The sequence below is a fragment of the Salvia miltiorrhiza genome, chromosome 7 (genome assembly GCF_028751815.1).
Source record: "Salvia miltiorrhiza cultivar Shanhuang (shh) chromosome 7, IMPLAD_Smil_shh, whole genome shotgun sequence".
Classification (NCBI taxonomy): domain Eukaryota; kingdom Viridiplantae; phylum Streptophyta; class Magnoliopsida; order Lamiales; family Lamiaceae; genus Salvia; species Salvia miltiorrhiza.
In genome coordinates this window covers 2,512,720-2,652,639 of record NC_080393.1, presented here as the reverse complement: position 1 = coordinate 2,652,639, position 139,920 = coordinate 2,512,720, and the positions used below count along the sequence as shown (strand labels likewise).

The following is a 139,920-nucleotide window of genomic DNA, read 5'->3' as shown; positions in this document are numbered from 1 at the left end:
TTACCAAATTTAAATTATTATCATGACTAAATTATCCTTAATTTATATTGTAAAGTTTCTAAAAATTTTATCTTCTTTTTTTAAATTTAATAATTTTGAAAAGTTATTGATTTATTTCCCAAAATATGGCCACTGTTTTTATCGGGTTTCGATTCGTTTGCTCTTTCTCTTTTCCATTCCAAGAATTATGTTTAGGGGGGTTAAATTTGTCGAATTATGACGTATGAATATATTTACCCTGGGGCCAAATTTTTTTGGACATTTCGTACAGTTCATTTTCATGCATTTTTTAATAGTCACATAATATAATAAATATTTGTTGCAATTCAATTAATTCAACAGGACAGCTATAAAAAAATTTAAAAACATTGTTTTATCTTCTAAAAAGAATAAACTAATTTTCATTATTAATAATTTATAATTTACTTTTACTTGAAGGGGGGTGTATTCGTTGTGAATTTCCACAGACTTTAAAAAGTCCATGGAATTTAAATTCCATGGAATTCACATAGATTCCAGACGACTTTCAAAGAATTTGTGGTTGGATTTCACCCCGATTTTCACTGATTTTCGAAGACTTTACGGGATAATTTTGGAATTGAATTCCATGAAACCAGCGCCCGCGGAGAACCAGCGCCCGCTAGAAGAGACCCAGCGCTCGCGGAGTCCCAGCACCCGCTGGAAACCCAACGACCGCTGAGTTCCAGCGAGCGCTGGAAACCCATTCAAACATAGAGTTAACACATTCAAACCCATTCAAACCCAGCGACCGCTTATTTGTTCTTTCCCTTCCAATAATCTCAAAATCATGAGCACTTTCACTCTCGCTTTGCTTCTTTTCGTCACCATATGGAGCTCACGAGTAGCAGCATTATCATCTACTGACAATTTTCTTGAATGTCTGCACAAAGAATTCAACAACTACTCTTCCATCTCCAACAAAGTCTACACCCCAATCAACGCTTCTTACTCTTCCACCTTGCGTTATTCCATCCATAATCTGAGATTCACGTCGGATTCCACTCCAAAACCCTCCGTAATCATCACCCCGGAACACGAATCCCGGATCCCGCCGCTCCTCTACTGCGCCAAACTGAGCGGTCTGCATATATTGAAGTGTCCCACATTGGATTGGAGATAGTGGCATGAGCCACTTTATATGGTGAGACAACCCTCTCCCTTATAAGGCCTTTTAAGGGAGGAATGAGCCCAATATCCATTTCTAACATGGAATGGGCCCAATATCCATTTCTATAACATGGTATCAGAGCCAACCCAATCCAATGATGGGCCCCCCCAATATCGTTGTCAACAGATGGCGTTTGGGATAGTCCACGCTGCGCGTGCGGGGGGTGTATTGAAGTGTCCTACATTGGATTGGAGATAGTGGCATGAGCCACTTTATATGGTGAGGCAACCCTCTCCCTTATAAGGCCTTTTAAAGGAGGAATGGGCCCAATATCCATTTCTAGCAGCATATCAGAACTCGAAGCGGCGGACATGACTACGAAGGGCTGTCGTCTTACGCATCACAAGTCCCGTTTCTGATCCTCGATTTGATCAATCTCAGGGAGATAACAATCGATGTCGAGCACAAAACTGCTTGGGTTGGCGGTGGCGCTATCATCAGCGAGCTGTATTACAAGATCGCGGAGAAAAGTCCGGTGCTAGGCTTTCCCGTCGGAATCGGCCCTGCCGTAGGCGTTGGCGGGCATTTCAGCTCTCCACTTTGCTTGTTTCCTTTGCCATGGCTTCTAAAATAATTGTCAGTGGCAATTATAAGTTTCAACATGCATTCCCTAAAGATGTAGCTTTTGAAGCTAGAGCTGCACTTTTCTCATTTTTGGATTACACATCTCATGTGTTGCTGTTGGTGACTAAAAACCAATACGAACATGCAATTAGCTCTGTTGTATCTGTTAGGAATTCCCACACAAAAAGAGATAAAGCAGATCATGTCAGTGAACCTTCTGACCTATCTGACCTATCATATCCGAAAGAGACTTTGGTTGCATCTCGAAGTATCACTGCGGCAACCCAGCGGCCGCTGGGAATTGCTGAGTTCCAGCGCTCGCTGGCTTCTTGGCCGCGGGCGTTGGAACTCAGCGCTCGCTTAAAACTTCATGGATTTCAATTCTCGTGGTTCTTGGCCGGATTTCGTCGTGTGTATTTTTTGGATGAAATCCATGAAAGTAATTCCGGATTTTAAGTCAATGGAATAACGAATACACCTAGATTTGTATGGATTTTAAAAAGTCTTGAACGAATACACCGAGATTTATATGGACTTTTAAAAGTCTTGAACGAATACACCCAGATTTCTGCAGACTTTTAAAAGTCTTGAACGAATACACCCAGACTTTTAAAATCCATAGAAATCCATCAAATTCCACAACGAATACACCCCCCGAAGATTGACTCAAATTCAATATTAAACATTAACTAAGAAAAGAAATAGGATAAATATAACAAATGAATGTAAAATATGAAGCAATTAACAATAAATACTATAGTTATTAAAACTTTGTATTATAATTTTCATTATTACTGTAAACTAAATTATTTAAAAGAATACTATAGTTATTAAAACTTTGTATTATAATTTTCATTATTACTGTAAACTAAATTATTTAAAAGAAAACTCAAAATTTGGGAGGGGCTTCAGTCCCCTAGCCCCTGGATCCGCCACTGGTGATCACCACTTCAAGTGGAAACGAACCTTACGACCCAATGGTGGAGCTCTTACTGCATCTTGCAGAAGAAGAGGCCGCCATTCTGCTTCATCGTCCTCGTATACTTCCACTTTCCCTTCCTTGAGATCAAACACCTTAAACATATTCCGACGCCTCTTCGAACCCATCAGTTTCTCGCAGAGACTTTGAAGGGAGTGCTCGTGGAATTTATTGCGCTTATTATTCTTGTTTTGGGTTTGGTAAATTTCAGAGAATTGGTACGGTTTTGGTTTGGCTGAGCTGCTGGAATCTGGGGAAAGCCATATAACAACAAGGGTGATGAGAACTTTTGGGTATATTTGCCTTTTGAATTTCTGATATCTTTTTTATTGTAGTTTTCCCTCATAATAATCATGTGCTTTTGTTAATTTCAGTTACCTGGCTCCTGAATATGCAAATACTGACTTGAAAAAAGCGACAAATACAGTTTTGGTGTTCTACTTCTTGAAGCTGTCACCGGAAGAGATCCAGTAGATTACACACGTCCAGCCAATGAGGTGCTAATTTAATTACTTATATACGATAAGCATGGCTAGTAAATTCTTAGTAAATCGGGATGTATGCCACTCCAAACAGAGTGACCGGGAAGCTGGCCACCCCCTTCGAGTAACAATATCAATAATTGTGTCTGTGCCTCTGTGGCAGGTTAATCTTGTCGAGTGGCTTAAAATGATGGTAGGGAACAGTAGAGCAGAGGAAGTTGTGGGCTCTAGCCTTGAAGTCAGGCCTACTACCCGTGCCCTCAACATCTCTTACAGTTCTGGAAAATTGTGAAAAATTTGAGCCCAACTCCAAGGTATACTTGGATCATTATATCTTTGAAAGTTTTAGTTGCAATTGTTTACACTAGTATGCATCTATTTTGTGTTTCAGTTCTGAATGTCCAAGACGATCACAAATTTGAGAGTAGTACTAGTTTATTGGATACTCATGTTTCTACTCCTCAAGATCAAGGACTATCTGGTAGAAACTTCTTCCCCTTCTCACACATACTACCCTGTAAATAACAGTGACTCTGCAGTGTCCTTTGAAGCTTTTTTGGTGAGAGATCGAACTTCAGATGATGTCGTAAATGGTTTGTCTCAACCTCAAAACAGAGCAGCATTTAGAATGAGTGCTCTGTAGGTAAGGAGATTGAACTTTTATGTGTGTATATAATTATATTTTATTCAGCTCAGTATTTGGAATCCTTCTAGTTCATTCAAAGTGTTTCATATTGTAGATAAGTTCCCTTCCTTGATGCCCAAATCAAGCACCGGACCCGGTATACAAGAAAACTCTAGCAGGTTAGTTCTATGCATACAGACTAGAAAATGATTTCCAACTGTTTGCAAGTTCTGTTCTTTTACTCAATGTTGATGACATTGATTTCTATGAGAATACAATCTAAATTCCGTTTACTACATGTGCAGCTTGCTGGATGTTTTTGCTAATCTAAGTTCCGGAAGAACTACTACCAATTTTGTATCATTCGGGCTATCAAGTTCTGGAAATATGACTTCTGGACTCAGTTCATCAACCAGTAATCCATCTGCGAATAATTCACAAGGTTCTCTATTCGGTGGTGCCAGTAAATCTTTTGTGCCTGCTGTTGGAGCAGACACAGACTGCATTCTCTCCACCTTCACCTAGAAAGCAACACGTGCGAGACACAGAATTGGGAAGCTCCTACTGTCTGGGTTATGTTTATAGTGTATGAAAATGTGCTAAATATGTTTAAACTGCATCGATTATGATTAGAGTTTCATTGTTTTGAACTCATGTGATCTTTATTAACATGCATTTCGGTGTTGGTGATTACATTTGTATTCTACGTTTTTTTTAGCTCTTAAATTTTATTGTTTATTTTAGTTTTTTGAGAAGCCTCTTATTTTTTTTATTGTTGCCCATATACGTTTTAAAATCAGCGATCAGAAGGTTTTTGTGAGGAAAATTAAGACTATTTGTGAGGAATTTTTTTCTCACATTTAGAGTTTTTGTGATGAAAAAATAAGACTATTTGTGAGGAATTTTTTCCTCATATAAGCATGAGACTCTAATGTGAGGAAATTACATTTTCGTCACATAATATTATATGTGAGGACCCTATCGTGACGACGTTGTGACGAATTTTTTTTCCTCACATAAAGTCATATGTGATGAAAATATACCCTTTTGTAACAAAAAATTTCATTGCAAAAACTCTTTTTTTTTGTAGTGCGAGCTCGGTAAGTGATCGAACTCAATAGATATATGAGACTCCCATTCATCCCTTGCTTTGATAAAAATGGACTGTGGTGATCTCCCAACTGAATAGCTAAAGACAGCAAGATTTGGAACTTCAAACGTCATGGCTTCATCCCATTCAGCTGATATATGTGGCCGCACAATCAGTGGCAGAGGCAGGATTTTTTTGGGGGGGGGGGGGGGGGGGGCTGAACTGTTAAGGGGGTCCCCGAAATTTTTTTTTTGGGGCATTCAATATATTTTAGACATTTTTTACTAAAATACAAATATAATAATAATAATAACAACATTTTCATAGATAATATAGTTCAAAACATTTACTAAAATTTTTTTTTGGAGCATTCAATACATTTTAGACATTTTTTTTTTACTAAAATACAAATATAATAATAATAATAACAACATTTTCATAGATAATATAGTTCAAAACATTTACTAAATTTTTTTTTGGGGGCATTCAATACATTTTAGACATTTTTTACTAAAATACAAATATAATAATAATAATAATAATAACAACATTTTCATAGATAATATAGTTCAAAACATTTACTAAATTTTTTTTTGGGGCATTCAATACATTTAGGCATTTTTTACTAAAATACAAATATAATAATAATAATAACATTTTAATAGATAATATAGTTCAACATTTACTAAATTTTTTTTTGGGGCATTCAATACATTTTAGACATTTTTTACTAAAATACAAATATAATACTCCCTCCGTCCGCCAAGATTGTGTCACAATTACTATATCGGACGTCCACCAAGATTATGTCACTTTCCTTTTAAGGCAATGGTCCCACCATCCTCTTTAATATTTTATCCTTACTAACACTCTTTATTTACAAAAAACCCCACCTAAATTCAATCTCAACCACACATCTCATAAAGTGGTGGGACCCTTTCTCCACTACATCAAAATCATCACCAATTTTATTAAATCTTGTGCCCAAGAAATTTTACATAATCTTGGTGGACGGATATCCTTACTAACACTCTTTATTTACAAAAAACCCCACCTAAATTCAATCTCAACCACACATCTCATAAAGTGGTGGGACCCTTTCTCCACTACATCAAAATCATCACCAATTTTATTAAATCTTGTGCCCAAGAAATTTTACATAATCTTGGTGGACGGAGGGAGTAACAATAATAACAACATTTTTAGACATATTATAAAAAAAAAAAAAAAAAATTTCAAAATTTGGGGGGGCTCTAGCCCCCTGGCTACGCCCCTGCGCACAATGCTCATGCGTCGGAGTGAAGAGCTCGTGACATGTATCATAACCCAGAAGAAGCAGCCAACAAGGCTCATATCATCCAAGCAAGGGAACCGAGATTCCAATAAGTCGTAGAAGAAGCAGTAATCAACATTCAACTCCTCAAGATACAACCGCTTAAGCTTATGAAGTTCGTGCAGATTCATACTACTCAATGTCCTTCTAGGATTTGAAAGCGACGCCTTTGAATTTGAAAGCGACAGCTCCTCGATGGATTTGCAGCATGAAGTTATAATTCCAAGCATATCATCGCTTTTCAAAAGCACAAGGTCTAAGCTGAGTGATTTGAGCATCGAGCACTTGAAGTTTCCATCAATTTCACACCCAAATACAGATAATCGGAGGAGGGATTCAGATCCGAGCACCTCCGCCGGCAGAACGAATGTGGTGGGTTTGAATTCGAGATTGAGATCAGTAGCTCCCAATTTCATGGCATCCACGATCAATCTGCGGGCAAGAGGTTCGACGCTACTTGTACATCTCTACAATTTTAGACTGAAGCTCTCGATCTTCAAGTTGGAGTCTTGATACCTTCGCATGGTCTTCACTGCAAATTCCGAGAACTCGGCCGCCGATGATCTCCAATCGAGATTTCTGAGCACGAGCACGGGGCGAGTTTGCCAGGCGTTGTACCATGATTTGGAGATTAGAGTAGTTCGAGCAGCTTCTTCTTCACTCAAGAAAGACTGTATCTGCTGAATTATGGCTTCCGGCAACCGGATTTGGATTCGCTTGCACTTTTCCATATCAACCTTGTAAACTTGCAACAGCTAGAGGAAAATAGAGGATAGTGCCGTAGTAGAAGAGAAAGAGGCGTTGGGAGAGAAATAGGAAAACTAGACCTATAATTTATGTCGTGGCTTGTATTTCTTGTTATATTTCTTGAGCATTACAGACACCTTATAAGGTTAGAAAAGGATTGTACAAGGAATATAAATAATAGGAAACAATTATTAAGGATCTTTTTTTTTTTGAGGGAATTATCAAGGATCTTGATTTAGGGGTGAGCATTCGGTTATATGGTTCGGTTTTCGCTAAAACCAAACCAAACCATATTTTAGTTCGGTTTAAAAAAAAAAACCGAACCGAACCGAATTAACCGAACAAACCGAACCGAATTAACCAAAATTTTTATAATTAAAATCGAACCGAACCGAAAACCGAATTAATCCAAAAAAAACCGAAATTTTCGAAAAAAAACCGAAAAAACCGAAATTTTCGAAAAAAACCGAAAATTAAAAAAAAAACTATAAAATTAAAAAAATATTAGAAGTTAGATATTATAAAATTATAATTAAAATATTATATTTATATATATATATTATAAATATAATTCGGTTTTTCGGTTTTGTTCGGTTTTAAAAAATCCGAACCGAACCGAACCGAAAAACCGAAATTTTATGAAAAAAAAACCGAACCGAACCGAAAAACCGAAAAAACCGAACCATATTTTAAAATTTCGGTTTGGATCGGTTCGGTTATTCGGTTTTGGATTTTTTGCTCACCCCTATCTTGATTGATAGATTAATTGATCTATTTCCTTTCAACAAATCATTTCCCTTAGATATTAGTATTTTTTTTTAATACTATATCTTTTTTTTTAGATTCAGCGTATAGTATCTTTTTTTAATACTATATGAAGAAACTCAATCAGTCAATGGTTCTAAGAAGCAAATCCTTTAAGGTGATTCCAACTTCCAAGTAGAATGCATATTTTTATATTTCTATAAAATTGATACCAACTCAATTATTATATTCATAAATATACTAAAAATTAATTTTAACTGAATATATTGAGCGGAATATTGAAAAAGTAAAAAAATAAATAAAGAAGAATTTACAATAAGAAAAATAGATATTATGAAAAGGCAAAAAAAAGTAAAAAAAAAATAGGACTGAAAAATAATTACAAAAATAGATTTATTCAAAAAAAGATGAGAGAGGTAGGAGAATTTTTTAAAATTTTAATCTTTAAATAAATATAATTTTTAAATTTTAAATAAAATATTTACATAAAATTTATCAAATTAAAGCTCTTATCATGCATGATCTTTAATTTGATATGCATATTAAATATTTTTTATAATTAGTTAAGTTTCACAATTTTAGAAAGAAATAAAATAAAAAATAAGAAAATAAAGAAAAAAGAAATAAAAAGAACAAATAAAATTTACCAATAAACCTTCAATTTTATTATAACTACCACTCGATTTTAAAATTAATGTAAAATTGATTTCAAATTGAAAAATTGCATTTTTTTTTATATATCATGAATTATAGATTATAGATTAGTAATAAAATATTGTGGCCCACTCCTTGCACCTAGGCTGCTGGGCCGCTTTAATTCATAATAACAACATAAGGACTTTTAATTATAACATTACCACTATTATTTGAAAAACAGGGCGGTGTAGGTTTATCTTCAAAACAATTTTTTATTTTATTTATAAAAATTGTTATTTTTATTCAAAATCCACTATAAAAACACAACTGAAATGTGATGGAATTAACGACGGAATCCATGCATATTACCAATAACTACTAGAAAACATGAACTCAACCTTAAAAAAAGAGAAAAATCTTGAACTCTAGGAAACGATATCTGGGTCCCTATTTGAATTGGAATCGAACGAATTCTTGTTCCGAATGATTCGTTGAATCATCTAACAATGTGTTCCATGACAGAGAGCTCAAGTGTTGAAACTGTTCCATATTCTCATTCTCTATACCTCTCACACATCTTCTTTGAATGTTAACGAAGTTGGGGCGACAGCTCCAAAATAAAGCATTCAGAAATGCTGGCGACACTTTCCAACCTCTTATCGTCAAATTCTCCACTGCAGGTATACCTAAACCATCTCCAACATATCCATTTTGATCACCACCTGGCAGCTCGAACATGTGTAGAGCCAGAGAGACTCAGGATGGGCTCAGCTGTTTCACAAATTGCTTCAACGAACGCAGCCACGACGCGCTACCTATAAAAGCCAAGCAAGTTATGCGTATATCCGACTCCCATTCCCTACTACTTGTTTTCAACTCAAGGCGCGGCGGCACATCATAAACCTTCAATTCCAACTTTCGAATATTTGGAACATCAAACTCCAATTTAGCATTTTGATACCGGCGAAAGCTAATGGTTAAGCACTCAAGTGATGGGCTACGAATTCTAATTACATACTCCTCATTATACTTAAAGTGGCATTCCCAAATCACCAATGTCTTGAGGCAAGGAAATCGAAGCCACAGCTCAGATTTGGAAAGGCTGCCTGTGGTATTCAAATGCGTTAATTGCAAAAACTCGAGCTTATTCAGTTTGGTCGTACAACCATAAAAAGGAAGAAAGGGAGTGTAGTAGCCTTCCAGTGTTAATTCCTCAAGCAATGGGAATCTCCGACTCAAATAACTATAATCACCCTTAGTTACAGTGCAGTGTAGAGTGAGTGATTTAAGGTTGGAAGAGGTTAGCGGTTTATTCCTTCTCTCCAGATCAAGTTTGCAGCCATAAACAGATAATCTAGCTAGGGTTTCGGATTCAAGCACCTCATCTGGTGGTATAAACGACGGGGTCTGAACTTCAATTGTGAGATCAATAGCCCCCAATTTGATTGCTTTCAAAATCAATCCTCTAGCCAGATCAGAATCGACTCTATACATCCGTACAACGAAAGTTTGGATGTTTAGGTTGAGATGTTCATACCTCTGCAACGTCTTCCTCGCGTATTCCGGCAACCTTTCTCCCAAGTCGTATTGATCAAAACTGAGGTTGGGGCGCGTGGACCACGCGCCGTACCAGGACTTGGAGACGAGAGTCGTTCCAGCAGCTTCCCATTCACCCATAAAAGATTGAATTTGGTGAATAATTTCTTCAGAAAATTCATATTCGCCCACGGCCGCAGTTGTTTGGGGATGCTTCTCCTTCATGGCTTCACCTCCAAATTTGAAGATTTGTTTTAGCTAGGGTTTCAAACAACTACTCTATATACGCGGTCCCTTCCTATTTATTACGTTTTTTTTTTCCTATTCTTATCCTAATCAAACATATCAATTTATAAAAATAATTGTCACAAAAATATTATTACATTATTATATATTATTATATGAGCTACTTGTACATCCCTCAATTTTTAGCCTCAATCGATAGCATGATTAATTGAGTTGGTGAAGACTCCATGGCCCATGGGTAACATATCTTCCATAGGAGTATCTTTTTTTAGATTCCGTGACTTTATAGGTCCATAAACTTCATTTTCATTCCAATTGCAGCAATTACAACTTTATAGGTCCATAAACTTCATTTTCATTCCAATTGCAGCAATTAGAACTTTATAGGTCCATAAACTTCTTGCAGAGAAGCTTGAATTCCAACTCAACTCGAGAAAAATTAATCATAAGAACACGACAATATAAGATCTTGAAAGCAATAATTTGACTAAATAAATAATACAAGATATATGATTCTTTACCAAAGAAAATAGAATCTAACTACTCCAACATAAGAACAAATCGAGTTGAGAAAATAGTGTAACTAGTAATGAATGTTAAAAAATACTAAGTCTTGATTAACATAATAAAGCAGATAGTGATTAGGGTATGCAAAAAGCTCCTACTTTCAATCTTCAGTATTTCCGTTGGAAGCGAAGAAGTTCCTATTCCTAAGGAACTTCTAACAATGTCTTCTTCTTCTTCTTCTGCTTGAATACTTTCAAATCCACTATCTCTGCATAACGTCTTTCAACGTTTGTGAAGTTGGGGCGACAACACCAAAGTAAAGCATCCACAAAAGCACGACTCATTACAAAACCCCCTAACGTCAAATTCTCCACCACAGGGATAGCTAAACCATCTCCCACATATCCATGTCCATTACCTTTCAAATCCCTCATCGCTATGAAGAGCGAAATTAAGGACGGAATCAATGCATAACTACTAGAAAACAACTCAAACTAAAAAAAAGAGAGAAAAATCTTGAACTCTAGGAAACGATATCTGGGTCCCTATTTGAGTTGGAATCGAACGAATTCTTCTTCCAAATGATTCGTTGAATCATCTAACAATGTGTTCCATGGCAGAGACCTCAAGTGTTGAAACTGTTCCACATTCTCTTTCTCTATACCTCTCATACATCTTCTTTGAATGTTAACGAAGTTGGGGCCACAACTCCAAAATAAAGCATTCAAAAGTGCTGGGGACACTTCCAAACCGCTTATCCTCAAATTCTCCACTGCAGGTATAGCTAAACCATCTCCAACACATCCATCTTCCAAACCTACCGGGTGGCTTATGTATAGAGCCAGAGAAACTCGGGATGGGCTCAACTGTTTCACAAAATGGTTCAACCAATGCAGCCACGATGCTCTAACCATACCCGGGACGGGCTCAATAGTTGTGTATACATACGACTCCCATTCCCTATTACTTGCTTTCATCTCCAGGCAAGGCAGATTATGACCCTTCAACTCCAACTTTTGAATATTTGGAACATCAAACTCCAATTTAGCATTTGTAAACCAGCAATAGCTAATGCTTATGCACTCAAGTGATGGGCTACAAATTCTAATTACATCCTCCCCATTAGGCTTAAAGTTGCATTGCCTAATCACCAATGTCTTGAGGCAAGGAAATTGAAGCCACAAGCCAGACTTAATTGTTTTCCTGGATAGAGTGAGTGATTTAAGATTGGAAGAGGTTAGGGATTTATTGAGATCAACTGCGACATGATGAACAGATAATCTAGCTAGGGTTTCGGATTTAACCACCTCCGGGAATTCCATGGTGAGATTAATAGCCCCCAATTTGATCGCTTTCAAAATCAATTCTCTAGCCAGATCAAGATCGGCTTTATACATCCGCACAAGGAAAGTTTGGATCTTTAGATTGAGATTTTCATACCTCTGCAACGTCTTCCTCGCGTATTCCGGAAACCATTTTCCTTTTCCCAAGTCGTATTGATCAAAACTGAGGTTGGGGCGCGTGGACCACGCGCCGTACCAGGACTTGGAGACGAGAGTCGTTCGAGCAGCTTTCCTTTCACCCATGAAAGATTGAATTCGGTGAATAATTTCTTCAGGAAATTCATATTCGCTCACAGCTGCAATTGTTTGGGGATTCTTCTCCTCCAGCTCCATGGCTTCACCTCCAAATTTGAAGATTTAATTTGTTCTAGGGTTTCAATTACCTATAATCTCCTCTTAATAATCAATTTCTTTTTTAATCATTAGTTGATTTTTTTTAAAATTCAATCTATTGAAAAAGTCTTGATGAAAAAGAAAAAAGAAAACAAGGTACTCCTTTTTCTCTTTATGCGCATCTGATCTTCGATGGACAAGTATTCTGTTTTACTTTTTTATCCATTCAAATTTAAAATACTCTATATTTTACTTCATTCTTCTACAAAAACTATAATATAGTTTGAAATAAGAGTTTTAATAGATAATTGAAATATAAAAAAGTCTTGATCGAGTTTAAAATATAAATCATAGTTTACCAAAAAGGAAAAGCTCTTCTTTTTGTGGACGGATGAAATTAAAGTAGCAATGAAAATGTTTTGCTTTCTATTTTATATATCCAAGAAAATTAATATATATAAACTATAATATTCACAAGACCAGTTTGTGAATTAACTTGAATTAGATAACAAATTTTTTTACTATATATCAAATAACAAAAGATCACATCGACAAAAGAGTAAGTGAAAGCCTGAATGATAAGTTTGTGATGCAGGCTGGAGTTGAGGGATCGAGACGAAGCTCATCAACTTCTTCAAATCCTCGTTAATTTTAGCACCAATTTCATAGGTTATGAGAAAAACCAGAATTTGACTATAATATATGGGTTTAGTGCCTAAAATATCAAGGCTCAGCTCTTCTCCATATGCGACAGTGTCTTTCTATAGCGCAGATCGACTTAATTAAGAAAATTTAATCACCAAAAAATTGTCTATATAGATGTACTAGAAATTTCACGCTGTTTAATTAGGATGCGGTGTTGCCATTTTCCTCATTGAATTATTGAATCTATTCCAACGCTAACCAATTTTGATGTGTTTCATGTTAGGGCAAATTATATACTCCCTCAGTCCACAAAGTATTGCCCGATTTACTGTTCGGCACGTAAATTAAGAAAGCTGATAAAGGTGTTGTGAGTGAAATATAAGTGTAGTTGACTAAAGTGATAAAGGTAGTTGCCCCATTTTCGTCCACAAAGTATTGCCCCATTTCCTTTAGTTTTGAAATTTAACATGAACTTTCAATTTTTTTTATTAAAATACATGAACTTTCATATTTTTCGAATTTTAACACTGATAACTATTCTGGTGAAATTGAATCTGATGTGGCATAAATTAACTGATGTGGATATATATATGCTGTTATTTCATTTTTTTTATACACGTATTTTACAACTTTAAAAACTTTCACAATCTTTCCTTAAAATAAATAAATAAATAAATAAACTTTCACAATCTCATGAGCGGCAATTTACAAATTCTCAACCAGCCACTATTCTACAACTTTAAAAACTTTCACAATATCAGCCGCAATATTAAACTTTTAACTCTCACTAAAAAACGCAGGTAAGAAGGAGATTTCTGATTGATTTTGTCGTGTTGTTGGCTTTATGGAGAACAGGTATGTCCTCTATTCTCAGCTTTCAAACTAGGGCAAGTCTTTCTATATGATTTTTTATTTTGGTCTCGCTATGCAGTGACGTTTTCGCTATTTTCTTCCATCATGGTGGTGGTTTTGTGGAGTCTGTAGGGGTTAAAGTGTATATTGGGGGAAATTATGTTGGTAGATATGATTTCGATCCTGATAGGTTTGGATTTTTTGATGTGGTTGATGAAATAAAAAGGCTTGGGTATGTGTCATGGAAAGGGCTTGCATATTCAGTCCCAAAAACTATTGTATTTAAAGATTTAAAAGTGTTGCAGATTGGTCATAATTCAAGAGGGTGTAAAAATGCACCTGTCCAGAAGGTAGAAAAAGAGAAGGTTGGTTATCTTGTTCTTGAGTATATCTCTATAATTTTTTTTTTTTTTACTAAATAGATCTAGCTGCATCAGGGGAAACGAGGTAGGCCTCGCAAATCCAAGCAACGCTCCAACTATATCTACAAGTAGCTGTCAAATTTTGAAGAGCAAAGTTGTAGATTCAAACTCAACTCCTCATGTTGACAGGCGTGTGATGAGAAAGGAACGAGCAATTGCAAATGGAGGTCTCTGTGTGCTTGTAACAAAAGCTGGAAATATTTATGTTAACATGTCATCTCAAAATAGGCAGCAATTAGATCGTGTTTAGATGGTGTTCCTTCAACTTCAACAGTCACGAATATGGGAACCCAAGAGAGCATAAATTAGATGGTGTTTTATGAACAAGCTGACATTATGGGGAACTTCTAATGTTATTATTTTGTCACTTTTTTTTTTTTTTCATTTTGAATGAAGTCCTATTAGCTAGATTCAATTGACATTCGAACCTTATGATTGTCAGTTACTATTGAGGTTTTTTGGATATATATTACAAAGATAATTTCTCTTATTTCCTGTTGTTGTTTTAATAACTGGTGTTATTATATTTTTATAACATTTTGAATGAAGTCCTATTACCTTGAAGTGGTGCTTCTGTGGATATGGGAAAATAAGGTTCATGGGCATTATCTTGAAAGATATTTTTGTGGATATTGGTCATTGGTGCTCTGAAAGAAAGTTATTAAAGCCTAAAGGAGGCATCATCTTTGCAGAAGTTGTTTTTCAGTTTATAAATGAACTGTGATGCCATCATCTATTCTTTCAAGTGACAGCAGCAACTCATGAAAATCAAACACATTGCATTCCCTGCTAATATTACCATCTCTACTTCACCACAATGAAACATACAACGGAACCAAACATGAAAGATTAAAACAAACATCTTCATCCTCAGTTCAAACAAGACTAAATCAAGCAACTTTTTTTCTCCATTACATATGAACAATTCCCATAAAAATTCTCAACACCGATAGCCCATGTATGCAAAGCTACGCCCACCGCGGAGACACCAACAAGACTCGAGTCACTCGACCTCTCCGACCCCAGCTCCGAGCTTACCCGAGAGCTGAAAAAAGGTGAGAAAGACGTCCCAAAACCATCGTCAAAGAACAACATATCTCCAGAAAATAACGCCCACAAACTGTTCGGCGAAATGACACACCCACCACACACATACTCCATCTGCGCCATCCGGTCCATAGCAAGCCGCTGGACCAAAAAATTACCCCAAACTTCATAGCAGCAGAGCTCGCACGTCGGATGAAGAAGAATCCAAGGCCATCTATAAGCCCTAGCGTCCCACCAAAACCAATAGATGCATGCCCACAAGCCACAACGTAGAATAAAATTAAAGATTTGGGGGAGAAATTTCTTTTATTTTTTGTATTTTTTTAACTGCCCAAAATGATGTCGTACTGATGTGTCACAATTAGTCCTACTCATCTTTTAGATATGCCCCATCAGATTCAATTTCATCGGAATAGTTATTGGCGTTAAAAATCGAAAAATATGAAAGTTCATGTATTTTAATAAAAAATTGAAAGTTCATGTTAAATTTCAAAACCGTAGGAAAGTTGGTGCATTTAAACAGCAATAACCCAACCAAAAAAAAAAAAAAAGGTTAAGGCAAATTAGACAAGCAAGTATAATTTTAATTCAGTTTGTAAGGGCTCTATTCACTAGTATTGATTAAAATGTTTAAATATAGTGCATTAGATAAGATGTCTCCAACACATATCTACAGTATATAGCATATAATCCAACCAAAGATTGAATTTCAACCAAACCTTGGGCAAAAATGTGTACACCAAAAATTATAAGGAAAAATGAATATGCCCAAAATTTATAACCAAAATTAAAGCGTAAAATGGTTGTAAGTATTAAGTACTAATCGAGTTTAAAATATAAACGATAGTTCACAAAAAAGAAAACCCTTTTATTTTTGTGGACGGATGAAAGTAGTAATAAAAATATTTTCCTTTCTATTTTATATTTCCAAGAACATTGCAGTAAATAATTTTGACATACATCTCTCTATACCTCTCTCATGTCTTCTTTGAATGTCAACGAAGTTGGGGCGAAAACTCCGAAGCAAAGCATTCAGAAATTCCGGCGACACTTCCAAACCGCTTATCGTCAAATCCTCCACTGCAGGTATAGCTAAATCATCTCCAACAAATCCATCTTCCACACGTAATTGCCGGCAGTAGAGATGTAGAGCCAGAGAAACTCGGGATGGGCTCAACACTTTCACAAACTGCTTCAACGATCGCAGCCACGACGCGCTACCTATAAAATCCCAGCAAATTATGTGTATATACGACTCCCATTCCCTACTACTTGTTTTCAACTCAAGGCGCGACACATCATCACCCACGAACACGAATTTCCGAATATTTGGAACATCAAACTTTACTTTAGCTTTAGCAAAGTAGCAATTCCAAATCACCAATTTCTTGAGGCAAGGAAATTGAAGCCACAACTCAGATTTGGATAAGCTGTCTTCGGTATTCAAATGCACTGATTGCATTTTTAATTCCTCAAGTAATGGGAATATGCGACTCAAATAACTAAAATCACCCTTAGTTAGAGTGCAGTCTAGAGTGAGTGATTTAAGGTTGGAAGAGGTTAGCGGTTTATTCCTTCTCTCGAATTCAACTGAGGCATCACACACAGATAATCGTGTTAGGGTTTGGGATTCAAGCACCTCATCTGGTAAAACAAACTCTGGCCGGGTCATAACATCAATTGTGAGATCAATAGCCCCCAATTTGATCGCTTTCAAAATCAATTCTCTAGCCACATCAGAATCGTCTATACGCATCAGTAGACTGAAAGTTTGTATGTTTAGGTTGAGATGTTCATACCTCTGCAACGTCTTCCTCGCGTATTGAGGCAACCTTTCTCCCAACTCGAATTTACTAAAACTGAGGTTGGGGCGCGTAGACCACGCGCCGTACTAGGACTTGGAGACGAGAGACGTTCCAGCAGCTTTCCTTTCACCCAGAAAAGATTGAATTTGGTGAATAATTTCTTCAGGAAATTCAAATCCGCCGACGGTTTTGTGATGCTTCTCCATGGCTTCACCTCCAAATTTGAAGATTTAATTTGTTATAGGGTTTCAATTACAACTACTCTACGCGGTCCCTTCTTCTGTTTATATATTACGTTTTTTTTCTTGCTATTCTTATCCTAATCAAACACTAATTTACAAAAATAATTGTCACAAGATTATTACTATTACATTAAAATATGAACTAATCTACAACTTACGCTAAAAATATTAGGTTAGTTAAAATATGAGCTAATCTACGATGATGTTCTTTTCATTGTTAATAATTTTAAAATATTAGTACATTTCTGCACATGAATAATTATTTTTTTTTCTTCTTTTTTTTTCCATTTATTTTTGCTTTAAAAAAAAAGACATTACGTTTATTCATATCAATGATTATTTTTTTTTACGACTATAATTACTTGATCAAATAATTAAAATTACAAGTTTTCGTGAGTAATAATAACAATTTTCGTGAAAAAAGTAATAATTTTACAATATTACATTTCTTCATATAAATAGTTACTTTTTTTTAAGACAATAGTTACTTTTAATAAGTATAAAATATACATTTGTTAGCACTTAGCACAAATGTATAGTTATGTTAATATACGTATTTTCTGTGGTTTCTATTGGGCTTATCACTTTTGGACAGCGTCATGTATGAGATATTAATTGATGCGTTATTCACAGGTTGGGGGTTTGCCTAACCCCTCACCCCTCGGGTGTTTGATTTTAAAAAAAAACCTTAAACCTTAAACCCTGAACACTAATAGAAATATTTAATTTTAATAAGCATAAGATATACATGTGTATACTAATATTAAAATATAAGTATTCAACTTCATTCAATATAATGTACTAGCGAGTGAAAATAACATTACTTATCTTCACATCAATAATTACTTTTACTTATAAAAATAATTACTTGAGCAAATAACTAAAATTAAAAGTTCTTATGAATAAAAATAACAATTTAAAAACATTTATTACTTTTTTTTATCAAATAAAGAGCTAATGAGCAACTACATATTGAAAGCTTGTTTAAAACTACATTGTAATTGTGTATATAGATTGAATGAATAACCATATCAATACTCTACAAAAAAATACACTCAAATCCATCAAGATCCAACAAGTCAATTACATCAGGTAATAACATCCATAAACTGCATCCCATTGATCTCACACTACTCAAGCATTTCGTCGAGCATCTTAACGTCAAGTGTTGTGGGCTTCTCGAGCAGCAGATGCTTGCCCTTTTGAGCTGCCATCACCGCCCACTCGGAATTTCTCCGAATTCAACACACATCAAAATCGGATATATACAAACTACCCCAGATTTAATTTTACTGACAAGAAACAATAAAGAGGAAAAGATCCTTATATTGAGGTACAAGTAAAACTTAAAAATGCTTGGAATCAAATATTATTGTACTCAAATCTTGTTTACAAAATTGAAAGTCTCATATCATTATAATTCATAGAAATCTAACATGTTCAATCTTCAATATAACAACAATATTAATATAAAAAATCCTAAAATCCAACTATTTAAAATAGTTCCCTACCAACATCCAAAAAAAAAAAGGGAATCAAGAGGAAAATGGTGGAAATCTATCGCTAATCATGTATTCGCCGGAAAATGGGCAGAGCCACAAAATCAGATTAAATTGATAGTGTAGTATTATCCAGGACACAAATTGAAATTCAGTACCCAAATCAGAATTGACCTATAGTTTAGTAATTTACATGTCATTAACCCAAAATAATTATGGGGTTTATTGCCAAAAAATAACTCAAGTTTTACCAATTTTTTTTATTTATATCTCAACTTCTTTATTTTTTTTCCATAAAACAAATGTATTTAAAGTTGAATAGACGAAAATATCATGTTCCCAACTGCCTCAAGATATGTTGAGCTAATAGGAAAATAAGACTTAAAAATATACCTAGAGTGTAACTACTCTTAACATAATTAAAAACAGAAAATTGTCTACATCTATAGTAATCAATGCATATTACCAATAACTAGAAAACCACTCATCCTAAAAAAATAAAGAGAAATCTTGAACACAAGGAAACGATTTGGGTCCCTATTTGAGTTGGAATCGAACGAATTCTTCCCAATGATTCCTTGAATCATCTAACAATATGTTCCATGGCAAAGAGCTCAAGTGTTGAAACTGTTCCACATTCTCATTCTCTATACCTCTCACACATCTTCTTTGAATGTTAACGAAGTTGGGGCGACAGCTCCAAAATAAAGCATTCAGAAATGCCGGCGACACTTTCCAACCTCTTATCGTCAAATTCTCCACTGCAGGTATACCTAAACCATCTCCAACATATCCATGTTGATCACCACCTCGCAGCTGGAACATGTGTAGAGCCAGAGAGACTCGGGATGGGCTCAGCTGTTTCACAAACTGCTTCAACGAACGCAGCCACGACGCGCTACCTATAAAAGCCCGGCAAGTTATGCGTATATCCGACTCCCATTCCCTACTACTTGTTTTCAACTCCAGCCGCGGCACATCATAAATCTTCAATTCCAACTTTCGAATATTTGGAACATCAAACTCCAATTTAGCTTCTGTATGGCGAAAGCTAATGGTTAAGCACTCGAGTGATGGGCTACGAATTCTAACTACATCCTCCCCATTATCCTTAAAGTGGCAATCCCAAATCACCAATGTCTTGAGGCAAGGAAATTGAAGCCACAACTCAGATTTGGAAAGGCTGTCTGTGGTATTCAAAAGTTTTAATTGCAAAAACTCAAGATACAACCGCTTAAGCTTATGAAGTTGGTGCAGATTCTTCCTGCTCAATGTCCTTCTAGGATTTGAAAGCGACACCTTTGAATTTGAAAGCGACAGCTCCTCGATGGATTTGCAGCATGAAGTTATAATTCCAAGCATATCATCGCTTTTCAAAAGCACAAGGTCTAAGCTGAGTGATTTGAGCATCGTGCACTTGACGTTTCCATTAATTTCACACCCAAATACAGATAATCGGAGGAGGGATTCAGATCCGAGCACCTCCGCCGGCAGAACGAATGTGGTGGGTTTGAATTCGAGATTAAGATCAGTAGCTCCCAATTTCATGGCATCCATGATCAATCTGCGGGCAAGAGGTTCAACGCTACTTGTACATCTCTGCAATTTTAGACTGAAGCTCTCGATCTTCAAGTTGGAGTCTTGATACCTTCGCATGGTCTTCACTGCAAATTCCGAGCACGGGGCGAGTTTGCCAAGCGTTGTACCATGATTTGGAGATAAGAGTAGTTCGAGCAGCTTCTTCTTCGCTCAAGAAAGACTGTATAAGCTGAATCATGGCTTCCGGCAACCGGATTTCGATTCGCTTGCACTTTTCCATATCAACCTTGTAAACTTGCAACCGGAAAATAGAGGATAGTGCCGTAGTAGAAGAGAAAGAGGCGTTGAGAGAGAAATAGGAAAACTAGACCTATAATTTATGTCGTGGCTTGTATTTCTTGTTATATTTCTTGAGCATTACAGACACCTTATAAGGTTAGAAAAGGATTGTACAAGGAAATTAAATAATAGGAAACAATTATCAAGGATCTTGATTGATAGATTAATTGATCTCTTTCCTTTCAACAAATCATTCATTCCCTTAGATATTAGTATTTTTTTAATACTATATCTTTTTTTTAGATTCAGCGTATAGTATCTTTTTTTAATACTATATGAAGAAACTCAATCAGTCAATGGTTCTAAGAAGCAAATCCTTTAAGGTGATTCCAACTTCCAAGTAGAATGCATATTTTTATATTTCTATAAAATTGATACCAACTCAATTATTATATTCATAAATATACTAAAAATTAATTTTAACTGAATATATTGAGCGGAATATTGAAAAAGTAAAAAAAAAATAAAGAAGAATTTACAATAAGAAAAATAGATATTATGAAAAGGCAAAAAAAAGTAAAAAAAAAATAGAACTGAAAAATAATTACAAAAATAGATATATTCAAAAAAAGATGAGAGAGGTAGGAGAATTTTTTAAAATTTTAATCTTTAAATAAATATAATTTTTAAATTTTAAATAAAATATTTACATAAAGCTCTTATCATGCATGATCTTTAATTTGATATGCATATTAAATATTTTTATAATTAGTTAAGTTTCACAATTTTAGAAAGAAATAAAATAAAAAATAAGAAAATAAAGAAAAAAGAAATAAAAAGAACAAATAAAATTTACCAATAAACCTTCAATTTTATTATAACTACCACTCGATTTTAAAATTAATGTAAAATTGATTTCAAATTGAAAAATTGCATTTTTTTTATATATCATGAATTATAGATTATAGATTAGTAATAAAATATTGTGGCCCACTCCTTGCACCTAGGCTGCTGGGCCGCTTTCACTACAAAAAAACCAGAGATTACCGGCGGCGTTTTGCCGTCGGTAATGAGGGGACGGCCGCTGGAAATTAGTCTACCGGGGCCGCCGGTAATTTTCTCGTCGATAACACTATTACCGGCGGCAAAACACGCTGCCGGTAATTAACGGCGGTAGGTCCCGCCGTTATTTGTCCTCGACGAAAGGCGGAGAAATGCCGGCATATTACCGGCGGCATTATGCCGCCGGTAATTACTGGCGGGGATTTGCCGCCGGTGATAGTCACCGGACGGCGGCGGTGAATATCACCGGTAATTGTTGCACTTACCGGCGGTAAAATGCCGCTGCTAATTACCGGCGGGAAAATACCGGCGGTAATTTTTTTTGTAATTTAATTAATTTATTTATTATTTATTATTTATTATTTATTATTTATTATTTAGACGAACTTCCCAGTCGGTCACCCATCTTAGTTGTGCTTTAAGTCAAGCACGCTTAACTTTGAAGTTCCTTTCGAATGGTCACCAGTACAGAACACTCGTATTATTGATATATAGAGTACCTATTAATTCATTTAAAGTCTAATTCAATATACAAAATCATATATATATTCATAACCTTATAATATATCAAGATGATATCGATGAGATGCTGTTAATTACGGATCGAACTCGTTTTTGTCTTTATTTTTATGTCGCAAAAGTATTTATTTATTAATTTATTATTATTATTAATTAATTAAATTTTTTTTAATCAATATAGTTTATATACTCCATTAGTATTTTATGATGATAATTATTGTATTTTGAATTTATTTCCATACGTCCTTATTTTTCAACTCTTGTATCAGTGGACACGTACCCATCAGGAAACTTAAGACTCTGTATCCATTGTAGTAAAATCTTCTTCTCATCCCTTTCAAGCGTGTAACATGCTTTTGGATACTGTCGGGCTCCATCCAGTTTCTTTAATTCAGGCCGGCGACAAAAGACGTTCAGTTCTTCTCTTGACTTTTCTGTATCTTTCGTCTTCCCCTTCACATTGAGGACAGTATTGAACACATTATCAAACACATTTTTTTCAATGTGCATGACATCCAAATTATGTCGAATCAAAAGATCCTTCCAATAAGGAAGATCCCAAAATATGTTTTTCTTCTTCCACCCTATATTTTGATGTTTTGCAAGTTGAGCGTTTCTCCCATCAAAGTCTTCTGTAACCTTCACGAAGCCCAACTGATCTATTTGATTCAAGATTTCTGTCCCCGATCTCTGTTCTGGTGCATACACATTGCAAATCTTATTCTTCAAAAATGAGGTTTTATTTCTTCTAAACACATGGTTACGAGGTAAGAACTTCCGATGACAGTCAAACCACGATTGTTTTCCACTCTTCGTTAGAGTGAAAGCTTCTGTATTCTCCATACAATGTGGACATGCCAATCTCCCAGCTGTACCCCACCCAGACAACATAGCGTACGCTGGAAAATCACTGACAGTCCAAATAAGAGCTGCCCGCATGTGAAAATTTTGCTTCACAGATACGTCGTAAGTGTTCGTACCTACGTCCCACAAATATTTCAACTCTTGTATCAGTGGCTGCAAGAATACGTCCAACTTCATCTTTGGATTGGATGGGCCAGGTACGAGAACTGTGAGGAACATGAATTGTTCTTTCATGCACAACCATGGAGGCAAGTTATATGGTGTGACAATGACCCGCCAAGAAGAATATTGACGTCCTGATTGTGCAAATGGGGCAAAACCATCTGTAGATAGACCTAATCTCACATTTCTGGTCTCTTGAGCAAATTCAGAATAAACTGAATTCAAGTGCTTCCAAGCCGGAGAGTCTGCCGGGTGGCGCATAACCCCATCGTCTGTTGAAGTCGCATGCCAACGCATATTCTCGGCTGTTGCTGCAGATGCAAACAACCTCTGCAGTCGGGGCGTCAAAGGAAAGTAGTACATCTGTTTGGCAGGCACCTGTTTCTTTCGACGACTTCCAGATGCACGCAAATTCTCCTTATATCGTGATTGATCACAGAACATACAACTATGTAGCTCACTAGTTTCCCCCAATACAACATACAATTATTAACGCAACAATCGATCTTTTCCACGGGCAAACCCAAACCGCGCAGATTTCTCTTCGTACTATAGAAGTCTTCTGGACAGTTGTTATCATTCGGTAAAGCATTTCGAAACATCGAAGACAACTGATTGTAAGTTCTCTCTGACATGTGACTTTCAGTCTTTATGCTCATGAATTGAGTTATCCAGGATAACTGTGAGTAAGTGTCACAGCCTGGGTACAATGGATTATCGGCCGCGTTCAACATGTCGTAAATCTGTTGAGCATCAGGATTGGGCGGCTCCTCCAGATTTGACACATCTTGATAATTACTAGGTCCAGCATGATCATGCACCATCCTTTCATAGTTATTGTATGACCCATCATCCTCATCCATTACTTGGTAATTACTAGGTCCAGCATGTTCTGTCGCCATATACATCGGTGCTTCCCCGTGATAAACCCAAGTTGTGTAATTGTGGACAAATCCACGCCTAGTAACATGTTTTCTGACTGTAGGTACAGATAAAAAGGCTTCATTGTTACACTTCTTACACGAGCACCTAATGTTACCTACTCCATCTGTATACGCCGTTTGATTTATCGCATAATCAAGGAAACTCTCCAGCCCCGTTTCAAATGCAGAACGATCATTGTATCTCGCATACATCCACATGCGATTATCACTCATTCTTGCAAATTCTAATTGAGAAAAATAAATAAAATATCATAAATTACTTGAATCAAACGAAATTTCGACAGCATAACCACACTATCCTAACTACCAAGTGCTCGACTCTACCAGCAGCTATAGTGACCATAGTGGTCCTAATTTACTAAGCCTATACTAGGTCTACCCGGCCCCCCAATGTCGAAGCAATATACAATACATATAAAGCAATAAAAAATAAAGTTTGAAATTTAAAACAATCATTTGTTGGGAGAAGATCCTTAAGAAATAATCAATTTCTATCCCCAAGGGAGAAGATCCTTAAGAAATTGATTAAATCTATCCCACAATATATAATATCATATCATTTCATGATAAACACATACGTAGCATACTTAAAATTCAATTAATCATACTTTATTTAACAAAATTATTTAACATAAATAAATCTCTAACAAATTCATATTTAAAATTAATCATGCTTTATAATTAATCAAACAACTTTAATTTAAAATTAATCAAACTCCAAATAATTATTAATTAAATTGTAAAAACAAATTTCAATATAATTTAACTAATTAAAATTAATCACACTTCACATATTATAAATTAATTAAAATTAATCAAATTAACATTAATTAGATTCTAACAAAATAATATTAAAAAACAAATTTTAAATTAATTAATCATACTTCAAATATTATAAATTAATTAAAATTAATCTAATTAATATTAATTTTAATCTAACAAAATAATTAATAAATAAATCAAATAATTAACGAGAACGAAAGCGTACGGTAGTGGTCGGCGGCGGAGCGGTGGCGATGGCGGTGTCGGCAACGGCGCGGCGTCGTTCAACTAATTAAATGTTAAAGAAATAAATTAATTAAATGTGAAAGTGAGAGATAAAGAGAAAGAGAGAGAAATAATACCTGCAGGGGTGGCTGGCCGGCGGCGGTGGACTGACGGCGGCGGCGGCTGGCGGTCGGCGGCGGCTGCTGGGTCGGCGCGGCAGGGGGCAGGGAGAAGGGTTTGAGGGCTGCGCGTGATTGCTGTGAAAGAAAAGGGGATCAGAAGTCGTTTTTTATTTAAAGAATTACCGGCATTTTGCCGCCGCTAATTAACGGCGGCAATGCCGCCGTTAATCAACAATTTTTTTAAAATTAAAGTTAAATTAAATTAATTTGAAATTACCAGCGGCGAGCCGCCTCTAATTACCGGCGGTGATAATGCCGCCGGTAATACCGCCGTTAAAGAAAAAAACCGACCCGCCTTCTTTCGGCGTCGTTGGGCGGCCGATAATTACCGGCGGGCGTTTCGCCGCCGGTAATTTCCCCGGTAATTCTCGGGTTTTTTGTAGTGTTTAATTCATAATAACAACATAAGGACTTTTAATTATAACATTACCACTATTATTTGAAAAACAGGGCGGTGTAGGTTTATCTTCAAAACAATTTTTTATTTTATTTATAAAAATTGTTATTTTTATTCAAAATCCACTATAAAAACACAACTGAAATGCGATGGAATTAACGACGGAATCCATGCATATTACCAATAACTACTAGAAAACATGAACTCAACCTTAAAAAAAAGAGAAAAATCTTGAACTCTAGGAAACGATATCTGGGTCCCTATTTGAGTTGGAATCGAACGAATTCTTGTTCCGAATGATTCGTTGAATCATCTAACAATGTGTTCCATGGCAGAGAGCTCAAGTGTTGAAACTGTTCCATATTCTCATTCTCTATACCTCTCACACATCTTCTTTGAATATTAACGAAGTTGGGGCGACAGCTCCAAAATAAAGCATTCAGAAATGCCGGCGACACTTTCCAACCTCTTATCGTCAAATTCTCCACTGCAGGTATACCTAAACCATCTCCAACATATCCATTTTGATCACCACCTGGCAGCTCGAACATGTGTAGAGCCAGAGAGACTCGGGATGGGTTCAGCTGTTTCACAAACTGCTTCAACGAACGCAGCCACGACGCGCTACCTATAAAAGCCAAGCAAGTTATGCGTATATCCGACTCCCATTCCCTACTACTTGTTTTCAACTCAAGGCGCGGCGGCACATCATAAACCTTCAATTCCAACTTTCGAATATTTGGAACATCAAACTCCAATTTAGCATTTTGATACCGGCGAAAGCTAATGGTTAAGCACTCAAGTGATGGGCTACGAATTCTAATTACATACTCCTCATTATACTTAAAGTGGCATTCCCAAATCACCAATGTCTTGAGGCAAGGAAATCGAAGCCACAGCTCAGATTTGGAAAGGCTGCCTGTGGTATTCAAATGCGTTAATTGCAAAAACTCGAGCTTATTCAGTTTGGTCGTACAACCATAAAAAGGAAGAAAGAGAGTGTAGTAGCCTTCCAGTGTTAATTCCTCAAGCAATGGGAATCTCCGACTCAAATAACTATAATCACCCTTAGTTAGAGTGCAGTGTAGAGTGAGTGATTTAAGGTTGGAAGAGGTTAGCGGTTTATTCCTTCTCTCCAGATCAAGTTTGCAGCCATAAACAGATAATCTAGCTAGGGTTTCGGATTCAAGCACCTCATCTGGTGGTATAAACGACGGGGTCTGAACTTCAATTGTGAGATCAATAGCCCCCAATTTGATTGCTTTCAAAATCAATCCTCTAGCCAGATCAGAATCGACTCTATACATCCGTACAACGAAAGTTTGGATGTTTAGGTTGAGATGTTCATACCTCTACAACGTCTTCCTCGCGTATTCCGGCAACCTTTCTCCCAAGTCGTATTGATCAAAACTGAGTTTGGGGCGTGTGGACCACGCGCCGTACCAGGACTTGGAGACGAGAGTCGTTCCAGCCGCTTCCCATTCACCCATAAAAGATTGAATTTGGTGAATAATTTCTTCAGAAAATTCATATTCGCCCACGGCCGCAGTTGTTTGGGGATGCTTCTCCTTCATGGCTTCACCTCCAAATTTGAAGATTTGTTTTAGCTAGGGTTTCAAACAACTACTCTATATACGCGGTCCCTTCCTATTTATTACGTTTTTTTTTCCTATTCTTATCCTAATCAAACATATCAATTTATAAAAATAATTGTCATAAAAATATTATTACATTATTATATATTATTATATTATATGAGCTACTTGTACATCCCTCAATTTTTAGCCTCAATCGATAGCATGATTAATTGAGTTGGTGAAGACTCCATGGCCCATGGGTAACATATCTTCCATAGGAGTATCTTTTTTTAGATTCCGTGACTTTATAGGTCCATAAACTTCATTTTCATTCCAATTAATTGCAGCAATTACAACTTTATAGGTCCATAAACTTCTTGCAGAGAAGCTTGAATTCCAACTCAACTCGAGAAAAATTAATCATAAGAACACGACAATATAAGATCTTGAAAGCAATAATTTGACTAAATAAATAATACAAGATATATATATGATTCTTTACCAAAGAAAATAGAATCTAACTACTCCAACATAAGAACAAATCGAGTTGAGAAAATAGTGTAACTAGTAATGAATGTTAAAAAATACTAAGTCTTGATTAACATAATAAAGCAGATAGTGATTAGGGTATGCAAAAAGCTCCTACTTTCAATCTTCAGTATTTCCGTTGGAAGCGAAGAAGTTCCTTAGGAATAGGAACTTCTAACAATGTCTTCTTCTTCTTCTGCCTGAATACTTTCAAATCCACTATCTCTGCATAACGTCTTTCAACGTTTGTGAAGTTGGGGCGACAACACCAAAGTAAAGCATCCACAAAAGCTCGACTCATTACAAAACCCCCTAACGTCAAATTCTCCACCACAGGGATAGCTAAACCATCTCCCACATATCCATGTCCATTACCTTTCAAATCCCTCATCGCTATGAAGAGCGAAATTAAGGACAGAATCAATGCATAACTACTAGAAAACAACTCAAACTAAAAAAAAAGAGAGAAAAATCTTGAACTCTAGGAAACGATATCTGGGTCCCTATTTGAGTTGGAATCGAACGAATTCTTCTTCCAAATGATTCGTTGAATCATCTAACAATGTGTTCCATGGCAGAGACCTCAAGTGTTGAAACTGTTCCACATTCTCTTTCTCTATACCTCTCATACATCTTCTTTGAATGTTAACGAAGTTGGGGCCACAACTCCAAAATAAAGCATTCAAAAGTGCTGGTGACACTTCCAAACCGCTTATCCTCAAATTCTCCACTGCAGGTATAGCTAAACCATCTCCAACACATCCATCTTCCAAACCTACCGGGTGGCTTATGTATAGAGCCAGAGAAACTCGGGATGGGCTCAACTGTTTCACAAAATGGTTCAACCAATGCAGCCACGATGCTCTAACCATACCCGGGACGGGCTCAATAGTTGTGTATACATACGACTCCCATTCCCTATTACTTGCTTTCATCTCCAGGCAAGGCAGATTATGACCCTTCAACTCCAACTTTTGAATATTTGGAACATCAAACTCCAATTTAGCATTTGTAAACCAGCAATAGCTAATGCTTATGCACTCAAGTGATGGGCTACAAATTCTAATTACATCCTCCCCATTAGGCTTAAAGTTGCATTGCCTAATCACCAATGTCTTGAGGCAAGGAAATTGAAGCCACAAGCCAGACTTAATTGTTTTCCTGGATAGAGTGAGTGATTTAAGATTGGAAGAGGTTAGGGGTTTATTGAGATCAACTGCGACATGATGAACAGATAATCTAGCTAGGGTTTCGGATTTAACCACCTCCGGGAATTCCATGGTGAGATCAATAGCCCCCAATTTGATCGCTTTCAAAATCAATTCTCTAGCCAGATCAAGATCGGCTTTATACATCCGCACAAGGAAAGTTTGGATCTTTAGATTGAGATTTTCATACCTCTGCAACGTCTTCCTCGCGTATTCCGGAAACCATTTTCCTTTTCCCAAGTCGTATTGATCAAAACTGAGGTTGGGGCGCGTGGACCACGCGCCGTACCAGGACTTGGAGACGAGAGTCGTTCGAGCAGCTTTCCTTTCACCCATAAAAGATTGAATTCGGTGAATAATTTCTTCAGGAAATTCATATTCGCTCACAGCTGCAATTGTTTGGGAATTCTTCTCCTCCAGCTCCATGGCTTCACCTCCAAATTTGAAGATTTAATTTGTTCTAGGGTTTCAATTACCTATAATCTCCGGTTAATAATTAATTTCTTTTTTAATCATTAGGTGATTTTTTTAAAAATTCAATCTATTGAAAAAGTCTTGATGAAAAAGAAAAAAGAAAACAAGGTACTCCTTCTTTTTCTCTTTATGCGCATCTGATCTTAGATGGAAAAGTATTCTGTTTTACTTTTTTATCCATTCAAATTTAAAATACTCTATATTTTACTTAATTCTTTTACGAAAACTATAATATAGTTTGAAATAAGAGTTTTAATAGATAATTGAAATATAAAAAAGTCTTGATCGAGTTTAAAATATAAATCATAGTTTTATTTTGCATTTTCGTTTTTTGTGTTTCTTTTTGCCCTTTTTATGCTTGTGTTTCTTTCTCATTTAAAAAAAAAATTTATACCTTTTTTCTGTTTTTTTTTGCATTAACGTTTTTTGTGTTTCTTATTGCGTTTTTTTTTTGCCTTTTTTTCGTTTTTACATTTTCACTGTGTTTTTTTTTTGTCATATCAATGGTTACTTTTTTTTACAATAATAATTGCTTTGGTGAAGAATTTTCTTTATTTTCTTTTATTTTTTCGTTTAATTTGTTCTTTTCAACATTTTTTATATATTTTTTCTTTTTTTCCATTTATTTCAATTTTTTTTAAAAAATATTACCTTTATTCATATCAGTTGGAGTATTATTTTTTTCTTATGACAATAATTATTCTTGTTCCAACGCATTCCATCGAAATTTCTCCTGTTATAACATTTGGCCAAAAACAAATTCACCGAAATTTTCCCATCGCAAAAAAAAAGTTTCTATATAGTAATAATAAATGTATAGTATTAACCAATGACTGAAAAAACAGCTCATTAAAAAAGAAGAGATCTTGAATGACGGAAATGGCCCTAACTAATTGAATGGGAAGCAAACGAATTCATTGAAATCATCAAACAATGCGTTGATCTTCCATGGCAGAGCGTGCAATTGTTGCAAGACTTGTGCATCCACTTCCTTCATACAAGTTCTTGCAATGTTTAGGAATTTGGGGCAACAGCAACAAAACAAAGCAATCAGAAAATGAGGTGACATTGCATCATAACCCTCTATCATCAAATTCTCCACTGTAGGTATAGGAGTTAGAGTGGTTTTTAGGACAATAACTTAGGTTAATTAATAAGCGTTGCATCCGCGGGACATTTCTCGGTCAATTATCGAATTTTCGGACTTTCCCGCACGGACTAAGCACATGACATCCTATCTGGAGCCGTAAAAATGACGTGCTTGTCACATAATCAACCCCTCTGTGCGAGTTGTCATGTGCTTGGTCCGTGCGGAAAAGTTCAAAAATTCGATAATTGGCCGAGAAATGTCCTGCGAGTGCAACACTTATTCATTAATGTACTGTTTTTACAAGTTCGAAAGTTATTGTCCTAATTTCCAAATCAACATAATTTACTGTCCTTAAAAATACTCTGACTGACAGGTATAGCTAAGCCATCTCCCACATATCCACCTTCAAAAGACTTCACAAATATCAACAGAGAAACTCGCGATGGGCTCAACACCTTCAAGAGCTGGTTCAACGACGAGACCCACAAAGCACTTGCCCTACGTTTCCGTTTTATGTGTATATCCGACTTCCATTCCCCATCGTCCCCTCCGTTTTCCAGTCTGGAGCCGGCGCCGACAAGCACTTATATCACTGCCACCGGCACCCGTAGTCAGACCTTCTATTATCAATTTTCAATATAAAAATCAAAATAAATTCGCGTGCGGAGGAATCGAAGGGGCGGCAGAGAAGAAGGAAAAGAAGGTGAGAGGGGGCGACGATGGGATCAAATGCAATGTGATTGCTGATGCAGAGACGAAGGAAAAAGAGGGGAATGGCGACGGTCTGGAGGTAGTTGCAGGGAAGGGGGTGAGAAGAGTGCCATCCCTATGCCTAATTACTACTCTAATTAATTAAAGGGTTATTGCCAGAAAATATCTTAAATCTAGTTGTAACATGCAAATGTTTGTTTAAATCTAGTTGATGATGGTGAAGTTTTTAACAGTCGGAGAGGTGAGCCAAAGACTCCCTAGAGATCACTAGTAGGGGCATTGATAGCATACCATCTCTCATTTTTGTCATTGTCTCTCTGCTTCAAAAACCAGTTTACAAAAGAAAAATAATTTTAACTACTTCAACTTGGATTGAACAATGGAAATCAACATTCCAAAAACATTAAAATTAAGCATCTTCATTTGTTCATGGGAGCACCTAACAATGTCTTTCGAAATCAGTGGACTCGCTTGTGCATCTACTTTTTCACCTATTTCATATCTTAAATTCGTTACTTGATTTGTGTTGCAGCAGAAGAGCATATTATAATTAACTTGAATAAGAAATAATTATGCACACAAAAACAATTAAGATGACAAAAATTATCAAATAACAAAAGATCACATCCACAAAAGACAGAGTGAAAAGCCTGAATGATAACTTAGTGATGCAGGATGGAGTGCTCATCAACAGCTTCTTGGGCTTAAAGATGTGATCACATCGACTTCTTCAAATCCCCATCAATTTAGCACTAATTTCATAGTGTAATTGAGGAAAAAACCAGAATTTGACTATATTATGTATGGTTTACGTCCAATTAACCCTATAAACAATAACTAGAAAACAACTCATCCTAAAAAAAGAGAAAAATCTTGAACACTAGGAAACAATATTTGGATCCCTATTTGAGTTGGCAGCGAACGAATTCTTCTTCCCAATCATCCCTTAAAATTGAATCATCTAACAATGTGTTCCATGGCAGAGAGCTCAAGTGTTGAAATTGTTCCACATTCTCTTTCTGTATACGTCTCATACATCTTCTTTGAATGTTAACGAAGTTGGGGCGACAGCTCCAAAATAAAGCATTCAGAAATGCCGGCGACACTTCCCAACCGCTTATCGTCAAATTCTCCACTGCAGGTATAGCATTCAGAAATGCCGGCGACACTTCCCAACCACTTATAGTCAAATTCTCCACTGCAGGTATAGCTAAACCATCTCCAACATTTCCATTTTGATCACCAAGTCGTGGCTCGATCATGTTTAGAGCCAGAGAGACTCGGGATGGGCACAGCAGTTTCACTAACTGCTTCAACGAACGCAGCCACAACGCACTACCCATATTAGCCGAGCAGGTTATGCGTATATCAAACTCCCATTCCCTACTACTTGTTTTCAACTCAAGGCGCGGCGGCACATCATATACCCTGAACATGAATTTCCGAATATTTGGAACATCAAACTCCAATTTAGCTTTTGTAAACTGTTGTAAGCTAATGGTTAAGCACTCAAGTGATGGGCTACGAATTCTAATTACATCCTCCCCATTATCCTTAAAGTGGCAATTCCAAATCACCAATGTCTTGAGGCAAGGAAATTGAAGCCACAACTCAGATTTGGAAAAGCAGATTTGGAAAAGCAGTCTTTGGTATTCAAACGCTCTAATTGCAAAAACTCGAGCTTATTCAGTTTGGTCGTACAACCATAAAAAGGAAGAAAGGGAGTGAAGTAACCTTCCAGTGTTAATTCCTCAAGCAATGGGAATCTCCGACTCAAATAACTAAAATCACCCTTAGTTAGGGTGTTGCATAGAGTGAGTGATTTAAGGTTGGAAGAGGTTAGCGGTTTATTCCTTCTCCCGAGATCAACTCTGACATTTTGAACAGATAATCTAGCTAGGGTTTCGGATTCAAGCACCTCATCTGGTAAAACAAAAGTCCATAAAGTTCTCGAAAACTCAATATCAATGGTGAGATCAACAGCCCCCAATTTGATCGCTTTCAAAATCCATTCTCTAGCCAGATCAGGATCGACTTCATACGTCCGTACAAGGAAAGTTTGGATGTATAGGTTGAGATCTTCATACCTCTGCAACGTCTTCCTTGCGTATTCCGGCAACCTTTCTCCCAACTCGTAGTGATCGAAACTGAGGTCGGGGCGCGTGGACCACGCGCCGTACCAGGACTTGGAGACGAGAGTCGTTCGAGCAGCTTCTCTTTCATCCATAAAAGATTGAATTTGGTGAATAATTTCTTCAGGAAATTCATATTCGCCCACAGCCGCAATTGTTTGGGGATGCTTCTCGTCCATGGCTTCACCTCCAAATTCGAAGATTTAATTTGTTCTAGGGTTTCAATTACAACTACTCTACGCGGTCCCTTCTTCTGTTTATATATTACGTTTTTTTTTTTCTTCCTATTCTTACCCTAATCAAACACTAATTTAAAATATGAGCTAATCTACAACTTACGCTAAAAATATTAGGTTAGTTAAAATAAGAGCTAATCTACAATGATTTTCTTTTCATTGTTAAATCAAATATTTAATAAAAGTAATAATTAGTGTTATCATTCATCCGTTTTATTTGATTTTTTCTTTTCAACATTTTTATATATTTCTTTTTTTTCCATTTATTTCAATTTTTTTAAAAAATATTACCTTTATTCACATCAGTTATTATTTTTTTCTTATGACAATAATTATTTGACCAAATAATTAAATTTATAAATTTTCGTCGATAAAAATAACAATTGTTAATAATTTTAAAATATTAGTACATTTCTTCACATGAATAATTACTTTTTTTCTTCTTTTTTTTTCCATTTATTTTTGCTTTTAAAAAAAAGACATTACGTTTATTCATATCAATGGTTATTTTTTCTTACGACTATAATTACTTGATCAAATAATTAAAATTACAAGTTTTTGTGAGTAAAAATAGCAATTTTCGTGAAAAAAGTAATAATTTTACAATATTATATTTCTTCATATAAATAATTACTTTTTTTAAGACAATAGTTACTTTTAATAAGTATAAAATATACATTTGTTAGCACTTAGCACAAATGTATAGTTATGTTAATGTACATATTTTTCTGTGGTTTCTATTGGCTTATCACTTTTGGGCAGCGTCATGTATGAGATATTAATTGATGCGTTATTCACAGGTTGGGGGTTTGCCTAACCCCTCACCCCTCGGGTGTTTGTTTTTTTTAAAAAAAACCTTAAACCTTAAACCCTAAACACTAACAGAAATATTTAATTTTAATAAGCATAAGATATACATGTGTATACTTATATTAAAATATAAGTATTCAACTTCATTCAATATAAAGTACTAGCGAGTGAAAATAATATTACTTATCTTCACATCAATAATTACTTTTACTTATAAAAATAATTACTTGAGCAAATAACTAAAATTAAAAATTCTTATGAATAAAAATAACAATTTAGAAACATTTATTACTTTTTTTCATAGCAATAATTATTTATCAAATAAAGAGCTAATGAGCAACTACATATTGAAAGCTTGTTTAAAACTACATTGTAATTGTGTATATAGATTGAATGAATAACCATATCGATACTCTATTGTAAAACTCACTTTACAAAAAAATACACTCAAATCTATCAAGATTCAACAAGTCAATTACATCAGGTAATAACATCCATAAACTGCACCCCATTGATCTCACACTACTCAAGCATTTCGTCGAGCATCTTAACGTCAAGTGTTGTGGGCTTCTCGAGCAGCAGATGCTTGCCCTTTTGAGCTGCCATCAAAATCGGATATATACAAACTACCCCAGATTTAACTTTACTGACAAGAAACAATAAAGAGGAAAAGATCCTTATATTGAGGTACAAGTAAAACTTAAAAATGCTTGGAATCAAATATTGTTGTGCTCAAATCTTGTTTACAAAATTGAAAGTCTCATATCATTATAATTCATAGAAATCTAATATGTTCAATCTTCAATATAACAACAATATTAATAAAAAAAAAATCCTAAAATCCAACTATTTAAAATAGTTCCCTACCAACATCCAAAAAAAAGGGAATCAAGAGAAAAATGGTGGAAATCTATCGCTATGTAGCTTCAATAGATGGTGGTACAATTTCAGAATCTGGTATTTCAGCCAATTGAACATGAAACCTGCCATTGAGAAAGCATATGAATGTTGTTTCGTTGTGATTTTACGAGCAGCAACCACCCCTGGGAGATGTTTGATGTTCTTGTTTCTGTTTCAAGATATTTCTCTTCATTGTTGATCCTTCTTCGAGCAGTCTCGGCACCTCCATTATCTGAGAGAAGAAAACTCACTATGAAAACGAAACAGAGATGGTGGCAAATCAAGTTAGTTGCTTTTCTGATTAAATGATTTCACGTTTTCCAAGACATATGAAAACTGAATGCTGCAAGTTACAACCATGGTGACTTGACTCACAAATTAATCAACCTTGAAGGCTGCTTCAAGCTTCAATTATATCAATGGGCAAAGAAGGGGTATTGCATTGTTCAATTATATCAAACGTGTAGTAACCAATTAACTAATAAAAACTCTCCCACTATATATGATATCAGAACTAATAAAAACTCTCCCACTATCTGCTGCACACACTTCGACAGTCTTTTGGCAAACTATCAATATTTATGATGTAAAACCAGTTTCAACAAAGGTGAGCAAAAAATTTAAAGCAAAGCAGGAATATGGTTGAGAAGCATGGGTGAAAGAAGACAAGTTGCCACTGAAATATAAAGAGAAGTTCATATTATGTAGTAATTCTCATTCAAAATTGTGAAAACTTCAAACATTGAGGCATGGAATATTTCTATCAAATTGAAAAGCTACAGCATCCAAATTGAGTACGCAATTGAGCTCTCAGTCTTTTATCAACTATACCACTTATTTATATCAAATTGAATAGAATGAATCAAGCTAGAGCATCTCACCTAATGGGGAAATCACCGACTGTCACCAACTCTGTAGCATATGAGACGACAATTTGTGGTAACTAAATGCAATGCCAAAGTCGGACCATATGTTGAGTCGAACTCCTGCAAATACCACAAACATTCTCATATGCAACTAGAGATGTTGAGGAAGAAGAAATGATAAACGGCATCGTTTTTTTGTCTAGTAAAACGACTGTATTTCAACATGCGTCCGGGCTTGTCCACGTCAGATTTCCAGTTATCACTACAAGAAAAGGCGGCGTTAACGACCGAATTTTCGGTCGTTAAGACCTGAAATTCGGTCGTTAAATTGGTTAACGACCGAATTTACGACCGTACAAGGGCGTCGCAGCTTCGATCGTCGCGCGGCTTTTAACGACCGAAATCAAACGGTCGTTGTTTATAACGACCGAAATTTCGGTCGTTAAGACCGGAAATTCGGTCGTAAATATCGTTGTCATCAATGTATTCGCCGGAAAATAGGCAGAGTCACAAAATCAGATTAAATTGATAGTGTAGTATTATCCAGGACACACATTGAAATTCAGTACCCAAATCATAATTGGCCTATAGTTTAGTAATTTACATGCCATTAACCCAATATAATTATGGGATTTATTGCCAAAAAATAACTCAAGTTTTACCAATTTTTTTTATTTATATCTTAACTTCTTTATTTTTTTCCATAAAACAAATGTATTTAAAGTTGAATAGACGAAAATATCATGTTCCCAACTGCGTCAAGATATGTTGAGCTAATAAGAAAATAAGACTTAAAAATATAGCTAGAGTGTAACTACTCTTAATTAACATAATTAAAAACAGAAAATTGTCTACATCTATAGTAATCAATGCATATTAATAACTAGAAAACCACTCATCCTAAAAGAAAAAGAGAAATCTTGAACACAAGGTAACGATTTGGGTCCCTATTTGAGTTGGAATCGAACGAATTCTTCTTCCGAATGATTCGTTGAATCATCTAACAATATGTTCCATGGCAGAGAGCTCAAGTGTTGAAACTGTTCCACATTCTCTTTCACTATACCTCTCATACATCTTCTTTGAATGTTAACAAAGTTGGGGTGACAGCTCCAAAATAAAGCATTCAGAATTGCCGGCGACACTTCCCAACCGCTTATCGTCAAATTCTCCACTGCAGGTATACCTAAACCATCTCCAACATATCCATTTTGATCACCAAGTCGCGGCCTGATCATGTGTAGAGCTAGAGAGACTCGGGATGCGCTCAGCAGTTTCACAAATATCTTTAACGAACGCAATAGCGACACGGTACACCTTATATATGCCGAGCAAGTTATGCGTATATCCGACTTCCATTCCCTACTACTTGTTTGCAACTCCAGCCGCGCCACATCATAACCTTTGAGCTCGAATTTCTGAATATTTGGAACATCAAACTCCAATTTAGCTTTATTGAACATGTAAAAGCTAATGGTTAAGCACTCAAGTGATGGGCTACGAATTCTAATCACATCCTCCCCATTAGCCTTAAAAATGCAATCCCAAATCACCAATGTCTTGAGGCAAGGAAATTGAAGCCACAACTCAGATTCGCAAAAGCTGTCTGTGGTATTCAAATGCGTTAATTGCAAAAACTTGAGCTTATTCAGTTTGGTCGTACAACTATGAAAGGGACAGGGATTGAAGCAGCCTTTCACTGTTAATTCCTCAAGCAATGGAAATATCCGACTCAAGTTATAACTAAAATCACCCTTAGTTACAGTGAAGTATAGAGTGAGTGATTTAACGTTGGAAGAGGTTAGCGGTTTATTCCTTCTCTCGAATTCAACTGAGGCATCACAAACAGATAATCGAGTTAGGGTTTGGGATTCAAGCACCTCATCTGGTAAAACAAACGCTGGCCGGGTCATAACATCAATTGTGAGATCAATAGCCCCCAATTTGATCACTTTCAAAATCAATTCTCTTCCCAGATCATAATAGTCTTCATACATCCGTAGACTGAAAAATTGGATCTTTAGATTGAGATATTCATACCTTTGCAACGTCTTGATCGCGTATTGCCGAAACCTTTTTCCCAACTCGTATTGATCAAAACTGAGGTTGGGGCGCGTACACCACGCGCCGTACCAGGACTTGGAGACGAGAGTCGTTCCAGCAGCTTTCCTTTCACCCATAAAAGATTGAATTTGGTGAATAATTTCTTCAGGAAATTCATATTCGCTCACAGCTGCAATTGTTTGGGGATTCTTCTCCTCCAGCTCCATGTCTTCACCTCCAAATTTGAAGATTTAATTTGTTCTAGGGTTTCAATTATATACACTACTCTAGATACGCGCTCCTTCTTCTATCTATTACGTTTTTTTTCTTCTTCCTATTCTAATCCTAATCAAACACCAATTTATAAAAATAATTGTCACAAAAATATTATTAAATTAAAATATGAGCTAATCTACAACTTACGTTAAAATTATTTTGAGTTAGTTAAAATATGAGCCAATCTACCATGATTTCTTTCCATTATTAAATTAAATACTGTATTCAATAAAATTAATAATTATTGTTACCATTCATCCCTTTTACTATTTCATTATATTTCCTTTCCATTTTTTTACTTGAATCAAACAAGCACTTAAACTTGTTTGAGCAGCTTACAAAAGTAATAGTGCCTAAGAGGACCTAATGGTAAAAACAGGACTGTAACTTTCAATATTTTCAGAAAGAGGACTGTATATTATGAAATTTGAAAATAATGACTATATGTTACGGAATTTGAAAATGGAGACTATAACTTTCATTTTTTACATTTACACTCCTATTTCAGGCCGTGATGTCCTTATTTTGATGTGTTAAATAGGAGTGTAATTATAAAAAATGAAAGTTATAATTCACATTTTCAAATTCCGTAACATATAGTCCTCATTTTCAAATTTCGTAATATATAGTCCTCTTTCTGAAAAATATTGAAAGTTACGGTCCTACTTTTACCATTAAGTCTGCCTAAGAGCATTCACAGTGGGTGACCGATAGAGGGGACTCGAGTTAGTTTTTTGATCAATTTTGAACTTATTTGATCCTCCAATGTCGTACTTCAAATATTCAATCCTCTACGTAGAACCATGGAAATTAACATGACAAAAAAATATCCCAAAAAATTACTATCATTTGCGTGCAGAAGGCTAATTGTATCTGAGTTGGAAGCTCCGGACAAATAAAAACAGAAAATATAATGACAAAAACTGACTATATAGCTAGGCATCAATGCACATTAACAATGACGACAAAACAACTCATTATATATATATCTTGAACAACGGAAATTACTATAAAAAAAAGTAAAAAAAAGCCCTAATAAAATCTTTAACTCAGTAAATAGGATATGTTTGGGTGAAGAATGATGGAGTGAGTCCGTAGCTATTTGAGTTGTAAGCGAACAAATTCCTTCCATGGCGCACGCCTTCAATGATAGAAATTATTGTTTAAAAATAATGTAATAACTCTAGCTAAGTTGATAAAGAGAAAGAGTCGAACTGGAGAAATTAACAAAAAAAAAAAGAGTATCATCTGAGTTGAAAGCGAACATATTGTGTATCTGATAACGTCTTCCCCTCTCGAATGGCAAAGAGGAAGTCCCAAGGATTTAGTGATGTGAATGTGTTGGTCTTCCATGGCAGACGCCCCAGCTGTTGCAGCGCTTCCACATTCACTTCCCATCTGGGAAGGTATATGAAGTTGGGGCGACAACACCGCAATAAGTCATCCACAAAAGCTGAGGTGACTCCAATATTCTCCAGCGTCAAGTTCTCCAGCGCAGCTACACCCAAACCATCATCTCCCACATATCCTTCTGCCCAATTATATCCCCTCATCATCGCTATATGCAGAGAAACACGAGATACGCAGCTCACCACTTTCACAAATTGCTTCAACTTATAGAAGAAATTGCAGTCGTCCCACCAACTTATCTCTATATCCGACACCCATTCCCTACTCATCATTGTTGTTTCAAACTTGAGACGCGGGAAACCAGCACATCCCAACTTAAGGTATCGAATATTTGGAACATCAAACTCCGCATTCACGTTTCCATGCCAATGTAAGAGTATGACTATGCGCTCAAGCGACTGGCTGCAAATTCTTATGTCGTTCCAGTACTTACTAAACTGGAAATTCTGAACCACCAATTCTTTGAGGTAACGAAGTTGAGGCCACAAGTCATGCTTAGAGAAGCTATCTTTAATATCCAAACCCTCCATTCGCAAATACTCGAGCTTATGCAGTTTCATCATCGCACCAACATCAAGCGCAAGCTGTGTTCCAGGCAAGCTCTTCGGTTTTTTCAATGTGAATTCCTCAATCAGTGGGAATCTCCAACTCAAATCATTAAAGAAATCACCATTTACAGTCACATAGGATAGATGAAGGGATTTAAGAGTGAAACAAGGTATTACCTCTTTCTTCTTCCTCCTCCCGAGTTCAACTGTGCAGCCAAAAACAGATAATCGAGTTAGGGTTTGGGATTCAACCACCTTATCTGGTAAAACAAACGACACAGTATTGTTGTCCTCAACAAGAATCTTGAGATCGGTAGCCCCCAATTCCATCGCTTTCGAAATCAATTCTCTAGCCAGAGAATGTTCTCCATACATCTGTAGACTGAAACTTTGGATGTTTAGATTGAGATGTTCATACCTCTGCAACGTCTTCTTCGCCAACTGCGGCAACCTTTCTCGCAACTCGTATTCATCGAAACTGAGATTGGGAGTTGTGGCCCACGCGCCGTACCATGACTTGGATAGGAGAGTGGTTCGAGCAGCTTCTTTTGCAGTGAGAAGAGATTGTATGCACTGAATAACATCTGCAGGAAGATGAGCCATATGTAATTACCTGCTTAATTTCGGATATTAATTTGAAGCTTTGTTTTAGTTTTGATCTTCCAACAACAACACACACGATTTTTTGGATGATTTTTTAGGGTTCAAATTTTGGATGGCTTCTGTCCCTCTTCTTGCCCCCATATATATAGTCTTCTTCCACTACCAATTTTAATACGAATTTAATTCGGACTTAATTCGTTTTTTTGAAAGGGAGAGTACTATATATTATAGGAATCTCCTTTGGATATATTTATAATCGTAGATCAATCAAACAAAATCAATTATACATAATATATGGCTTAATTAGGTTATTACGCCGGAAGAATCTTTATCTTTATTTGAACCACCTCATGTATATTTACGTGTAAAACTTAAAGAAGGTTGAGATGATATAGATGATATATGTCTCTTTTATACAACTTTTTCCGACTAAACTTTTTCATCAATCCAACTTCCTCTCTCCTTAATATTGAATATATACAATAATTTTTTATTTAAATTTTTATATCCATTATATTTTATTTTTCTACATTTTTATGATTTTATTTAATTTTTTTTCAATTATAATAGTTTTTAGTAGAAATATTTAATTTTAAAAAAACACAAAAATAACTTTAGAATTAGTAAGTTATGGTAATTTAAAGAGGGCCACGCGCTCCAATGAGACCCTCTAATTTTCGTATATACTGCATTCTCATCAGTATATATTGTCTTGTTCATCAGTATATATTGTCTTGTTCATCAGTATATATGTCTTATTCATTACCAATTTTTTAAATTTTGTTTTTCATCAGTATATACATTTTGTTCGTTAGATATACATTTTGTTCATTAGTATTACATGTCTTATTCATTGTTCTCCATGTTACACGAAAAATAGAGGGTCTCACTGGAGCGTGCCCCTATATATATATATATATATATATATATATATATATATATAGGGAGAGGTTCAAGAAAGAACCATAAATAAAAGAAGACCGGAGAACCATTTTCAGCCATTCGATCATCAAGATCTACGGTGGATGCATCATCTTGTTGGATGAATACAGATCCTGGGTTCAAATCCTGAAGGGAGCATTTTTTTTTAATTTTTTTAGTGCATTAATTTTAACAGCGAATGCATTAATTTTTACAGTGGATGCATTAGATTTGATGGTTCTCCCGTTCTCACAAATAATGTAGTTCTCTCTAGAACCACACCCTATATATATATATATATATATATATATATATATATATATATATATATATATATATATATATCAAACTTTACCACCTCGCAGCTCGATCATGTGCCTTCAACGAAAGCAACAACGACACACTCCCTATATATGCCGAGCAAGTTATGCATGAAATTTTGGATGTTTAGGTTGAGATCTTCATACCTCTGCAACGTCTTCCTCACGAATTGAGGCAATCTGTTTCCCCACTCGTTTAGATGAAAACTGAGGCTGGGACGAGATTGAATGTGATGTATAACTTCTTCAGGAATTTCAAATTCGCTTACAGCCGCAATTATTTGGGGATGCTTCTCCTCCAGCTCCATGGCTTCACCTCCAAATTTGAAGATTTGAAGATTTAATTTGTTCTAGCTCCAGCTCCATGGCTTCACCTCCAAATTTGAAGATTTAATTTGTTCTAGGGTTTCAATTACAACTACTCTACGCGGTCCCTTCTTCTGTTTATTACGTTTTTCTTCTTCCTATTCTTGTCCTAATCGAACACCAATTTACAAAAATATTTATCACACAAAAATTCTAATCCTAAATTTAATGGAATTAATAAACTAGAAAATTAACGAGACCAGTTCATAAAAACAATAGTGCCTGACTGTGGCTTTTGATTGAAAAAACAACAACTCATCATTGAATGATGGACATCAAGTCTAACTTAATTAAACATGAAGTGTTTATACCTATTTCCGTTGGAAGTGAAGCCTAGAATCGTCTAACAATGTCTTCTTCTCTTCTTCTTCTTCTTCTTCTTCTTCTTCTTCTTCTTCAATTGCCTGAGTTCAAAGCGAACAAATTCTGTATCTGACCACGTCTGCCCCTCTTGAATGGCAAACAAGTCCTCCAAATTATTAAAATATTTAGGTTGGAAGAGACGAGGATTTAGTGATGAGAATGTGTTGGTCTTCCATGGCAGACGGCGCAGCTGTTGCAGCTCTTCCACATTCACATCCCATCTTCGAATGTATATGAAGTTGGGGCGACAAATCCGCAATAAATTACCCAGAAAAGCTGAGGTGAATCTAATACCCTGCAGCGTCAAGTTCTCCAGCTCAGCTACACCCGAACCATCATCTCCCACAACATATCCTTCTTCCCAATTATATCCCCTCATCATGTCTCTCACTATATGGAGAGAAACACGAGATACGCAGCTCACCACTTTCACAAATTGCTTCAACTTATAGAAGAAATTGCAGTCGTACCTACATCTTATCTCTATATCCGACACCCATTCCCTGCTCAATATCATTGTTGTTTCAAACTTGAGGTGCGGGAAACCATCACAGCTCAACTTAAGGTATCGAATATTTGGAACATCAAACTCCGCATTCACGTTTCCATGCCCATATAAGCATATGACTATACGTTCAAGTGACGGGCTACAAATTCTTATACCGTTACAATAACTATACCTGAAATCCTGAATTAGCACCAATTCTTTGAGGCAAGGGAATTGTGGCCACAAGTCATGCTTAGATAAGCTATCTTTAATATCCAAACCCTCCACTCGCAAAGTCTTGAGCTTATGCAGTTTCACCATCGCACCAACATCAAGCGCAAGCAAGCTCTTCGGTTGTTTCAAAGTTAATTCCTCAATCAGTGGGAATCTCCAACTCAAATCCTTAAAGAAATCACCATTTACAGTCACACCGGATAGATTAAGGGATTTAAGAGTGAAACAAGGTATTACCTCTTTCTTCTTCCTCCTCCCGAGATCAATTGTGCGGCAAGAAGCAGATAATCGAGTTAGGGTTTGGGATTCAAGCACCTCATCTGGTAGAACAAACGACACTTTATTGTCGTCCTCAACATGAATCGTGAGATCGGTAGCCCCCAATTCCATCGCTTTCAAAATCAATTCTCTAGCCAGAGAATGTTTTCCGTACATACGCAGACTGAAACTTTGGATGTTTAGATTGAGATGTTCATACCTCTGCAACGTCTTCTTCGCCAACTGCGGCAACCTTTCTCGCAACTCGAATTCATCGAAACTGAGATTGGGGGTTGTGGCCCACGCGCCGTACCATGACTTGGATAGGAGAGAGGATCGAGCAGCTTCTTTTACAGTGAGAAGAGATTGTATGCACTGAATAATATCGCCAGGAAGATGAGCCATATGTAATTACCTGCTTAATTTCGGATATTAATTTGAATCTTTGTTTTAGTTTTGATCTTCCAACAACAACACACACGATTTTTTCCGCCGAGAATTACGGATTCGATTTATAAACTTTTAAAATCAAAAAGTCTATTATCCATCGGAACAACTCCAAATTTTGGATGATTTTTTAGGGTTCAAATTTTGGATGGCTTCGGTCCCTCTTCTTGCCCCCATATATATAGTATTCTTCCACTACCAATTTTAATACGAATTTAATTCGGACTTAATTCGTTTTTATGAAAGGGAGAGTAATCATATATTATAGGAATCTCCTTTCGATATATTTATAATCGTACATCAATCAAACAAAATCAATTATACATAAGAATCTTTATTTGAACCACCTCATGTATATTTACGTGTAAAACTCAAAGAAGGTTGAGATGATATATGTCTCTTTTATACAACTTTTTGCGACTAAACTTTTTCATCTATCCAACTTCCTCTCTCCTTAATATTGAATATATACAATAATTTTTTATTTAATTTTTTATATCAATTATATTTTATTTTTCTGCATTTTTTTGATTTTGTTTAATTTTTTTTTCAATTAAATATTTTTTAGTAGAAATATTTAATTTTAAAAAAGCACAAAAATAAATTTAGAATGAATAAGTTATGGTAATTTAAATTTTTAAAATATTTTTTTTTCTTTCCTCTCTACTCTCTTTAATATTTTTTATCTATTTAATGACATAATTTTTTTCTACTATGTTAATTTTATTTGTTTTTCTATTTTTTTAAAGCAAAAATAAGTAGATATCTACATATTTTTTAATTATAATAGTTTAGAATTAAAGGTCGAGAAAAATATATTGGTTCATTTTATATATATCTCTTTTTTAAAAATAAATCTTTTGTGTTAATTTAACTTTTTATATGAATTATTATTTATATATATGAAAAATATAATTTCAAATATGACTTTTTATTTATGCTTGTGTATGATAATATTTATTTGTTTATTATGACATGAATACTCTATAATAATAATGACTAATTATCATTACATTTTATATAAAGTTGAAATTTTATATTTTTAAGTTCGGATTTTTATTGAGTAATTGATGTGAATTATTTTATTTTATTTTTAAATATAATTACATTTGTTATAAATTGATTTTGTTTGTATTTATTTATTTAAACATATCGTGATGCTCGTCATGCATCACACGAGTATACGTAGATTAAGCAATGACTAAAACCCAAATTATCATAAAAACCAAAGATCAGAACAAACCATAGGAACCAAAAACTGGAAATCCTATTTCCGTTGAAAGTAAACAAACTTGCAGTGAGACCTTTAATTATCTAAGCATAGCAAAGAACCAGAAAAGCTGGGGATATTGCAAAGCAATTATTTAACTAAATTAAACAAGATCAGTTTCCCAAAGAACTAGAGTTTTAACATGAGACCCCCTAATTTTCGTGTATCATGAGGCACGATCTGGTGCGTTTATTTTATTAATTCTATGGCTGATATTGTATCTGGAGGGAGCAGAATATTTTAAGTTTTGTTATTCATCAGTATATACTGCATTGTTCATCAGTATATATGTATTATTCATTACCAATTTTTAAAATTTTATTTTTCATCAGTATATACATCTTGTTTGTTAGATATACGTTTTATTAGTATTATATGTCTTATTCATTGTCCTCATGTTAGGAAAAATAGAAGGTCTCACTGGAGCGCGCCCCTATATATATATATTCCACTCTCATTCCCTAATAGTTGTTGTTTTGAACTTGAGGCGCGAAATATAATGACCATTGATTAAACTTAAAGTATCGAATATTTGGAACATCAAACTCTGCATTGAAGTCGAAACCCTCCAATTCCAAATACCTGAGCTTATGCAGTTTGATCATCGTATCAAAATAAAAGGGACAGCAACTCCAACTCAACTTGAGAAAAATTAATCTCCAGAACGGTATATAGTAATATTATATACTCCTATCTGCAAAACAACTCATCATAAAACATTGATGTAACAATTTGCTCTTGAAAATCAATGAAGGGGCGGCTATCTTCTTTTATCTCTTGCATTTGTGTGTTTTATAATTATATCTCCAAGAAAATTAATACAAATAACTACAATGTTAAATAACCAACCATCCATCACTTGCTATCTTTTTCATTACTTAAATTCACTGCAAGGGGGATACGAAAATATAACATTTAATTAACCAAACAAAGATTATATATAGTGACAAATTTACAAAAAAAAAGACGAAAAGAATTGTAACTATATACTCTAATTTATTACTTGATGAACATAATAGAATCGAATACTAATGAATATATCTAATTACAATGAAAAAGAAAGTCCTGATTAAAGTGTGCATGGCCTATACGTACGGATAAAGTTCGGGAAAAATAGAAAGAGAAAATCGAGATAGTCTCTGTGTTTCCACAAGATTGTTCAACGAAGAGAAGCAATAAGCAATAGGTTCCAAGCTGCAATTTCTCTGCATATCTCTGCTTCTGATCTCCCATTCCCTATTATCACTGCTTTTGATCTTGATGCGCGGCACTTGCATGCTACAACCGCTCGTCTCAAAATTTCGAATATTTGGAATATCAAACTCCCCATTCCACCCCGATTTCCAGATTTCATTACGTGATAAGCGTATGGTTATGCGCTCAAGCGATGTGCTGCAAATTCTTACATGCTCACACTCGTCATCCCAAATCACCAACACTTTGAGGGAAGGAGACTTGTTCCACAACTCTTCATAATCATGCAGTTTAACACCCAAACTAATCAAACGCAAACACTTGAGATTATCAAACTGATTATGCGAGGGACTCCATCTTCTTCTCTCGTTTCCAAACGAGCTCGTGGTGGTGGTGCTGGTGCTGGTGGTGTGAATAACTGTTAATTCCTCGATGGATGGGCATCTCGAAATCAAATCCCGAACTAAATCACCATTTACACTCGCATGGGTTAACTTGAGGAATTTAAGATTCGAGCAAGCTACCGCTTTATTCCTCCTCTCGAGATCAATCGTGAGCCCCAAAACAGATAACCTAACTAGGGTTTCGGATTCAAGCACCTCATCTGGTAGAACAAAACACCTACTTTTATCCGAGGTTGGAAATTCAATGGTGAGATCAGTAGCCCCCAATTTGATCGCTTTCAAAATCAATTCTCTACCCACAGAATCGTGTGTACCTCCCAATAAGCACAGCTTGAAAATCTTAATATTTCGATTCAAATCTTCATACCTCTGCATAGTCTTCTTCGTGAATATGGGAAACTCATCTATGCGATTCCGGAACTTGGTTTGATCGAGACTGAGGTTGGGACGCGTGAACCACGCGTCGTGCCAGGACTTGGATAGGAGAGAGGTTCGAGCAGCATCTCTTTGATCAGTTATAAGAGATTGTATGTGCTCAATGATTTCTTCTGGAAGTTTGGATTCGCCATCTGCTGCAATTCTTTTCTGAGCATTCTCCATGGGAGGAAGACCTGCAAATTTTCAATGATTTTTGAGAGGGTTTCAAATTTTGGATAGCTTCTGTTTCTCTTCTTGCCCCATGTATATATATATTGTCTTCCACCAATTTTAATACTAATTGAATTCGGACTTAACTTCTTCTTTTTTCATATGACTCTCTTTTCGATATATTTATAATCGTAGATCGATCAAACAAAATCAATAATACATAATGGCTTAGGTTATTACGATAGAAGAATCTTTTATTTGAATGTGTGTAAAACTCAAAGAAGGTTGAGATGGATATATGCTCTTTTGTCATGTTTGTGTTCTTATTATATCATAATTGCGTATCATATTCGTATTCGGGTTGGATCGCGTTATTTTTATTATATTTGATTTTTTTATTTTATTATTTAATTTAATTTCTAATTCGAATTTTTTTTATGTTGACATAACAACCTGACGACATTGTTCATGCAAGATTAACAACACGTCCGCATACGTTGACGACATTGTTTCTGCCAACTGATTGTTAATGATTATGTCACTTTAATTATTCAGCTAATTATGTTGTTTCCATCCAACAACTTGAAACGACGTTGTTTCTATCCAACTGACGTTATATCTATTATATCTATTTTAATTGTCTAACAGCCTGAAACTTAAAATATTATATGTCTCCATATTTAACAATTGTCCCAAAAAATATATTTAGAGGCACTTAATAAAAAATATCTCTAAAGCATCTTTAGCGCGACTCTAGCACTTATATTTTGTGGCCCATCCTGTGTGCGAACGGATCCCAGTAAAGCATCTTTAGCGCGACTCTAGCACTGGCAGACCCCACGAGCTCGAGGTGAGCTCCAATTTTGGAGTCAGGCTTGATAGCAAAATAATAAGGCACGTATTATACACGCGTCATTAACAAAAAAAATTAAAATATTGACAATGACTTTTGATTTTTGAAAATATATTTTTAAAAATAATTGTTGCAACAATTGTTTCAATTTTTTTATGCTCTTGGTCCACTTATGAGTTAGATACTGCATTGGATTGGCTCATCATATTGACTTATATGAATTCGTATTGTGTTTTTGATTTTCGATTATTGACTTATACCGCATGAAGACGTCTTTGATTGTGAATGAACCTAATGACAAACTATCCCCACGCAATGACAATGAAACGTAGCTTAGTTGGTCAAATGCTTATCCCTTCAATCAATAGATCAAGATTCGAGTCATCAAATGAGAGAACGAGGAATCATTATTGACCTTTTAAAGAATGCAAATAACCCTTTAACTTAGGGATAATTGCCTAAAAATTATTAAACACCGTTGTTTCTGTCAATTGATTTCCGTGCAATAACGATTGTGCCACGTCAATCATTCGATAAGTCAGGTTAATAGTAAGTTTGGTCGGATTAAATCACATGAAATCGATAATTTAATAATTACCACGCCACACTTAGAAGTGTGTGTATACAAAATCAAAATTTGATAAATTTAAGTTCAATTGTTTATAATTATATGCAATTAACTTTTAATTAATTTATTTACTTGTGAAGTAAGCACAATAAAAGCCCAACAACTTGGAATAGATCAACTTCCAGATCGAAATTATCACAAAACATGTCTATATATAAAAACCAAATTATCATTAATTAAAAAGTTGATAACTCCAACTTGATAAAACATAAACCAAAACTGGATAATTTAGGGCTTAGGATTAAATCACCTTATCTGGTAAAACAATTGACGTACCAAATAAGTAACCCCCAATTTGATCGCTTTCAAAATCAATATCAAATAAATAAGGAAATTGAGGCCACAAATCATACAGAAGAATTTATGAAGTAAACATTGTGTTTGAAAGTAAAAGAGAAGCAGTTATCATTTCTCAATTGTTTGTTTCTCAAGATACAATTTCATATGAGAAACAGCAGCAACAGCTCACTATATTAGCAACAGCATATATATCAACATCTCTACAGTTCTTCACATACCCTATCTTTAATATCCAAATTATTTTGTGAATACATTTAATTTGTTGCCCCTAGAAAAGCAGTTTCATAACATCGACATTCATTACAATCATTTATGAACATAACAAATTTTCAAAATCTAATAACAAGTTTCAAAATCAAGTTCCACAAATCAAATGTTCTTCAATCTAATAACGAGGAAAAAAATACCAAGGAGAGTAAAAACAAGAGTAACAGCAAAGTTTATCTCCATAAAAATCAAACTAAATTCATGATGAGTGCAGGTTCACCATCTTAAATTCCAGATATTAAATTAAACCACGCACCTTGATTTGATATATTATTCAACATTTTAACTAAGCAAGATCAAAATCAGATGAGTTTACCAAAGAAATAGAACATAAAAACAGATGGAGTTGAGAAAATTGTCTATATATTCATGAATGTATATTTATTAACTAAAAAAAACAACTCATCATTGAATGATAGACATTAAATCTAATTAACTTAATTAAACATGAAGTGATTTTACCTAATACTTACGTTGGAAGTGAAGAATTTCCCCGGCATCTAACAATGTCTTCTTCTTCAACTGTCTGAATACTTTCAAATCCACTACCTTTGCATAACGTTTCTGAATGTTTATGAATTTGGGGCAACAACTCCAAAGTAAAGAATCCATAGAAGCACGGGTCACTGCAGAACCCTCTAGCGTCAAATTCTCCACCACAGGTATAGCTGAACCATCTCCCACATATCTATATCCATCATATTGCATATTGCCAATGAATATAGACAGAGAAACTCGGGATGGGCTCAACATTTTTAGCAGCTGGTTCAACGAAGAGAACCACGAAGCACTAGCCATGTAGGGCGATGAAGCACCAGCCATGTAGGGCGTGAAATGTATGTGTATATCCGACTCACATTCCCAACTACATATTGATTTGAACTTGAGGCAAGGAATATCACGGCCATCAAACTTAAAGTATCGAATATTTGGAACATCAAACTCTGCATTCATCACGTTTCTAAACTCATGTAAGTGTATGGTTATGCGCTCAAGTGATGGGCTACAGATTCTTACATCGCCCAAGTTGATATTCTCAATCACCAATTCTTTGAGGCAAGCAAATTGAGGCCACAAGTCATTAAAGAGATGGGAATTCCTAAGTTTTGTCAATCTTAAATTCTCAATGGATGGGCATCTCGAAATCAAATCACTAATAAAATCACCATTTACAGACACATAGGATAGATGTGTTAGAACATGGTATTATCATAATGCATAGAGAAAGATAAAGAGAAGCAAATGATTGTTATTGTATTTCTTGATGTTGCTTACTAATTTCCTTGATTACAATGCATCCTTATATAGTATAAGGATGGATAAAAAGTCTTACAAAATCTTCTTAAAATCAAATATACACACTCTTATATTCAATTCAAAGATCTAATCTTTGAATTGATTTTAATACTTTTGACTATTGACTCTTATTTTCAACACTCCCCCTCAAGTTGAGTGACGGGATTTCCGATACTCAACTTGGAAAGAACATCTGAAAAACTTTTGGAGTTCACAGCTTTGGTTAAGATGTCAGCGAGTTGATCTTCGGATCTGACAAAGGGTAGGGTCACGATCCCTCCTTCGATCTTCTCTTTGATGAAGTGCCTATCAACTTCAACATGTTTGGTTCTATCATGTTGCACCGGATTTTCAGATATGCTGATGGCGGCTTTGTTGTCACAGAACATTTGGCATGTTTTTGTTGGATGAAGACTTAACTCCATTAGTAGCCTTCTCAACCAAAGAACTTCAGTCAGCCCACTCTTGATTCCCCTGAATTCTGCTTCTGCACTTGAGAGTGCCACCACCTTTTGTTTCTTGCTTCTCCATGATACAAGATTCCCTCCAATGAAGGCAAAGTACCCTGCTGTTGATTTCCTGTCAACTGGGTTTCCAGCCCAGTCAGCATCAGTGTAGGCTTGTATCTCGAGATGTCCAGTCTTCCTGAACAGTACTCCATAATCAAAGGTTCCTTTCAAGTATCTCACAATTCTGAGTGCTGCTTCCATATGGTCAGCTTGTGGTTGGTGCATAAACTGACTCACAACTCCAACAGCATATGCAATATCAGGCCGAGTATGGGAAAGATATATAAGTTTCCCTACCAAACGTTGATATTTTCCTCGATCCGCCAATTCAGCTCCCTTCACAATCTGTAGCCCATGATTGACAGCCATAGGCGTCTCAGCTGGCTTGCAATCTAGCATCCCAGTTTCTGCAAGAAGGTCAAGAGTATACTTCTTCTGATTGATAAAAATCCCTTTCCTCGATCTGAGTACTTCGATCCCGAGGAAGTACTTTAGTCTCCCAAGGTCCTTCATTTCGAACTCCTTGAAAAGATTTGCTTTCAACTTCTGGATTTCTTCTAAGTCATCCCCTGTTATGATCATGTCATCAACGTAAATGACTAAGCAAGAAATAAGATCACCTCGTTTCTTCAAGAATAAGGTGTGGTCTGAATTGCTTTGCTGGTACCCGAACTTCTTCATAGCTGTGGTGAATCTTCCAAACCAAGCTCTGGGAGACTGTTTGAGTCCATATAAAGTTTTTTTCAATCTGCATACCTTCCCTTCCTCGAACTCATCTGAAAAACCTTGGGGTGCATCCATGTATACCTCCCGTTCTTCTTCAAGCTCACCATGAAGAAAGGCATTTGTAACATCAAACTGATGAAGATCCCAATCCTTGTTTGCAGCAATGGAGAGGAGCACCCTGACAGTGTTCATCTTTGCCACAGGCGAGAAAGTTTCTGCATAGTCGATCCCATATGTTTGTGTGTAGCCTTTTGCAACCAGCCGAGCTTTGTATCGCTCAATAGATCCATCGGGTTTTCGTTTGATTGTGAAAACCCATCTGCATCCCACAGTTTTCTTCCCTTTTGGCAACCGACACTTCTCCCATGTGTGATTCCGGTTTAGGGCTCCTATCTCTTTCTTCATAGCATTTCTCCAATGCTCGATCTTCAGGGCTTGCTCTGCTGTTTGTGGAATCTCCTCATCATATAAGGCCGCTTCATAGGCTGTGGCATTTTTGGACAAGTTTCCCTTGGCGATATTCCCAATTGAGTATCGCGAATTCCTCACAATTTTCTCTGGGGTATACCGTTTAGGAGGTACACCCCGATTACTCCTGGGTGGTAGCACATATCTCCCAGTATCTCCATCTACTGTATTATCCTCCTGTTCTTCTTCAATGACTTGAGAAATATTATCAGCAGAATCAGAAGCCACAATAGTAGGTTCAGAAGATCTTACCTCAGATATCAGTGGCGGAGAAGATATAGGCTCATGCAGCGGACTAGATTGTTCTGGAGTGGATGAAACATGCTCGGTGGCAAGGCTAACTTTTTCTGTTGGATCTGCTTCCGAGACTGGCATTGGTAACCAACTTAACAAGTCGATCTCACTCTCACTCTCCCCCTGACTGGTAAGGTGGTTATCGTAGAAATACTCAGTTTCAAGGAAATCACAGTTCATGGTGGTGATGATTTGACGGGTTTTGGAATTGTAACACCTATATCCTTTTTGATTAACTCCATAACCTACAAACACACACTTGACTGCACAAGGAGAGAGTTTGGTGCGTTCATGTTTAGGAATGTGAACGAAAACAGAGCACCCAAAGACCCGTGGTTGAAGTGTAAGGGCAAGAGGTATGGAGGCCAGAGTAGACAATTTTTGTAATGGTGTTTGAAGTTTAAGAGTCCTAGTAGGGAGACGGTTAATAAGGTAAGCCGAGGTTTTCACGGCCTCGGGCCAAAACGAGGAGGGAACATGAGACTCAATCATCATAGAACGAGTCATTTCAAGTAAAATTCGGTTTTTTCTTTCGGCAACTCCGTTTTGTTCAGGAGTGTGGGGGCAAGTAGTTTGATGAATAATCCCTTTTGTTTGACAAAATATTTTCATGGAATTATTAACAAATTCCCCCCCATTATCAGTTCTAAGGGTTTGGATGTTTTTCTGAAACTGAGTTTGAACCATAGTATGGAAATGAGTAAATTTTTCAAAAACTTCAGATTTGTGTTTTAAAAAATATACCCATGTCATCCTAGTGCAATCATCAATAAATAACAGAAAATATTTAAAACCTTGTCCCCCTACCACGGGTGAAGGACCCCAAACATCAGAATGAACAAGAGAAAATATGGAGTTTACTTGTGTGTCATTAGGCTTAAAAGATTTTCGGTGGCTTTTAGCTAAAACACAAGTTTCACAAGATAAATTCTCATCATTTTTTATTAATTTAGGAAATAAAAGCTTAAGATACCCCATGGATGGATGCCCTAACCGACGGTGCCAAAGCCAGGCTTCCCGGTCAGCAGTTCCGTGAGCCAGCATCACCTTGCCTTGTTGAGCTATCTCATCCACATAGTACAATCCATCCCGCTCAGTGCCACGCCCAATAATCTCCCCCGTCCTGATATCCTGAAGCAAACAGAAGTGGGGATGCATTATCATGGTACAATTGAATTCTTTTGTAACATGGCTAATAGATAAGAGTTTGTGTGAAAGAGACGGGACATAAAGACAATTTGAGAGACGTAAAGTAGGGGAAATTTCTATAGTTCCGGCTCCTTTAACACGAGTCAAATCACCATTTGCAGTCTGAACATGCGTACGATGTGATGTTGATGACTTAATAATATCAGTTTTATCAAAAGTCATTGTATCAGTGGCTCCACAATCAAAAATCCACCCTTTATCTCTATCCCTATTATCACGAGAGGTTTGATATGCAGCGGAAGTATTTAGGGAATTTCTACATAATTGAGAGGTGTTTTTAGTATTATGTAGAGGTTTGGGGTGGTTTTGTAATTTATGGAAATCCAGGGGGGTAGTTTGCATAAAGTGGGGCTTATTCTGTAATTCCTTTAAACTTGTGGACTGAAAATAGGAGAGGTGGGGTTTATTTTGTAATAAACGAGAATCTGAGGGACTTAGTTGCAAGGCATGGGGTATTTTTTGTAAATATTCAAAATTAGGAGGGTTTGGTGTAAAAACACCAAACCCTATACCTTCTCGGTTAGAATGGGCGCCGCTTTCTTCATTCACGCCTTTGATGCCGCTCACCGAGCCTCCCCCATCCTCTCTAGTCGCCTCCCCCTCAAATCGGTGCTCCTTGGGCTTCACGCCCTCCCCAGATGGGAGATCAGCGGCTTCGCGGTGGCGCACGGCGTCCACGCGGTACGCCTCGGCAATGAGGCCTCCGTCTCCCATGCCATCCCCGTCCGGAACGGCTCCCTCTACCCGCTCACATTCGGCGCGTCGCGGACCTGCGCGCAGAACGAGGTGCTGCGTTCCATTTTGAGTTTGCTGTCGGAAGTAACTGTTCTCATACACCAAATGAGAGACTTGTTTCTGCAGCCGATCGTTTTCCTCCATCAACAACTTGTTCATGGCTGTCAATTTCCGGTTCACAGCTTGAAGGCGTCTGTGCCGCCGTCGGACCTCAGGCCGCTGAGTAGGGCGGTGGGTGGCGGTGATTCCGGCTCCGACCACTCCCAATGATGAGACGTCGCTGTCGGAGCGGTTGGTTGCCGGCTGCAAGTTTTGTAGTCGGGCGGCCTCCCTTCTCACTTTTGAGAACGCCGACTTGACTGAGGGAACGGGAACTTTCTTGAGAATGTCCCGACAAAGTTTGTCGTATCTCCCATCTAATCCAGGGAGGAACTGAAATAATCGGTGATTTCCGATCAGTTTTCGGTGCTTTTTAATCCCTTCTTCATTGCAGTTGATTGGATTTGGGTTATTTGAATCTGTTTGGTTTATGGTTTCAATCTCTCCTGGCATTTTTTTTTTCAGGAAATGAAGAACAGAGGCTGCCTTGATTTGGTGAATTGGCTAAGAAAGGTTTTTGGTTTGGGATATGAACGATGATGATTTGTTTCTGAGTTCCTAGGATTGAACCTGCTCTGATACCATGTTAGAACATGGTATTATCATAATGCATAGAGAAAGATAAAGAGAAGCAAATGATTGTTATTGTATTTCTTGATGTTGCTTACTAATTTCCTTGATTACAATGCATCCTTATATAGTATAAGGATGGATAAAAAGTCTTACAAAATCTTCTTAAAATCAAATATACACACTCTTATATTCAATTCAAAGATCTAATCTTTGAATTGATTTTAATACTTTTGACTATTGACTCTTATTTTCAACAAGATGAAGGGATTTAAGATTGGAGGAGGTTACCACTTTATTCCTCTTTTCGAAAGCAATTATCATGACCCCTTGAACACATAATCTAACTAGGGTTTCTGGTTCAAGCACCTCATCTGGTAGAACAAAATATCTACCAGTATCCGAGATTGGAAACTCAATGGTGAGATCAATAGCCCCCAATTTGATGGCTTTCAAAATCAATTCTGTAGCCAGATCAGAATTTTTGTTAACTTCCATACATAGCTTGAAACTCTTAATCTTTAGGTTCAAATCTTCATACCTCTGCATAGAATTCATCGTGAATATGGGAAACTTATCCATGCGATCCCGAAACGCGGATTGATCGAAACAGAGGTTGGGGCGCATGCACCACGCGCCGTGCCACGACTTGGATACGAGAGTGGATCGAGCAGCATCCCTCCCAGACATAAAACATTGTATGCGGTGAATGATTTCCTGTGGAAGTTTGGATTCGCCGAGTCCCGCAATTCTTTTCTGAGGATTCTCCATGGGAGGAAGACCTGCAAATTTTGAATTAATGTTTTTGAGAGAGTTTTAAATTTGGGAATTGGGATGCCTTTTAGTCTCTCTCAGGGGCGGAGCTAGGATAACGTAGGCCCAGTATGAATTTTAAAAATTGGGCCCTTTATTTATAGTTAAGAAAAAATTATATTATGAAAATATTTGATTTAATAATACATCTTTTTTGTCAAATTACTTTGTAAATATATATATAAAAACTATGTCATTCATTTAAAATATATAATAACGAAATAATATAAGAACAAGTGTTAAGTGCACAACTAAACGAAGTAAAGATCTAAAATAATAACGAAATAATATAAGAATTTAGAGAGAAAAGATCGCACCAATAATCTTTATATGAATATGATGAATATCTATGTTCACGATTAACACATACAACCTAAATACAAAAGTAGAATTTCATCAATTAAAACTATTAATAATTAATTAAAATAAAAAACTGATAATAATTAGTAAAAATAAAAAATGATTGGTATAAAATATAATTAAAAGTTTTAAAGAAATTATCTTGTTTTATTCTCTAATCTCTAGAATTGAAAAATCACTAAGGCTGCGTTTACTTTGATGGATAAATTTATCCATGGAAAATTATGGATAACACAAATTTATGCCTTTAAATGCCTCCTTCCTTTACCAACATTTGACACAAGATGCTCATGCCATTTTTTCTTCCTTATTTTCACTTCAAGGATGAATAATATTATCACACCATTTTTGGCCAAAATAATGTTGTGTCAAGTGTTCCTATTATCACACCGTCAATGCTTCGTGTTATCGACGGATTTTTCAGATTTGCCGACAAGCCAAAATTGTATAGTGGTAATATGGATTAATGGAAAGGTTATATATAGGTTGAAATAGTGATGAAAAATCATAAAACAATATTGGGTTGCAGTTTTTTTTTTTTTAAATTACTAATTTGATCTTGAATAAAACATAAAAGAATATAGAACAAAGAGGTTATTCATACGTCTGGAATTATATAATACGCCTGCGAATACATTTGATACTGCTTGATCCCATCTACGTAGTGGGAATGGAAGTCTGGATATAACCACATATGGGTCTCAGCCTACTGCTTCATGTTGGGGGCGTTTATTTTTTAGGATTAATTTTAATATATAAAATTAATAAGGTTAATAATATCTTATTTAATATTTTTTTAGGGGAAAAGGAAGGTTTCATTAAGAAGAATCAAAGCGAGCAGTATCAAGATGCCAAGGGGGAAACCCCGACTTCCAGATCATTACGTTGGAGAAAGAAAAAGCAGAGCGAGCTAGACCTTTGATTTTGCCATTAGTTAGGATTTCGACCAAATTTACTGTTTGCATGGCTAGTTGAATAATTGACTTGACATAACCATTCTTATATATGGGACAATCAGTTAGCAGAAACGGTTTCTTACCAAACAACATCATTTAGTTTAATCCCTTGATTCCACACAACTTTTTAGGAATAGGCCAACATTATTTTTTTATTTTTAATTACTAATTTGATCTTGAATAAAACATAAAAATAATATCGAACAAAGTGGTTATTCATATGCTTCTGGAATTTAATTACCCAATGCCGGAGTACCTTTTTACTGAAGTATCAAATTCTAATGTTGCATGCGAGCTAGATAGCAAAAATTTGTGTGGTAATTACGAAACTATTGATTTGATCTGACTTTACTACCAATTAGGTTTTAGACCAAACTTATGGTTGACATGACATGACTAGCTGAATAATTGACGTAACATAATCATTCTTACGCGCAACAATCAGTTGGTAAAAATGATCTCGTTTCTTATGAGACAACATCATTTAGTTTAATCCCACGATTGCTTCTTCTTCAAAAATCTTAAGAATACATGCTTCTTCTTCAAATGGTGGATGGGATGGAAGACGAATGAGAGAAAAATGGAAGAGTGGAATGCGAAAATTGAGGCTAGGATTTTTCAGAGATAAGAATAACTACTCACCTGTAAAATATCATAATTTTACTGAGTTACATTTATGAGTGATTATTTATAAAAAATTATGTCACTATAAGAATAATATTTTGTTGCAATGTGTTGACTATATTTTTTACTTTTGTTATATAAGAAGGTTAATTGAACCCATTAACTCTTTTTTCACTCTATCCTCGCCTTCATATTTCTTGTGTATATATATAGCAGATAATTAATCCAACCATAAACAAGATTAGTTTACCAAAGCACTAGAGTCTAACTACTCTAACACAAAAACAATCGACTTGATCAATCTAATTCAACGTTTTGATTAATCAAGATAAAAAACAGATGAGTTTACCAAAGAAATCAATAGAGTCTAGCTAACATAAAAACAGATCGAGGTTAAGAAAATTTCCTACAAGGATCTCCATGGGAGGAAGGCCTGCAAATATTCAATGATTTTTGAGATGGTTTCAAATTTTGGACGGCTACTGTTTCTCTTCTTGCCCCATATATACATTGTCTCCCTACAAGGATCTAACACTGTCTTCTTCTTCAACTCGAATACTTTCAAATCCAGTACCATCTCTGCATAACGTTTTTCAGTGTTTATGAAGTTGGGGCGACAAGTCCAAAGTAAAGCATCCAGAAAAGCTCCGTTTAATCCAAAACCCTGTATCGTCAAATTCTCCACTACAGGTACAGCTAAACCATCTCCCACGTATCCATCTCCATCATCGTGCGTAGCAGTTATGTGCATGGTGAGAGAAACTCGGGATGGGCTCAACATTTTCACAAGCTGCTTCAACGAAGACAACCACGCAGCACTGGGCATGTAGGGCGAGAAACGTACGTGTATCTCCGACTCCCATTCCCTAGTAGTTGTTGTTTTGAACTTGAGGCTCGGAACATAGTGACCCTTGAACTTAAAGTATCGAATATTTGGAACATCAAACTCCGCATTCATCACGGCTTTAAATCTATCTATGATTATGGTTATGCGCTCAAGAGATGGACTGCAAATTCTTAGATCGTCCCACTTGTAGTCAGACTTGTCATCGTCAATCACCAATTCTTTGAGGCAAGGGAGTTGAGGCCACAAGTCATGTTTACATAAGCTATCATTGAAGTCCAAACGCTCCAATTTCAAATACTTGAGCTTATGCAGTTTGATCATCGCATCAAAAGGAAAGGGAGACGAACTCTTGAGATCTATCAGTGTTAATTCCTCAATGGATGGGCATCCCAAAATCAAATCCCTAATTAAATCACCATCACCATATATAGTCGTGTAACATAGATGAAGGGATTTGAGATTGGGAAGGATTACCTCTTTGCACCACTTTTGGTGATCAACCTGACCCAATAGAAGAAATAATCTAGCTAGGGTTTCGGATTGAAGCACCTCATCTGGCAGAACAAAACGCGAACGAGTCATCACCCCGGCTAATGAAATTTGAATGGTGAGATCAGTAGCCCCCAATTTGATCGCTTTCAAAATCAATTCTCTAGCCAGATCAGGATAGTCGTTACCTTTCATAGACATCCATAGCTTGAAACTCTTAATGTTTGGGATCAAATCTTCATACCTCTGGATAGTCTTCTTCGTGAATATGGGAAACTCATCCATGCGATTCCAGAACATGCTTTGATCGAAACTGAGGTTGGGGTGCGTGGTCCACGCGCCGTGCCAGGACTTGGATAGGAGAGAGGTTCGAGCAGCATCTCTTTCATCACCATCTCTTTCACTTATAATAAGAGATTGTATGTGCTGAATGATTTCTTCTGGAAGTTCGGATGCTGCAGTTTTGCTGTGATCATTCCCCATGTGAAGACCTCCAAATTTTGGATGTTTTTTTTTATGGTTTCAAATTTTGGATCGATCGATGGCTTCTGTCTCTCTTCTTTCTCCCATATATATAGTATTCTTCCACTACCAATTTTAATACGAATTTAATTCGGCTCTTAATTCGTTTTTTTTGAAAGGGAGATCTCGTTTGGATATACTTATAATCGTAGATGAATCAAACAAAATCAATTATACATAATATAAGGCTTAAAGAAGGTTGAGATGATATATACTTATAATAGATTATTACGACAGAAGAATCTTTATTTGAACCACCTCATGTATATTTACGTGTAAAACTCAAAGAAGGTTGAGATGATATATTTCTCTTTTATACTACAAGTCTACAACTTTATCAGAACTAAACTATTTTATCAATCAAACTTCCTCTCTCCTTAATATCGAATATATACAATAATTTTTTATTTTAAGCTTTTTTATATTATTAATTTTTATGATTTTATTTATATTTTTTCAATTATAATAGTTTTCAGTGCAATTAAGGAGAAAGAAATTATACTGATTCATTTTAGAAATATTTAATTTAAAAAAAAACATAAAAAAAATAAATTTTGAATGAATAAGTTATGATCATTTAAAGTTTTAAAATAATTTTTATCTTTCCTCTCTACTCTCTTTAATGTTTTTTCTCTATTTAATGACATGTTTTTTTTTTCTACTATGTTAATCTTATTTGTTTTTCTATTTTTTTAAAGGGAAAATAAGCAGATATCGTGTTTTTTGTTTTACATATTTTTTAATAATAATAGTTTAGACTGTATTACAGGTGAAGGAAAATATATTGGTTCATTTTATATATAACTTTTTTCTAAAAATAATTTTTTGTATTAATTTTATTATGTCTCTTTATATGAATAATTACTGATATATATTAAAAATATATAATTTCAAAATATGTCTTTTTATTTATGCTTATGTATGATAATATTTATTTGTTTATTATGATGCGTAATACTCTATAATAATAATGACTATAATTATCACTACACTTTATATAAAGTTGAAAATTTACATTTTCAATTTTCGGGTAAGTAATTGATATGGATTATTTTATTTTATTTTTATAATATATTTTCATTTTCTTATATTTTGATTCTGTTTGTATATATTTATTTAAACATGTCGTTTAATTTCGATGCTCGTCGTAGATCCCGCCAGAAGATATATGTACTAATATATATAGATTAACCAATTGCTAAAACCCAAGTGTCGGAAACCTTGAACTCTCTTCTAAGCATGGCAAAGAACCCAAGTGTCGAAAACCTTCCACAGTGAGTTTCTCCATAGCTAATTAACACAAGCATCTTTCAATAAAGGATCCAGAAAAGCATGGAATATTGCAAAGCAATATGTAATTTGACTAAATTAAACAAAGATTAGTTTACCAAAGAACTATTTTCTTAACTTCTCTAACATAAAAAAAATCGACTTGATCGAGATCAAATCGCTATTTCCGTTGGAAGTGAACAAGTTGTGGAGGATTAATTCCTTGGAGATCAAAGCTTTTTTTTTTCCAGGTTAATAACTTTGACTGTTTTGCAAAGGTAGGACAAATTTTTCCGAACTTATAATTACAAATAATACCTAGGATAATTAAGTATGAGTATTCTAGAGATCAAATATTTTCCATAGAATATCGGGTGAATAATAGACAATACATATATATATATTAATGGCTACAACTCTTATAATAGCTAATTAAATTTCACAATATAATAATTATTTTTATTAAAATTTGTGGTGTTCCTCATTAGAACTATTTCTTATGAAAAGAGAGAGTATCATATATTCAAAACAAACAAAATATAGAAAATATTTTTTTTCATCGTTTTCTCCAATTTCAAGTCTAACAAAATAAGTAATGATGCTAACACAAAATAAGCAAGTAAAGAAACAGGTGGAATTGCTGCTGCCGGCGAGAGGAGCATCCAACACAGCAATAACGGTGTCGTTTTGCTGCTTGCTATCGCCACCACATGGAACTCGAATCCAACACCTTCGGCCTTAGACATTAACCTCTTACCGCTTCACCAAGCACACTTTACACCAAGCACACTTTAAGTATAACTTAATTAAACATGAAGTGATTAGCCTATTTCCGTTGGAAGTGCAGAATTTCCCTATGATTCCTTTTCCTTGGAGCATCTAACAATCTCTTCTTCTTCAATTGTCTGAATACTTTCAAATCCACTACCTTTGCATAATGTTTTTGAATGTTTATGAATTTGGGGCAACAACTCAGAAGTAAATCATCCATAAAAGCACGGGTCACTGCAAAACCCTCTAGCGTCAAATTCTCCACCGCAGGTATAGCTGAACCACCTCCCACATAGCTATATCCATCATATGGCCGATTGCCAATGAGTATATACAGAGAAACTCGGGATGGGCTCAACATTCTCACAAACTGCTTCAACGAAGCGAACCACGAAGCACTAGTAGCCGAGCGATGTATGTGTATATCCGACTCCCATTCCCGACTACCCATTGCTTTGAACCTGATCAGGCACGGAAACTCACAGCCCACAAACTTAAAGTATCGAATATTTGGAACATCAAACACCGCATAGATATCTTTTGTAATGCGATTTAAGTGTATGGTTATGCGCTCAAGTGATGGGCTACAAATTCTTATCTTCTCCCAATCACTGTGGTCAAAGACGAGGTAATCCCAAATCACCAATTCTTTGAGGCAAGCAAATTGAGGCCACAAGTCACGTTTAGATCTATCTGCAATACCCAAACTATCTAATCGCAAATACTTGAGCTTATGCAGTTGGATCAGCTTATGCAGGTCGATCATCGGATCTTCATAAACGGGCAATGTTGATCTCCCGAGTCTTCTCAATGTTAATTCCTCAATGGATGGGCATCTCGAAATCAAATTCCTAATTAAATCACCGTTTACATGCTCATTGGATAGATGAAGGGATTTAAGATTGGAGGAGTTTACCACTTTATTACTCTTTCTGAAATCAACTCTGACATTGTGAACAGATAATCTAGTTAGGGTTTCGGATTCGAGGACCTCGTATGGTAGATTAATACTAACCCAGGTCGGTACATCAATGGTGAGATCAGTAGCCCCCAATTTGATGGCTTTCAAAATCAATTCTCTAGCTAGATCAGAATCGTCGTCACCTTCCACCCATAGCTTGAAACTCTTAATCTTTAGGTTCAGATCTTCGTACCTCTGCATGGACTTCCTCGCGAATATGGGGAACTCATCCATGCGATGCCGAAACGGGAGTGGATCGAAATAGAGGTTGGGGCGTGTGCACCACGCGCCGTGCCACGACTTGGATAGGAGAGTGGTTAGAGCAGCATCCCTTTCAGACATAAGTGATTGTATGTGCTGAATGATTTCCTCTGGAAGTTTGGATTCGCCATCGGCCGCAATTCTTTTCTGAGCATTCTCCATGGGAGGAAGACTTGCAAATTTTGAATGCTTTTTTGTGAGTGTTTCAAATTTTGGACGGCTTCAATTATGTCTCTCTTCTTGCCCCATATATAAAGTCTTCCACCAATTTTAATATGAATATGAATTGTATTCGGACTCAACTTATATTTTTAATATATATATATATATATATATAAAGTCTTCCACCAATTTTAATATGAATATGAATTGTATTCGGACTCAACTTATATAATTCTCTGTTGAACTCAACCCTATATATATATATATATATATATATATATATATATATATGTATATTATAGGAAGCAGAATCCGGCCCGGTATAGTTCTTTATTATTTATAGTTTAATGCTTCAAAATAATTAAGCTGCAGAATCTGTAAATGTTTATAATCGTCGATCGTTGATACAAAATCAATGATTATTAAATTGGGATTTTTTAAAATAAAAAGAAGAAGAAAAAGAGAAAAAAAGAATGTAGAGAACCCTTGAAGGCACCGAGCCTCGTTAAAACCTCAACTAGAGAAGAAAAATAGTACTCGTCCAGACAGAGCCAGAAGACAAAACCCAGGCATTCAATCGGGGCCCAAAAATAAAGCAACATGAAGTGAGCTTCGGACTAACCATCACCCACCTCACATCAACCTGAAAAAATACGACGGAACTCGAATAATCATGGAGCTCCGGACTAACCACTGCCCAATTCGAAGTTATCGTCGCGCAGAACGAGAACAAAGACGACAAAGAGAGACACGCCCAGATGAGGCAAAGGACGAAACCCACGCACCGGGGGAATGAAAAAGATGCGTGGCTGCGAGACGCGTCAACACCACGAGTCAAGCACGAGAGAGGCCTCCAGCCGCTCGATAAAATGGCCTAATGCAGAAAAGCACCAACACAGCTGGAAACAGGAGAAAGCAGTCCTGCCCCCCAAGTGCTCGATGAAATGCCGCTGAAGAGGCCAGCCCAGATTCTGAAAATGTGCGCAACTTCGAGAAGAGGCAGGACAACGTCGAGCTGCAAGAGCAAGACTCAAATCAATGATACATTAGGTTATTACAAGCGGATTTTTTTTTATTATTATTTTTATTTTATTTTATTTTGAGGCCACCTTAATATATATTTAAGTGTAAGAAACTCAAGGAAGATTGAGCAAACAACTAGAATTTAAAACTCTGGAATGACAGGTTTTTAACAAGACATAAACACGCACAGAATTAACTGTTGTTATTGTGTCGAAGCAATAACGACAAAATAATTGTATTGGATCCATATCGTTTTGTGAATGAAAATTGTTCATAATGGAAGTAATTAATTAACGTTGATTCAATTAACCGTGAAGCCATTAACAAATATCTTCTTCTTCAACTCTTGAATACTTTCAAATCTTCTATCTCTATACAATGACTTTGAATGTTTATGAAGTTGGGGAAACAACTTCAAAACAAAGCATCCAGAAAAGCACGATTAACTACAGAACTCCGTAGTTATAGTGACCCAAGATATTTTAACTTCAAATATTGAAATCTTTAATTATTTTTACTAATTAAATTTAAGTCTTATATAGAAGAAAAAGAAAATTGGCTAAATAACCGTTTATGCCCGTTGGCAACATTTTTTCAATTTTTTCTTTAAATATAGCCTGTGCAATACCTATGTTTTTCCATTACTATTTCAGTCTCTAACCCTTTAAATCCACCACAAAAGCGGTGAATTGCGAAAATCATAGGCCTACAATAAAACATTTCACGGTACGAAAATATAACATTATTAAATAAAGATTATATAAAGTGACAAATCTACAAAAAAAAAAAAAAAAAAAAAAAAAGAGAAAAAAAATGTAACTAATCTCATTACTTGATGAATATAATAAAATCGAATAATGAACCTATCTAATAAAAAGAAAGTCCTAAAGTGTGGCCTAAGCATCTCATCGTTCCCGAATAGAAAGAGAAAATGTTTTCACAAGTTGCTTCAATGAAGAAAAGCAATAACCAATAGGTTCAAAGCTTTCGATCTCCCATTCCTTATCACCGCTTTTGATCTTGAGGCGCGGCTCTTTAAATTCACAACCAGCACTAATCTTAAAATTTTGAATATTTGGAACATCAAACTCCCCATTCCAGATTTTATCATGTAATATGCGTATGCTTATGCGCTCAAGCGATGGGCTGCAAATTCTTACGTAATCGGAGTTTTCATCCCAAATCACCAACACTTTGAGGGAAGGAGAATTGTTCCACAACTCATCGTGATCATGCAGTTTAACACCCAAACAAATCAAACGCAAACACTTGAGATTATCAAACTGATGATCATGAGAGGGACTCCATCTTCTTCTCTCGTATCCAAACAAGCTTGTGTGAAAAAGTGTTAATTCCTCAATGGATGGGCATCTCGAAATCAAATCCCTAATTAAGTCACCTTTTACACTCGCTTGGGATAACCAAAGGTATTTAAGATTCGAACAAGCTACCGCTTTATTCCTCCTCTCGAGATCAACCGTGAGCCCTAAAACATATAATCTAACTAGGGTTTTGGATTCAAGCACCTCATCTGGTAGAACAAAACACCTATTAGTATCCGAGATTGAAAATTGAAGCGTGAGATCAGTAGCTCCCAATTTGATCGCTTTCAAAATCAATTCTCTAGCCAGATCAGAATCGTCGTTACCTTTCATCAATAGCTTGAAACTCTTAATATTTCGGTTCAAATCTTCATACCTCTGCATGATCTTCCTCGTGAATATGGGAAACTCATTCACGCGATTCCGGAACTTGTATTGATCGAAAGTGAGGTTGAGGCGTGTGGTCCACGCGTCGTGCCAGGACTTGGATAGGAGAGAGGTCTGAGCAGCATCTCTTTCATGCAGCAGAAGAGATTGTATGCGGTGAATGATTTCTTCTGGGAGCGGAGAGAGGTCAGCAGCATTCTCCATCGGAACAACTCCAAATTTTGGATGATTTTTTAGGCTTTCAAATATTGGACGCTTTCAATTCTCTCTGTCTCTTCTTGTCCCACATATATAGTCTGCGATCATGCTATTAGGGTTTCCAACGACTCTTTTTACTATTTCACCAATTTTAAGCCCATAATATACTACTAAAATTAACAATAAATTAATTTTAGAAATTGTAAATTGAATGAGAATTATTTAAAAATTTATGACCACACTTTTGCTCTCAATTTAAGTTATTATTCATATATTATTACTAAAAAAAAATTTGTTGCCGGCCATCCCGTGCGCGGACGGAGCCGGGCTTGGAAGCTAAAGAATAAGGTGTGTATTATGCACGCACCATTAATTAAAAAAACAAAAAAAAAACAATTGACAACGTTTCTGGTTTAAAAAATATAGGTATATTTTTTTAAGTAGTTATTGCAACGGCCGTTTCAATTTTTTTCTTCTTTTTTTAATTTTTTATTCCTTAAATTCAAATTACTAAAGCTTAAATTACATAAATTTAAAAGAAATCAGGATTGTTGGGATACATTTGAGAGAAAAAATAGAAATGAAAATTAGAACCCCTCCCCTGTGGGAGTGGAAACCTCTTTGAGGGCTCTAGGGCTGGAGATTCTCTTAAAGCATTCACATTGGTTGATGTCAATACTTGACTTATTCATACTCCGACAATAAAAACGAGAAGGTAGTAGCAGAGCAACAAGAATTTAATATTCAATGTTTTAATCAAGCAAGATCAAAAACAGATGAGCTTACCAAAGAAATAGAACATAAAAATAGATGGAGTTGAGAAAATTGTCTATATATTAATGAATGTAAATATATTAGCTAAAAAAAACAACTCATCATTGAATGATGGACGACATTAAGTCTAACTTAATTAAACATGAAGCGATTTTACCTATTTACGTTGGAAGTGAAGAATTTCCCCAGCATCTAACAATGTCTTCTTCTTCAACTGTCTGAATACTCTCAAATCCACTACCTTTGCATAACGTTTTCTGGATGTTTATGAATTTGGGGCAACAACTCCGAACAAAAGAATCCATAGAAGCACGGGTCACTGCGAAACCATCTAGCGTCAAATTCTCCACCGTATAGCTGAACCATCTCCCACATATCTATATCCATCATATATACAGAGAAACTCGGGATGGGCTCAACATTTTCCCATTCCACCCACAAAATTCAAATCATACGACCAAAAACAACAAATCTTCTCAAAGTTTTCTTGTTTCACACTTAGTAAAGACATAATTGAAATAACAAGATACTTGAAAATAACAAAATACTTGAAAAACAACAAACGACGGACTAGAAAATAGTTGAAAGCAGAGAAGAGCTCATTTATGATGAGTGATCACCACTTCTTCAAGTGGAAACCAGCCTTAAGCAGAAAATTGTCTATATCTATAGTAATCAACGCATATTACCCATAAAAATCTTCAATACTAGGAAACGATCTAGGTCCCTGTATGAGTTGGAATCGAACGAATTCTTCTCCCAAATGATTCGTTGAATCATCTAACAACGTGTTCCATGGCAGAGAGCTCAAGTGTGGAAACTGTTCCACATTCTCTTTCTCTATACCTCTCACGCATTTTCTTTGAATGTTAACGAAGTTGGGCCCACAACTCTGAAGCAAAGCATTCAGAAATGCCAGCGACACTTGCGAAAAGACCGAACCGCTTATCGTCAAATTCTCAACTACAGGCACAGCTAAACCATCTCCAACATATCCATTTTGATCACCAAGTTGCGGCAGGTTCACGTATAGAGCCAGAGAGACTCGGGATGGGCTCATTAGTTTCACAAACTGCTTCAACGAACACCACCACGACGCACTGCCCATATCTACGCAGCAGATTATGCGTATATCCGACTCCCATTCCCTACTACTTGTTTTCAACTTAAGGCGCGGCACATCATAACCCTCGAACTTGAATTTCCGCATATTTGGAACATCAAACTCCAATTTAGTTTTTGTACCGCATGAGCTAATGGTTACGCAGTCGAGTGATAGGCTACAAATTCTAATTACATCGTTCCCATTAGCCTTAAAGAGGCAATCCCTAATCACCAATGTGTTGAGGCAAGGAAATTGAAGCCACAACTCAGATTGGGTTAAGCTGTCTTGGGTATTCAAACGCACTAATTGCAAAAACTTGAGCTTATTCAGTTTGGTCGTACAACCATAAAAAGGAAGAAAGGGTTTGAAGCAACCTTCCACTGTTAATTCCTCAAGCAATGGGAATCTGTGACTCAAATAACTAAAATCACCCTCAGTTAGAGTGCTGGATAGAGTGAGTGATTTAAGATTGGAAGAGGTTAGCGGTTTATTCCTTCTCTCCAGATCAACTATGAAGACTAACAAGGACTCCATTCGCAAAGACTTGAGCTTATGCAGTTTCAGCATCGCACCAACATCAAACACAAGCCTCTTCGGTTGTTTCAATGTTAATTCCTCAATCAGAGGGAATCTCCAAATCAAACCCTCATAGAAATCACCATTTACATAGACACCGGATAGAGTAAGGGATTTAAGAGTGGAACAAGTTATTATCTCTTTCTTCTTCCTCCTCCCGAGATCAACTGTGCAGCCAGAAACAGATAATCGAGTTAGGGTTTGGGATTCAAGCACCTCATCTGGTAAATCAAACCACCACTTAATATATTCGATTGTGAGATCAATAACCCCCAATTTGATCGCTTTCAAAATCAATTCTCTAGCCAGAGAATCGTCTTTATACATCCGTAGATTGAAAGTTTGGATGTTTAGGTTGAGATCTTCATACCTCTGCAACGTCTTCCTCGCCCACTGCGGAAACCTTTCTCCCAACTCGAATTCATGAAACCTAAGGTTGGGGCGCGTGGACCACGCGCCGTACCAGGACTTGGAGACGAGAGTCGTTCGAGCAGCTTCCCTTTGATCAGACATCAAAGATTGAATTTGGTGAATAATTTCTTCAGGAAATTCAAATTCGCCCATAGCCGCAATTCTTTGGGGATGCCTCTCCATGGCTTCACCTCCAAATTCGAAGATTTGTGCTAGGGTTACAAAAGCAATAGTGCCTAACTGTGGCTTTTGATTACAAATTTGATAAAATGATAGGTCGGGTATCAATTTGATAATATCGTAAAGTTGGGAACATAATTGTTAATTCAGTAAAACGATGGGACATGAAGTAATATTTACCCAAATAAAATTTAGAATGAATAAGTTATGGTAATTTAAAGTTTTAAAACAATTTTCTTTAATGTTTTTTCTCTCCTAAATGACATATTTAATTTTTTTTTTCTTACTATGTTAATTTTATTTATTTGTGATGACATGTTTATTTATGTTAAAATCATAAAACATTAATATTGAATTGCAGTTTAATTTTTTATTTTCAATTATTAATTTGATCTTGAATACATAAAATAGAGCCCAAAAAAACTTTTGACCGTTTTGCAAATCAAGTACTCCCTCCATCCACTAATTCATATCTTACTTTTTTTTTTCGTCCACCAATTCATGTTCTACCCATTTTTAGTAACTATTTATACATTTTTTAATTGGTGGGTTCTAATGAATAATACATTTTTTCTCCACTCAACTAATAAACAATACACTGTTAATTAGTGGACGGAGGGAGTACAATTTTTTTTGGCTTGCAATTATTGACAAAATTTTCATAATCGTTCAAACTCCGCATTCACATTACTTCCACTATGAAACAAACGTAAGCTTATGTGCTCAAACGACGGGCTACAAGGAGTGGCAAAAAAAATTATATCTACCGAAACTAAATATATATACAAATTATCTGTGAAATCTAATCTATATTTGACCGCGATGATTCGTCATAATTTGAAATTCATATAGTAGCATCATTAGAAATTTAGAAACGCAGGTAGAATAAAGCCTATATTGCTTACATATTCTGAGTTAACTAGTGTTTGGTAGCATAAATACATTAGAGGAAAGACTCGTATAATGTAAAAGCCCTGCTTAAGTTTACTGTTTCTCACCTCCACCCTAAAATAACATGACAAGTTTTAATCTTGATTAAAATCTATACATACATAACAGAGTTTTGTAAAACCGATAGTCTCTCATATATAACGATTTTTGACCAAAATCGTTATGTATGAACGTTATCTATAATTTTTTTTTAGTAGTGAAAAAATTTACCTCATTTTATTTTTTCCCACGAACTTTGAGAATTGACAAAAAATACACGAACTTTGTCTCATGTTATTTTTTCCACAAAATATATTGTTACGGAAAAATGATCCAAATAATTCTTTTATAATTAACATTAATACTGCGTCACTTGAGATTAGGCATTGAAAATTTCTCAATCACATGTGATGAATATTTCACGTCATTAGTTGGATTAATTGGATTGGGAAATGCTAATTACAATTATACAAGTTGGGTGATAGGTAATCATACATCCATTATCTCTCGTTATTTTTTAAATAGCTTAATTAATTTAATTTATGATAGATGACAAACATTCATGGGTAATATGAATTATGTTTTAAGAAAATAAAATATATTTCGTTATAATATATCTCAAGTGAAGCTGTATTTATTGTTAATTATAAAAAAGATTATTTGAATTGTTTTCTATAACAATATATTTCGTGAGGAAAAATAAAATAAGTCAAAATTTATATTTTTTGACAATTCTCAAAGTTCATGGAAAAAAAAACAAAATGAGTTGAAGTTCATATATTTTCAGACAACCTTTAAAGTTCGTAGGAAAAACATGAATAGCAATATCAACATGCATGCATCAGAAATAATCAGCTCCACCCGCCATATGTTCGAAAAAATACCCCAACAACATGAAGCAAAATCGAAGCAAATAATCAGTATGTATAACTCCAAGTATTCCACCCTCTGAAATAGGACGTCCTCAAACCATATCAAATCAAAATAATTAATTAGTTATATTTTTCAAAATAATTAAGCTACAGAATCTGGAAATATTTATAATCATAGATCGATCAAATTTCTAGGTCCATAAATCTCTTGCAGACTAGAATTGTCTATATAGTAAATTAGTAATCAATGTATTTTAATAATGACTGCAAAAACAACTCATCATAAAACATTGATGTAACAATTCCACTTGAAAATCAATGAAATCTGGTCACATCCTATAGCAAATAATCCAACGAAATACTCACTTTAAATTCAATCAATCCTTCAGCAAAATGTACTCTCCCGCATTAAATTCCAGACGTTAATTTGAACCACCTTTGTTCAATAATCAATATAATTCATTGTTTTAATTCAAGAACAAAATTTAAAATAATAAAAAGATAAAGTGCAATCCAAGATTATTTTCTGCTTTTTCATCATTATTTCGACCTATATATATATAACCCCTTCCAATCCACAAGCTAGTTGGGATCAAGAAATATTATCAAATAAATTCGTAGGCATATTATAAAGAACTCTACGATATAAGATCTCGCAATGCAATAATTTGACTACTCTAACATAAGACCAAATAGACTTGAGAAAATTGTTTATCTAGTTAAAAAGAATAAGTCTAACTTTTTTTTTTATATATAAATTACATAAGTAAATAAAGAAATTTAAAGACTGTGTCATAGAGTACTCAAACCACGCACAGAAAAATAAGTCTAACCTAATAATGTAGGAAGTGATTAGGGTGCAGAAAGCTCCATGATCAGTTGGAAGTGAAGAAGTTCCCTAGGATCCCTTGCACCATCTAAGAATGACTCCATCTTCAATTGTCTCAACACTTCCACCTTCACTATCTCCATAGAAACGTCTTTGAACGTTTACGAAGTTGGGTCGACAACTCCAAAGTAAAGCATCCAAAAATGGCATTTCTGGCCTCAAATTATCCACCACAGGCATAGATAAAGCATGTCCATCATCTAGCAAATCCCACCACATGAAGAGAGAAACTCGGGATGAGCTCAACATCTTCACAAACTGGTTCAACGAAGACAACCACGCAGTGCTAGCCATGTAGGGCGAGAAACGTATGTGTATATCCGACTCCCATTCCCTACTACCTATTGCTTTGAACTTGAGGCGCGGCATTTCATGACCCTCGAACTTGAAGTATCGAATATTTGGAACATCAAACTCTGCACTGACGTTTCTACACTCATGGAAGAGTATGATTACGCGCTCAAGTGACGGGCTGCAAATTCTTACATCGTCCCAATCATAGTCGGAGTTGTAATCCACGATCACCAAATCTTTGAGACAACGAAATTGAGGCCACAACTCGTTTTTAGATAAACTATGTTTAATATCCAAACCCTCCAATCGCAAATACTCGAGCTTGTGCAGTTTCGTAATCGCGCCGACGTCAAAGTGAAGCGGTCTTGCTATGCTTCCAAAAACAGATAACCTAGCTAGGGTTTCGGATTCAAGCACAATACCATCCAAGCTCGGTATTTCAATGGTGAGATCAGTAGCCCCCAATTCGATGGCTTTCAAAATCAATTCTCTAGCCAGAGAATGATCTTCATATTCCTCCATCATCGTCAGCCTGAAACTCTTAATCTTTAGGTTCAAATCTTCATACCTCCGCATAGTCTTCTTCGTGAATACGGGAAACTCATCCACGCGATTCCAGAACATGTATTGATCGAAACTGAGGTTGGGGCGCGTGCACCACGCGCCGTGCCAGGACTTGGATAGGAGAGAGGTTCGAGCAGCTTCTTCTTCTTCATGCAGAAGAGATTGAATGTGTTGAATGATTTCTTCTGGAAGTTGGGATTCACCAGCAATTCTTTTCTGAGGATTCTCCATTGGAGCCCCTCCAAAATTTAGGTTTGGGGGTTTCGAACAAGCTGTTAGCGGCGACTCTCTTTCTCTCTCTGACCAATTTTAATATGAATTGAATTCGGACTAACTTTTTTGTTTTTTAAGGGAATTCGTACTTAACTTAAACACATATACATATTATATATAGGACATTTAGTATGCAGATAAAGTATGATATGTTTATTTGATTAAAAGATTTTTTATGTATAAGATATCGATATTATGTTTGGTTATGTACACTAAATATTACAAAAATAAATTATTGTAAGAGAATAAAATTTTAATGATTTAATTAATTAATTCATGGTAGAATTAAGATTAAAGCTATGATAGTTTAATTTATTAATAAATAATATGATTAAAATTTGTATATACATAATTTAAAGGATTTGTGTGACATATACATATTATTGGCCTTGCTTTATAATTAAAGAGTCTTTGTTTTGAAGCAAACACGTACAGTACTAAAGTATCATCACTCATAAGTTTAATAAAGTATCATCACTCATAAGTTTAATCATCCTCATATAGTGAATAAAAATTATTTTGATTCTTCTAAAATCCATGGATAATGTCTCAATCTCATACTCTCAATGGACATTCAAAATTAACAGAACCGATCACCTACCCACCGTGGACAAGCATAATGTGCCCACTACTGATGTGACAATTTTAATTTGGAAAGAGAATTAACATATCTTACTCTAATTAAATTAAAATTATCTTACTCTAATTAAGATTGTCACATCAGTGGTGAGCACATTATGCCAGCCCACGGTGGGTAGGTGATCGGTTCTGTCAAAATTAAATATTCCATTTTAAGCGGATTTGTGAATAATAGACAATGCATATATATTGATAGCTACAACTCTTAATAGTTAATAATAACTAATTAAATTTCATAAAATAATAATTATTTTTATTAAAATTTGTGTAGTTCCTTATTAGAACTATTTTTTTATGAAAATTGGTAGTATATCTCTACTAATAGAAAAAGAGCCTAAGGCATCCTAAGCCACAACTTATGGATTGCTTATTTTACTCCTATTACATAGTATTTTATTTTAAGGTTATTTATAAGAATATATTAATTCATTAGATATTACACTAAATATATACATTCAATAAATTATTTATAAAAATAATGAATTAACAGATTTTCTAAAATAATAAATTCTGAAATAAAATAACTTTAATTATACGTACAACGTACGTTCTTTCTGCTAGTCATTCAAAACAAACAAAACATAGATTTATTTTTATTTTTTTATCGTTTTCTCCAATTTCAAGTCTAACAAAATAACTAATGATGCTAAAATAAGCAAGTAAAAAAACAGGTGGAATTGGTGCTGCCGGCGAGAGGAGCATGCATCCGACGACACAGTAATAACGATGTCGTTTTGCTGCTTGCTATCGCCATTAGCCTATTTCCGTTGGAAGTGAAGAATTTCCCCATGATTCCTTTTCTTTGCAGCATCTAACAATGTCTTCTTCTTCTTCAACTGTTTGTATACTTTCAAATCCACCATCTCTGCATAACCTTTTTCAATGTCTATGAAGTTGGGGCAACAACTCCAAAGTAAAGCATCCATAAAAACACTGGTTAATCCAAAACCCCGTAGCGTCAAATTCTCCACCGCAGGTGTAGCTAAGCCATCTCCCACATATCCATATCCATATCCATCATCGCCCATGAATATAGAGAGAGAAACTCGGGATGGGCTCAACATTTTCACAAGTTGCTTCAACGAAGAGAACCACGAAGCACTAGTAGCCGAGCCCGAGCGACGAGGACGTATATGTATGCGTATATCCGACTCCCATTCCCTACCATCCTTTGCTCTGAACTTGAGGCTCGGAATTTTGTTAGTACCCTCAAACTTAAAGTATCGAATATTTGGAACATCAAACTCTGCAACCATCACGTTTCTAAACTCATGTAAGTGTATGGTTATGCGCTCAAGTGATGGGCTACAGATTCTTACATAATCCAAGTTGATATTCTCAATCACCAATTCTTTGAGGCAAGCAAATTGAGGCCACAAGTCATGTTTAGATAAGCCATCTTTAATCGGCAAACCATCCAATCGCAAATACTTGAGCTTATGCAGTTTGATCAGCTTATGCACTTCGATCATCGTATCATCGTCGCAATAAAAGCGAGATGATCTCCTCAGATTTCTCAATGTTAATTCCTCAATGGATGGGCATCTCGAAATCAAATCCCTAATTAAATCACCTTTTACAGTCACATTGGATAGATGAAGGGATTTAAGATTGGAGGAGTTTACAGCTTTATTCCTCTTTTTGAAATCAACGCTGACATTTTGAACAGATAATCTAGCTAGGGTTTCGGATTCGAGCACCTCGTATGGTAGATTAATACTAACCCAGGTCGGTACATCAATGGTGAGATCGGTAGCCCCCAATTTGATGGCTTTCAAAATCAATTCTCTAGCCAGATCAGAATCGTCGTCACCTTCCACCCATAGCTTGAAACTCTTAATCTTTAGGTTCGAATCTTCATACCTCTGCATGGACTTCCTCGCGAATATAGGGAACTCATCCATGCGATACCGAAACGTGAAGGGGTCGAGACAGAGGTTGGGGCGCGTGCACCACGCGCCGTGCCACGACTTGGATAGGAGAGTGGTTCGAGCAGCATCCCTTTCAGACATAAGAGATTGTATGTGCTGAATGATTTCGTCTGGAAGTTTGGATTCGCCATCTGCTGCAATTCTTTTCTGAGCAGTCTCCATGGGAGGAAGACTTGCAAATTTTGAAAGTTTTTTTGAGAGGGTTTCAACTTCTTGCCACATATATAAAGTCTTCCACCAATTTTAATATGAATAGAATTCGGACTCAACTTTTACTTTTTATATTGAGTAGTGCTAAATGGCCATAATTATGGGTGCCATAATGGGTTAGATTAGTAATTTTATAATTGTTATAATTATATATTTTATTACTTTAACCATTAATTTATTATCTTACATACGTATTTCTATATATATTTTCTTTCCATGATAATTAAAGATTGTTTCCTTATATATGTTAAACTAATTATACTATGTTTGATTAATTAATTATTACTATTATGCATTTATTTATTTTTAGACACGTTTTGATTTTACTTAATTAGTGAAGATATATTGTGTACTAAAATAATTTTATACAATGTAATGATACTTAATCATTTTTAAATTCTAATTTAATAATAATAGTATAATTTATCTTATAGTTTTTTTGTAGATATAAAACGCCTATTTTAATTATAATAATCAAATGATAATTAATTTTACTTATAAAATATAAACGAGTGCAAATGCTAGTTATTTTTGTAAATTGGTGTTTGAGTAGGATAAGAAAAGGAATGAGAAAAACGTAGAAACCCTAGAACAAATCTACAAATTTGGAGGTGAAGCCATGGAGAGGCATCCCCAAAGAATTGCGGCTGTGGGCGAATACGAATTTCCTGAAGAAATTATTCACCAAATTCAATCTTTTATGGGTGAAACAGAAGCTGCTCGAACGACTCTCGTCTCCAAGTCCTGGTACGGCGCGTGGTTCACGCGCCCCAACCTCAGTTTTAGTGAACTCGAGTTGCGAAACAGGTTGCGGCAATACGCGAGGAAGACGTTGCAGAGGTATGAAGATCTCAACCTAAACATCCAAACTTTCCGTCTATGGATGCTTGCAGACGACGATGCTCTGGTAAGAGAATTTATTTTGAAAGCAATCAAATTGGGGGCTATTGATCTCACAATTCAAGTTTTGCACCTGGCGACGTTTGTTTTACCAGATGAGTTGCTTGAATCCGAAACCCTAGCTAGATTATCTTTTCACCGTGGCACAGTTGATCTGGAGAGAATGATTAATAAACCGCTAATTACCTCTTCCAACCTTCAATCACTCACTCTACAATGGACTGCAATTAAGTCTGAGTCGTCTGACTCGTGGCTTCAATTTGCTTGCCTCAAGACATTGGTGATTAGGAAATGCTACTTTATGGCTAATGGGGAGAATGTAATTAGAATTCGTAGCCCATCACTTGAGTGCGTAACCATTTACTTCAGCTTGTTTACAGAAGCTAAATTGGAGTTTGATGTTCCAAATATTTGGAAATTCAAGTTCGAGGGTTATGATGTGCCGTGCCTTGAGTTGAAAACAAGTAGTAGGGAATGGGAGTCGGATATAAGCATAATTTGCTCGGCTTATATGGGTAGTGCGTCGTGGCTGCATTCGTTGAAGCAGTTTGTGAAACTGCTGAGCCCATCCCGAGTCTCTCTGGCTCTACACGTCGGGCTGCGACGACTTGGTGATGAAAATGGATATGTTGGAGATGGTTTAGCTATACCTGCAGTGGAGAATTTGACGATAAGGGGTGATGGAGTACTGTCACTGGCGTTTCTGAATGCTTTATTTTGGAGTTGTTGCCCCAACTTCGTTAACATTCAAAGAAGATGTGTGAGAGGTATTGAGAAAGAGAATGTGGAACAGTTTCAATGCTTGAGCTCTCTGCCATGGAACACATTGTTAGATGATAACAATGATTCAACGAGTGATTGGGAAAAAGAAAAAGAATTCGTTCGATTCCAATTCAAATAGTGACCCAAATCGTTTCTTCGTGTTCAGAATTTTCTCTTTTTTTAGTATGGGTTGTTTTTTAGTTATTGGTGCAATTTTCTGTTTTTAATTATGTTAAGAGTAGTTACACTCTAGCTATATTTTGAAGTCTGAGTTAGATCAGTTAAGATCTGTTGGAGTGTATGAACGTATTAATTTATTATTTATACAAATAAGTACCTCCATTCGTGCGATGCATAACGAACATCGAAATTAATTAAAATATTTAAATAAATAAATATAAATATTAAATATAATCAAAATGTAAATAAATACAAATATATTTTAATAAATAAATAAATATTTTGTATACAAACACAGAAAAAAATTGTACTATGTAATGGAGAGAGAAAATAACATATTTAAAAAATATATATAATTTATTTATTTTAAATTTATTTTTAACAATTTTATATCATATTAAAGATCTTTTTTTACGAACTCAAATTTAAGATGAATATTGAATATATTTTTTTTTCATTAATCAAATATGATGATATTTAGAAAAAAAGAGAGATAAAATTAATAGGAAGAGAGAAAAAAAATAAAAAAATTGGTGGAATAAGAGAGAAAAAAGAGGGAAAAACTCTTTTTTATATATTATATAGATTTTAAATTGGGCTATAAGAGTATAATAGTACAATCATAATTAATCTTATTATTTTTTTAAAATAAGGGGCTATAGTGAAAAAATTGAGAACTGTGTTTAAAACTATCCTTTTGAGACCCACTCCCGTGCTCATGGGCCGTCGGCCCGATTGACTTTTATTTTAGTCATCTATATAATATACTACTCCATTTTTTTCCACTTTTTTTCTCTCTCTCTCTTCTCCCACTAATTTTTTTCTTTTTAATTTTTTTATATTTTAACATCATCAAATTTGATTCATGAAAAAAAATTATTCAATATATATCTTGAATTTAAAACAAATAAGTTATGAAAATTTTAAAATATTTTATTTTTTCTCTTCATTAAAATTTTACAACTTTTTATTTATTTATTATGGCGTGTAATACTTATTATAGTGTAATGATAATTTTCATTATCGAATAATTTTAAATTTATTTAATAACTATAATTATCATTATATTTTATACAAAGTTGAAAATTTACATTTTCAAATTAATGATTTTATTGAGTAATTGATGTGGATTATTTTATTTTTAAAAAATATTTTGTATTTTTTATATTTTGATTTTGTTTAATATTTATATTTATTTATTTGAATATGTCGTTTAATTTCGATGTTCGTCGTAAATTGCACGAATGACCGTACTAGTTTTAACTTAAAAGCAAAGTCACATTTTTATTTGGAACAGCATAAATACTTTTAATCATAAGATTGTAATTTTTATTTGAAACATATGTAGGTTTATCTTCAAAATAAATTTCAGTTTTATTCATATATAAAACCTCTTTTTTATTGATAACTATAATCAACAAGAACTGATCCTTTTATTCATCAAAACGATCACTTTTTATGAATAATATAAGAACTACATAAATGGGTGAATCTTAAAAAGAACTATTAAAATAAGAGCAATAATTCAAAAGGGCTTCATAATAGATGAGTGTATTGGCTCACATAAATTGTACTCCCTCCGTCCATCAAATATATGCCACAATTTCCTTTTCCGTCCGTCCACAAAAAATATGCCACATCCATTTTTAGTAATAGGGTCCACACCATTCCACTCACATTTAAAGTGGGACCCTTACTCCACTACCAACTTCACTCACATTTTATTAAAACCCGTGCCGAAAGTAAAGTGGCATATCTTTGGTGGACGGAGGGAGTATTCAGTCTAAAATAAGAAATTACGAAATCTTAAATCACAAATTTCAAAAATAAACAATAAAATAGAAATTTAACATGTCTAGAGTATAGAGCACAACTGCATAAACAATATTTCCAGCTCTATTAACATTTGGTATCTTCAAAACATGCCATTTGAGCATGTATTAAATAAATATAAAATAATTTTAAATAAATAAATAAATATTTTTATACACAAATATAAATAGAAAGTCGTATGAAGATGCACACGCTTTTGCTCCTAAACTGCGATATCATTTGGAATTTTCCAGTTTCAATCGACCAATCATCAATCAAATCCCCAAACAAAATCCTTCAAAAAAAAAAAAAAGAAGAAGAAGAAGAAGAGAAGAAATCATTCGAATTGCGACTCCCACGCTACCAGAAATCGTTGTACGATCGCAACAAATTGAATACTATTTCGTGATTTCCACTGAATCATCATAATGTCGTTCTCGTTCTTCAAGCAATCGAGGCCTAAGACACCACAGGAATTGGCGAAGGCGATAAAGGATAGTCTTATGGCGATCGATTCCATTACTGCAGCTGAAGTCAAATCACTAGAAAAGGTAGAATTCTGTTACAGCTAAGCTTCAAGTTCCGCAAGTGGAAAATGTGATCATAATTTGTGATTCGTTGGTTCTAATTTTTTTTGTTTGTGATTGATTTGTTATAATTTTTGTCTTGTATTGAAGGTAATTCGACTGATAACGCAGTATTAACAGTCAATTTAGTCAATTTTGGACCAAAGTGAACTTCTTCATCTTCTTCTACTATTTTCTTTTTCTTTTTTGATTTACTGTATCGATATTCGTGAGGAAATTGTGATTGTACCATTGAAGGAAAGAGAGCATTTGATCTTCATTGTATTTGTCACAGGACAAGAATTTGTATTCATTTTTTTTTTGAGGGTCGAATTTGTATTCATTTTTATTTTGCAAGAAGATGTCTAATATTTTTATTTTTTCAGAATAAGAAGTTATCTACTGTAAACTGATATAGAAGAAAGAAAACAACCTGTACATGACCTATACCTATTAACTGTACAAGCATGTTCTTTTAGGGGGCGTTTACTTTGCATGATTGATAAGATGCATGATTAAGTAGTTTTGTCCAAGGATATCTTCAATCTCACCCTTCCAGTGGGACATGAATCAAGCAAAATTAGCTCAAATGATTGAAATTATCATGAGACTTGAGATATCCCAAAGTTCCAATCCATCTTAGTAAGCAAAGGATTAGCCTTACTATTTTTATATATCTAGGCTAATCCTCAAAAGTAATGCCCCCTTAGTTTGTTGCTCACATATGTAATGCTATTAAATATGACACATCTCAATGATCATGCATCTAGTTATGTTGTGAGGGATGCCAATGAAAATTGTTCATAACGGAAGTTCTAAACTTCTAATGTTGATATAAGGGCAGGTATAGAGGCTGATGTTGTGTTTAATTATTATATCAAGTGCTTTGTTTGTCTTGTTGTCATGGCGCTGTATCACTGGTATGCCATGTTATTAATATCTGTATGGCTACGTTACAGGGTATGGAAGAAGTTGAGAAGAATATAATGACAATGAGAACTATGTTATCTGGTGACGGTGAAGTAGAACCAAGTGCTGATCAAATTACTCAGTTGGCATTTGAAATTTGTAATGAAGATGCTATTTCTCTTCTTTTTCACAAGTTACCTATTTTGGGATGGGAAGTAAGTGATTATGTACCACTCAATAAAGCAGTGTTGAAATGCATGCAGATCTGTTAATCCCAAAGCTTGACAAATATGTAAATCTCCACGCAGGCTAGGAAAAATTTAGTGCATTGTTGGTCTATATTGCTAAAGCAAAAGGTAGATTCCATAAATTGCTGTGAACAGTACATGGAGAAACATCTAGAGTTGCTTGACTTCCTTGTTGTTAGGTAAGAGCATATGTAAATGTTTCTTGTACACCACTTCGTTGGATAACTTTGTATTCCCATGTATGCCTGCAACATGTGTAACTTGTTTTACTTAGAAGATCCTTTTTTTTTGCTGTACGAGTTTTAACTGCTATATCAGGAGGAACAAAATTAATTACAGTTATGCAGTTTAACTTAATGAGTGGTACTTGCTCTTTTTCTGCAATAAAATGCTTTAGGTATAAATTGGGGCAAGAACACTTGTGGTGTTATTCTTAAGTTTGTCTTCCTTTCTCCTATTTTTAGCTATTATACAAAAATTGTTTTCCTGTGGATACATTTTGGTCATGTCTTGTTATATAAAAGTGTTGTTTGACAATATGCACTGTGGCAGCTATGATAACAAGGAAATTGCTCTGACTTGTGGACACATGCTGAGGGAGTGCATCAAATTTCCCACTCTTTCAAAGTAAGAGACGCTTGCTATCCGACTCTTTTTTTATTCTTATAGAATGCCTTCCGTTAGCATGATAAGAAACTCTTCTAGAGAATGTGTCGAAATAAGATTTCTAGAAGATCTCTTATTATGTTGCAGCTATTTGAGAGAATTCTATGGCACCCTTGTTTTCAGATACATACTGGAGTCTCCCTGCTTTGAGTTGTTCTTCAAATTCGTTGAGCTACCTACTTTTGATGTTGCCTCTGATGCCTTCTCCACATTTAAGGTCAGATATTTTGTTAATTGATACTTATGTGATTTGAGATCTAAAGTACTGTTGAGCTGTTACTTACAATTAGATAAACATTGCCAGGATCTGCTAACTAAACATCCAACTGCAGTTTCTGAATACCTGACTACCCACTACAACGAGGTGTTGCTCAATCTTTGACTTTGTGACACCTGATAGTGTAAAGGAAACTTGTCATTTCTCATTATTCTCCACACACCGCACTTATTTGACTTACACCATTTCGATCCAATAAGACGCATAAGAATGCTTGGTTTCATTTTGTACACAATATTTTTGAACTTCTTCAGGAGTTTGTATTATACTAATCACTGAAATCATTGTTTCATCTCATTTTCACTCAAAATACCAATTTTATGTTTTTAGGTGGCACCTTGTGAAAACATTTTTCAACACTATATATCATTTCTCAATTTTGTATCATGATTTTTTATGGGACACATCACAAATTATATTCTTCTTATCCAATTTAAAGTAGACCCCTACTTGTAATATGATCAATTTTATAGGAAATAAACCAACCAAACATATTCTAATTTTTAAAACCTGTAATTTCAAAATCCAAACTTGTTTTTTGTTTCCACAAAACCCCTAAACTTTACAAAGCTCACTGGAAATACTTAAAGCTAAAAGCTGAGACTTACGATGAAACCTAACATCACTTAAAAATATGAAGATTACATACTAACACTGATCTCCATTCCCCAACATCTAATTCATCTTAGTATTTTGTATTTTCAGTTCTTTGAGCTATATGAAAAGTTATTGACATCTGCTAACTATGTGACCAGAAGGCAATCTTTGAAGGTCAGTTTTTTCATATGTTGACCTGGCTTCTTTCTTCTATTACTTGTTTTGCATTTACATTTTGCATATAATGAACTTCAGCTCATGTCGGAATTTCTTCTGGAATCTCCGAGTACCCATATAATGAAACGCTACATTGGTGAGGTTCGTCACTTAAAAGTCATGATGACATTACTGAAGGTATCTTTCAATTCCTTATCTTCTTAATCTCAGGTGGTTTTTGAAATTTCTGATTATATATCAATGGGTAGGACCATAGGACTTATAGTGGCGTGGAAGAATGTGATCTGATGTTTTTTCACCGTTGCCTACAATTTGCGAAAATTAAGGAGTCTTGGTATCTTGCCGCATGAGTATAACATTTTGAAATGTGTCCTTGAGTCTGTTTTGTGGACTATGCTATGGAACCAACGAGGTATTACTCACACAAACTTTGGCTCCATTTTGGAATTAGATTTAAGACCTTGATGCAACTTTGTAGTGATAAATGGGTAGCTATATCATATAGTTATTTATATCGTATATTTATCTCATTGTGCCATCCATGCAAGTTCTACTTCTGCCCACATGTCCAGTGAGTCTTGTCAAGTGCCAAGGTTATGCAGATAGACTGCATACCTCATTCTTTACAACAATCTTTTTTATTTAGTACGTGCTTCTTAAATTGAGACAAGATTTTTCTTTTGTTGGAGTGAATTAAATTGAGATCTTTCTTTTGCAGGATTCCAGCAAAAATATCCAACTATCTGCTTTTCATATATTCAAGGTAATAAAATGTTTATACTCTCACATAATTATAATTTACTCATTTGAAGTGTACAATTTGATCTTGAGAAGCAGATAGGAGTGTAGAATTGAGATAGGTTCCTTCTAATCTAAGATGAATTTAATACATTTTTGGGGTTCGACATATAATTATGGTATATGATCTTGAGAAACATATAATTATGAACACAGCAAATCCCTGAGAACCTTTTGTCACACAATGTTCAAATAAGTTTAATTGTTTCTTTCTTTATGCTCTGTGAGTGGAAGAGAAATTTGTTTGCCTAACATCCCGAGTATCTGATTGAATATGATGTTCATTTTGGTGTTCATTTCTAAGTAATTTCTTTATCATATAACAATCAGAGTTTGGTGCTCTGGTATTCACCACACTGCTGCCCTCTTGTTGCGCTAGAGTGAGTGTGTTATACTCATTCCCGGCTCTTGCTTTGGGTTGTTCGTTGTGGCTAATACGAGATTACCTTCATTTTCTGATTTCACCTGCAGGTATTTGTGGCTAACCCAAACAAACCTCGGGACATAAAACTTATCCTGGCGAAAAACCATGAAAAGCTTTTAGCACTGCTCCAAAGTCTGTCTCCTGGCAAAGGTTTTATTTCATTTCCAACTTTTCCCTTGACGAACATGAATTATGCATCCTCAGCCACAGGCTCAAATCAAGGCTCTGTTCTTGGTTAAGATGTGTATTCCTTAATTCATCTACATAATTCGTGCCTAGTAAATTTGTTTGGATCATTGCAGGTGCTGAAGATGATCAGTTTGAAGAGGAAAAGGAACTCATAATCAAGGAAATAGAGAGAGTGCATCGGCTTACAGAAATCCAATCTTAGGTACAGCTTTGTGTTCTAACCATCTTCGCTCACTGAGCTTCTTTAACTTGGGATCACGGTCTCCTCGTTTCAGACTCCACGTTTTCAAGCTAGCATCCCCTAAAACATATGTAAAGTGAATCATCACGGAGTAGAGGATTTACGAACAAATAGAGAACTGATGAAACTCAGAACCCTAATATATTTATTAGAGCGCTCTTCGTGTAGAAACCAAAGAGGCGTCAGATGCTGTGCGACTGTCCAAAGAGACATCTTTTACCTTACTTCCATTTTTAACCTTCTGGGGGTTGGAATTGAAATCAGTGACCTGTAGCTAAGTTTGTTGTATCATAAGCATTTGCAAGTTGGACCTGCTTTACTGATTTTGTCCATATTTTTGCATATTCATTTTTCTTTCTTTTTTTTCCTTTTGTTTTTGGTTTTGGTTTGCTTTGTAATACGAGGAGTGAATGCAAAATGGCCAAAGTTATTGAAGAAATTTGTGAGCAATTTGCCTTTTGATCAAAGGTGCATATTGAATCACATTTTCTTTTGTTCCATGGTATCTGTTCAAAGATTTTATGTTGCATTTATTTCAGTTTACTGGTGAATGGATTCCTCTTATTTCAAGTTGCTCGCCTTCATTATGATTTTTCTCTCTTTTTTATTTATTTAGGATTAATCATACTCTCTATCTTCATTTTTCTTTTCTTTTTTTAAATGTCTGATTTTTTTATTTTATTTTTTCTTTTAAAATTCTACCATTTGGAGCACGTCAAAGCCTAGGCGATAGAAAAAAATAACAGTGTAACAAACAACAAAAAGTACGAACAATTTTACTTCAACTTCATTCTATCAAACAACCAACAACAAAATAAAAAATTCATATTTTTAGCATTGGAGGATTAGTCTGACGACAGAGTTGACCAAAAAAAACATAAAACAAAATTCGGACTACTACTGATATTCTCAAGATCGGACTATTATTTGAAAAAATAAGTGAAAAATTGAATTATGAAATACTATAGTTTAACCCAAAATTATGCTATGGTCAGCAAATTATTGTGCAAGGTTTTTATGATTTTCAACAACTTATCCAAAATTAAACACCAACTCTTGTAAATAAAATACCATCTAGAGTAGAAAAACCTGATTTTATCATAAAATAGTGTTCGTTATGTTTCGCTAGTAACGTTTTGTGCCGCTGCACTATCACTAACACATCAAAGTCATCCTATCAAAAAAAGAATATATATCAAAGTCATCATTTTATTTTCGCAAAAAAAAATAAAATTATATTCAATTTGCAATGAAGGGTTTATCAAATTCTGAAAGAACTGAAACAGTGCCGTGTATTTGATGGCTAGATTTACTCACACACAGCATGTGTGAATGTATCCATTATTATTTTATATATAGATGTATCTATTCACGGCATCTATACTATAGTGGATTATGAATATATATTCATTCCATTAATGAAAAAAACCCAAACACAAAATACACATCAACTGCGTGTATATATATACACACATCCATACACATTCTGTATCTATCACCTTCTTCCCCAATAAAGCATCATCAAATCAATTTCTCCCCATCCAACTCCGATGGACTTCTTCAAATCTGTCTTCTCGGAGCCCACCCCCACCCCCTCCCCCTCCCCCTCCCCCCCTACCACCCCCACCTCCCCAAACCCCTCTCCCACCCCTTCTTGGGGAATCGGATCCACCCTCCTCAAAACCATAGCCTCAAAATCCGAATCTTTAATCGACAACTACTACAAAGATCTCCAAGAATTCAGCTCCGGCTTCAAGAAGGAGACCGCCGTCATCCGCGAAGCCGCCAGCCGCGCCGTACAGGAACTCCCGGCGCGGCTCGAGTCCGGCGCCGCCATCGCCCAGGAATCGCTCGAGGCCGTGGGGCAGGCCATCGACAACGTGGGCTCCACCGTCTCCGACATAATCGGTAAAGATTTGAACTTTGCTGCAAATGATGGTCATTTGGATCAAGGCGATGATGATAGCAATGTAGGGGTTAGTGCTGGCCGTGATGATGAATTGGGTTTTAGCGCTAGTGTTAAGCCGTATAGTAGGATCGATGCGATGGTTCGCGCGGTGCAATGTGATATTCGAACTTATATTGATGAAGTGGAGGAGAGTGGGTATGGGGAATGGAGGTTGGGGTTTGGGTTGGAGGAGAGGAGGGGGGAGATCGAGGGATTGCTCGGTGAGAAGGGGGCGGTCGCGGAGATTTATGGCGAGGTTGTGCCGTTGAAGGTTGACGAGGAGATGTTTTGGTGCAGGTACTTTTATAGGGTTGATAGGGTTGTGAGAGCTGAGGAGGCGAGGTTGAGGATGGTGAAGAGGGCGATTTCGGGGGAGGAGGAGGAGGAATTGAGTTGGGATGTCGATGAAGATGATGATGATGCCAATGGTGGTGGTGGTGATGGTGAGGATAGGTTTAGAGATGAGTTGAAGGAGGGTGAGGAGGAGAAGGGAAAAGGTGTGGAGGAGAAGGAAGGAGGAGGTGGTGGTGTGTCGGGTGCAAAGGGCGAAATCTTGGTGGTGGATGATGAGAGTTTAGGGGGGCGATCGGTGTGCAATGAGAAGGAGGCCTCGTCGGATGGGAAGCTAGGGAGCGATATCTCGATTATCTCGAGCCAACGGTCTTCACACGTGGAGGACGATCTCGGATGGGACGAGATTGAGGATATTAGGAGTAGTGATGGGAGCAATGTAGGTGCGGTTGATGTTGGGAAGAAGTTGGTTGCTGCGGAGGAAGATGAGGAGCTCACATGGGATATTGAAGATGATGATGATGGTGGTGAGCATGTTTAACTTGTGATGTGAATGATTGGTATAGTGTGTGTTTTTGAATTTCACAGCCATTATTCTGCAAAATGTTAATAACAACACAATGCAGCCTAGCTATAACTTTATGCACCTTTTATTGCTTCCATTCTATTCTCAAACATTGTGTATATCCCATTTGGAACGATTGTATCGTCTCATGATTTTATATACCATGTTAAATCTTTCGAGCTTTATACTCTTTAATATCGTTAATTGCCATATTTATGTGTAATTTCATGCTAGGCTTTGCTGTTTTGATGTTTGCCCTTGCAGGAAGACAGATTTCCTTTATTCATTCATGCTATAAATTATCATTTGATATATCCTTTGCTTCATAAGTTTGTAAAGAATAACAAAAATTGGGGCAACCAAATTGTGAATTCATTATTCACACATGTAACCTGGGACAATATTTTGTTCGAGTAAGAGAACTCAAGTGTCATATCAACCACATATTCACAAGTGCGGCGTCTCGTTACCATTTTCACAGTTTCCACATCAACGAAAACAAAAAAACACTTGAATTATATCTAAAACATAACACAGTCTACGCAGTAGTAATTAGACCGTGGCCTCAGTTGTCTTGTTTCAGCATCCGCAGAATGGTCAGGAACAGGTTGAGAACGTCGAGGTAAAGGGTGACCGACGCCCAGATGTACTCGTCGTATGTGAAGCGCTTGATGAGGTTCTCCGTGTCATAAACGATGTATCCTGAGAAGATTATGGCACTGATCGCGCTGTACACAGCAACGGTAGTAGATCCCAATGGGTATACCGCCTGCATTTACCAATGTCGAATACAGTTTAGCAGCTAATTCCAACACATACGCGAGCGCGCACACACACACATATATATATATAGAGAGAGATAATACCTGAATAAAACCGGTCAAGATCAAGATGAAAAGGCTAGTAAACAAGATTGGTCCCAGAAAGCTGAAGTCTTTTCCTTTCTTTGCAGCCCAGAAGGTGTAGCCAGTCAGTGCTGAGACTACAGCTGAGGTCAATATCAAGGCTTCGAGCACAAGTCTTCCTGTACATGATGGCAGAGGAGGAAGAAGGATTAGACAAACAAACACCCTGCGTCAAACTCGGATTTCATTGGAAGCTACTAACCTTCAGTGTTAGCACAGCTCACTCCAACAGTTAGACTCATAGAAGCAGTGAAGAGCCCAAGGAATACCAAGTTCAATGGATGCTTCTGCCTATAGATATGGAGTGGCCACAATACTGTCATACAAATACAATGTCTGTTAGCAACAAAGTTTAATGCCGGAAACATAACAAGAAACATGAAACATAGTGAAATCGATATTGTTTCATGCAATCGCTCCTCTGTACTTGATAAAACATCACATCCTAACAATCATATTCGGAAGCAAGAATGTTTCAGTCAGTTAGAACTTAAAACAAAGAAATGTGGCGTGCACAGAAGAAAACATCTTGAGTAAATTGAAAAAATGGTAATTTAGTCATAATTACTTGCAAATAACATACGTGTAGCTACTGTCAAGTGCAACCTAATATTTAGTTGAGCTAATCCGAATTCCCAACCAAACCTCACGTTAACTACTAGACATTCTATCAAACTTACAAAACCATCAAATTAGATATTGGTACAGTAAATCATGATTTATAATTATAGCCCATAGGTGCAGGACAAACCATTACTCATTTACTGTGTATAATTTAAACCTAAAGGTATGACAAAATTCAGCTGATATCTACATATGCACCTATAAATCAGAGCAGATCTGCGAATTTATACCTACATTTATGCGAGTCAATCACTTGATTTGTTAATTTGATTCGGCAGGTACAAAAGTTTGGTGAATACGAGGTGTAATCATAAGAATTCAAAATCGGCATCACAAATGTAATTAACAATAATCACGTAACGAATAAATAATTGCGTAATTCATTGATCGCACTCACAGATGAAGGGGGTAAAGACGAGGAAAAGCAGGAGGCCGGAATTCGCGCGCAGGAGGTCGTTGATCGGCGCGTAGAGAACAGTCGCGACGGTGACTAAGGTGGTAACGAGGATCTGCGCCGCCAGTATGCCGTACACTTTGCGTATGAATCCCCATCGCAGCAGATTCTCGCCGTGGCCGATTCCAGGGTAGAGGCGATCCCCAGACTCTATGTCAATGTCTCCGACCTTGATCCCGTCGGCGATACCGCCGGTGCTGACGCTGGTGTAGGCGTGCATCTTTCAGATCTGGGGGTGGTGGTGGTGGTGACGACGGTTGGATGGTTCTCCTCCGTCTTTTCTCTCTCTAGAAATTTCGCTTGGTTGCAAATGAAATGCTATGCGCCTATTTATTTAATCTCGGTCGTCGGTTGGTTCACGTTGACGCGTTGGAGCCGCGTCAAATAAACACAAAGTTTGGCTAAAATTCCGAATTAACCCTTCGTGTCTTTGCATTCCGCCTAAACTTTACATTTTTTTAAAGAGAATTAATAGTTCCCCATTTTCTCCTCTCTACTATAACTTTTTTTTTTTAAATTGTAATAGACATCTAATCTAATCTAATATATAAATAAATCAGCAATTTATACACGGGCGGAACATCTACACTACACAACTGACTTTATCGTTATGTTTTTCATAATTTAATCCCAATAGTCCTTAAAAATAGAGCATTTTACTAATATGAAGAACGACTCTTGCAATGTGATGAAGAGAAAATTGATAGAATCTTGACCGTTGCTGTAAATTTTAAGAGTATTTTTGCTACTTTAACTATTTTTTGGAAAATTTGAAAATAAGTATGAAATTCCAAAACTATTGACATTCAATTTGAAAATAATTATCAGAATTGCCTTTTCCTTTTCTTTCTTTTCTTTTTGACGGGGGAAGGGGGTAACTAGCTTGCTTAGTCATTGTCGTAGCTCACTATAAATTATTTTTGAGAAAATCAATTAAAAAGAAGGGTTTTTTCCATCTTATAGTTAGTAGAGAGTAATCAATTCTTGTAAATTACAAAGCAATTGCAAGATTTGTTCCTAGAAAGTCAGCTACTTGTTAAGTCCATTGAGAAAAAGGCCATGACGACTCCCAAAAAATTAATTAAACTTGAAATTGCATATGACCTCAATAAATATCATCACAAAGAATGACTTTGATATGGAGCAACCACTAATGGAATGGAATCTAAAGGAGTATCATAGTAGTATATAATTCAATGACTAATTCCAAAAACCAGCCATCATAGTTTGAATGAAAAAATAATTTAGCTATAAGATCAACTTTCTGAGTTTCATCAACTTTCTGTGTGCGTGTGTTAGCTTTAACGATAGGTGATTAATGCTCAAAGCTAAGGTTCTGAGTTTGAATTCATCGTGATGCGATTTTTAATTTTTTTTTATTTATTTACTTGTGTAATTTATCAAAAAAATAGAAAAAATAAGATCAACTTTCCTGGGCGAGACAAGTTCAACAAGGCATGTCGAAGCTCCACTTGTCTCTCTTTATCTTATTCATTACAGATTTATAATCTTCAAACTAAACGTCAAGATCTTGCCGTTTTAACAAAATAAACGGCCATACTTAACGTAATTTAGATTTTTTTTTTCTCCCCTCATCTCTACAAGATAAATGTGAAGTTCATGGCACCAAATTAAAATTCCATCAATGCTAAAATATCAGTCAAGATGAAGGGAGAGAGAGCCCCACCAAAAAGCCTGCATCCATTTCAACTCGACTCGTTTACATCCCTATATCACTAGAGCTCGTCAATAGAACAATGAAAATTTACATTTAACACATCAAAATGTCGACGATCAAATGGGCAGGTTGTACAAGAACAATATACCATCCGAGGCAAATGAACTACCACATGCTGCATAACAAATGAATAACTTCTCTACCTCACTATAGAAAATATGATGCTGCAATTATATAGTCTAACCTGATCTTTGTGATGTTTCCAGTAGAAACATGTAATCCTGAAGCAAAATTTAGAAAGTTAACCACATAAGCTTTGAGAGGGTAAACTGAACAATGTGAAAATGTATAGCATGTAGATGTAAAACTCGAATATAGATGGAAATGCTAAGAAAGTTACATGTAGAGATAAAAGGGAGTTCCGCAGGCCAGGATGCAGAGAATTGGTTCGTCGACTTGCCAATTGTTGTTGTCCCTTGTTCTTGTTCGCGAAGCAGAAATCCTTCAGAAGAAAATTGCATTTGCTATCAATTTCGTCATAACCACCCAATTTTTTAGTCCACGAAGTACAATCTTCAAGTCTTGAGCTAAGATTCTTGCTCAGGGGTCAAAGTATAAGCCTGGCTTGACTGTGAGGCTGACTGGTTGAACATAGATGAATTAGGAGATCCGTGTTCTCACGAGAGGGCTGACTGACCGATAAGAGATGAAACGGGAGATCCGTGTATGAGTTCATCTGACTGTGAGATTGACTGGTCTGACAGATTTGAAATCGGAGATATATCTTCTGTGCATGGTATAAGCCCATCTAATTCTGAGACCGGCTTGTTGAGCAAAGATGAGAGCGGAGACCGGGGTTTTTGGTGATCAGTTCCTTCCACAATATTCGATAACAATGTTTGCACATGACGAGATTTGACTTTGCAAAGTGCATCCACCAAAGAATAGCAAGTATCTTCCTTGAGCAGATAACCCATCTTCACCATATAGTGTAAAACGAATAAAGCATCATCTAGTCTATAAGCTCCACAGAGGCATTCGATGACTTTCTCAAAAGTCGTCATCTTTGGTTTGACTCGACTCTGAATCATATGCCGCAACCACTCGTTCATGTCAGCAATCTGTCCTTGTCTGCTCAGTCCATATACGATTGCACTCAGAGCGTCATCTCCAGGATTAAAGCCCTTCTCTGACATGTCTAACCATATTCTTTCAGCTTCTTTTACATGTCCATCATCACAGAGGATTTCAATCAACGAGGCTAATGAGGCAGACGATGGCTCAAAACCCTGCTTCAGAAGTTCGTCTAGAAAGTACATAGCCTCTGCTGCATTCCCTTGCTTAGAAAAGCCTTGAATCATGGAATTGAATGTCATGGAATCTCTAACAATACCCTTCTCATTCATCTCCTCAAACAGTATTCGAGCTTCTTCCACTCTACTGTTAATGCATAGACCATATATCCTGGTGTTAAAACTTACTGTCGTCTCCAGTAAACCTTTGTCAAGCATCTCTTTATGAAGCTTCTCAGCTTCATCAACACAACCATTCAGGAACAAACCACTAACAAAAACATTGTACGTAAACTCGTTAGGTATAATCCCACCTTCAATCATCTCAAACCACAGTGTCCATGCACCTCGGACATCCTTGTTTTCACAAAGATTGCCAATCATAGTTGTGTACATGACTCTATCAGGATAATAACCCCTTTTCTTCAATTCATTAAAGATTCGTACCCCTTCATTAGTCATTTCTCCTCTGCAAAATCTTACAACCTCATGATAAGTGTGAATATCGGGGTAACAATTGTTTACAATCATCTTGCGCATAACAGCCGACACTTTTCCATACTTACCATTCTTTCCAAGAGCAGTTATCAGGTTATCGAAAACAATTTTATCAGGAACATGCCCAGTCTTGAGCACCTGCTGAAGAAGCTCAAACCCTTTCGAAACATTATTTTCCAAACAAAACGCCATAATCAAGCATCCCATGGTATCTGCATCTGGCGCAACACCATATTTCACCATATCTTCGTGCAACTTCCAAACAGCATCAGCTCTTCCCACTTTCACAGAGCAACACAAAGCCCAATTCCATGTTTCCAAAGACACGCAGTAACCAATCATTTTCAACCGCTCAAAAACATTAAGCACTTGATCAATCAACTCATTTTCACAGAGGGACCTTGTATACAACTCTAAAAACCAAGGCTCTACCTCAAACTCCCGATCATCAAGAAGGTTTTTCTCAACATCTTTTGCCTCTGCAAGCCTACCAAACATCTCATTACATAAAACGGGGTCGAATAAGAAACCATCTAGTGACCTAAGCCATAAATAGAACTGCAATGACAGAAACAAATCACTCTGCTGTTTCAAAATCTCACTGTAAACACCAGGATCCGTGAAACTGACCGTTGGAAAATCACTTAAAAGCGTGTTCTCCCATTTGGGACGAGTCCGAATAACATTGCAAACCTCCTTTGCAATCTCACTAGCATTCGTTACTCGATTTTCAGCAAGCTTTTGACCTAGATTTGGAGGTTTTCCCGTTAATTCCTCAGAAATTGCACTCGCTTCACCAATTCCAAGCATTCGATCTTGAGCAATAACCTCAATTGGGCTTCTCTGGTTATGCAACACATCTTCAGAATTTATGCTAAATTTGTCAGAACAGAGGTTTCGATTTCGGATTTGAGGTGTGGTGGTGCTGTGAGATGAAGTAGGGTTTTGGCGGCGGCTTAAATTTGAAAATATTGATGAAATCCTGGCCATGACAATCCTACATCTAATCTGCTAAGAACTCAATAATCAGAATATGCAAAGAGAATTCCGGATTGAAACGAACAATAATTTAGTGCAAAAACACGAATTCAGCTAAAAAATAAATCTATAAAACGAATGTAGAGCTATCAAGATTCCTATATGCTACATCAATTGAAAAAAAAAAAGGTTGAATTGATTCGAATTATACTTACAGTTACAGTTATAACGATGAGGTTGGAGGAGTGAAAACGGTTTGTAAAAGATGAAGTGAATTTGGTTACTCAAGATTCAAGCATATGAACTCTTCCAAATCTCGTAAGTACTATTTGTTATTTGGCCTCTTACCTTTTCAGTTACTATACTTTAACCCCATGTATTTGATAAATTTATTTTCTAGGACTTTCCCTAAAGATTATGTTATTTATCGATTCACAATTTAAAACATGTGTAATTTTCAATCTTGGATTTAAGTAATTTAAACTTTTTGAAATTACTTCCTGCTCAACATAATCCAAATTTTATAATTTTCATAAAACATTTAAAAGGTAAATTTTGCATTCACAAGAATCACGCCACAATTTTTTTATTTTGTTGCAATTACAAAATTTATAGTTTTCTTTTATCAATAAAAGTTTTTTTTAGAGTATTTTATCAATAAAAGTTGATGGTGTAGGTTCTCAAAAAAAAAAGTTGATGGTGTAAATAAAATGTGGATATTGACTTTAAAAAATTTAAAGCACACAACTATAATTTCTAGTTTTAGTGTTTGATATAAAATTGAGATAAAGGGTGATAAATAAAACTTAGATAAATAATACTTAGATAAATAATATCAGGGTGGAGGAGGTATTAAATTTTTTAGTGGAACAGTGATATAAGAGCGGGCCTCTCCCTTAATGCGGGCTTTCTTGTTAATCAATATTGCTATCAAACGCTTAGATAAGACGTGATATCAAACATAATTTGTATTTATTAATCCAACATTAATTTCCCTCTCAAAAAAAATAAAAAAAATCCAACATTAATTTCAAAAGTTATAAGGGGTGTGAACCAATCATGAGACGACACGTCAGAATTCCCCTGCACCTCACTGGCACCATTACAATTCTCCTCCACTTTGAACCACCGTCAAAAAGCACACCGTTACTGGTAATCCACCTCAGCTCCACCTCTTCCTCCCTCAGCCGTGAAAGCGACTGCGAACAAAATATCTCTAATGTGCAATGTCACAAAATTCATAATCGGCTCAATTCTATATCTCGATCCATTTTCTTCTTCAAATGATTAAGCTTTTTGCGATTTATATCAATTTTGGGAATCGGGCGTGATCTTATGTTTATCGGGAACCAGTCGATTTGGCTCTAAAATACCAGCTAGTTTCCCGTTGAGCCACTGGAATCCAACCGCGGTTTTTTTGTGGTGGCGCCGGGTCAATTGTCTGAGATTTTGATGATTCAGCTTTAGTGGATATGCAAAAGGTAAAACCCTAGTTTTTTTCCCTCTTGTGTCTTCTTCATGAGTGTGTTTCGTGCGCATTTTGCTTGTGCTATGAGTTTTGCGTTTTTTTGTGGTTAATTTTGTGTAATGGGACTTGAATCATGCTGATAAGATTTGATCTTTTGTTTTCAGCTTAAATATTGGATCTTTGTTCTGTTTTATTTAAGAAGTGAAATTATTGCGACTTCATTCGGTTTCTTCTATTTTCTCCGCATTGCATGTTTGATTTGGTTGGTCGCTCATGGATTGACCTTTTCGAGCTACTTGGTAGTTGGTAGCGCTTAGTTGTGTATGATTTCTGAGTATTGATTGTTTGAATGTTTCTGAAAGCTTGAGATTCTTTTGAGAGTTTGTATATTCTTACTCCATTGCCTGTGAATGTGACTGTGGTCTCATTAGTGACCTGTGAGCTGACAATGGTGTTAGATGGTGAGAAATGCAGGTGATTGCTGTTTGCAGATGCTAAGATAGTTGATGGTCACCAGTATTAATGAGTTATGTTGGGATTAACCAAAATGTGGACGAAAGTCAGATAAATTGGATGATACAGGGTTATGGCAATATGCCTGTTGGGATTTTCTTGCGAATGGATTTATTAAGGTTTTGTCAGTACAACAATTACGTGTTGTAGAGATGATATCTTGAGCGTTTAATTGTCCAAGAGACATGTGCATGTGAAGTTTCTTTATAGACACTTGAGTTTTACCATTTTATGTATCCACTGAAAACAGCAGGATATTGTCCACAGGAAATTTTGGGTTAATAAATGCATTTCATCCAGTACCTCATTCGATCCAAAAGAGAAAGTAAAGGAAACAAGAAGAGAAAAATTTAAGGTTCTGTTCCATGTAATTTGTTCCGTCTTATAATTATAGTTTTTTTATAAGCATGCTAATCTGATTTTTACCCTTCTCGAGATATCTTCTTCGCATACTTCCTCATCATTGTATCTTCTTTGACCTATTAATTCACCTTCCTCAACAGAAGTGGCTTCCATTATTGGTTATATATTTGAGGATCTTGATTTGTCCCACTATAAATTAATATATCTACACCCACCATTCAATGTTTATATACCATTGATATTAATGCACTCACAGTTTTTATTCTGTACTTCATTCTAAGTGTTTCCTGGTAAATGAGTTAATGTTCACCAGTTGAAATGCGAACCTCCAATGTTACTTACCTGTTTGGAGATTGGAAGAGTTTAACAGGTTCCGTGCTTGTAAAATTGCTAGGGCAGTGTATATACTTTTTGCTTTATGTGTTCTGTGTTTTGCTTTGCTAATTTAACCGCTTTCCCTTTCTTTTCTTGCTCTTTAGGGCTCTAGTTGGATAACAGCTAGCTAATGCATTTGCTTTTAAAAAAAAATAACTACTTGTTTCTTTATATGTATTTGTCAGCACTTGCTCTGATCAAATATAAAGCACATTTGCATTGTGCCTATGTTTCATGGTCAATATAATCTACTTCGGGTGTATGTTTTTCTTATATTTTACTTTTGTTGATGAACGCAGTTAGTGATATGAATAGGGAAGAGTTGGGAAATATCATGACAGTGAGGACAAAACCAGCAGCTTTAGTGGTTGGCATAAGCAATGGTCATCAGGAAAATGAAGGAGAATCTAAGATGGAACCACATGTGGGATTAGAATTCAATACAGCTGAAGAAGCACAGGAGTTTTATAGTATGTATGCAACTCAGGTGGGTTTTAAAATAAGGATAGGACAGCTGTATAGATCAAGAGTTGACGGCTCTGTTATTTCCCGGAGATTTGTGTGCTCAAAGGAGGGATTTCAGACAAACTCCAGAACTGGTTGTCCTGCTTTCATAAGAGTGCAAAAGGTGGATTCTGGGAAGTGGGTTGTTGCCAATATAAAGAAGGAACATAACCATGAAGTTGAAGCCTCAGGAGAAATATGTCCTTCTCGGATACAGAGGAAAAGTTTTCCGACTCCAAGATCATCAACAGGTGGGGCTAGTCGGACAGGAATTAGATCACATGAAGATGATAGTCCATCTGCTGTGGTAGATATTAAGCGTCTTAAAAAGGAAGAGATGGACGCAGTTAATGGACCCTCAGGTGAACCTTCTAAGGGTCTTGAGTTTAATTCTGCCAATGATGCGTATAAATTTTACTATGCATATGCAACTAACATGGGGTTCAGAATTAGGATAGGTCAATTATTTCGCTCTAAACATGATGGCTCGATTACATCTCGAAGATTTGTGTGCTCCAAGGAAGGGCATCAGCACCCTTCTAGAGTTGGTTGTGGAGCATACATGAGAATACAAAGACATGAATCGGGAAGGTGGGTAGTTGATCGTCTTCAGAAGGAACACAATCATGCACTTGGCAGTCCATTGGATCCTAATAGAACAGTTAATGGTACGCCAAAGGGGTGCAGAGAGGAAGGTAGTAGTGTGTTGGAGAATTTGGATTTGGTTGAAACAAATGGAGGCCTCAGCCTAGTCAAGCGAGGCAGAGAGAGTAGGATTGATAATGATTGGTATAGTGTGCTACTTGAGTATTTTCAATCTCGGCAAGCTGAAGAAACAGGGTTTTTTTATGCGGTGGACATGCGGGAGGGTAAAGGCATGAACCTTTTCTGGGCTGATGCACGATCTAGATTTTCATGTGCTCAATTTGGGGATGCAATCGTGTTTGATACAACATACAGGAGAGGTAGTCATTCCGTGCCATTTGCTTCATTTGTTGGTATCAATCATCATAGGCAACCAGTACTGCTTGGTTGTGCTCTAATTGCTGACGAATCTGAGGAGTCATTTACTTGGATCTTTCAGGCTTGGGTTAGGGCAATGTCAGGTTGTCGTCCTGTATCTATAATAGCTGATCAGGACAGAGTCATTCAACATTCAATCGCACAAGTTTTCCCCGGGACACATCATCGATTTTCAGCATGGCAAATTCTTGCGAAGGAACAAGAGAATTTGGGTGCATTACTTTCCATGGATGCTGAGTTCAAATATGAGTATGAAGCTTGCATTTTTCAGAGTCAAACAGCTAGTGAATTTGATTTCTCTTGGAATATGCTTATGGACAAATATAACTTGTCCGATAATGCATGGTTTAAGGAGATGTATCAAATGCGTAAAAGTTGGGTTCCTTTGCACATAAAAGGAACATTCTTTGCGGGAATCCCTGTAGATGGGAGCTTAAAGTCGTACTTCAGTACATTTTTGACCGCCCAAACACCTCTCAATGAATTTATAGTGCGGTATGAGAAAGCTTTGGAAAAGCGCTATGAAGAGGAAAGGAAGGAGGATTATAACTCATTTAATATGCAAGTGGTCTTGCACACTAAAGATCCCATTGAGGAACAATGTAGAAGGCTATACACAATTACAATGTTCAAAGCGTTCCAAAAGGAGCTTTTGGATTGCTACAATTATGTTGGGACCAAGATTAATGTGGAAGGTGCAATCAGTAGATATCTGGTGCAAAACTGTGGAAATGGGGATGAGAGGAACACAGTTGCCTTTAATGCATCAAACTTGAATATCAGTTGCAGTTGTAAAATGTTTGAGTTTGAAGGCGTACTTTGTAGACACACATTGAAGGTCTTCCAAATAATGAACATAAGGGAGCTTCCATCTCGCTATATCTTACACCGGTGGACTAAAAATGCAAAATTTGGCATAATGCGGGACTCTGATTCATTAGGTGGTTCCCAAAACTTTAAGGCCTTGATGTTGTGGAGTTTAAGGGAAGAAGCTCGTAACTATATTGAAGCAGGAACAGCATCCTTGGAAAGATACAAGCTTGCATTTGAGATCATGCAGGAGGGTAGAAGAAATTTCTGTTGGCAGAACTAGAAACATAACTCAAAACGCAGGTTAGAAATGTCTCTTCGTTCAGTTTCAGCTATGTAATTATTTAGAATCATTTCCCTTTATCTGTAAACATATATTAGAGCTGAAAATCTTGGCTCCGATTCTATTTTTTAATCGGTCAAGCTGTGCTTGAATCAAACTGTTCTCTAACAAGATGATGATATGTGCATATGTTTCACATTATTGTACAAGAATTTGCATTTTCATCATTGAATATCATGTGGGTTTCACCGTCTCCATAATAGTGATCTTGCCAAGAACCCATACCTTCTTCCCCATTGCAATTCATCCCTTCTTCTCCATCTTCAGCATCTTGATCCTCATTCACCACAAGCTCTACTTTCTTCCCCGTCTTCTTCTTCAGTTTCTTCAATACTTTCTCCGGATTGATCCTTCCTATCACCACCACCCTGTCATTCGCCATGTCAGTCATTAACGTCTCCACACCTGTTCCACCATGCCAGCCACATATCAGAACCAGGTATGTCATTCTGCATATTACCTAGTCCTTTATAATGCTGCTAGCCACGTTAAGTGCTTTTTTCTTGTTCATCGTTCAAGAATATATGTATGTTCACATCTTGTTGATTCAAGATGTATGTATAATTTTCGGAAACGTGTTGTGCTCTTGATATAAGATTTGTAATGTGCAGCCTAGAGATAAAGGGGAATGATGAAACCTTTGAGTTTGGAAATGGCTTTGGCAACTCTTCTTTCACAGGCATTACAATGCATAGGAACCTTGAATTCTGCCTCCACAACCTGTTGATTTGAATTGTCCCAGAATTCATTTTGTCACTTTTATTACAGAACCATACATCCAAAATTTCTAAATCACATGTATATATGTATTTTTGTATGTATGTATCTTACTTCGTCTGCTTTCTTCATTTGGTCAGCCATTGAGAAATTCTTGGAATTGAAGAAGAAAGAAATGAATGATTATAGGCAGGAATCTAGTGGAAGTTCTAGATGGATATTTTTTTTTCTTTCTCTCTTTACTTTTTTGGGAGGGGGAATACAGTTATTTCAGTTATTTAGATGGCCCATCAAATATTGTTGTGAATTAATTTTTTGTGTTGTGAGTGTGCATTTATTTCTTTGATATTAATTGTTTGTTTTAATTTTATTTTTATATCTATTTCAACTCAATACTTTATTCTTAGGTTATTAGTCCCTATTCGGAGATTTATAAACTATATTAGAAAAATAGTGAATGCTAATTGGATTTTATTAGAGCGGAAGTTTTTGCCTCTATTATACATATTGCATGTATTGAATCAAATTCTTATAATTATTTATTAATTAATTTTATCTTTCTCAATCGTGATTCATAATTGAATCGACAATCTCCCAAACACATTTCATCAAATCAACCTCGAAGAAACAAAACCAAAATATTCATCACGTGCTTTAACCAAGATCAAATGAAACCAAATCACATTTTCATAAGTTGAAATCAACATTCCTTTGTAAACCCTTTCAAAAATAAAATAAAATTGCACACTTCTACATCCCTTGAAATGAATTGATAAACAAGGTTGTGACTAAGAAAGTGAGAATCTAAAAATCAAGTCGTGACTATTATTATCAGCAATCACTCTAGCTATCCAATCTCTTTAAAATTTAATTGATTTCTCTCTCTTCCGCATCATCAATATCTATCACAACCCAACCACATTCATTTTGAGAGATTTATTCATGACCATTCCAACCATCCAGCCACAAATATTAAAATTTCATCTTAACATCTAAAATAAATATATAAAATCAATTAAAACTTTACAAGTATCAAATATCAAAAAATCATGTGGCAGATCGATCATTGTCACTGTTATTTGTAGTCTTAGACATCGCCAACTCCCAGGTGGATTGCTACAGTGCAGAACAGCTGAGTTTCACTAACTAGTATCAATAATATCTCCAAAGTTCTCTGAGGAAAATTTCAATCAAGAATCAATGCTACCATTCTTAAAATTAAAAATAAATAAATAATCATGAAATGGGATTTTTTTTCCTTACTAGCTTTGATGATCCTGTACTGCCTATATCCATCTCTTTGCATGCAAACCTGCAACATAAAACAAAAGAAAAATTTTAAATAAAATGAGTTGGGTTAGAAGCTAGTGTAGCTGTGAAAATCCAAAATCAAGAAAGTACTCTTCTTTATATTTGTTTTTAAAATTAAACTTCATCCGTCTTAATTCAATAGGCCAACACGGATGTTCTATCAAAACAACGAAAGAAGAGAAAGTAGTGTAAAAAAAAAGAAATCAAGATGGCATTACCCCATTGCTAGAAAAGTAAGCAGACAAGAAATAAGAGAGGAAGCAGCAGCTGCATGAAGATTTGGAGCATTCCATTCCAAGACATTGTGGATTCCAGTAATGGAAGTGGTGAATCCCACAATCCCAGCTATGAGAGAGACTATCACCACAAATCCAGTAGCAACATTCCCAAATGGATAGTATATTGGAAATATCTTAGCTGGAAGAGACAACACAGATGCTGCAAAAAAAAAAAAAAAAAAAAAGAGATGATCAAGATTGCTTTTTTACTATGATGATGATCATGGGTGATGCAAGAAGATCCAATGGTACCCGTGTCGTGGGACTTGTCGATGGCGTGGTTGACGGCCCATGCTGCGATGGAGACGATGACGAAGTAGAGGAAGCCATTGAGAGCTAGGAAGATGACTGCTGCACATTTGCTTGCACCATAAGGCTTGCCTTCCTTAGAAGGCTTGCCTTTCTCAGAAGCCATGGCCTTGTCTTTCTCAGAAGCCATGTTTTCCTCAGAAGCCATGCCTTTTTCTCAAGGTTTTTCAACTACTTCTTGTTAAGCATTTCTTGATTTATGACAGAAACATATATGCATATTACAAAGAAAGAATGTTCCTTTCTTTGTGAAGAAAACATTCTCTTGCTTTTGATTGAAAGAAGTGGAGTGTCTTTGTGTTCAATGAAGTGGAGTGTCTTTGCCTCATTTGGAGGAAAAGAATTTTTCTTGAACAAAGTTGCACCTTTAATGGGAGTCACAGCTGAAGTTTTAAAATGTTGCAAATAATTAAGTATATGACCTTTCTATTTGTTGCAATTAAAAAGACTCAATTTTTAGTGATCCAAACTTCCATTTCCAAGCAAATCTCCATTTCAAAGCCCTTGATTCGAGAAATTAAAGGCTGAATTTTGATGGTCTCGAAAAGAGGAGCATTTTAATAAAATGACGAACTATTTCGAAATTTTAATTTTAATTACCATGATTTTTGAAGTGCTATTTTTTCAATTTTTACAATTTCATCCCTTTAAATTTTTTTCAGTCGCCCGAGTGATGAGTTGGAACTTGCGTGGATTAGTAATGACAGTGTCGCTTTAGTGAAGCTTAAACGACATCGTTTCATACAATTTCAGTTATTTTTTCTTCATACTATAAAGAGAGTATATCCTGAATCTGCACCCTAATTAATTTCCAATATTCAACAATTTTATTGCAAACGACGTGGTAACATGAACATTGCAAACAATTTCATTGTTTGCAACATTTTCAAAATCACATCATATATGTAATTGCAAATTAGTGTCAAATTAATCCTAATTTTTTCTTAACTTGAAAAATCCTGTCTAGTTTGATGCTATCCTCTCAGCAAAGCAATGTCTGAATTTCATTTCCATGGCAAGAAAATGGCAATAATGAAAGCAGAATAGTCTGAAACTGGGCAACAACATTCAAGAATGCTAGGAACTCTTTGAGCTTAGGCATACACCACAACTCATTTTCAGTCCCTTATTTACAAGGACCTCTCTAAAGGGATCTAAACAGAAAAACACAGCAAGATTTTTGCATCCCAATCTCATCTCATGTCTCACCAACTTCCCTCGCTGTTGGGCCGTCGCACGGTTCACACCTTCAACGACAACTTCTGCGCTGCAAGAGCCTCCGCCTCAAGAGTCGGCTCCCACAGCAGCGTAGTCTCAGCGAGCAACGCAGTCACCACGTACGGATCCATGTTTGAAGCCGGGCGCCTGTCTTCCAAGTAACCTACATCACAACCCAAAAAAAAATTCATGATGCAGCTGCTTCATCAAGATCATTCTCATTCTCATTCAAGATTTGTACCTTTGCCATTCTTCTCAGTGTCACGCCCCACACGAATAGAGCAGCCGCGGTTAGCAACACCCTGCAGATTTATTCATAAGTTCAACAACTTCTTCTTCTTCTTCACTATAAGTGAATTATGATATATTTGCAGACGAAGGCCAAACTTCGTGTATTTTACAGCAAACGTGCGTACCCATGAGAAGGAGTCGATGCTGGCAGTTTCGTGCTTTCCTGTCAACCGTCTCTCGTTCCCTTCTCCGTATGCACTGATGTGATCCTTGTGACGAAGGGAGAGGTTCAAAATCGCCTTCTTGATCACTTCAAAACCGCCTTCTTCTCTCATGCTCAGGGTGCTGGAATCCAAAAAAAAAACTCATGTATAAGAAATCACATCTACACTTCTTCCAACTCCCATAAAACTTAAAAAGATTTAATCTTGCATTGGCCCAACAATACCTATAATTGGTGTGACATCCTGCACCATTCCAGTCACCCTAACATCAAATGATCAAGAACAGATCAGCTCCCTATAAATAGTTAATACTAATTTGAGTTATACATATCAAAGAAATTGACAGTACATCTATTGGTTTTGGATCTAAAGTCAGCACAACTCCAGCTTGCTCTGTGATTCTCTGTCAAGACATACAACAGCAAAGTTAAACATAACAACAACCTTGTTTACTGATCTCAAGAAACGTACGAAAAACAATGGCGTACCTCAAGCAGGTACCTCGCGCACCAGATGTGATCTCCGGCTTCAATTCCGACACTTGGACCAACTTGAAACTCCCACTGCAAGAATCAAGCAACATTAGTACTCTATAGCAAGATGAATGTGTGTGTGTGTGTGTGTGTGTGTTTGGGATGAAACAAAGATGAATTGAGGAAATATACCTGGCCTGGCATAACCTCCCCATTAGTACCACTGATATTGATCCCAGCATACAAGCAAGCTTTGTAGTGAGCATCGGATATGTCGCGTCCAAACGACTTATCTGCTCCAGCGGCGCAGTAATAAGGCCCCTAAAATGGATATTTCAGCAGCATTATATGAATGAAGAAACGCGATTTCCTTCTCTCAACCAATAAACGGAACATTTGGGCACGAACATAACGCGTAATATTGTGGTAAAGATCACTACCTGAGGACCAGGGTAGCCTCCAACAGGCCATCCAAGAGGCCATTTCACATTGGTTTGGAGTAAGGTGTATTCTTGCTCAATTCCAAACCTAATATTCAATTTTCAACAGTAAAAACTGATCACAATCCAGATATGAAACACCAATGCCACTAAGGCCTCTATGCTATGAACACATATCACTTAATAGAGACGATTTTCTCGTGTGAGACGCAGAAATTTACCACGGAACCTCAGCTACAACCTTGGGGTCACTGAAGACCTGAGCAGCTTTGGCACGCTTGTTTGTAGGAATGGGCTCGCCTGCGGGCGTGTATGTATCACATATGACCTGTTCCAAGCCACACACATTCAAGAAAAACGCGTAGATTTTCACAAAAAAACAGCATACTACTACAACAGAATCAGCATTAGAGCTCAAGCCCAACACATTGCACTCACCAAGATGTTGTTGCCACCGCGAAAAGGGTCCTTGAAAATGGCTTGAGGGCTGCAATACACAGACAAAAGGAATTACATTCAAGATTCAACCAACACAAGATATATGGAAATACTAACTGATTTTCTTGGGGGGTTCGGGGGGGGGGGGGTTGTGATTTTGATTATTACTATAGAATAACTTCACTATCCTCTCCAGGGGCCTGTCCTGTACTCGATCCATCGTAGTTCCATTTAGGAAGCTCGGATGGATGCTCAACGGGCTTCGATAAGGTCTAAACACAACACAACAACAACAACAACAACGACAACAAAATAAATGTAAACAAATATATGGATTCTCATCTACTGCATATGAATAAGAGAGAGGAATGTAAACTAGATCACTGCATTGTGTACCCTTGATTTGCTACGAACATCGATTCCTGACCCTCCAATCCTGCCACAAAAAGGATAGTAAACAATAGAAAAGAATTGAAGTAAACTGCAACTAAAATTTAAATATGAAAAGAGACATATATATACCAAATGTATTCAGCAATGATCTTATCAGTGTATGGAGTCACATCCAAGTTGAGCAACTGCTCCATGCGGTTAATGGTGCCGCTGTCGGAGCTAGAAGCAAACACTCTGAATTTAGCAGAGGTTTTGATGGAAGCTTTCTTGTTCTGTTTCAGAACAAGAGAGCTCCACATTTTTGAAGTCAATGGAGTAACATCGCTTGAGTTCTTTGCAGTTCTCATCTGCCATTGTGCTGAAGGAGCCAAGATTTGTGCCATTTTCAAGGAAAAATAATGCCAACTGAAAAAGTTCAAACACAGCAAACTAGTAAGCTCACTAATTCAGCACCAACTATTAAGTGGACTTACATTACATGCACATAAAATGGATGAAACACTGATATAAAACTCAACTGCAAAAAGTATAATTTAGTACCTTAAGAGAGGGAGAGAGAGAGAGATGAGAGCAACTAGTTTACAAGTGTTATAAAAATGGATGGAGGTTAAGGAAAAGAGAAGAGGAGATTCCTTGGCTTTTGCTTAGTAGATAGGGGTATGCATTGAGTGGAGGAAATTTGTTTTTGGGTATCTTGGAACCCTGAGGTTCACCAAGAAAGTTACCTAAATAATATAAAGAATTAAGATAAGGCTTCTCTCTCTGACATGTGCTACATTGAGATACAAACACAAGTTGAATATATAATAATTTTGGGCCATTGACAACTAAAGGTATTTAATTGATGACTGCAAAACTAAGCTTTCCTAATTTCAAACCTATTATTGTTTAATGCTGGTCAGATAAAAGGTATACACTGTCACTGACCCCTTCAGTACACCCAACACACACACACACCCCTCCACCCCCTACCCCCCAACACCCAAAAGTCAAAAAAGAAATAGAAAAGAAAAAAGCCCAGAAAAACCCTTCATAATCTTGAATTATTCTACTCATAAATTCATAAAAGGTCCAATCTTTTTTCCCTGTGCTATGAAATCCAACACTTTTCAGCTGTCTGCACCAACTACACCAAATAAGTAAATTAATTGAGAGTGAAGATATATCAAAACAAAAACAAGAAAACCCAAGAAGGCCATCTCTAATCATTAATTTTAAAAAGTATTATATCAAAACACAAACAAGAAAACCCAACAAGGCCCTTCAAGAAAGTTCGAATCTTTTTTCCTGTAATATGAGAGCCAACGCATTTGGATTATCTGCACCTACTGTACCAGAGAATAAATGGAGAGTGAAGATATATCAAAACTACCAAAAAACAAGAATTATTACTTAAAAAGGAATTAAGTGACACTGATATTGAAACTAAAAATTCCTAAAGATGTCACTTGTTGGTATGGCAGGTGTTGGATTAACAGCCAAGCATCCAATAGTAATCATCCAATCAATATTTACTGTTTTTGGTTTGAGTTTTTTGCTTCAAAAATCAACTTGTTTAGTTTCTTCCAGGAACACATAATAAATGAAATATTTTTTGGGATACATTTAATTGTTAATTCCTCGTAGATATTACTTTAACGTACACATATATAAAACAAATTTCAAGTCTTACAAAAAAACAAAAAAACACACAAATTTGAAGTGTACAAAATCAGAGTATAGCTCAACTGCAAATTGTTCCACCATTATTGTCATTTTTGTTGTTGTTTTTTTACGTTTGCTCACTGATGTAGTACAAATATTTATTTCCTCATATGTGTAAAAATATCTTGTTTTATGATACTATACTCGATGTGTCATAATTCTTACTGTCTTAAAAAGAAACTGGGTAAGAATAATAATGCTAAAAGAATACGGTCAATAATTGAGCTCCGAAAATTAGATTTTATTTTAATTTGGTTGGACATTATCATGGCACGTGTTTGTTTAATCATTAATGATTTCAAGTCTGAATCTTTTGCGAAGTCGTTTGGCACATTTTCGTTAAAAAAATGATATTAACTTAATTTCCCCCAATTAACCATCTTTGTTATATCTATGACATTTCAATATTTAATTTACTTTAAAATACAAGGTCCTTTATAAAAAAATGTTTCATTACGTATTATACAAATGTTTGGGAATCTGTATACCATCTCTTAGGTGGGAGATTTAATATACGTCATAATTATAATTATGTCATGTATTAATTTCTTAACAAACTAAACTACCATAAATTAAATTAATAAATGAAACTACCAAAATTTAACTCTTTTATCATATTTTATATATATAACATATAATTTAATACTCCCTCCGTCCCACGAGTCTTGACACGTATTTCTTTTTGGGTCGTCCCACGAATCTTGACACATTTCCAAATAAGGTAATAATTGGAGTATTACTTTCTCTCTTCTACTTTATCACTTTTATTATCTTCTCTCTTCTACTTTATCACTTTTATACTTTATTACGTACACACTTAAAACATTAATCTACAACTCCTTAATTCTCGTGTCGAAACTAAATGTGTGAATATTCGTAGGACGGGGGAGTATATCTAAAGCACGTCACTCCAATCTGCCGTTTCCATACAAAAAGTAGGCTTGGTCGTTGGGCCAAACCAAGCTAAGGTTAGCTTACTAAGCCCACAAAAAAGAACTTATTAGTATTGGGCCATTGACAACTAAAAGTTTCTCATTGATAATTACAAGGCCATTTCAAACTAAGCTTTTCTAATTTCATATCCATTTGTTTAATACTCCTTGTCAAAAAGATTAAAATTTTAGAATCAGATTATTTTCCTAAGACAGAATCTGTGCGAAATAAACGGACCCACAAAAGAAAAAAGAAAATCCAAGAAGGCCCTTCAAGATCTTGAATTACTCTCTACTCATAAATTCATAAAAATGATCAATTAAATAATTTAATGCCATTAAATGATATGGGTGACACTGATATTGAAAGAAGACATTTTATAAAGATGTCACTCGTCGATATGGCTGGTGTGGGATTAATAGCCAAGCAACTAAAAATTCAATCAGAGAATTCAGAGATTGTTGTTGAAGATGCTGACATTCTCTTGCAATTTTGGGACCATTTTTTTTTTTTTTTTTTGTAACAACTCCTTTTGACTTCTCAATTTTGAAACCATAGATCTTAGATGTGCAAATCAGTGTTTATTAATTACCACTTATTATGTGTTTATAAACAATTACAAGCACTTGCATGCAATTATCACATTCTTTAGAATATATTTTTTATTAAGTGTAGCATAAGTCTTTGTCTTTTACATTTTATGATTTTTATGGAGTTATTAACTACAAGAAAGTGACACTTATTTAATTTATCGGCCATAGAAATAAATGAGAATGCTACAAAAGAATGAAAAGAAAGTGCTATTTTATTAAATGAAATATAGAATGTGTTGTACAACAATGAAATATCTGTTAGATAGAAAAATCAATTAAATAAGTTTTTATGATATTTTTTGAAGGGAATAAATTTAAGATATTATTGATTGGACTATATCGGTCCCAACACTCATTTATGAGACTGAAAACATGGAAAGAGGGCTAAACAACCCCATTTTGAAGTGTACAAAATCAGAGAAATTAATAAATAACAGATCAACTGCAAACTTAATTTTCCACCAAATTTTTTTGTTTATTTATTGTTGTTGTAATTGCAAGCAAACACTTCAATCCAAAATTATCAAGGAAAACTTGAAAACAAATGAAAATAAAATTAAGGTTTGACGTAGAGAAAGAAAAATAATGTACATAAAATTAAGCCAAAAGAATCTCAAAATAAATTTAATTTGAATCCAACAAGTCCAGTCAGCATGTATTGTATTTGTAAACATTATTTATCAAAAAAAATTATGTTATGTACATGTGTTTAAATGTTACGATTGAAATAAAAATTGTAGTCAAACATAAATTGACAAAAGTTGGAAGGTCAAAGTGTAATTTCCAGAAAATTTCATGCTTTTTTTAAAAGAAATTAACAACAAAAAAACAAAATCAGAAGAGCCGGATTCCAGTTCGAGTCTCTCTCTTTCTCTCTCTTCTGAGAAGAAATAGAAACGTCATAAACCGTGCTGCTTTTTGAGCCCTTTTTTAATACTATGTGACGATACACATACACACACAGATACTTGTATATCAAAATTTCTGTTTTAATTGCATGATTTATTTGGTATATTTTTTTCTATAATTCGAGAAGAAGTAAGGGGTGGTCAGGAAAGATCTTGATTGCTTGAATCTCTAATGGAACAGCTCATCAACTTCATTATAAGACCGCCCAGGTGAGAAAAATCAAATCTGTAAATATTTTGCAGTGATTTTTGTGTTTGTTTAATGATTTCAAGTTTGAATCTTTTGCAAAGTCTGATGTGAATTTCGGTTATTTTCATGTGCTGTGTGAGCTTGGATTTACTGTCTGAATTTCGTGTCCATATTTGTTAGTGGGAATTGTATATCCCACCTTTATGTGATTTTTATTTCCGTTTAACTAATTTTTACTAATATGATATATTTTCCTTATTTGCTTTGATCTCACAATTGTCTGTATTTGGTGGGTTGGGTATTTGCGAAATTCTGTATCTGAATTGGGGTTGTGGATTCTGAAATGCAGTGTTGCTGAAGTTTTTCTTTTTCTTTTATTTTCTTTACGTTTTGCTGAATTAGGATAATGTGTATGTGTATTATCAGCTGAAATCTGAAGTCTTGATCTTGTACTTATCTGAGTAATAAATTTTTAGGGCAGGTTGCAGGCTTGATTGAAATCATTAATTGAGATTCAAATCTTCATCTTACTCTTGATTAACGAAGAATCCTTGACAGAGTTCATGCCCTTTTAGCATATTTAAACATAGTTTCATTTATTTCATGAGATTAACTACTCGATGAACTGCATATATCCCTAATTTGGATTTGCATGACGGAGCATTCAAAGGTGTTTCTTTTTCTGTGGGCATTGTTTAAGTCAGGATTTTCCTGCATTTGGAAGGATTCTGGTCCTGCATCAAACCCTCTTGAACATAGTGCAGTCTGTTTTAGCTGAAGGATAAGATATAGAGCATATATGTATAGATAAATTAGACAGAAACTGGTTCTAGATGTAAAGAATGCAGTATTATAATGGCTGAGTTTGCTGTTTTCTCTAGTTTATTTGATGGACTAACCAACTGACTTGCCTTCCTTTATCTGGATTGCAGAGCTGAATACAATCCAAAAAATGATCTGTTAGATCAAGAATTTTTGCTAAAAGGCAAGTGGTACCAGAGGAAAGATTTGGAGGTAAGATGAAATAAACATGTGATACTCTGGTTCCTCTCTCTCTTTCTCTACCTTTTTACATGCCATTCACCTGTGTTGGCACTCTACCCCCTGGTAATAGTATCACCAATTTTTTCAAAAAATTTACTAGTGATCTTTCACTAGCTATTCTCAAAAAAAAAAAGAAACAAAAAAAATCTTTCACTAGCTGGTCGGTTAGGATGCTACATGTTGAGAGTCTTCTGACTATAGCTTGTTGCTGCTAAATGAAGAGCCATAAATAAAGGAAGCATGGAGGGCTGTAGGATCTTCTGCAATCAAATCGGAGAATAATATCATTGATACTTCATGTACCAGATTGGTCTTCTCTCGTTATTTGACTCCCTTCAGCATGGCTATTAGCTGTTCTTATGTATAGCCATCATAACACATCAGTTTTCTCGTTGCCAGCTAGTTCTAGAACTTTTATATTCTTCCTTTAGATTGATTCTCGCTGACATACTTGCCTATGTTTATACATGTTGTATATGCTGCTACTGGACTTTCTTATTCTTTCTTGATGTCATGCCAAGGGCTTCATATTGGGTATAAAATTGATTTTCCAGCTGGTTTTTCTTGTAACATGAGCTCACACTTAGATTTGTTATTCTTCCTCATTTTGGGCGGATTAGATAGACCTCGAAAACTTAAGAGGGAATCAAAAGTATGACCGATTAAAATATTTTGTGGAAGTGGGTCCTGTTTTTTCTTGAATAAACATCAGTTTTCTTGTTAGCTATTTATCAATTTGTCTTTTGTTTTTCATATCTTCCTCATTAGCTTGAGATTGAATCAATTAACTGGTATTTATGTTGTGGTTGATAGGCGAGTATTGGGTGTGACTTTCAATATTTTCCCTCCCAATCCAGAAACATTTAGTGAGACAAAGTGATATGTTTGTCCTGCAGGTTAAAAACAGCCGAGGAGATGTTCTGCAATGTAGCCATTACATGCCCGTTGTCCCTCCTGAAGGAAAGACACTGCCCTGTGTAATCTACTGTCATGGAAATAGGTTAGTTATTCTGATAAGTGGAGAAGTTTTCTGGTGGAAGTTCTGGAACCCTTTCATCAGCATTATTGGATTTGTTTGAATTGTATGATATTGTAATTGAGATTATGATAGATAAGTTCATTTTCATTGTGGCCAAATTGGTTCCGTTGAAGATTCTTTGATTTTACCACTTTACTGTTCCCTCTTCCATCAGCTCTGGCTGTTCTTGGATTTAGCTATAGCCATTTCCTTGCTTTTTGTTATACTCAGATTGCATATGTTGATGTTCTGCATGCCATCGTCCAGACTTACACATTAAATTTGTTGAAACTTTGTCCTTGTAAGTTTGAATGTGATGAGGGGGGGAGGTGAAAGGGCGTATATATCGAAACTATAAGTATTGACTGGGAGGCACAACTAACACTATATTGATTGGGTACGAGTTATGAGCATTTAGTGAATTGTCATAATCTTGATGAAGTGGTTCTCACTTTTTCTTTGACACTAAGCATATCGTGTGGAAGCTTCACGTTTAATTGTTCCCCTATATTCCAATTCTGTTCACGTATTAACTCTTTGTATGGGACTTCCTTCAGTGGTTGCCGTACAGATGCCAGTGAAGCTGCTGTTATATTATTGCCATCAAACATCACAGTTTTTACTCTCGACTTTTCTGGTTCTGGACTCTCTGGTGGAGAGCATGTTACTTTGGGTTGGAATGAAGTAAGTGGCCTGAAAGTCATCTCATCTTTGCTCATTTTCTCCTTACCTGATGACGTCTCACTATACATTACTGACAAAATTTGGTCTTTTTTTTGCAGAAAGACGATCTCAGAGCTGTGGTTGATTATCTACGTGCAGATGGAAATGTTTCTTTAATTGGATTGTGGGGCCGCTCCATGGGTGCTGTTACTAGGTCATTATGTTTTTTTTCTTTTTCTAGTGATGCTTATATACAAGTATCTTCTGTATTGCAAACTATGCTTCCATTACATTATAATCACTACGCTTAAAAAGTTTGAAGATTTGTGGTTACTTTAATAAAAGAATAATGATAATAAGATAACTTGAAATTTGATATTTATGTGCCAAAAGCTCCTAAATTTCTTTGCTTTCTAAATACTGCTATAGAATAAGAAAGAAAAAGGGCAGCATTTCTGGCTGTCTAGGTATATTCCATATTTGGTTGTTTCAAATTTGTAAAAGTCTAAATATCATTGCATCATTCTTTGCTCTAGCTTTCAGATTGCTAGATCTCCTCTTGTTAACATAGAAAATATTTGCTTCTTTCAGCTTGATGTATGGAGCCGAGGATCCTTCAATTGCAGGAATGGTTTTGGATAGCCCCTTTTCGGATTTGGTTGATTTGATGATGGAACTGGTTGATACATACAAAGTTCGGCTCCCCAAATTCACTGTAAGCTAACCAGTTTATCGAGCAAAATTTAGACTCCAATGTCACCTGAACATTGGTGTACTAATGCTAAATACTTTGCCTTCTTCCTTTTACTGATCAGGCTGTTCGTCGTCTTTTCTCTTATTGTAGGTTAAGTTTGCCATCCAGTATATGAGAAAAGCAATCCAGAGGAAGGCAAAATTTGACATTATGGAGCTGAACACAATTAAGGTATCTTATCTGAACATTCATTTCAAATCGCTAATGTCTTGCGCCACCGTAATTCTGATACATCCACTTTTTTTAATCATGTATGTTGTTTTACTTAAATATGGTATCTTCCTTGACCTCTTTGAATTGTTCTTTCAAAGAATCGGTTCGGTAACAGGCCTACAGGAGGCTGTGTTGGAAATAAAACTAATTCAACCCATCACCTGATGTTCTAACAAAACACGACATTTTACCATTTATGTTCTAGACTTACCAAACTGGAACTCCTATCTCATCTTCAGGTTGCAAAATCTTGCTTTGTCCCAGTTCTGTTTGGCCATGCCATTGAAGATGATTTTATACAACCCCATCACTCTGATCGTGTTTTCGATGCGTATGTGGTAATAATTCCACCTTGTGAAATCTTTTCCTTTTTTATGTTTTGCTTTTTTGGTTGATGGATATCATGCTCAACGTAGTTGTACAGTTGCCTTCTGGTTTTCTTCTGAGGTTTGCTATTGCAATTGAGCAATGCATTACAATTGTCTCATGCATTTTACGTTGCACCGGACATTGTTAGTTGGTCTAACCTTCTCGAATATGTAATTGGAGGTCTTAACTTTAATTTGATCTTTCTAATTTTGAGAAAAAAAAATATCCATTCACTCTAGAGATAATGTTGGCCTATCATCACTTTTTTTTTAATGAATGTTAAGCCACCTATGGTTGCCGGTTGTATGATTCTAGACATAGTTGTTATGGGTTTGGGAATCCCACTTTTTGGTCTTGAATCCAAATCTTTGTTCGTGTTGAGACATTCCAAACATTGATTAGTAAAATAGCAGGCCAGCCATTATCTTCAATTTTTTTATCTATTTATTGTGTTTCTATCTCAGTATTTACATAAAATTGTTCCACAGGGGGACAAGAATATTATCAAGTTCGAGGGGGATCACAACTCTCCCCGTCCTCAGTTTTATTTTGATTCTATTAGTATCTTTTTCAACAATGTATTACAACCACCCGAGGACGAAGGAGGAAGTAGATACTTCGACTTGAGTAACGATTATTTCCCCAGGGTAAATTGCTTGCTTTTCTTCTAGCTTTTTTCTCCTTTTATTTTAATTAAACTGGAGTTGATGTCGATACATCCTTTCTCGTTAATTTCAAAACCTTCAGGGTAGATGGAGCACAGTCCAGGACGTGGAGCTTTCAGATGAATTATTGGGTTCGCCTTCTGGTACTTATCGTATTGATACTTTTTTTTATTATAGTTTCATTTGTCGAGCAGAGTCAGCAGACATGCACTGGTTCATGTTTCGTCTAATTCAGGTCCGCCAGCTACTAGCACTGAGGATGCCATCAGGCAACTTCGCTCCAGGAGACCTATGAGTTCGACTGTGGTAAGTTACAGTTTCCAAGGAGTCAGAAACATTCGGTCGATAAACTATAACCTACATTTCATTCCTCTACTGAAAGAGCTTTCACTATCAAATTCTGTTTCGAGCAAGGAAGAATCAACGCCAGACATCTCATGAGTTGATCACTAAATTTCGGTATTTGCAGTTTATTTTAGGTTAGCTGGATAGTGATGGCTGATTGGTATGTTGTTATATTCCAGGTTCCAGCAGATATCTCGTCCAACGATAATCCACCTGATTCCGAGGTACCCGTCTGAAAACCAGAGCTTGCTTTCTCTGAAGTTTCCTTACATGTTTCTGCTGCATCGTTTGTACGTCTGTTTTACTAAGTGATTGTGGTCTATCAAATTGAATGCCGAAGGAAGTTACAATTTAGTTTAAACTTGTATTCCATTTCTGAGTTGTGAAATGGAGCTTCTATAGGGAAGTATTCATCCATATAAGTTCGAACGAGCTCTCTCCATATATGAAGAGGAGACGATCTAGCATTACTGCTAGTCGGGGTTGCCCCTTTTTAATGTATCTCATTGTAAATTTTCATACATTGGGGTATATCAGTTAAAATGGGGAAATAATAGGGTATAAACTCGTATTTACCCTCGATTAAACGATAGCATCGGGTCATGAACAGAAATGCAGTGTTCTGTTGTACAACCTGAATCATGCGGATCGTGTTTCTTCTGCAGGTGGAGAGTCGGGGCTCTGATGCTCAACCGTCGACTTCTAACATGATAAGCCTTGAATTCCCCAGAGATAGTCCGCATGGCTCGCTTGGGCCTGGATCAGTAGACGACGACGAATATGTCGAGTACTCTCTCGATATGTTGGCAGAATTCCCGAGCAATGTTGAAGAAGAAGAAAGGGTAAATGCAAGCAATGCTTTTAGATTGAGTTCTCCTTACTTTGATGGTCGTCTGCTGATATTGCTTAAACTGCTAGATGTTGATGGTGGCCATATTCGAGTCGTTGAAGGACTCGAAGGAACCATCACCGGACGTTGGCGGTAGTTCTCTCCCTAAACCGGAACCGGCACCAAAAGATGAACCAAAAGGCGCAATCTTATCACCGGAGACTCCTCCCCAAAATCCACCACCTTCCGAACCAGAAGCTTCCAAAACTTGCTCTCCTAGCGACACGTCCGCAGTAAAGGACCCGGTGGTCCCACAGACACCCCACGTTGATGCACCGTCGGATAACCATAGGGCATCGGATGTCGACATGGCTGACCGGACGAAAGTCACGGTGGAAGTCGAGAAAAACCCGACGAGCAATATCATAGACGGTTTGTTGCGCCGTTGGGACATCTTCAGAAACAGATGATTTAGGGTTGGAATTAAGATTGCATATGGTGAGAGTGTCTGAAATAGTTTAGCATTTGCAGCAAAACTGCTACCACTTTGAGATGTGATGATGATAGATATGATGTTCATTTGTTGTAACTATGGTTCATATTCTTTTTCACTCTTTTGTATAGGTGATGCAGATTTGTTTGACTCCTAATTGATCTTCAAATTATTGTTGCACATAATTTGACTTTGATGCTCCAGTTTGGGAAAAGTATATTAATCCTCTAATTAGCTTTATTTGTCATATAGAATAAATGATTTTATTAATTTATAATTATATCTTAATGAATAAAATAATATTTTTTATTATTAGATAATATTGATAATATTTAAAGTTAAACGTAAATTTAGAAATTTTGTTTACGTTCGATTAATCTTAATTAAAACAATTTAATTAGTGTGTATTAAAATGTTTGGTAGATAAAACTTGAGGTTGATTTGTCATGTGGATATATATACAAATAGTTTTCTTCTTTATGTGACATATCTTCTATGTCCAACTATTTAGAGCATCTTGAATGACTATATTAGAGTGACTTTTACTCTATTGTAAATTGAAATGTAGAGTAATTTTATATTGTTTTTCACTAATTAATTCTACATTTCACTCTATAATAAAATATTCTATTTTTATACTTTCAACTATTATTAAATTAAATTTTTTATACTGTTTTTATACTTTCACACATAAATATGCTAAATGTTATTTATTTATAATATAACATAAATATTTTAAAATAATTTATTTATTAATAAGTGAAACTAAACATAATTTCTATTTTTAATAAAATTTCTATTTCAGCAGAAACTAAACATAATTAATAAGTTAAAAAAAAAACAAAAAACTAATACTATCAAAATATATATATATATAGAAGTGGAAAAATAAATTATAATGGTAGATAAATAAGAATTGATCATATGTACATGCATGTTTACATTATGCTATTTCGGATCCAAGTGTGTATGCCTTTCTATAAGAGATGGAAACCAGCAAGTTTTATTCATTTCCAAGAAATCTAGCTCTGATAAATTGCCATAAATAAATAAATAAATATTTCGAGTTGAGGCACTGGATCTCATCCCGGATTCACATCAACAATTAAACCTAGCTCTGATAAATTGCCATAAATACATAAATAAATATATACACCAAAAAATCAAAGAATGGTGATTAATTATTTGTTGAGAATTAATCATGATCACAACAGCCTTCCTCCAACTGCTTCATGGCTGCTTCAACGAGCGCATGCATGGTGAGTTTATGCCTGCAGAGCCCAACCGTCCCACAGAAGATGTTGAAGCTCTCGAGCTCCGACGTCGTCTCCGTCACCGACTCCAGCCTCCTCGCCATCCCGAGGCCTCGGAAAACCCTCGCACTCCCCCTCTCCTCTCTCATCATCCACATCGCCAGCTCTATGGCGTACCTTCGCATGCTGGGGACCTTTATGCATGGCTGCTCGTACCTGTCGAGCGTCCACACCACTCGATTCGCGAGCTCACGCTCCCTAACCCCAACTCTCTCGAACATGCTTCTTGATTCTTCCTTATCCATCAACTTGAACATGCACGACGCTGCCCCCATCATCACCTCCTGCAGCTTCCCCTCCTCTCTCATTATGGCTTCAAGAATCTGCAATCAATTAATGAGTTTCGATTGATTGATTGATTCCAAAGAAAGATATACTCCCTGCGTCCACATAAAATAATCATAGAAGGAGACGGGACACGTTTTAATAAAAAATAGTTGAGTGTATTGTGGGTGGAGAATATGCTCCAATTAAAAAATATTATTAATAATAATAATTAATTAATTGTATTGTGAGCGGATAAATGAGTGATGACAGAAAATTTTCAAAAATGAAAAGAGAGGAATTTCTGGGTACGTTCTAAAATGACAAAAATAAACTATTTTTTGTGGAATGAGGAAATATTAAAAGAGATCTAGAGTGCAATTGAAATCCTAAACCTTGAACCTTATTGCAAATCAGATTGGTTTCCGAAGGGTTTCAGTTATGTCTCAACTTTTCCAGTTTGGAGCTAGGATTTATACACCCGTCTTACTTCGAAATTCAAAAAATGAAATTTAAAATATAAATGATAAATTTTAAAAAATATACTCTTTCGTCTCACTTATCTTGGTACACTTTTCTTTTTAGTTTGTCACATTTATAATGACATTTTTCAAAAATAGTTTATAGTCCCTACCATCTCTACACACATAAAATAAGTGGACCCTACTCACTTTACACTCTTGACCTTTTATTTTTAATTTTCGTACCTAAAGCAAATGTATCAAGATAAGTGAGACGGAGGGAGCATATAATTTTTGTGGATAGACGAAAGTAGTAATAAGATTATAATTTTCATGGACATACATAACATACATCATAATACATTAATACTATAATAAAAAATGAAATTTAAAATATTACTATTAAAATAATAAATATATTATTATGAAAAATATTACTATTAAAATAATAAATATAAGAGAGAGACATGTGTCACACATGCACAAATTTCTACTCTCTTCCTCCCACTTTACTTAGCATGCTTCCTTTTTATATTATATTATTTGTCTTGGTATATTTCTTTTTTGAATAATTAATGTTTCTATAATAAATATAGGTTCACATAATTTTATAAACATTTATATTACTATAATTTTATTTTTTTTTAAATAATCGCGTCAAAAAAAAAAAAAAAAGACGAACATGAAGGAGGGAAAATTTAAATCACAATCATATACTCACAGTTGGTGCAGCGGCGGTTAGTTCTTTTAGGTGGTGAAAGCAGTCATTCCCACTGTAAGCACACAGATTCCTCAAAATCCTCGCCGCATTCACCCGAAGCAGCGGCGACTCCACCGCCGCGATCAGCCGCTCCTTCATCCTCAGCTTCAGCATCCCTCTGCACGTGTTCTCACTCTCCAACGCCAGCATCGCTATGGCCTCCCCAGCCGCACCGCGAAGCTCCTCCGCCGCCGCCCCCTCCTTGAAAAAGATATTAAACAGCTCCCTCACCACCCCTCCCGTGCCCCCAATCCTCTCCGTCGCATCCTCCTCCACCGCCAAGCTCGTCAGTATCTCAATCCCCAAAATCTGCAGCTCCGGATGCCGATCTCCATACCTCAACACATCTCTTATATACCCGATCGTCAGCACCATCTCCGAGATCTCCCTCCTCAGCTCCCTCCCCGCCGCCGCCAGCATCTTCACCACCTGTAGCGACCGCTTCACCGTCACGATCTCCGACGCCGGCCCCCTCAGCAGCTCCTCGTCGGCGTGGAGGAACTCCACGATCTTCGCCAGCAGCCCCTTCGTGTTCCCGATTTTGCCGCAGATGTCGTGATCGCGAGCTAGCTTTTTCAAAATCTCCAGCCCTAAATTGTTGAACGACCACTTCCGCCTCATCAGCATGGCTCTCTTCTCCGATATCTGATCGCTCACGCCACCGTGTCCGCGGCTGCGACGCAGCAAGCTGGAGATCGACTCGAGCGCGCCGGCGATCCCGGCGATTCGCAGCGAGTTGTGCCTCTTGCTAGCTAAATTGGACAGAATCTCCGCGGCGGAATACCTAATTTCCTCCTCTTCTATATCCTTCCAGTTCAACATCTCCACGAGCCTCTCCACCACCCCCAGATTGATCCCGATCTTCTGCAGAGTATCTTGAGAGAATCGCGAGCTCGTCGCGAATCTTCTCAAGATCCTCGCCCCGATGAGCTGCTCATCGGGGGAATTGGAGCTGAGAAGCTCCATAGCGAAGGAAACCATGTCCATCTTCAATCCGTCGAAAACGCTGCCGTTTACGCATTTCGAATACGCGTCGTAGAAGAATCTACGGATTGAGATCAAACCGGAATCTCCCAACTCACACTCTTTATTCACAGATTCCAGCAGAGAATCGAAGCTGAGCTTCCACTCCCAATAAGCCTTCTCGAGGAGGAAAAGCAGAGCTTCAGCTAGCGCGAGAGAGTAGAAAATGATCAACGCCGATTCCCGATTCCTCTTATCGGCATTGTCCTTCTCCATCTCGCCGAAGTCGCGGTGGACGAGCTTGATCATCGACAGCGCCACGCACGACACGGCGGAGGCGAGCTGCAGCCAGTGGAGCACTCTGCTGACGTTCCTCGATATGAACATCCACCTCCCGTAGGAGAGCAGCGGCACCTCCGAGCTCGTCCACGTCCGCGTGATGGGGCGGCTGAGTGCTGGTTCCCTTGTGCGATGCACGGTGATACCTACTGATCTGGTGAAGGCGGACCTCACGGTGTTGATGAGGAGGTTGGAGCCGGACCTGATGGTGATGCCGGCCTCGGTGAGGGACCAGGTGGCCTGGTGCTGGAGCTCGAGCTCGTGGCTGCGGCTGAAGATGCGGGTGCCCTCGATGAGGAGGATGATGGTGATGAACCAGAAGTCCGTCTTGTCGAGGGTGATGGCGAAGCCGCCGAGGAGGACCACGGTGGCCCAGATGAAGCCCAGCGTGCCGATGCCCGAGGCCGTTTTCTCGAGCACGGCGAGGCGGAGGGCGAAGAGGGTCAGCTGCTTCTCCGGCGCCCGAGCCGAGTCGGCGGCGGCGGTGCCGCCGCCTTGGGGCTCGAGGCTGCTTGCGGTGTTGAGCTCGAAAATCTGGAGATGAACGCTGCCTTGGCTCTCTCTTGGTGAAGATTTGTCATTCATTGTATAATCAATGATTTAACAAAGGATTTGAAGTTGATATTTATTTTTTTGGTTGAATTTTGGGAATGAAATGAAATAATTATGTTACGTAGATGGATTAAGGTTGCATATATATGTATGTATGTGTGTAGATAGGAAGAAATGTGATTGAGCTTAGAGTGCACGTTTTCGGAATAACATACATTTGAAATAAGGAAAGAAAACTGTTAAGCCGCGTTTTTTATGCTTTAATTATAATTTTTGTTTTATTTGCTTAATTTTGTTGTTAGTTGTTTGTTCATTATTTGTAATTAATCGTTGCACAAGCTATTAAAAAAATACTCCTAGTTGATTTCTTCAAAGAAATATAATAAGATGTTTGATTGTTTTGTTTGTGATCGCTTCATGCATGTCTCTTGTATTAAGGGATATTTTATGCATATTCTTCAAAATAACGAGGATACTAGCAATCGATTGTGGGGGAAAAAAAAGTTAGATGATGATTTAAAATTTAAAGTTGTCAATAACAAATTTTCTTAGAAAATAGTTTTTATCGAGCATCATACAAGCCTAAAATATTGTTTTATACGTACGCGAATAAATCAATAATTTTTATAAATAAGTCACATTTTGGTCTGGTTTGAATCTCGAAGGGGCAAGATTTTCATCATATTAATTGACTACGATTATTCATGAGTTATATTGATTTATTTGTTATATTTATTAGTAGAATCACATACCATATTAATGGTATAGTACGAAATGCTCTTCAAAAATCCCATCATACAAAACATGGAATTTTTTTCACGGTGTTTTAATTGATTATATACATGTAATATAATGATTAGATATCATATTTGATTCTAAAGAAACGAATAGAATTTTGCAGATGGAATTTTACCAATTCGGGGAAGAAGAAAAAAATCAATGTTTGTAAGGTATCACAAGAATCCAAAATCTAATGAAAAATTCACTTATAATTAAGATAAGAAAATCCTAAACTTAAAAATAATCCAGAAGGTATAACACAGTCAAGTCAAATCAATTTGCATGTGAAGTTATGTGTAATTGACTCCACACTTCCAAAAATGCTTTGTAATATACTATATAATGTGTATTATTTCCTATTTCTCCTTAAATCATGAAACAATAAGACATCGTCAATAGCTTAACGTGTTGTTATAATGGAGCGCTGTTGCCAAATTCTGTGACTAAATAAATGTGTCTAATCAAATTATTATTGGCTTAAGCAGTAACTATTTGGCCCCTAATATTAGTAAAGTAATTTCTAAAAATATCGATTTAATGTAATCCATGTTATTGGCTTAAGCAGTAACTATTTTTCTGAACATTTTATTTTTTGTTTTCTGTATAAACGTTCAAATTCATAAAATTATTCCAGCAGAAGTCAACTAATTTTGGGTGTACGTTAGTTTAAGATTACGAGAATGTTTGTCATATTTCTTTATTTATATATATATATATATATATATATATATATTTGAAGGATATATTTCTTTAGTTAGTACTTCTTCACATCTAAGCCATGACAACTTGAAATTATATTATTATATCTTATAATCATGGATTAGGCTGTCTGTACTCATCCAATTATAGACTAATTCTTTGATTTATGAATTCTTGCTAAGATTAAGTAATAATAATATTAATAATAATACTAGTGTAATTTTATTAGTAAATTATTTGGCCATGGCTTCTACGATTGGATAACACAAGTCTTTTTGTGTGAAGCTAAAGGCTGCTTTAGATATGGGTCTTTTGCCTCTCATTTACTTATTTATTTCTTTGAGTACAAGAAAATGACGCCGTGACATTCATTTGTATTTAAATTTTTATTTAAGTTTGGATCAAAGACGTTTCCAGAATTTTTTGTAGGCCAAGAGCTTATTATATTTGTGGTGTGTGTTAAGGTTTATTGCTTGTCTGTATCGATTTAGTTGGCAATAATTACAAGTACAATTATGGAAAGATATAGTTATTAAATTATGTGGATATTACCATATAATAGATAAACATCTTTAAAAAAAATGAATTCATCTTTTAAAAAAATAATGATTTAATCAATTGCCACACTTCCAAGTCTTGAAACGATCAAGGATGCAAATAATCATTAAACATTGGAAAAAATAAAATTTCACCAACTTGATCTTGTCTAAGATTTAGTCCATTGTTGAGAATTCTCTCAAGAAAATGTACATTTAATTACAAGAGCAAATTTGCAAAGAACTATGGCTAACCTAATTCTTCTCACAGGAAACTTGTAAAGTTAATAGTTCATGCCATTTAGTAAAAGAAAATTATAGTCATGTAAATAAAATTATAGACATTGTAGTCTATGTTACTATTTTGCCCTTATTATTTTACATGATTTACATGAAGTTTTTGTGTAACAAATATTCGTGTAACAATGTAAATAATATTGTTATACAAATTACACGAAATTATAAAACACAAGTAGTACAAGGACTTACTAGAACAAATTTTAAGTATTTTGCATACATTTTTCTATAGGATAAACAAATCAATTTCATGCATCTACCAACTCAAAAACATGCAATTTCATAACAAAGTAAGAGTTGCAGTAAAACTCAGAAGGCATCAAATTTACTCACAGTTTTCTTGTTTTGATGATCTCTTTCAAAGTCATACACCTTTGCACAATTTGAAGCATACAAAAGGAAGGGGAAATCCCAGCATCAATAACTACTTTATTCTTGAAGAACTGTAAATCTAATGCATCAGAAAGCTTACAGTTCCATGTTGTCATGAGTCGTCTAGGCGTTTTTCCCCCTTTTTCTATGGTCGGTAAGTGTTCCCTTTTGAAACCGCGCATTTCCATGATGAAGTTGATATAGCAAGAAGATAATCCCAGATTAGAGAACTGCAAAATTGTCCCTTTATTTTCTCAAAACTGTTAGCTCCATCAAAAGACACAACCTTCATCGCCTTCAAGAAACAACATTAAAGAATTAAAATCAGCCCTAGAAATAAAGAGGCATTTCAAGATTCACATTACAATGTAGACGAGGCCATCTTTCTAAATTTCTACTCACATTCACATAGTTTCATAGACTCGAAATTCAAGAAGTGAAGCAACCTTACTTTCTGTGGCATCACTCAATTTCTTACTACTTTCTAGTCTCTCTTATATGAAAAAAATCATAATCTTTGGCCCAAAATTGAAATATTATAGGCTTTTCTAACCAAAATCTTCATAGCACTACTTTTATTGAAAGATAAGTACAAAGAATCTCCATAAGCCTAAAAAACAACCACCAAGTTATATTGACACATGATGAAGCAACTAAATCAACCTATAATGGCAGCTATCATCCCAGTCAGCAATAAGATATTTGATTAGAAATGGTGATACTAAAATGTGATCCAAACACTATTCACAACAATGAAATGATAAATCAATAGCTTCACAAGCAAAAACCTCACAAAGAAGTACTATGATATATCAATGACCAATAAAGGTAAACAATAGAATATATTAACTCCACAACTATCTCCAATAGGTTCAAAGCAGGAACAATACCAACCTAAAATCGCCAAATTCCAGTCGAGCATCTCTAAACCGCTGCTCTACGCTGGTGCACCTTCGCCTTCTCAGCATCAATGATGGATTCCATCAACTTAACCGAACTCTCCAGCTCGCCCTCCTTATTCACAACCACATAATCAAACTCCTTCAAATGCTTCAGCTCCTCTTTAGCCGATGCAACTCTCATCAGCAAGGCCTCCACCGACTCAGTCTTCCTACCGATCAATCTCTTCACTAGCGCCTCCTCACTCTCGGCCACCAAAAACACAAAAACAGCATTATCTCTCAAGATCCTCCTCAGATAAGCGGCGCCCTGTATATCCACCCTCAACACGACGTCATACCCTTTCTCCATATAATCCCTAATCTGCTGCTTCGGCACACCCTTATAATCACCATACACCAATGCATACTCCAACAGCTCATTTTTCTCAATCAACGACAGAAACTCCTCCTTACTCATAAAATAGTAATCTTTACCATCAACTTCTCCCTCCCTTTTCGGCCGGCTAGTAGCCGTGACCACAAAATGCAAATCCTCCCTAACTTCCCTCAACCTGTTAATCACAGAATCCTTTCCCACACCACTAGGACCACTAATCACGATTATCAGAGGGTTAGGGTTCGGGATTATGGGTTGGGAGCTGAATGATGACCCCAAAGAGGCTTCGAGGGCCCGGAAAACTTCGGCCCGGCCCGCAGAATCAGGGTGCGGAATGGGGACCACCGGGGGTCTCCTGGAGTCCTCCATCTTTGAATTTGTGGAGCTTTCTGAAACAAGACTGTTTGGAGTTGCGGAAATTGTTCTTCGCGACGCTAATCTTAGGGTTTTCAATTCGGGCGAATATATTGAATAAGAGTAAGGATTGACAGAAGGGTTCGTCAGTATTGGGGAGAGGGAAAATGGGTTGTGATAGGATTTGGAAATGGAGCAACAGATCCTTCGGAATAGCATTGAGTGCGTTGGAATTGGGGACGCAAAATAATCAAAATGAAGAATTCAATTCGGTCGAGCTCGAGAATCAAAATGTGAAGTTATGATTCGGAATTCAGTCGAACTTACAGATTTTGCCGCCAATTTGGAGAATCAATGGATTCAACCCCTGAAATTGAGATTAGGGTTTATCTGGAAATATTATTCAGTTCCATTTTTTTAGGAATTTTTTTTTATTTGGTATTTTATTTTATTAATTTCGGTCACATATGGGCTTATCTGTTCTGGGCTTGTAGCAGCTGTTACTTTCGTGTGTACCCGAATTTGAAAATTCTTAACTTCACATCAATAAAATAGTAAGAAGCAAAAATAAAGAAAATTGCACTTTACCTTTTTCATCCACTCTAATTAGCATGACCCAATTCTTTTCGGCACGAAAATTAAGAAATTGATATTTTATGTGTTAAGTTTGGTAGGTAAAAAAATAAAAAGGTGAATAAAGAGTACATTTTTTGTCATTTTTAGAAACAGGTCAAATTTCGTGGAATAAACCCAAAAAAAAATTGGATCATGCTTCGTGAGACGGAGGAAGTAAATTATTTTAGGATTTATTGTTCAATTTTGCACAGCCCACCCCTAGTTAGAGATCATTTGACTTGATGTCATAGTAGTTTTAATCACAAATCAAAATTCAGCACAATTTTACAAAGGAGAAGTTTGCACTAGAAAAATAATTAGGAATAACTCACTATATTAAACGTTAAGCAATAAACAGTATTTCAGCTGTGAGTTTTACAGCAATAAACCAGAAGAAACAGCTAATACAGAAACATCACTGATATTCCTCAACATGAAAGGCTATTTTCCCTCTCTGAGTTCTTGAATCAGTGTCGAATTAGCGAATAGCACTTATTAAAATTACAAACACAGTCTTTCTTGCCAACTCTCCCTGCAGATCTCTCACTTGCTATCTGAATTCCTGAAAGGGACGATGACGACGAACATGGAGAAGTATTCATGGAAGTGGCGATTGCGACTATACAGCCATTTCTAGTTTACCTCAGCAACTTGGAAGTTAAACAACAATCTAGTGAAGTTAGCATAGTTTCGACATAGATTGGATTTACAACTGACTAACTGACCTTGGACGAGCTCTAAGATGGCCAGTGGAACCAGTCCATCAGCAGTTGGTGTCACGCCGTGAAAGGTCAATACCAGTGGCTTCCGTTTCCACCTTGAGCAGCGACTTTTCTAGCGACATATAGATCAGGTTTGGGCTGCATCCCGTTGGATCCTTCGGGGCCATCCTCCCCCCTCTCATTTTTACAGCTCGGGTGCTTCCTCGGGTAAGATGAGCTGGGGACGAGATATTGAGCAGGTATACCAGGATTCCTAACTACTTTTCGCTGTTCTGTAGCCTCTGCTGATGCTGCGGTCGCTCCACAATTGTTGTAACGCAGAACTGAACCGATCACCTTCCCAGGTCTTGCAGCTGCCCCTGCTGAGAAAACCATCATTAACAGTTGAGCACGCCAAAAAAGGAAAAGGAAAAAGGAACACTTTATATGGCATACCTTGGATACTTTGAGGAGGGACTTGGACAGGAAATCGTGTCTCAGCTTCTTTAATGGTACATTTGGAAAGATCGTTGGCAAGCTCAGCAGGTGTCGGATTTGAGTGGTCAGAATATAATACACATGGCCTGCACCTGATCGAGTTCTTAATGCGTAAGCTTCATTATGTCCACTACTTTTTGGGTTCAGAGGCACGGTGGTGAAATATAAACACTGATGAGCTTACCTTGGCAAAGATGATGAGTGTTGTCTCTCCGGTGGAGCGGCAGCTCCATTTCCGGCAGTTCCATTTCCGTAATGCTCCTCGAGATATGCAAATTGCTTCTTGAATTTGTCGACAGCGCTGAAAACAAAATTGTCAACAGATTAGATAGGATGTTGAAAACCGATAAATTTTCATGCTCAAGCAATCATGTGAGAGAGTGAAATAAGACCAGACTCTCCAAAAAACAAGAAACATAAGAAGAGAGAAAAAAAGAAGTTAAAAGCATAATACCTAGGATACATAAAGCCTGTAGGTTCAGCTCCCTCTAAGAATTCCTTCAACATCTTTGGGTGGTATTCAAGAATCTCTCTATATATCAATTCTCTAACATCCTCCTTCGTAATCCTTCGCCTTTCAAATTCAAATTCCATTTTAGTCACCGGCTGTGCAGAAGGTTCTCTCTCAACTCTAGCCAAGTTACGGAAGTATGGATCTGCAAGAGCCTGAGAGCTTGCAATGAAGAATTTTAGATAAACATGACTTAGTAGATTACCGATTTTTAAAAAGTATACAGCAAACACGTCTAACCTCTTCTGCAGAAGGTCTGTCCTTGGGATCAAAAGCCAGCATTCTTTCTAACAAGCGAAGTGCTAAGGGGTCTGCATTCGGAAATTTGTAGGATAAAGGAATTGGCTTCTTTTTCCTCATGCTACTTAAGTACCGTCGAGCCTTTTCGTTTCTTATCTGTCACATGACATGACTGTTCAGTAACTAATAACTCTGACTAGAATTAAATGTTTGAAATTGTGATTGCCAAATCAATATGTCATGCGAATGTACCCTTGCAATGGTTTCGGGAGGCGGGGTTCCCAAAAGGTCGGTCATGAGATCTAACTGGTGAACAACGTTCTTCCCGGGGAATAAAGGTTTTCCGGTCAAAAGCTCCGCAAATATGCAACCAATACTCCAAATGTCGATTGCAGGAGTATACTGTAGAGAGAGTGAGAAAACACAGCAAAATGAACGACAGAACTCAAAATTTATCGGTAACGTTCAGCACGATACAGTGTGTCGAAGAAATCTACCTTAGAGAAAAAGGACCCGCACAATTCGGGAGCTCTGTACCACCTTGTTGCAACATAATCCTAAAAAAGTTCCAAAAGTATGAAATTTATATCCTGCTCATTCATGTTCGAAAACAAAATGAAACAGCATGTCAGAAACCAAAGAAGAAAGAGGCCCTACGGTCCAAAATATTGCTGTGGGAGTATCATTGAAAGCCACCCTTGCAAGACCAAAATCACAAATCTTCAGTTTGCAGTCAGCATTGGCTAAGATATTCTTTGGCTTCAAGTCTCGGTGAAACACATTAGCTGTATTAAAAGGATAAGATTATCAGATAATACAATATCAAAGCAATCCCTGCTAAATTATTTGTGACATCATGTAACAGGGGAAACAAGGTGCGGAAAAGGTGAAAAGAAAAAGTGTATGACCTGTATGTATGTATTTCAAGCCTCGAAGAAGCTGATAAAGAAAAAACTGGTAATGTTCTGGAGTCAAGTCATCGTTTGCTTTAATGACCTGATGGAGATCTGATTCCATTAGTTCAAACACTACGTATATGTCCTTGAATTCCCTCCTAGAAGGAGGCAGCAAAATATGTTTGATTTCCACAATATCTGGATGACGAAGAAGCCTGAGAAGCTTAATTTCCCGAAGGATGCGTGTGGCATCAGAGACATGTTCGAATATATCATTTATCTTCTTAATGGCAACTTTCTCTCCTAGATGGGTATCAAATGCAGAGCAGACGACACCATAGCTACCTTTGCCAATAACCTCCTCGATTTTATATCTGCTTCCTTCACCATATTCTGTGAAGAAATCTACATCTGTCTGCAAAATAAAAGATTCATACTTGTTCAGAAAAAATATCTAAAAGCCACCTGGAATGCTGATTGCCGTATTCAATAGAAAATGTTATCTTGCCACAGGCATGGACATGATCAAACACCATAAATCTTGTTTCAGATAAGAGGTCGAGGAAGGAAAGAAATAAACTAGACCACTGAGAAAAAGCTGTTTACTGCATTAACCAACAATCCATGGTTGGCTTTCATTAGCTCCATATTTACGGCCTATAGCTTCCAATAGAGTATACAAGCTCCAAAATTTCCATGGTTTTGACTAGGCACTATTATAGTGGCTACATAAGCTATAAGAGAAACAATTGCCCACGTCCAACCTTCTCGGATAAAATTATTGCTCAGAATATGCGGTATCCTGCAAACTTATTAGTATAGTGACATAAAAAAACGAGAAGGCTTATTTCCAAATAACAAAGTTATCTTCATACACCTTGATCTAGTGAACAAAAATTACCAAAAGGGCAAGTCGATGAGGGAAACGGAAGAGATAAGCGAGCAGGTTCATGAATTATTTAACGAGGCATTACTTATCATTCATCTCCAGAGAAAACAATGACTATTCTCTACTAGCATAATTCTAACATCCAATTCCTAGTCCTAGGGCAACTGCAAGTTTTTTCAAACTCCTCAACCAACACATGCTCAGAGCTTATTATGATAAGCTTACTCATCAGAAAATCACAGTTAATAGCTGTGCTTCATCAATGCATAGGAAATTCAAACATTAAACAGTTAGTAAATCATGAATACCCACAACAATCAAATTAAGCAGCTAGAGTTAACTACAAACTGGACCTAATAAAGATTAAAAAGGGGTAAAGACTAAACCACAAGAGATTCAAGATCTAGAAACAACAACTTCCAAAGGCCACAACAACCTAATAAAGCAAAACCAAGAATCGAGGTGTCGTCCATGTTCATTCCTCGTATTTGCACTAATTTGTGAACAAATTATACCCCAATGTCACTCAAGTACAAATCAAATAGGCTGAGATTGATAAATTAAACATTGAAATGGGGAAAACAAGCTGGACTAGTTCAAACCAAAACTCAGCCGTATGAAACAAAATAAAATAAGGAATAGCACCTTTTTCCGCTGATCAGGTTGCATATTTTAGCCAAAAATCATCAAGTACAACAAAATCGACGAGAAGCAAGATTAGATCCAAAGAAACCAGGAAATGTTGAGCGCTAAAATCCAAACTGTTCGAGGTTTATTTCTGGATCGGAAAATGAGGAGACTTCAATAAAATATAAACCCAAGGAAGTCTCAGGTAGTATATATTCAACTAAAAATGGTAAATATAACTGGAAATCAAAAGAGTTGTTCAAGTTTTTGTCGATAATCCAAGGAATATTTAATGGGTTATGCGGAGCTAAGATTTTTGTAGAGGAGCGGCGCCGTATTTGAAAAAATAAGTATATTTTGTAGCTGGAAAATGGGAGTTTTGCTAGAAAATAGGCGATGATCTCTAATGCCGAAATATAGAAGAAGAATGGGGCGAGGAAGATGACTACCCAAAGCGAAAGCTAGAGAGAGAGTCTCCAAAGTTAAAAGTGGATTTGTGAATAGTTTCAGATCTTTAGAGAGAGAGAGAGAGAGAGTTGTGCTGTTTCCAGCTTCAAATTTTTGGGAGAAAGGTCAGAACTATAAATATATTTGCTAAAAAATATTTTTTTATTCAAACGGTGAATACTTTCAGAGACTCAGACCTGTCTATGGATAGAACTTTTTTATTTTTATTTTTATTTTGTTATTATAAGTATCTTGGATATTGGATAATACACCTAATTTTTAACAGACTAATTAGTCAATTAATTAAAGGAAAAACGTATTATTAATTAATTAGACTTCATCATTTATAGATAAATAAAAAAGTTTAATAGGTAAACATGTTATCATAAAATAAGGAATTATTCTTACATTATAGTTCGAATAGTAAATTTTTAATTTTAATTTAAAAATATTATAAATATAATTAGTACGCATTTATGTTTAACTTAATAGCTCATGCCAAATTTTCAACCAATTAAAACTGACTGGAATAAAGCTTATGATCGAATTTTCAAATTTTCATAAATTTTTTGCAAATTTTAATCCACGCCAGGTTTAATTGGCTAGAAATTTTGATGCAAGCTATTAATTAAATGAAAATATAGAAAATATATATGTTATATTGATAAATTTTAAACATATCACTATACAGATGAGGCATTGTTCTAGTAGCAAAGTTGAGAGATCTTGGGTTCAATTCCGCTTGACGACTTTATGTGACGATGTATTATTGTTGTATTATATTGTTTGATATTGATGTCCCGCCTACGTATTCAGATCAATTAAAGATCACTATCCCAAAATATGACGTTGAGTATTAAACATTAGTATAATTTATAAAACTATAAATCAAACGATGAGTACATAATTTCATATTGTAATTTGGATTTTGTGAGATTTGGAAAAATAATTTGTTTAGAAATACAGTATTTTTCTAAGATAGGTAACATTCATCTTGAAGTAATATATGTTACAATTAAGATTTTCCTTATTGATGAATATCGATTCAAGACGTGAGGTCGTCGTCTCCATATGTAGTGGTAAGGTCAAACTTGTGTGGGAAGACGTAATTTATTGAAATTTGAATAATATTTATTTGATTCTGTTTTGAGCATAAGGTTTTGTAAGAAACATATTAGAAGAAGAATATATGTCGTGATAACAATTTGAGAATATTAAGTAATGGGTGTATTATTTTTCCTTTATTGGATAAGATTACGAAGGTGTGTGGCTGAGCCCATGGTCTCATAAAAATAGTTTATAAGTTGTTTAGAAATTTATAAATCTGTATAAATTGTAAAATGAGTTTTAGTAATTTATAAATTCTTTAAAAACTAATCTACTCAATTTTAATTTATTTTCTATAAAAATAATTCTGCTGTGATTTATTATTTTCATCATCCTGTCTTTCTGATTTCATTTATTTTCAATTTTCTTTCTCAAACTTCAAATTCTTTCTCTATCTTTATAAACTAACACATTACGTCTAACCAAATATAGTAAGTTAGACTTTTGAATTAAAATCCTAAACAAGTAACAATGATATGTTATTCTAAAAAAAACAATGATATATGTTCACGTGCCACATGCGTGCGTGTGATGCCCACACCCACTACTTTATGGTCAAAGTGGGCTGTTTAATTATTTCTATTTCTTATTCATGTTTCTATGATAATACAACTATGTTTACTTTTTTTTATTATTATTACGTGAGATATATGTATATATATATATATCATTAAAAAAATCGCTATATCACATGTAGATGAGACCTCAACATTATTAAGTAGATGCTTTACATCAAATAAAAATGAAAAATATATTATACCGTCACACAAAAATAAAAAATAAAAATACATCTAGCAAAATCAAATTCAAAATTTCTTACTGATGAGAATTTTTGAGTGACTCAGCTATATTTAGGGCTGGCAATTTTCGACACGACACGATAACCCGACACGAAACCGCACGAAATTAATGGGTTAGAAACACGCACGATAAGGTTCGGGTCCTTATCGGGTCGACCTGATAAGGATCTGATAATTTCGGGTCGGGTTCGGGTTGGGTCGGGTTCGGTTCAGGTAACCCGATAATAATATTATTCTTTTTATTAAACATTTATTTTAAATTTTAAATTTTTATTTTCTTAGTTTACTTTAGGTTAGTAGGGTTTCATATCATTCATCCCTTCCAATTTCCCCGCCGCACACCCGTTTCGTCCCTTGACTCCCTTCCAATTTCCATTCTTCCAAGTTCCAACTCCGCCGCCCGCCGCCGCACTGCCCCGCCCCGCCGCCCGCACTCGACGTCGACTCTCAAGTCACAGCCACATCGACGACGACGGCCCGGCGCAGCCCTTCTTCGAGTCGCCGCCCCATCCCACTGTCGAATCTCACGGCTCCCTCTTCGCCGCCTCTCTCCCAAAGTTCCAGTCGGCGCGGAGGAGAGGAGGAGCAAGAAGAAGAAGCAGAGGAAGAGGAGGCATCGGAGTTACTTCTCGTCGTCTGAGTCCTCATAGTCGGATTCTGGTTCCGACTCTGATTCGGAGGAGAGGAGTCGTCGGAAGAAGGGTAAGAGCAGGAGGCATGGGAGAAGGCACTAATGGATCTTGATGTGATAAACCCTTTAGTTTTATGTGTTTCACTTGCAAAATTTGTGTTAATGGTTTGCAGAGATTCTCCTCTTGTATTAGGAACTATGCTTTGCTGAGTTTTATGTGTTTCGCTGGTTCCGAGTCTTCCGACTCTGATTCTCTCTCTCTCTCATGATCTGGATATTTATTTTCGAGATTGAGAAGACTTTGGATTGTGAAGAATTTAGGACTCGTAGATTTCAGATTTCTATGAGAAAAGAGTAATTCAGATTATTTCCTATTGTTTTGTTTGGTAGAGACCACGTTAAACTGTTAATGGAAATAAGATGGTGTTAAACTGTTAATGGAAATAAATTGTAGACATAATCTACATTTGGAAAAAGATGATTTAGTTTCGAAAATGAGGCTGTGTTACACTTTCCCTTTGCTGCTGTTCTTGTGATCTCAAAAGCGAAGTACCAACATGTGAGTTAGCCGAAGACTTTCTACATGGCGATGATGAACCTCAAACGGAATCCTCCTCGATCTCCACTATTGTTGTTGATGGTTAGTTTGAGCAAATTGATCCATTATTGAGATAAGATTATATTGAGTCTACAAATTATAAAACTTATGCCTTTTCCTAATTGGATTGACTTGATTTCAGCCTGATATGTTCTTATATTTTCATCTTGAAATTTTCAGGATGAGTATGTCTTGATATGAAGAACTATTTGTGGATTGGACTCCAAGAACGGGCACTAGATGGCGATATTTTTATGTTGTTAGACTTTTATTTTGTTGAACTTGAAACACTTCACTAGATGGCGATATTTTTATGTTGTTAGACTTTTATTTTGTTGAACTTGAAACACTTCACTAGATGGCGATATTTTTATGTTGCTAGACTTTTATTTTGTTGGACTCAACCTATGATTTATGTTGATGAATGGGACTTATTATGTGAGCTTTTAAATTTCATTGTTTTTTCAAACCATGAATCTGTTCAGTGGTTAATTTGATATGTAATTCACATATTATTGTATTATTATTGTGTTGTTTTAATCAGGTCAAATTCGTGTAATTATTGTGTTCGTGTTTAATCAGGTCAAATTCAGGTTATAAGCATATCGTGTCGTTATCGTATCGTGTCAACCCGATTTAAATCGTGTTGCTATCGGGTTCGTGTCGGGTTCGTGTCGTGTTCGGGTTTGAGTAAATCGTGTCGGGTTCGGGTTCGTGTCGAGCAATTCCTTAACAGGTCGTGTTCAGGTTTGGCCTTAACAGGTCGGGTCGATATCAGGTCGACCCGATAACGATCCGACACGCACGATTTGCCAGCCCTAGCTATATTTACTTTTCATGATTAGTGGTGGAATATGTACGATTGAATTTTCTCTTTATTATTAGAATATCTTTAAATTCATCATTTCAATGTAATATGAGTCAACTAAAGTTATTTCAAATGACATATACTATTAAGGGTTTTTGGTACTATTAAGGGTTTTTGGTATTCCAAAGTTATAATTCATCTTAATAAATAAAAAAATAATTTTATTATTTTTATATATCAAGGTTATTTCTCAAAAGTAAATGCTCATTCAAGGGACGACGACAAGGATATTTTGTGTTCCTAATTTTTACGATATTTTAATAAATATTTTAAATTTATATTTATATTTTAGATATTCTTAATTCTTGAGATATTTTAAAAAATATCTTGAAATTTAAAATTTAAGAAGACAGACTGATGAGTCATCTCACCTAATGTTCATGCAAATTTTACGTGGATTTTTATCTACATAAGCATAAAAAGTTTAGTAGCCAGAACTTTGGTAATCCCTTCATCCATAAAATATTTGTCACATTATGGACGGTACGGGTTATAATAAAATATGAGTTGAGTAAAAATTTCAATTTAAATGTAAGTGGGATTGTGTAGACTCTATTACTATAAAAATAAGTGACAATTTTTTCATAAACAGACCAGAAAGAAATTCAAATTGTGATAAATTTTTGTGGACTAAAGAAGTATATTTCTTAAAAATATCCTCAAACTTGTTTATTTCTTTAAAATAACTTTCAAACTATATGAAAAGTTGTAACTGTCGATTTCACGATGGAAAAATGAATCACTTTGCCGACCATTTGCATGAATTTTATGTGGATTTTTTCCGCCTAAGATATTGGGACCATATATATATAATATATTGAGAATATAAAAAAAATATCAAAATTCGTAACATAAATTATACTCACTTTGATGCTTAGATAGAGATAAAATACACGTAAAGTTCACGTGAGCATTCAACAACGTAATTTATTATTATGCTGTTGGATTTTAGATTTTGGAATATTTTTCAAAATATTTCGAAAATTGAAGATTTTTTTTAAAAAAAAAACGTTAGGAACATTTTCAAAAGATCACCAAAGCTTGAGACTTAATTATACTTATCCAGTTATCCCTACTTCTATATAATTATTTGTTAACATCAAGTAATGCTTTTGGAAAATATAATAAAATGAGTAAATTTAGAGGTTATTATTTGTACGAATATCTTATTCGTAACATGGTGTTTTGGGACCACAACTCACTTTGGCTACAAAATAAAGTCTAATTTGCATATATCACTAGTGGAGACACTTTAGTAGACTTAAAACTCATTTATCTTCCAAATTTTAAATATTCTAGACGTGCATTGCAATATTCGAATTATAGCGACATAATGGAAAGCTAAATTTGCATACAAATCTTAAAACAAAACTACAGCTTAATATTTCAAACTATTAGCCGACATGTCCTGAATTATATAGTTGTAATTAAATACTTGAATAATTTACCTTTTAATAAAAATGTTAAGGAGTCGATGAAGTTTAATTTAAGTGGTTAAATTGAGGCACTAATGACTCTTCTAAAATTAAAAAAATTATTGATTTTATTCTCATACATATATATCCATACATATACATACGAATTGTTATCCCATTAATTACGAAAAAAAATAATTTAATGTTAATACGTATAGTATACGTATGGATTGAAATACCATTACGAAAAAAAATTGATTTGATTCTCATACGTATATGTATAGATTCATAATAGAATTCACGTTTCGTGTGGATTAATTTTTAGTGTATTTATTTGTTCAAATTTGATTTAAAATGAATAAATAATTAATGTTAAGCTATTATTAAATGCTTTCATCACATTATTAAGGAGCAATCATACGTGCTTGATTAAATCTTTTGGTGTCACCATGCACATTGTCCCATACTCGTATCAATAATTTTATGGTGATATATATGTACATCTTGTATTTGAAATAATAATAATGTTAAAAAAATGTATATAATCATAACCCATATCCGAACTATAATAAAATTAACAAAATTACTTCGAATTCGATTTTCCAAGTCTCGGAAAAAAATACTTTGCTCGGCAAATTTTGATATGCACTTAAACATAATATATTAAAGATGAGCTAGTGTGTCAATGAGGCCTAGGTCAAGTGACAAAGTTGAGGCACTAAAAAAATTTCTTTGTAAAAATGTTTTGGATTTAATCCCGTCTGCATGCATATAATTTTTCCACTTTTGTATGGATAGTGATCGTTTATTTGATTATATAATAAATACATCTTATGAGAAATTGCATTATATTGTAAATTGTGAATAAGTTGTATCCACAGAGGGAAAATTCATGGAGGGCCCAAGAAAAAGAATAAATATTTCAAGCTGGGGCCGTTTCAAAATACTTTAATGTGTGTAGGAAATATCATTAGAAGCCACCACATATTAGCCAACATTTGTGGTCATGATTTTACATTTGCATGTGTATGATGGCCACTCTTTTGATATTGATTTTTTTTAACATTAAAAGAAAAATGAGATATATTCCAAATAATTTTTTAAAGGAACACGAATTTTATGATGAAAAACTGAAAAAATGGAAAATAAAGGTAAATGAGATATTAAGTTGAGAGTAGTGAAAAGTAAGAGTAAATAATGTATTACTATTAGTTATGAAATATGATACAAAAATAGAAAAAGAGAAGTCTTTTTTGACGATTCAAAGAAGAAAATTAAGAAGTTATTTAGGATACAAAGAAATTAAGTATAGGATTACTTGTGGGACTTGGCACAATCTTTCATCACGTTTGTAATCATAATTAATGTTACTTTTCCAATTTTATAATTACAACACAATCTTTTAATTCTTTACAATTATAAGACCCCAAAATTTTTCGTCGAGTGACAGTGATTTTTTTTATATTGTGAATTAGATGTGTGCATCAGAACATGACATTCTCGTGAACTTTATGACAATGTTACATTGTCACTTTCTAACAAAACAATGTGCTGTAATTACAAAAATTGAAATGTTTTGATGTAATTACAATCTTTGAAAAGTTGTGTGCAACTTAGCAAATAATCCTAAATTAAAATAGAGAAAAAAATGAAGCTTAGATTAATTCAAAGCGCGATGCACAATATCTGTGAGTTATGGGGAAAATTCGAACTTCCTATTCATTACATCATCAACAGAAATGGCAATATTTGCCAAAAAATGAACCGCTCTATTAGCTTCCCTACGAATATGACGAACTTCAAGGACGGAAGCTTCATATAACTCATCACACAAGGAATCCATCCCTCTCGTCTTCTCACTGAGAACATGAACCGCCGAAAGGGAGTCGGTGTAGACAAGCAGCGGGCATTTGTGGACATATGTTTTTAATAAAACATACTCCCTCCATTCTCATAAAATGTATCCAATTTGTCATTTTCGTCCATCCTCATAAAGTGTATCCAGTTTATTTTTGGTAGTTTTCCACTCACAATAAAGTGGGACTCTTACTCTACTCACAACATATTCAATTACTATATTAAAATTCGTGTTATTTACAAATGAATACTACTTTTTATAATGACGGAGAGAGTACTATATATTAGGATAAAATTATATTACTAGTTAAGCAAAAAAATGAAAACTACTCGCAAAGTTGTCGAATGATTACAAAGTTTGGAACATCTTCTCAAAACAAAAGTAGCAATTTTTTTTAGTATGATTATACTTGAAAAACAAAGGACATATACCGAGTTAACTTTATACATAGAATATAGTTTTGATATTCTATGCACGTTTGTGTATGAAAATCCATAATTATAATTTTAGATTTTATAGTAAATGTATTAATAATTACGATTATATTTATAGTGCAAACAATCATGAATATCCTTCTAATTCAAATTATTACAACGCCCTTTTTAAGGCGCTGTGTACATATTTAATTAATTTGAACTACCTTTTTTTAATAGTACTACTATATATTCTCAATAGTTGTATTTAAGTGGAATGATTTTTTCTTTTCATCTTTTCATGATTGTGTTTATATATGCGCGCCTACATTTAAATGGTCATCATTAATTTTTACTTTGTATAGTAATATATATATTTAGCTTTATTTTTTTCTAATAATAGTATTCTAATTAAAGTGTATTATTTTTATAAAATTTATTAGGGTACTAGTAAATATTCAATATGTATAATAGCATAGTGACATTGACAATTTTGTCCACGTGAGATGAACTTGTGTTGTGTGGATATTGGATAATGTTAATCAGAAGTGCTTATCATTGTTGAGTTGCGTAGCGTTTGATTAAGCTTATTTGAAAGCGAGGTAGTCTCGGGTGTACCGTACAATCGAATTACATCCACACTTAGACATTGATTCGTATCTTGATCCGAATCCACATTTTGATCCGAACTGTATAAATAACACTATTATAGGTGCAGGTCAATTCGATTGTACTTAAATTTTTGTGTTGAAAAGATTATATATATTTAGAAATATTTTGGACAAAAAAGGTATATATAAGTCATTTGAAAAACAAAAATAATTTAAAGGAGTAAGATCACCAAACCCTTTTTGAGTTGGGGAAGGGAAAGTTCTTTTCATATCGATGATTAAAAAGGAAGGCCAAAATCTGAATTTGAAGCCTAGAAAATAGAATGTCTCACCTTGTAAATTAAGAAAAAAAGATTTATACGATTAAGTAAACAAAATGCGAGTAACAAGATTGTTTTTTTATGAGTATTGTCTATAAAAACAACATAAACTATATTTAAGTT

General features: G+C 35.7%; 23 protein-coding genes and 3 long non-coding RNA genes across 34 annotated transcripts; 7 read left to right on the top strand and 19 right to left on the bottom strand.

Annotated features, from left to right (window-relative positions):
• The first annotated feature begins 2,896 nt into the window (after positions 1-2,896).
• LOC130991590 (uncharacterized) lies at positions 2,897-4,588 on the top strand. 2 transcript variants are annotated; one of them, XR_009091163.1, is made up of 6 exons: positions 2,897-3,025; positions 3,107-3,229; positions 3,378-3,528; positions 3,606-3,857; positions 3,955-4,018; positions 4,145-4,588. It is a non-coding gene; the product is annotated as an uncharacterized LOC130991590 (long non-coding RNA). The 2 variants fall into 2 exon arrangements; XR_009091164.1 differs by having other exon boundaries at positions 3,940-4,018.
• Positions 4,589-5,059: 471 nt separating this feature from the next.
• On the bottom strand, positions 5,060-6,993 carry LOC130993039 (F-box/LRR-repeat protein At3g59250-like). The gene is made up of 3 exons (XM_057917760.1): positions 6,779-6,993; positions 6,256-6,694; positions 5,060-5,080 (listed from the first exon to the last, which is right to left on the bottom strand). The coding sequence occupies exons 1-3, from the start codon at positions 6,991-6,993 to the stop codon at positions 5,060-5,062; spliced, it is 675 nt and encodes a 224-aa protein (XP_057773743.1).
• A 9,149-nt stretch (positions 6,994-16,142) lies between these two features.
• Positions 16,143-17,382, bottom strand: LOC130991589 (uncharacterized). Its single transcript, XM_057915880.1, has one exon. It carries the CDS (start codon positions 17,095-17,097, stop codon positions 16,261-16,263), a length of 837 nt encoding a protein of 278 aa, XP_057771863.1. The 5' UTR covers positions 17,098-17,382; the 3' UTR covers positions 16,143-16,260.
• A 22,535-nt stretch (positions 17,383-39,917) lies between these two features.
• LOC130993037 (uncharacterized) lies at positions 39,918-41,234 on the bottom strand. Its single transcript, XM_057917758.1, has one exon. It carries the CDS (start codon positions 41,232-41,234, stop codon positions 39,918-39,920), a length of 1,317 nt encoding a protein of 438 aa, XP_057773741.1.
• A 5,751-nt stretch (positions 41,235-46,985) lies between these two features.
• Positions 46,986-48,098, bottom strand: LOC130993036 (F-box protein At5g03100-like). The gene has a single exon (XM_057917757.1). It carries the CDS (start codon positions 48,096-48,098, stop codon positions 46,986-46,988), a length of 1,113 nt encoding a protein of 370 aa, XP_057773740.1.
• Positions 48,099-49,841: 1,743 nt separating this feature from the next.
• LOC130991588 (putative F-box protein At3g58960) lies at positions 49,842-56,862 on the bottom strand. Its single transcript, XM_057915878.1, has 2 exons — positions 56,305-56,862; positions 49,842-51,325 (listed from the first exon to the last, which is right to left on the bottom strand). The coding sequence occupies exons 1-2, from the start codon at positions 56,809-56,811 to the stop codon at positions 50,597-50,599; spliced, it is 1,236 nt and encodes a 411-aa protein (XP_057771861.1). The 5' UTR covers positions 56,812-56,862; the 3' UTR covers positions 49,842-50,596.
• Positions 56,863-59,138: 2,276 nt separating this feature from the next.
• On the bottom strand, positions 59,139-60,655 carry LOC130991587 (putative F-box/LRR-repeat protein At3g18150). Its single transcript, XM_057915877.1, has one exon. The coding sequence runs from the start codon at positions 60,610-60,612 to the stop codon at positions 59,200-59,202; it is 1,413 nt and encodes a 470-aa protein (XP_057771860.1). The 5' UTR covers positions 60,613-60,655; the 3' UTR covers positions 59,139-59,199.
• Positions 60,656-62,498: 1,843 nt separating this feature from the next.
• On the bottom strand, positions 62,499-64,091 carry LOC130991586 (putative F-box/LRR-repeat protein At4g00320). Its single transcript, XM_057915876.1, has one exon. It carries the CDS (start codon positions 64,073-64,075, stop codon positions 62,747-62,749), a length of 1,329 nt encoding a protein of 442 aa, XP_057771859.1. The 5' UTR covers positions 64,076-64,091; the 3' UTR covers positions 62,499-62,746.
• Positions 64,092-65,915: 1,824 nt separating this feature from the next.
• Positions 65,916-67,047, bottom strand: LOC130991585 (putative F-box/LRR-repeat protein At5g41840). The gene has a single exon (XM_057915875.1). The coding sequence runs from the start codon at positions 67,009-67,011 to the stop codon at positions 66,004-66,006; it is 1,008 nt and encodes a 335-aa protein (XP_057771858.1). The 5' UTR covers positions 67,012-67,047; the 3' UTR covers positions 65,916-66,003.
• A 1,417-nt stretch (positions 67,048-68,464) lies between these two features.
• On the bottom strand, positions 68,465-70,054 carry LOC130993035 (uncharacterized). The gene has a single exon (XM_057917756.1). The coding sequence runs from the start codon at positions 70,052-70,054 to the stop codon at positions 68,465-68,467; it is 1,590 nt and encodes a 529-aa protein (XP_057773739.1).
• Positions 70,055-72,564: 2,510 nt separating this feature from the next.
• Positions 72,565-73,831, bottom strand: LOC130991584 (F-box/LRR-repeat protein At3g59190-like). The gene has a single exon (XM_057915874.1). It carries the CDS (start codon positions 73,829-73,831, stop codon positions 72,752-72,754), a length of 1,080 nt encoding a protein of 359 aa, XP_057771857.1. The 3' UTR covers positions 72,565-72,751.
• A 1,298-nt stretch (positions 73,832-75,129) lies between these two features.
• Positions 75,130-76,636, bottom strand: LOC130991583 (putative F-box/LRR-repeat protein At3g44080). The gene has a single exon (XM_057915873.1). The coding sequence runs from the start codon at positions 76,603-76,605 to the stop codon at positions 75,271-75,273; it is 1,335 nt and encodes a 444-aa protein (XP_057771856.1). The 5' UTR covers positions 76,606-76,636; the 3' UTR covers positions 75,130-75,270.
• Positions 76,637-80,514: 3,878 nt separating this feature from the next.
• LOC130991582 (uncharacterized) lies at positions 80,515-85,899 on the top strand. Its single transcript, XM_057915871.1, has 12 exons — positions 80,515-80,858; positions 81,833-81,997; positions 82,091-82,209; positions 82,583-82,657; positions 82,820-82,913; positions 83,001-83,060; positions 83,679-83,744; positions 83,826-83,924; positions 84,466-84,510; positions 85,017-85,119; positions 85,272-85,360; positions 85,434-85,899. Exons 1-11 carry the CDS (start codon positions 80,736-80,738, stop codon positions 85,358-85,360), a joined length of 1,038 nt encoding a protein of 345 aa, XP_057771854.1. The 5' UTR covers positions 80,515-80,735; the 3' UTR covers positions 85,434-85,899.
• A 1,050-nt stretch (positions 85,900-86,949) lies between these two features.
• Positions 86,950-88,179, top strand: LOC130993034 (uncharacterized). The gene has a single exon (XM_057917755.1). The coding sequence runs from the start codon at positions 86,950-86,952 to the stop codon at positions 88,177-88,179; it is 1,230 nt and encodes a 409-aa protein (XP_057773738.1).
• A 374-nt stretch (positions 88,180-88,553) lies between these two features.
• On the bottom strand, positions 88,554-90,607 carry LOC130991581 (BI1-like protein). The gene is made up of 4 exons (XM_057915870.1): positions 90,130-90,607; positions 89,311-89,424; positions 89,070-89,227; positions 88,554-88,972 (listed from the first exon to the last, which is right to left on the bottom strand). Exons 1-4 carry the CDS (start codon positions 90,404-90,406, stop codon positions 88,769-88,771), a joined length of 753 nt encoding a protein of 250 aa, XP_057771853.1. The 5' UTR covers positions 90,407-90,607; the 3' UTR covers positions 88,554-88,768.
• Positions 90,608-91,936: 1,329 nt separating this feature from the next.
• On the bottom strand, positions 91,937-94,986 carry LOC130991578 (pentatricopeptide repeat-containing protein At5g18950). Of its 3 annotated transcripts, none has more exons than XR_009091161.1 (3): positions 94,848-94,986; positions 92,265-94,662; positions 91,937-92,145 (listed from the first exon to the last, which is right to left on the bottom strand). XR_009091161.1 is itself a non-coding variant. In XM_057915868.1 (2 exons), the coding sequence occupies exon 2, from the start codon at positions 94,642-94,644 to the stop codon at positions 92,542-92,544; it is 2,103 nt and encodes a 700-aa protein (XP_057771851.1). In that variant the 5' UTR covers positions 94,645-94,665; positions 94,848-94,898; the 3' UTR covers positions 91,937-92,541. The 3 variants fall into 3 exon arrangements, 1 of the variants encoding a protein (XP_057771851.1); XR_009091162.1 differs by having other exon boundaries at positions 92,265-94,665; positions 94,848-94,898; XM_057915868.1 differs by having other exon boundaries at positions 91,937-94,665; positions 94,848-94,898.
• Positions 94,987-95,724: 738 nt separating this feature from the next.
• Positions 95,725-101,100, top strand: LOC130991577 (protein FAR1-RELATED SEQUENCE 7-like). 4 transcript variants are annotated; one of them, XR_009091160.1, is made up of 4 exons: positions 95,725-96,113; positions 97,651-99,991; positions 100,354-100,470; positions 100,643-101,100. XR_009091160.1 is itself a non-coding variant. In XM_057915867.1 (4 exons), the coding sequence occupies exon 3, from the start codon at positions 97,659-97,661 to the stop codon at positions 99,969-99,971; it is 2,313 nt and encodes a 770-aa protein (XP_057771850.1). In that variant the 5' UTR covers positions 95,750-96,113; positions 96,881-96,968; positions 97,651-97,658; the 3' UTR covers positions 99,972-99,991; positions 100,643-101,100. The 4 variants fall into 4 exon arrangements, 2 of the variants coding, with proteins under 2 accessions (XP_057771849.1, XP_057771850.1); XM_057915867.1 differs by lacking the exon at positions 100,354-100,470 and adding an exon at positions 96,881-96,968 and having other exon boundaries at positions 95,750-96,113; XR_009091159.1 differs by having other exon boundaries at positions 97,651-100,470.
• On the bottom strand, positions 100,165-100,892 carry LOC130993033 (heavy metal-associated isoprenylated plant protein 19-like). Its single transcript, XM_057917753.1, has 3 exons — positions 100,863-100,892; positions 100,670-100,751; positions 100,165-100,436 (listed from the first exon to the last, which is right to left on the bottom strand). Exons 1-3 carry the CDS (start codon positions 100,890-100,892, stop codon positions 100,165-100,167), a joined length of 384 nt encoding a protein of 127 aa, XP_057773736.1.
• A 301-nt stretch (positions 101,101-101,401) lies between the features above and the next one.
• LOC130991580 (membrane protein PM19L) lies at positions 101,402-102,866 on the bottom strand. The gene is made up of 4 exons (XM_057915869.1): positions 102,590-102,866; positions 102,278-102,497; positions 102,012-102,060; positions 101,402-101,922 (listed from the first exon to the last, which is right to left on the bottom strand). The coding sequence occupies exons 1-4, from the start codon at positions 102,792-102,794 to the stop codon at positions 101,836-101,838; spliced, it is 561 nt and encodes a 186-aa protein (XP_057771852.1). The 5' UTR covers positions 102,795-102,866; the 3' UTR covers positions 101,402-101,835.
• Positions 102,867-103,630: 764 nt separating this feature from the next.
• On the bottom strand, positions 103,631-106,897 carry LOC130991576 (glutamine synthetase, chloroplastic). The gene is made up of 14 exons (XM_057915865.1): positions 106,604-106,897; positions 106,193-106,468; positions 106,067-106,106; positions 105,839-105,942; positions 105,671-105,719; positions 105,454-105,560; positions 105,233-105,320; positions 104,985-105,113; positions 104,808-104,882; positions 104,669-104,722; positions 104,544-104,581; positions 104,281-104,440; positions 104,106-104,166; positions 103,631-104,027 (listed from the first exon to the last, which is right to left on the bottom strand). Exons 2-14 carry the CDS (start codon positions 106,444-106,446, stop codon positions 103,888-103,890), a joined length of 1,299 nt encoding a protein of 432 aa, XP_057771848.1. The 5' UTR covers positions 106,447-106,468; positions 106,604-106,897; the 3' UTR covers positions 103,631-103,887.
• Positions 106,898-110,128: 3,231 nt separating this feature from the next.
• Positions 110,129-116,966, top strand: LOC130991575 (uncharacterized). 2 transcript variants are annotated; one of them, XM_057915863.1, is made up of 14 exons: positions 110,129-110,411; positions 111,324-111,405; positions 112,332-112,435; positions 113,011-113,137; positions 113,236-113,330; positions 113,708-113,831; positions 113,961-114,041; positions 114,323-114,421; positions 114,941-115,099; positions 115,200-115,260; positions 115,353-115,423; positions 115,642-115,686; positions 116,128-116,304; positions 116,381-116,966. In XM_057915863.1, exons 1-14 carry the CDS (start codon positions 110,374-110,376, stop codon positions 116,759-116,761), a joined length of 1,644 nt encoding a protein of 547 aa, XP_057771846.1. In that variant the 5' UTR covers positions 110,129-110,373; the 3' UTR covers positions 116,762-116,966. The 2 variants fall into 2 exon arrangements, with proteins under 2 accessions (XP_057771846.1, XP_057771847.1); XM_057915864.1 differs by lacking the exon at positions 110,129-110,411 and adding an exon at positions 111,657-111,796 and having other exon boundaries at positions 111,346-111,405.
• Positions 116,967-117,794: 828 nt separating this feature from the next.
• On the bottom strand, positions 117,795-121,647 carry LOC130991574 (uncharacterized). Its single transcript, XM_057915861.1, has 2 exons — positions 119,544-121,647; positions 117,795-118,420 (listed from the first exon to the last, which is right to left on the bottom strand). Exons 1-2 carry the CDS (start codon positions 121,467-121,469, stop codon positions 117,980-117,982), a joined length of 2,367 nt encoding a protein of 788 aa, XP_057771844.1. The 5' UTR covers positions 121,470-121,647; the 3' UTR covers positions 117,795-117,979.
• Positions 121,648-124,007: 2,360 nt separating this feature from the next.
• LOC130991573 (guanylate kinase 2, chloroplastic/mitochondrial) lies at positions 124,008-126,199 on the bottom strand. Its single transcript, XM_057915860.1, has 2 exons — positions 125,015-126,199; positions 124,008-124,415 (listed from the first exon to the last, which is right to left on the bottom strand). The coding sequence occupies exon 1, from the start codon at positions 125,969-125,971 to the stop codon at positions 125,045-125,047; it is 927 nt and encodes a 308-aa protein (XP_057771843.1). The 5' UTR covers positions 125,972-126,199; the 3' UTR covers positions 124,008-124,415; positions 125,015-125,044.
• A 482-nt stretch (positions 126,200-126,681) lies between these two features.
• On the bottom strand, positions 126,682-131,295 carry LOC130991572 (mitogen-activated protein kinase 15). Of its 2 annotated transcripts, none has more exons than XM_057915858.1 (10): positions 130,748-131,295; positions 129,226-129,628; positions 128,975-129,102; positions 128,815-128,874; positions 128,570-128,719; positions 128,318-128,473; positions 128,021-128,232; positions 127,751-127,867; positions 127,525-127,658; positions 126,682-127,451 (listed from the first exon to the last, which is right to left on the bottom strand). In XM_057915858.1, exons 1-10 carry the CDS (start codon positions 130,769-130,771, stop codon positions 127,159-127,161), a joined length of 1,677 nt encoding a protein of 558 aa, XP_057771841.1. In that variant the 5' UTR covers positions 130,772-131,295; the 3' UTR covers positions 126,682-127,158. The 2 variants fall into 2 exon arrangements, with proteins under 2 accessions (XP_057771841.1, XP_057771842.1); XM_057915859.1 differs by having other exon boundaries at positions 126,682-127,448.
• Positions 131,296-133,132: 1,837 nt separating this feature from the next.
• On the top strand, positions 133,133-133,967 carry LOC130991570 (uncharacterized). The gene is made up of 2 exons (XR_009091158.1): positions 133,133-133,296; positions 133,376-133,967. It is a non-coding gene; the product is annotated as an uncharacterized LOC130991570 (long non-coding RNA).
• Positions 133,968-134,245: 278 nt separating this feature from the next.
• LOC130991569 (uncharacterized) lies at positions 134,246-134,768 on the top strand. Its single transcript, XR_009091157.1, has 2 exons — positions 134,246-134,354; positions 134,493-134,768. It is a non-coding gene; the product is annotated as an uncharacterized LOC130991569 (long non-coding RNA).
• Positions 134,769-139,920: the final 5,152 nt, after the last annotated feature.

Bases quoted from the DNA above. Each gene is read 5' to 3' on its own strand.
- LOC130991585 (XM_057915875.1), bottom strand. From the start codon at position 67,011: ATGGAGAATGCTGCTGACCTCTCTCCGCTCCCAGAAGAAATCATTCAC.
- LOC130993037 (XM_057917758.1), bottom strand. From the start codon at position 41,234: ATGGCTCATCTTCCTGCAGATGTTATTCAGTGCATACAATCTCTTCTC.
- LOC130991581 (XM_057915870.1), bottom strand. From the start codon at position 90,406: ATGCACGCCTACACCAGCGTCAGCACCGGCGGTATCGCCGACGGGATC. The intron at 89,425-90,129 runs GTGAGTGCGATC...TTTGTATGACAG, and splicing joins CGTCTTTACCCCCTTCATCT to TATTGTGGCCACTCCATATC. The intron at 88,973-89,069 runs GTATTATCTCTC...TGGTAAATGCAG, and splicing joins TCTTGACCGGTTTTATTCAG to GCGGTATACCCATTGGGATC.
- LOC130991576 (XM_057915865.1), bottom strand. From the start codon at position 106,446: ATGGCACAAATCTTGGCTCCTTCAGCACAATGGCAGATGAGAACTGCA. The intron at 105,720-105,838 runs GTAATAATCAAA...TGTGTATTGCAG, and splicing joins GATAGTGAAGTTATTCTATA to CCCTCAAGCCATTTTCAAGG. The intron at 104,441-104,543 runs GTATTGTTGGGC...TTTGGATTCCAG, and splicing joins GGATGTCACACCAATTATAG to CACCCTGAGCATGAGAGAAG.
- LOC130991588 (XM_057915878.1), bottom strand. From the start codon at position 56,811: ATGGAGAATCCTCAGAAAAGAATTGCGGGACTCGGCGAATCCAAACTT. The intron at 51,326-56,304 runs CATCTTGTTGAA...CATGTTCTAACA, and splicing joins CCTCCAATCTTAAATCCCTT to CATCTATCCTATGTGTCTGT.
- LOC130991572 (XM_057915858.1), bottom strand. From the start codon at position 130,771: ATGCAACCTGATCAGCGGAAAAAG. The intron at 129,629-130,747 runs GTGCTATTCCTT...TTTATTTTGCAG, and splicing joins AACCTGATCAGCGGAAAAAG to ACAGATGTAGATTTCTTCAC. The intron at 128,720-128,814 runs GTAGATTTCTTC...CTCTCTCTACAG, and splicing joins GCGGGTCCTTTTTCTCTAAG to TATACTCCTGCAATCGACAT.
- LOC130991573 (XM_057915860.1), bottom strand. From the start codon at position 125,971: ATGCTATTCCGAAGGATCTGTTGCTCCATTTCCAAATCCTATCACAAC.
- LOC130993034 (XM_057917755.1), top strand. From the start codon at position 86,950: ATGGACTTCTTCAAATCTGTCTTCTCGGAGCCCACCCCCACCCCCTCC.
- LOC130991582 (XM_057915871.1), top strand. From the start codon at position 80,736: ATGTCGTTCTCGTTCTTCAAGCAATCGAGGCCTAAGACACCACAGGAA. The intron at 80,859-81,832 runs GTAGAATTCTGT...GCTACGTTACAG, and splicing joins AAGTCAAATCACTAGAAAAG to GGTATGGAAGAAGTTGAGAA. The intron at 82,914-83,000 runs GTCAGATATTTT...AAACATTGCCAG, and splicing joins ATGCCTTCTCCACATTTAAG to GATCTGCTAACTAAACATCC.
- LOC130993036 (XM_057917757.1), bottom strand. From the start codon at position 48,098: ATGGAGAATGCTCAGAAAAGAATTGCAGCAGATGGCGAATCCAAACTT.
- LOC130991584 (XM_057915874.1), bottom strand. From the start codon at position 73,831: ATGGAGAATCCTCAGAAAAGAATTGCTGGTGAATCCCAACTTCCAGAA.
- LOC130991574 (XM_057915861.1), bottom strand. From the start codon at position 121,469: ATGAATGACAAATCTTCACCAAGAGAGAGCCAAGGCAGCGTTCATCTC. The intron at 118,421-119,543 runs GTGAGTATATGA...AATTGATTGCAG, and splicing joins TAACCGCCGCTGCACCAACT to ATTCTTGAAGCCATAATGAG.
- LOC130991580 (XM_057915869.1), bottom strand. From the start codon at position 102,794: ATGGCTTCTGAGGAAAACATGGCTTCTGAGAAAGACAAGGCCATGGCT. The intron at 102,061-102,277 runs GTAATGCCATCT...TTTATGTTGCAG, and splicing joins CTTACTTTTCTAGCAATGGG to GTTTGCATGCAAAGAGATGG. The intron at 101,923-102,011 runs GTAAGGAAAAAA...AATTTTCCTCAG, and splicing joins GTACAGGATCATCAAAGCTA to AGAACTTTGGAGATATTATT.
- LOC130993035 (XM_057917756.1), bottom strand. From the start codon at position 70,054: ATGGAGAGGCATCCCCAAAGAATTGCGGCTATGGGCGAATTTGAATTT.
- LOC130993033 (XM_057917753.1), bottom strand. From the start codon at position 100,892: ATGGCTGACCAAATGAAGAAAGCAGACGAA. The intron at 100,752-100,862 runs GTAAGATACATA...TCAAATCAACAG, and splicing joins AAATGAAGAAAGCAGACGAA to GTTGTGGAGGCAGAATTCAA. The intron at 100,437-100,669 runs GTTTCATCATTC...ATGGTGGAACAG, and splicing joins AGCCATTTCCAAACTCAAAG to GTGTGGAGACGTTAATGACT.
- LOC130991587 (XM_057915877.1), bottom strand. From the start codon at position 60,612: ATGGGGAATGATCACAGCAAAACTGCAGCATCCGAACTTCCAGAAGAA.
- LOC130991575 (XM_057915863.1), top strand. From the start codon at position 110,374: ATGGAACAGCTCATCAACTTCATTATAAGACCGCCCAG. The intron at 110,412-111,323 runs GTGAGAAAAATC...TCTGGATTGCAG, and splicing joins TTCATTATAAGACCGCCCAG to AGCTGAATACAATCCAAAAA. The intron at 112,436-113,010 runs GTTAGTTATTCT...GACTTCCTTCAG, and splicing joins ATCTACTGTCATGGAAATAG to TGGTTGCCGTACAGATGCCA.
- LOC130991583 (XM_057915873.1), bottom strand. From the start codon at position 76,605: ATGGAGACTGCTCAGAAAAGAATTGCAGCAGATGGCGAATCCAAACTT.
- LOC130991589 (XM_057915880.1), bottom strand. From the start codon at position 17,097: ATGCGTATAGACGATTCTGATGTGGCTAGAGAATTGATTTTGAAAGCG.
- LOC130991578 (XM_057915868.1), bottom strand. From the start codon at position 94,644: ATGGCCAGGATTTCATCAATATTTTCAAATTTAAGCCGCCGCCAAAAC.
- LOC130991586 (XM_057915876.1), bottom strand. From the start codon at position 64,075: ATGGAGAATGCTCAGAAAAGAATTGCGGCCGATGGCGAATCCAAACTT.
- LOC130993039 (XM_057917760.1), bottom strand. From the start codon at position 6,993: ATGGAAAAGTGCAAGCGAATCCAAATCCGGTTGCCGGAAGCCATAATT. The intron at 6,695-6,778 runs GTATCAAGACTC...TCTTGCCCGCAG, and splicing joins GCAGTGAAGACCATGCGAAG to ATTGATCGTGGATGCCATGA. The intron at 5,081-6,255 runs GTTATGATACAT...CACATATATCAG, and splicing joins TTGTTGGCTGCTTCTTCTGG to CTGAATGGGATGAAGCCATG.
- LOC130991577 (XM_057915866.1), top strand. From the start codon at position 97,659: ATGAATAGGGAAGAGTTGGGAAATATCATGACAGTGAGGACAAAACCA.